Genomic DNA, 127,593 nt, shown 5'->3' with positions numbered 1-127,593 from the left:
ATCATTTACCTGTTGTCTTCAGCGTTTTGATCTTTTCTCAGCACTGCAAGTTGCCATATGAGATTTAGTCAGATTTTCGTGTGCTTTCAATCGTGTAAATTGTGCGTTTACATTCCATCTCCGTTATCATGAAACCCACGACATGCAAAAAAACAGCTCCAATCACGGCATACTCCATTCAAAAACAAAGACAGTTCACTCCTATATTTGTGAATGGGAGAAACTGCAACGTGCAAATTGGCAAAATAGTCCCACCTTCTAAATGAAAGAGACAATCACTGATTGGCAAAGTCATTGCATCACTGCAGCAGCCAGATGCTCCGGTTCCCATAGAAACCTGAGGCTAGACCAGCTAATGCACATGCCCAGTTATATAATTGCGCATGCACATTGGCTGGTGTAGCCTGAAAAATAAGCTTTTTAATGCTATTTGAGCATAAGAAACAACATTCATGGGGCAGTTCATTTCAGATTTTGTTCATGATTTGAAATATACAATTTTATTGCAACTTGAGCCAGCAGTTTTTGAGATTTCAGGATTCCCCCGTTCATTTCGATAGGGCTTGGTCTTTTGTTTGAGCTGCCCAGAGGTGTTGCAAATACAGTATGGGCGCCAAGTGAACAGTTTTTCCTTGAAAGGGACTTTGAACGGTTGTTGACATTTGTAAATGCCACGAATAATGATGTCACTGTCTGCAGTTTCTCAGTTTTTGTTACCAGTGCGAATGCAACTAGGAAAACGGCCCGAAGGGGAAATTGGTTCTCTGGGAAACACCCTGCTGGCTAATTCCTAGAACTACTGTACGCGATGTGAAAGTCCCCTTTGAGATTTTTTTCTTTATTTTATTGGTATCTATGGTTCCATGAAGATCTTTTAACATCCATGGAACATTTTCATTGAAAAAATGGTTCTTTACAGTGGAAAAGTTCTTCAAATTTTGAAAATGTTCTTCACAGTAAAAAGAAAAAGGTTCTTTTAACTGTGCCCTGAAAGGTTCTTTGGGGAACCCAAAATGGTTCTCCTGTGGCATTGCGGTTAAAACTCTTTTGAAACCTTTATTATTAAGAATGTAGTCAAGTTCTGTGCATCAATGCTAAGCATTTTTGCATAGTATGCACATTTTTTGTACATATTGTTCCTATAAGACCCTCTAAATTCTGATTATGCAACAGTAGGCTTCACAATGCAATGCATTTGTTTTTAAACCGGACATGATGCAATCAAACTTTTTTTTATTTTATACTATATAAAATAAAAATATTATATATTTAGGGGCCAAGCACCAAAGGTGCGATGGCATCTATTGTATCTGTTGGCATTCTTCTTCTTCCGCTCTTGAGTCTATGGCAGCCCATAGAACCGCTTGCGGGAAAGTTGTGAAAATTGGCACACTGATAGAGGACAGTCTCTTCATCTACCACAGCAAGTTATTATTATTATTTACATATTTTATTATTTTAATTATTTCATTGTCTTTATGAGGGGTGAGTGTGAAAACAGATTCTCGACTGCAACAATTGCTTGATTTTACCCAAGTTCAGTGAACCTTGCTCTCAGGCAGCTGGTTAGATTAGATGGCTTTTGCATGATAATAAATTCATAACTTTCCTCTGGCATGATCGGTGTAATGCACCTCAACTGTCCGCCAAGTACTAATTCACACCCCGGCGTCAAATGCAAACCCTACCTCACCCCTTGATGAACCCATTAGAGAGTATCTTGACCTTAGGATGAGCGATTGTAGAGAATAATTCACTGCGCGTCTGTTGCACCGTTTGACTGCAGCCTTTCAGGCCTCTCCGATTCTAACAGAACAGTCTGTTCCCATGTTCCCCACCCTCCTTGATGACATCATTGCTCCTGTCCCGTGTGTTTTCCTCCTGGCTGAGTGTTTCAGTGTCCATTCATCACATGGTTTAATCAATTTACCGAGATGCAGAAATCTATCAGCTGTAATGGACTGCTGACCTAACCTCTTTCCCAGACAGCCCCTGTCTTAACGATCCAAATTAATTAAATAATGGCTCATGCAGACGGAAGGGCTTGTCATTGTATTGCTCAATTGACAGAGCATCATATGTAATTTATTCAGTGCAATAAGGTGATTCAGCAGAGCAGGTCAAAAGCTGATGGACGAAAGGAAACGGGTCTTGTGTGTCTTCATTATCAGCAGGGCGGGTTTCTCCTCAGCAGTTATGGGCCATCTGGTGACCCATTTCATTGGCACTTCCTCATGACGTTTAAACCTAAGGTCATTTATTAAGGGTGCTTGCAGACTAAAGAAAGCTTTTGATGCATATGAATGTGCAAGTTATGTTTTGAGGGTATAGAAATGCTTGGCCAGTTAGAATTAAAGCAGGAATACAGCAAAGTAGGACTGACTTGTCTGAAATTGTCATTGGCGAATAGATGTCTGTGTGCATTGCATCAAATGTTTTGGCTGGATGAATAATTTTCACTTTCTTACTTTAGTTTTATTTATATTCTTACAATCCACCATGCCAATTGATCTCTTTCTCCAAAGACTGGTTGTACCAGCTGTGCATACAGTCAAACCAAAAATTGTTCAGACACCAGATATAATTTTTTGATATTATTTTACTAGTGGGTGCAGGACATTATAGTTCATTTATGTAAGTGAGTATAGCAAAATAAAGTAAACTGTGACATACGTTATATACCCAAAAATTCTTCATACAGTGGACTACCAGTAAAATTGATTAAAAAAAAAAATTGGGACCAGAAATTATTCAGACACTTTGACCTGACAATCGTTAGTAAATTTAAAAAAATAATTACAAACATGGCAAATAACACACTGAATTAAACATGATTTTTTAAGCAAACTAAAATAGTTTTTATGTGAATGTACAATTTAAAAATAAAAAATATATTTAAATACAATAATTTTAACATTATTTGCATAAATGTGCTAATTATTCATGAATTTTATGTATTGTATTTTTAATGGAAATGTCATTTATCACCGTTGAGTTGTGAAGCAAAATAAGTGAGAACAGAATAGTCATGAAATTTATTATAATTCCTTACAATCAACAATCAACAACTGATTTATAAAAACAAGCTTCCATCCTACATTTTCTTTCTTGCTAATTGAAAATATTTACTCGGATGTACAGGTGCATCTCAATAAATTAGAATGTCATGGAAAAGTTCATTTATTTCAGTAATTCAACTCAAATTGTGCAACTCATGTATTAAATAAATTCAGTGCACACAGACTGCAGTAGTTTAAGTCTTTGGTTCTTTTAATTGTGATGATTTTGGCTCCACTTCCAATCTCAACAAATTAGAAAATGGTGAAATGCCAATCAGCGAATCAAACATAGAACACCTGCAAAGGTTTCCTGAGCCTTCAAAAATGGTCTCTCAGTTTGGTTCACTAGGCTACACAATCATGGGGAAGACTGCTGATCTGACAGCTGTCCAGAAGACAATCACTGACACCCTTCACAAGGAGGGTAAGCCACAAACATTCACTGCCAGAGAAGCTGGCTGTTCACAGAGTGCTGTATCCAAGCATGTTAACAGAAAGTTGCGTGGAAGGAAAAAGTGTGGAAGACAAAGATGCACAACCAACCGAGAGAACCGCAGCCTTATGAGGATTGATAAGCAAAATCGATTCAAGAATTTGAGTGAACTTCACAAGGAATGGACTGAGGCTGGGGTCAAGGCATCAAGAGCCACCACACACAGATGTATTAGGAGTTTGGCTACAGTTGTCGTATTCCTCTTGTAAAGCCACTCCACAAACAGCATCAGAGGCGTCTTACCTGGGCTAAGGAGAAGAAGAACTGGACTGTTGCCCAGTGGTCCAAAGTCCTCTTTTCAGATGAGAGCAAGTTTTGTATTTAATTTGTAAACCAAGGTCCTAGAATCTGGAGGAAGGGTGGAGAAGCTCATAGCCCAAGTTGCTTGAAGTCCAGTGTTAAGTTTCCACAGTCTGTGATGATTTGGGGTGCAATGTCATCTGCTGGTGTTGGTCCATTGTGTTTTTTGAAAACCAAAGTCACTCCACCCGTTCACCAAGAAATTTTAGAGCACTTCAGCACTTCATTTTTGGAGCTTTTAGAAGATGCTGATTTCATTTTCCATCAGGATTTGGCACCTGCCCACACTGCCAAAAGCACCAAAAGTTGGTTAAATGACCATGATTATCGTGAACCAGACAAGCCAGCAAACTCACCAGACCTGTACTGTCAAGAGGAAAATGCAGATGAGCTGAAGGCCACTGTCAAAGAAACCTGGGCTTCCATACCACCTCAGCAGTGCCACAAACTGATCACCTCCATGCCACGCCGAATTGAGGCAGTAATTAAAGCAAACGGAGCCCCTACCAAGTATTGAGTACGTGTTCAGTAAATGAACATACTTTCCAGAAGACCAACAATTCACTAAAAATGTTTTTGTATTTTTTTTGTTATGAAGTATTCTAATTTGTTGAGATAGTGAATTCTGAATTGGTGGGGTTTTTCAGTCTATGTGTTAATTTATGTAATACTTCAGTTTCACAATTTAGAATGAATCTGAAACAATTGAACAATTTAAATTGAACCAAAGAGTAAAAAATAAACTAGTAGTCATTATGCAAAAAGAATAAACATGTCATCAATTAAGAGGAAAGTTAGTAAAAAATAAACTAGTAGTCATTATGCTCCTAGTGTAAACCTTACATCACAATTTGGGAAAGCGCCTACCCATGTATCCATACAGTCTTCATTGTGATGTCCCATGTAGTGACTGACAGGCCAAAGTTCTAGAACACATGCTGAAATACTGCCTGAAGCACATGTGTTTGCCCAGACCGTTGTAATGGTGTAGAGCCCTTGTCCATGTGAGCCCAACATTCATCTTCCATGTGAATAGTGTCATGTGTCCACCCTCTTTACGCTCTCACACAACTGATTGATGGAGCTGGAGCTGGCTCTGTATTATAATTGTGTGTAACAAAAAGGGTAGGGGGTTTGCAGGAATAAAGTGGCCTGCAGTCTCCACAGACATGGCTATGATGCAAAAGTGTGTGTGCTCTCTTTAAAGGGTATCTCCCTGTTGTTTCCTTCTCTTAGCACTCTGTTTTTCTCCTTTTCTTTTGGCAGTGCTTCCTGATTATTTCATCATCTCTGTTTCTCTCAGTGTGCTTAAGTCCCACCTGGCTGCAGTTTGAGAGAGTCAGGCCCCGTTTCAGATGTTCATTTATCACCTAAAGTCCATTTTTACACTACCATTCAACAATTTTGGATTGGTAGGATTTTTCTTTTTTTTAAACAACTCTCTTATCCTCAGCAAGGCTGCATTTCATCAAAAATGCAGTAACAGTAATATTTTGAAATATACATTTTAAATTATACTTTTCTGTTTTAACATTTTATCAAGCTTCTTTCAGTACAAAGTTCAAAAGACCATTTGGAATAGAAAATGTGGTTAATTAATTGTCCTTGTTGAATTAAATGATTAATTTCTTCAACAACAAAAATCTGACTGACTCCCAAATTTTGAAGAGTAGTGTATAGTGTATACAAACCATACATAAAATACAGATCTGTTCCAAAATTAGTTGAGCTACCTTGTTGTCTAATGTCTACATACTGTATGCAGCAAACTTCCAAGGGAGCATCCTTACTGTATCAGAAAACACAAGCAATAACTGCATGCTGCACAAATAATCCTTTTCACCCCAAGTTAATAATTGACTAGAATCTGATGTTAATGTCTTGCTAAGCTACAGTAATATGACATTCTAAAAATACTTAAGCTGCGTCCCAATTCAAAGGCTGCATCCTTCGAAGCCTGTATTCAAAGGCTGAATGCGTCACAGCGGCGCAACAAAGACTGTCCCAATTCAAAGACTCCTTCAAATGTGGCCTCGAAATGCGTCCTTCGTTTCCTAGGCTATAAAGGATGCAACAAATGGATCATTCGCAGCACAGACTATCATTCAATACACGCCAATAAAAACAGGATTTTTAAAAAAAAAAATCTTTTTTTTGAGAGAGAGAGAGAGAGAGAGAGAGAGAATGTTAAAGCCCAGTAGAAACGTTACTGCGGGTCGTCAATGGCAGCTGTCACAGTTGATAGGTGACAAGAACAATCCTCCGTACGCTAGACCGTCCCATTTAACAATGATCGGTTCCACATTTATGTCCTTTGAATTGGGAAAAAATTACAGTGTTAGGAACTTTAGAATATTTTATTTAGAATTAACTATGCATACTTCTTGTTACTAAAATAACAAATAGGCTACAAATAAACAGGACTGCTCTCACCTTATCAGCCATCTTGTATGATTTTTTTGCAATGCATTCTGGGATTGCCTTCTTTGCAAAAGATACATGCAACAATGCCTTAGTATTTGGCTGAAAGAAGTAGCTTTTGGAACAGCTTTTATGTCTGGATTGTTGTCTAGATGTGTAGCTCACTAGGTTTTGGCACAGAGCTTATTACTGGTGTTGGTTCTGTTCTGCAGGTATTTTGTTGCAGATATCGCATATGTATTTCTCCATCTGCATGCCCAGAGTGAGAGACAGATGTTCAGAAGTACGCCTACATCAAGCAAGAATGAGAGACATCTGACGCCACTAGAAAAACTTTATCTTTTGGGATCTGCAGGTAGAGCTCTGTCAGTGGAAACATAGTGAGGTTTGATGCCATGTTTTGATGTGCTGATGCTGGTGTGAAATCATTCATGACAGGTTAAATCATTCATTTAGGCTGCAAATTCCTCAGAGCTAATGATGTTTTTGAGTCTCTCAGCACATAATTAAATTGCTTAACTTCAGGAAAGACTGAACAAAACCCCACCATCTCAGAGATGTCAACTGGCAGAAACATTGAATTTTATTGGCAGCGTTGAGGGTAAGTTTTAAGTAACCATAATGGCTAGCACTGTGTTAGCTCATGAATATTAAATCATTGCTGACAGAGAGTGTTGCAGGGATGATACATCTTTGTAGGCCAAAATCCATAATTGAGTTAGCATTTTAGGTTCCATTGTCCTGAAGTCAATATGTTCACTGTTGAAAAAGCAGCATATGCTGGTTAGGTATGTTTTGAAGCATGGTAGCTGGTTTAAGCTGCTTTTTACAACAGGTTTAAATGGGATTTTGGTTAAATACCTGAAATAAGGTCTGTGGTTAACACAAGCTCGAGATATTGTAATGTTTCATGCTACTGCATTAACATCAGTAATAGCTCTTTGTGATTGTATAGGCTTTTACTTGTCTTGAAAAAGGTGGTGACTAACAAGTGGCTTATGGGACTACGGAGGTTGTCAGGGACATTAAACATTAAAATCACACTCTTGCAAACTATTTGAACTTTCAGGGAAAATGTTTTTAAAATATAGTCTGAAAGAGTTGTCGAAGGTTAATTATGAAGCCATGCAACAGTGGTGCAATTTATTTATAGCCTACACTTAGGTCTTTACTGCTGATTGTGTTTAGTTTCTAAAATTCATGTTCATTTGTGAAGATTATCATGAAATCTGTAAGAATCATAAACTTTTGTGGGTCACAGAACTTATTTTCTGCAATAACCCAAAAGCCAATGGAAAAATACTATTGGGTTTTAGCCGAGAGAACCAGGTTGATGCCGACATTTGTGTTGGCCTACAAAAATATGTCATCACTGTAGTGCTTTATTGATGTCCCTGAAACATCCAATTCATGTACGTGCTTGAGATACATGGTTGTAAACAACAAGTTGTCTTGACAAAATGGTCACTTTTATTGGTTTAAAATAATATTAGGTTTCTGTAACTACTGTGAATGTTTTTTTTCCAGGAGTGCACAGCCAACGGATGTATCCATTTTATAAATCAGCTGGCTGAACGTGGGCAAAAAGTGCAGGAGGTCGCATCTCCCTCTGTTTTCTAGCACCTCTAATGTGAAAGAGTGAGTGAAGTTGTCTTTGTACTTTGAGTTTCTCTCCAATTAAACTGCTCTGATAGATGGCTTTGCGGTTACATCTTTGCTACCAAATCATTTCTCAGGCTACTAAAAACAACAGGCCTGCCAGTGGATCATCTAATGCTTATAGCAAACATACTGTAACTGGTGAAAGAAAAGTGAAAGTGACCAAGTATGGTGACCCATACTCAGAATTAGTGCTCTGCATTAATCTCATCCAAAGTGCACACACACACCATGAACAGTCATTTTTTGCTGCAGTGCCCGGGGAGCAGTTGGGGGTCCAGTGCCTTGCTCAAGGGTACCTCGGCTGTGGTATTGAAGGTGGGAGAGAGTGCTACAATTCCTGCCAGTACAAGACTCGAACCCACAACCTTTGGGTTACAAGTCCGACTCTCTAACTACTAGGCCACGACTTCCCTGAGAGAACTGGCTAAAATCACCAGTTCTTAATTTTACAACATTTCCATAAGTCAAATTATTTTCAACTGAATGAAAGCTGCATGCTATTTTATTTTTGAGGTGATATCTTTAGTTACAACAGTTTTTTTTTTTTTTTTTGATAGAAGTCTATCATGCTCCCCAAGGCTGCATATATTTGATCAAAAACACAGTAAAATCAGTAATACTTTTAAAATAAAAGTATTTAATTATAGTTTTTCAACTAATACATTTTTAACATTCCAGGAATCAGTGTATTACGATCACACATGAGTTCAGTTATTAATAGCATATTTACAAATTAACATTAACTTAGATTAATAAATAATACAGAAATTGTTCATTGTACGTTTATGATACTGAATATATAAACTAATGTTACAGAATTTATTAATTTCTAGTTTAACATTTCTTTAAACTTTATGTAAAAACTTTTACATGTCAGACAGATACCATTTTCCCTAAGCGAGCATTTTTTGACTCAAAAAACTGCAAATTGGACCAGATTTTGTTCCCATAACTGAAAGTCAGGTCACATGAGACTAAACTGCTACAGGTTCCAATGCATGCATGTGAATAACATCACACTTTTACATAATATCTTAATGTTTTCTATATAGTTCACTAACAGTATGCGCTTTCTTTTATGCAGTATGTTGAATTATTATTATTATTTTTTTAAGATTTTCTCAGAAATAGCAGACTGCAGAGATCAGACTGACAGATCCCCATCTGACATCATTAATCAGACTTAGTCCAGAGGAGTGTTTCACTCTGCCTTTTTATTTTTTAAACAAGTTTATACAAAGAACACTTAACAATGTTTCTGTTATAAACAGATGCTTAAAAATCCATTAAATCAGTTGGATGTGTCCATATGTTCCTTAGAAATTGCAACTAGTGTAGTAGAAACAATTGGCATTTTCTTTGCTGTTGTGTCAGCATGGTCATCATCAGCATCATCATTTCTCTTGTCATCAGCATCAAATTTGCTGTACCATATGTTCAGTCATTTCATTTCTTACATTAAAAATTGGTTCCCTTTCGATGGAACTTCGAACTGCATCCTCTTGAGGTCCCTTTGGGGAACGCCTTCAGTGTGACCGGTGTTTGAAGCATACATCTAAACACAAAATAACCTTGGCCGGTGACAGCCTATGATTTTACCTAGCGCAATCACAGTATAAAAGGGCACCCGGAGAACACGTCATCCTCTTTGGCCCTGTCCCAAATCACACCCTGAGTCCACACTTTCATGACGTTATGCTACTTTGACTGTCGGGTAGAAGTCTGCCGCAAAGCTTGCCTCAGTGCGGGCTCGGCAGAAGTGGGCATCGAGAAGGCATAGCGGGGGCACTCATGAGCACTTTGTAAGTCTGCAAGACCACAAATGCAAGTGAAGTGTGCCATTTGGGACAGGGCCTTCTTTGTCTTCAATGACCTTTTGTTTATGTTAGCGTTAAGATAAGCACGACTAGGAGTGCATGTTCTCTCGCTAGAGGCTTTGCTCTAAAACCCGGAGTTTCACATGGCTCGTGTGTTGTGTCTGTGTGGTGAGGAGCAAGTGCGTTCAGCTCCCGAGGGAGTTGGATGTGCTCTGCATTCATTGCTCATTTCTTGATAGGGATAAGCATGAATTGAACATGCTCATCACATAAGGAGACAGCCTGTGCCCATTGTAATGTATTTGTGGGACTACTGTACGGGAAGTGAGTACTTCACCATTTACCCAAGTTTGTAGATAGCGCTTGTGTGAGTGTGTTCGCCTCTCGCAGGAATAGCAATGCATTTACGGCAGCGGTTTCTGCTCTCGCTTGATTTCTATGGTAATCTAGAACCTGGGCGGGGCGTGTTTAGCTCTAGCGGAAGCTAAATGCATGCCATACGTTGCAGTTGTGGTGAGAATTGTCTGCCCATTGCCGTGATTCGCGGTTGATGGGCAGAACATGGAAAGGACCTGACGGGAATTTTTTTTCCCTATCAGTAATTTCCTTCTGTTTTTTTATAGGAAGTGTATAATGTGGATATCTGTCTGCAGTTGTTGGACAGATGCTTTATATCATGTCCTTATCAGGTAACCACATTTTACTGCACTCCGGCTTGATTCCCCTCCTGCGTTTGCATTGCGGTCTCTCATGCCTATGGTGTTTTTGTTATTTTCTATGTCTCATAGAACTACCTTTTACGGTCCAGACCCAAGCACTCTTCGGACTTTGCCTTCAGATTATATTTGTGAGCTTGAGACATGCATGTGAGTCATCCTCTCTACTTGAGATCTAGGTACTTTGTCCCTGGCCTATTGATCGCTTCGGTTTAGCTGGATTCCTCTCTCTTTGCCAAGGGTAGAGCCCTCCGCTCTTTGAGCTCCATGACCGTGACATCAGGTTTTGGCTGCTTGTTGCCTCCCTGATAAGTTGCCCCTATTTGGTTGAGCTTAGCAGTGCTCCTCTCATCTTAGAGGGTCACCTATGACCAAGCCTCTCCTATTTTGAGAGTTGGGCCTCTCCTCCATTGAGCTCCGGTTAGCAGTCATGCCAGGTTGCTGGGACATCTGTCTCCTTGGGGGACTGTTTTTTGGTTGAGCCAAAATCTAGCGCAGCCTTCTGGTCGAGCTGAGAAGTGCTCCCCTCACTGTGAGGGTTAGCTATGAGTCGCTCCCAGTGTGTGCTCTAAGGACCTGCCTCAGCTTGAGAGCCAAGAGCGTTGCTCCCGAAAACTTACAATCTATCTGTTCTCCAGACATCTAAGCAAGACTCTGTGAGTCCCCCTCTCTGCTTGAGAGCTAGGTACTCCACAGTCCTAAGCAAGCTATGCTCCCTTCACCTTAACCCAGAGTGACATCAGGTACACACTCACTTCTAGATAGTCCTTCAAAACAAAATAAGGTAGACGTACTACCATTTGCACCATCCAAGAAAAGCTCCCTCCACCTGGGTCCAGCCTAGCAGTGCTGAGCTGAGCAGTGCTCCCTTCACCCTACACAGTCACCTATGAGCGCTGCTCCTGGATTGAGCATCTGAGTCCCCCTACTGTTTTTGAAGTTGGGCCTCCGCTCCTTTGAGTTCCGGTTAGCAGTCATGCCAGGTTGCTGGGCCATCTTCTGCCTCCCTGGCGGGGTAGTTGTTGTTAGGACTCTGCCTTCCTCTTAGGCTGCTCTCTTGGTAAGTTCAGCACCCTCTCTTTTGAGAGTCGAATCCTTCGCTCTGTGAGATCCACTGGGTAGCATGTTAGGACTCTGCCTTCCTCTTAGGCTGCTCTCTTGGTGAGTTCAGCAGTGCTCCCCTCACCCTGGAGGGTTATCTATGAGCGCGCTGCTTCCCAGTCAGGCATTGGTGTACCCCTCTCGGTCTGAGAGCTGGGTGCTATGCCCCTTCTAGTTATGCATTAGCAGATGCTCTGGAGTCTGTTCTGTGACTGCTATGGTTGAGTTGGTGATACTCCCCTCATATGGAGGGTTTTTCTATGAGATACGACTTTTCAAATTAAAAGCGCTCTGAGCACGCGGTCTCCCGCTAAATTAATAGTCACTCCCTGAACGTGCCACAGTCACATGGGGTTCCTAGGCTTGTCTAAATAACAGCTTCGGTTACCCCTTAGTTTCTAAATCCATGCTATGGTAAGTGCACACGCTGAGCTTCTGTGCACTCTAAAATCCACATTGTGGTAAGTGTGCATGATAGGCATACTGTGCACTTTCTAAAATCTTGTATGGTAAGGGTTACGCACTGTCAACCTTGTTTCCTTTCTCTGAGTTGGCTTAAGCCCCAGTTCTCACCTTGGGCTCCACTCAACTTATGCATCTCTGTTGAAACATTTCTGAGCAGGGTGTTGCTACCAAAGATCAGTCTAATCAGCTCTTTGAGCAGGTTCATTCAGAACTGGCGGTAGCCCCCTGGGTAGCAGGTCAGGTTTGGTTTTTTAGACACTTAGCCCTATCCCCTTAAAGGAATCTATTTCTTCTGATTCCAAGCCTTGAGCTCTGCCCTAGGCTTGGGCTTCCCAGCCCAGCCTTTAACAGGTAAGTTATTTTAGGGTATGCAGCTCAGGCCCTTGGCTGATGGGGATAATGTCACTGACAGCTGTCAAGGCGTCCTTGGGGCAACTACCATGGCTATGGTAGAGTTGGTACTTAGTGCTTGCCATGGTTTCTGGCATGCACCTCCCTCAGCATGGTGGTGTGGGTATACCATTTCCCAAAGTGACCTCTAGAGGACGCAGCTCGGAAGGGAACATCTCAGGTTACGTACGTAACCATGGTTCCCTGAGAAGGGAACGAGACACTGCGTCCTCTAGTTCCCTTGCCATGCTTCAGACGAAAGCTACAGACAAAGAAGCAGATGATGTGTCCTCCCGGCTCCTTTTATACTTTATAATAGGCTGTCACTGGCCAATGTTATTGTCGTGTTTAGATGTATGCTTCATACACCAGTCATGCTGAAGGCATTCCCCAAAGTGACCTCTAGAGGATGCAGTGTCTCGTTACCTTCTCGGGGAACCATGGTTACATACATGACCTGAGACGTTTCATAGTTATACATATAATTTATTGAATAAGGTTGCTCTCATGCCGACCTAACAGAAAACATTACAGATATCTTCCTACATGACAGTTACAACAATTGTTGCATTAAAGCATGGGAATTGTAGTTTTTTTATTATTAGATGATATGAATAGTTAATGTTCTGTTAGTATTAAAAGGAATATTCCAGCTCCAGGTATAGAGAAGGTTAGTATAAGGAATGTTATTAAATTAGTGTCATGTTAACACACATAATCTGTAGCTTTAAGTGTTTATACTTTTACAATGGTGTGTAGTTGGTGTTGTAAGTAAGTGCATTATTTTTTTATTATTATTTTTTTTTAATTTAAATTGAAATTATGGCATTTTCTATGGTTATCAGCTTATAAATAGGTTTAACGGGGGAAAATGTATCTGTGTCAATTTGCTTTTCAAAATATCTATTGGCTAGTGGCTGGTTCATTTCTAAAAGTTGCCAAATTATTTTCTGGTATATCCAAAAAAGAAAAAAAGGAGGAAAAAATACTGATGACTCATCCTGAACTAAACTGATATATTTTAATGTGTCCAACCTCCAACTTACAAAACAAACAAATAAAACAAAAACAAAGGGCATAAGGATTGTTTTAAATTTAGAATAAAAGAATATGTCAAGATAGGGCAGAAAACATGCTAATCAAGCAAATTCAAGGGGTCTTCGGATTGTTTTAAATTTAGAATACTCCTTTAGAGTCAAACCGAACCTTCCTAGACATTGACCTTTGTGACAATCCATAAAAGTCTTTTAAAATGTACAATTTACACTCATACATGACTACAAACTGTGGTTCTTCTCAAACAGGTGCATTTTAGCTTGGCTTTTGCATCTCTAGTCTTTCACGTGCTCTCTACAGCTCTGTTTCCCTGACTGTCTCCCTCTTCCACCCTCCTGTAAATTTTATTTCTCTGAATTATTCAGCGTCTCCTCAAAGTGCAACCAGACTTAAGGGAAAAAAGCATGGCAGATATGGAAATGGGGCATTAGACAAGCAAAAAAGATGAAGTACATGGAAACGAGAGGATAGGATGACAGATCTCCTCTCTCCACCCACAGTTCTTCGTCATCATTTACTGTATTGTCCTCCATTTCTCTCTCTCTCCCCAGCCTCAGGAGACCCATATTAAGATATCACTGACAGCTAAGACTTATGCCTCCCACTGTCCCGATGAGATGGAGAGAGAAATGGAAGAACAAACACAAACGAGACAGTGACAGAGAGAAAGAAAGTAAGGAGAGAACGAGAGAGACTACAGTAATATCGGGTCCACACTGCGAGCAAGTGACGCGACAAAACTAGCTTATAATCAATGAAACTGTCAGCCATGGTGCAAGGTTTAAAAATCAGTTTCTGCAAGGGTTCCTGTAGGCAAGTGTATAAAAAGTACTGAAATATTTTGTGTGCTTTATCACAATAGTAGTGTTCTGGAAATGTACAGTACTTGTTACAATTTCACTTCGCGTTCAAAGTACTAAGTATAAAGTATGTTTCAATTAGTCATCATCTCCATTTATATGTCCTTTTATTGAGAATGCATCATTTCCTTTGCTTAAATGAACTAAAAAGGCATATCACAGTCAGAGAATCTCAAGAGACAATCAATAAAATCCATTTCAATGTAAAATGTACAGTAATTCTTTAAACCATGGTAATTTATACTTGTAAAGAGACGTTTCATCAGTCACCCAAACATGTGTCTATATTATAACCACTGATGAAGATGAATTTGAAAGATTCAATCTGCTCAGTTCGCTTTTTCAGCATATTATTATATTTATTTGATATTTAATTAAGTGTCTGATGTATCCTAGAGTCTTTTATATTTGGGATATTGAGGACAACTGCAGATAAATAGGTTGCTTTGCATTAAAGTTACTTTAAAAAAAAAAAGTCTCATTTTATCTATTTCAAAAGATAAGAAAATATATTTTAAGCACAATTACACTACTCTTCAAGGGTAAGATTTTTGTTGTTGTTTTAGTCACTTTTGCTCTTCAAGGCTGCATTTATTTGATTAAAATTGCAGTAAAAACAGTAATATTGTAAAATATAATTACAATTTGAAATAACTGTTTTCTTTATTAATATATTTTAGAATTTATTTAAGATTTTTTTTATTATTAATAAAATTGATTTTAATGATGGCAAAGCTAATTTTCAGAATCATTACTTCAGGCTTCAGTGTCACATGGTCCTTCAGAAATCATTCTTATTGGTGGTTTTGTGCTCAAGAAACTTTTTTGTTTGTTTGTGATTAACAAAGTTCAAAAGAAAAGCATTTATTTGAAGAAATCAATTGTAACATATGTCTTTACTGTAACTTTTGAACAACTGAATGTGTCCTTGCTGTACAAAAGTACTAATGTTTATTGATTTATTTATTTTAAATAAATGTTTGAACTGTAATGCAAATGCAGATTTTTCTTTCTTTCCCTTGAGTATATTTGTAAGTATATTTTTGGCTAATGAAGTAAAATGCTGTCACAGTACCCATACTAAAGTATAATTTGTCAGTACTTCTTACACCCCTCTACAGGCCCTGCGTGTAAATTTATGTCAGTTTCAAGATTAAAAAGATGAAAAGTGTCTGGATGTACACACTGACAGTGCCTTTTCCTTTTTATCAAGTGTTGCCAATTTATGGGTGGCACAAGTGACAACAACTATTGATGCAATAAAAATAAAGTCAGATAAAGGTCAATTTTATGCAAATAAGCCATGTAATATGGCCACTAGCATGTAGAGAATGCAGAAAGGGTAGACTCTGTGTCCTCCAACAGTTTAATCACAGTCAGTGTGAACGTCCATTGAGCCTTGAAGAGTCAGAGGAGGAGGCTAGGATGAGTGGAAAAGACAGAGTGAATGCTGATGATGGAGAGCTGTGTATAAAAGGAATAAAAATAGTATAGTGGGCTATTTATTTATTAAAGTGAACAACTCTGTCCTAACCCGGCATGACTTCTGTTATAGCACTGTTTTGGGTAGCCCACAGTTTCTTGCTTACTGGTCCAAAATCCTGCTAGAGCGCAAAAGGAAGTAAAATTCCCAGTGATCCCACAAAGCCCTGCTAATGATGTAATTAAAGTTTTATGTATGCTGTTTGCTGAATGCTCATTTTATTACATCATTTGCAATGCTTCCTGGTGTGAGAACCTAACTGCTTCAAAAGAAAGTATCATCTCTTTTTCCCATTTTAAAACTTACAATAAATTTTTTTTTTTGCTTCGAATTAAATGTTGAATGTCCATAAACCAAGCTGTCACTTCTATGATTGCATGGCATTTTGGACAAATAAATTACTTGGAAATGTGTTGCATCGCACCTAGTTAGGACATGGGGTAACGTGAGCAGGCTGCACCTAGAAAAGCCTTTGGGAGAGTTACACTAAACACTGTGTTTACAATGTCAAATCCTCAGCTTTAATTTGTGTTTGTAGTTGTGAAAGGCTGTGAACTAATGCTACTTTATATTCACATCATATACATACATTTTTACACAATATTTATATATTTAACTTTTTGCTCTTTTAACCCTGATGTATGAATAAATGGGCATATATAATCAGTAAACATGTAAAACATAAGAAACATGACAGGAGATATTTCTCAATTCTAGTGTTGCTGTAAAAAAAAAAAAAAAAAAAAAAAAAAAAAACTGGCCTTGTTTAAGTCAACAGGCAAGCCTAATTAGTCTTTCTGTCATTCTCTTTATCAATGATGCAACCAGTGGCTTTTAATTAGGATCAATCTGCAATTGCTGTAGCTGGCTTTGGATTTCCTTTAATGCTGGTAAGTTCAAACTTAGAGCAGTTGTCTTTTCCACTTCTGTAATGAGCTCTCGTATGTCCTTAACATGTTTTTGCATGTCTTTTGGGGGTTCAAACAAGAAAAGTACCGTTTTCTCAAAGAGGGAACATAATTTTTGCTTTGTGATGGAGAGTAATACACAAACACACACAAAGTGTGTTGTGGCAAAAAAAAAAGACTAAAATTTTGATCACAGGACAGAGCATCACTTTCACAACCTCTTGTTATAGTTTACCCTAGTGAACTTTTTCCACTCCGACACAAGCAACTGTACTCCCTGTCATTGCATTGGGAAAAACTAATCCTTTCCATCTTGAACGCAGGCAACTCCTATTAAGATCACATACCTCTTTTAAAGCCCTTAGTAGAATTCATCCTAATTATACATACAGAAAAGGTACAGCTTAGAATAGTGCATAAGATTAGATCGGTCAAACATACCACCAAACGAATGGAGCCACCAAACAAATGGGAACAATGTGATTCTCCAATATACATATTACATGTCTCTGAATTGGCAACTAATATGTCATTCAAGCATTGGTTATAATACATCTTTTAAAAATTATAGGCTTTATACATATAGCGCAAGCTTCAAATATGGCAAGACATCTTTTAAGTTAGTAAGGAAGGTGAGAAGGGTGTTAAAATTCGGAAGCACTTCATCTCCGTCAAATGGTTGTCAACTGCGGCAGGCTCGACTTTGATTCCAATTACACTTACGATACAAAAAAGACGACATTGCAAATAGTACATAAACAGTAAAAAGTACATCATGTATTGCTAAAGATAAAATTCTACCCGGTGGCATTCACATCACAGGTAGAACGCTTTCATTTTAAGAAGAAATCTGAAACAACAGTCATTCAGCTTATTTAGGTGGTTTAAAATAACCACTGGAAATGATTCTTCACACCGAAGGAATTCGAAAGTAGATATTTACACCTTGTGTTTCTTTGTAACGGATGTGAATGCACGCAACCTCTTTTGATTTCACTTTATAGTCCTTAAACTTTGGAATTAAGTAGTTAACTGACCAATCCAGTGCTTTATTGAGTTAATGTCAAAGTTTATTCCTGGACAATAGGTTTAAGATGATCGAGCCAGAGATCTTGTCACTGTGGTTTGTCAAAAGCTAAATCTGCTCTGCTCTTTTCTGGCATTCCTCAAAGACAGACTTCATGACCTCCCGGCTGACAAAGTGGCTCCATTTCAGGCAGAGGGCTGTGTAGCTGGCTCACCTTGGCATCACTTGACATCTCTGTGCCAGGAGAGTCTGACAGCCGTGTCTGTCCTCCAGGGTTTGCCCCTGAAACCCAATGACACCCTGCAGCCATTGCCACCGAAACAGAACGAAGCATCACTGTAGCTCAGGATAGTTTGACTTGATGCTGACCCAAGAGAGCATGTTGATACATCCTCGCATCAATTCAACGGTTGAAAATAGCCATCCAGGAACATGCTGTAACTGTAATTGTTGTCATATTTTTGGAACTGCTGTCCCTGGAGTTGGTCCACAAGTAGAAATTATCTCCAAAATGAAGCTAGTGAGGATATAAAGAGAGAGAGCTACTTTTTTCTTTCTTTTTTCGTCCTTTCTTTATAGTTCATTACAGACCCAACTGCCGTAACATGTACTGCAATGACTATAATGTGATCTAATGCAAAGAAAGGAACACTTTGTACCATTACGAGTGCGTTGCATCCTCCTTCCGAATTTAATAATCCTTTTCTGTCTCTCACAATACTGCCATTTTATTTGCAAGCAGTTCCACTGAACATTTCACACTCTTTTATAGTCCCTATGTGGCTTGTACATCAGATGTCATTGGCCTGTAAAATCTCACAAGGCTATTCAAACAAAGTGTGCTACTTTTTAGACACAACCATTTGCTTGGTAAACAGATGCGTTATTGTTATGTAAAGCAAGAGGTTACCATCAGACATTTCTGTGGGTCAATAACCATAACTCTCCATTCAGATCCGTTGTCAATGAAAAAAGATAAGTCAGACAAGAAAGACGTATCTACAGGCAGTATGGGAGAACATATTTTGGATCTGCTGTATTAGAAGCAGGCCGTCATCAATTACAGCGCCCCCTGCTGTTCTGTGGCAGTGTGGCAGCCAAACGCCTGCCAGGGAACAGCTTGGAACAGCAGAGAGAGAGTGAGTTTGACAGCTGTGTCCATCAGTCATTTGGCCCCAGGCAGGAGAGGATGGATAGGCCTAGTATTGCTACCATTTTCCTTGGTCTCTAGGGCAACTCTCAAGACACCTAAACTCTTTACTTTCAAACTGATGTCCACCACTAGATTTCTCATGCCCATTAGGATGCTACAATAGGGTGTAGGTATTGCTGCTACATGCTTGATTTCGCCAACAAATCATTGGTCTAAAAGGTTCTTGCTTTCACCAAAAGGATAATTATTTACATTCAGAAGTATTCAAAGGAAGCATGCTGTTTGACAGATATTGCAAAGAATACACATGGGTGAATTTAGCAAAGTTGTTTTAGCAGTGCTACTTATGACATTGCCGGATTTGTTCACCTCCTCCGTCACCATGGCACCTCATCTCTGCAGGCGACTGTCGTCCCCTGAAATGTCTCTCTTGAGTTCTGTCTGTAACAGAGACTGACTTATCGACCTTGTCTTTACCTGTGCTGTGTCTCAAACAAGAGTTTGAAATAGAAACAGCCAGAATAGCTATGACTTGATGTTGGCGGTTTGCTCCTTGGACAAGTGCTGGAATGCATCCTTTGATGATGGTGTTGAGGTAAAGAGACCTAGGGACATTGGTCTTTGCCAAATTCACATAGACCCTTATCCGTTGACTGAAATAACAAACCCTTAGACATCACAACACTTGAAACTCTCTTTCCCTCTCAAGGGGCACCTTGGTTTCTTTTCTGTCCCCTTCCGTATGCTTCCTCGCTGTTCTTTGTCCTCAGTGGTCTAGAATTGTCGGAATAATATCTCACTGTGTGGCAGCTCTTGGCTGATGGAAGCTGACAGCACAATGGCCTTGTCCAGAAGGGTGTGAAGGCTCCTGAGGTGCAAGGCTCCTGCCCTTTGCTATCGGACACATGGGTCTGGGCCACAAGAGACATCTGAAGGCCAGCAGTACAAGAACAACAGGTCAGAATTTTAGAGGGGAGGTAGGATCACCAGGGATTCAAGGGCCATCAAGAATCAGAATCAAGATCATTTTCCCCTTTAGTTCTTTGTATTTTAGTACGATGAATATAAATCTAGTCCAAAACAAATATAAGGAAGAAATATACTATAAATATAACTGAAGCACATGTGTAGAAGCTTTCACATCCGGTTGTCTAATCAAAATCATGCTTTCTTGTGTTTGTATCCTTTTCAGGCTTCCCCTCAGACCGTCACTTCTGTTTTGCTGTTCGTGGGCAGTCCCTTGTGTTTTGGGAGGAGGTGCGGAGACTGTCCATACCCCAGAGGCTGAGTGAACAACTCTGGAAGAGTCTCAATGCTAAACTGACGCTTGTTGGAGAAGGCCTGGCGCCGACTGTTTGGTTGGGACAGAGGTGGCTGTGGCTGCATCATGAGAGGGACCTGATGTTGGACATGGCTCTTGTTAGGGTCCCAAACTTTAAAGGCTGAGCTCGAGGTGAGCGGGTGGGTGTTAGTCTTGGAGATCTTGGGCTTGGGGACTTGAGCTGACGTAATGGTGATGGTCAAAGGAGTATGGATGTCCGGAGGGGGAAGAAAGGGTTTGTCTTTTGGGTGGAAAGCAATAGGCTGGAAGGTTGCAGGCGAGGATTGGCGGTGTGCGTAATCCATCATGGGGTAGCTCTTGGGGTAGTAATCCCTTGCTGTAATATCTGCAGAGAGAAAGGGCAGGAAAAAACAAACAGTTAGAAATAAAGAGGCTAACATTGTGACAAGTATGCAATACGTTCATTTAATAGTGTTGCTTCTACACTCACAAACCCTACTGTGTACAAACCTAATGTATTTGACTATATTTATTGTTTAGAGGATCTAATGAGTAAAACACGTGGAGCAGAGGGTGATCAAGCGTGATATGAGGATGCCCTCAGCTCTTTTTTACGTCACACCACACACACACACACACACACACACACACACACACACACACACACACGCATGCATGCATGCATGCACGTACATACAATGACTTTAGGGAGCTGTGGCTGTTCACATCATGGTCATGATGAAATATGAATTATATGTGTCCTGAGGCAGGACTCTGTTTGAAAGGATCGATGCAAGGAATGTCCAGTGAAGAGGAGATGCACATAAATGAAAGGAGACAGTAGAATGGTTTGCAGTTTGATCTGGTTTTGTTTGTATGGTTAAAAGGTGATATATTGACCCTTAAGGACAACCGACTAGGCAGGTTCTGGAACGTTTTTTTAAATGTTGTACTGCAACATTTCCCAAATGAAACCAAAAGGCACTTTAGTGAAATGTTTTATACTTGCTTGGAGCAATGATCCACAGTTTTACCTGGTGTTTACTGTGGTTATCTCACTACAGAAGCTGCAGTTATAAATGCAGAACTATAATTATTATGCACTATTGTGTGTAATATTTTGAGTAGTGATATTTACAGTGGCTTGGTAAAAGTTAGGTACATATGTGATAGGCGCCAGTAAAGGTTACGAATGGTATAAGACAAGCTGGTAGTTTTATTCTTTTATAGGTTTGTGTGGGTTAGCATGTTAGCATCGTTGACAGAGCAGAGTTAGCCTTTTAGCTTGTCTCGTCAAATAAGCCCATCTCTGCTTAGTGCTGCAAGCTATAGACAGGCCACACGCTTCACTGCCCTCAGACATAAACAACCTTGCTTCACTGTTTTGTCATTTTTGTCTCCTTTTTCATGTTTTCCATCCTGACTTCCTATACTGTCCTTTCTCGATATTGATTGAGTCATGGCTAATGCATGAGGCGAGGACCTGCTGACAAGGCATACAAGCATGTAGCATAATTTCACTGTATGTGTACATGTGATCTCAAACTACATCCTGGCCCGGTGGCAATCATTGTTTCTGCCAAAATACTGTAGTCACTAAAGTAAAATTGGGGTAACTTGGCAATATCAGCTACTGTTATGATTCTTTTTGACCACATCAGTATGGACAAGCTCACTGTTTGTAGTGTGCATGAGTGAATGTCAGTTAGCATTACAATCAGCTTAGAAGGTCAGAATGCAACCTGAAGGGGTTTTAGGGATGTTGCAACATGCTGAGGGCCATAGCCATGTCTCAGCACAACATGTCGTACGTGTTTGAAGAAGTGACAAAATCTGTGAGTAGAAATATGACAAAATGTACCCAAATGAGGATGTTAATTTGTTCCTGCAGATAGTGAATCAAGCAGTAATTTGCTAATGCTTTTAGATTAGCTCATATTATGTTTTTAAGTGTGCACGTCCATTAGCACATTCATGTGCTTTTTAATTCAGGAGTGTTTTGATTTGAATTTGAAGGAGAAGAGAGGATCTAAAGAAACACAATTCAGCTGAAGTGAATTCACTTCCAGTGAAGGTCCAGTGAATAGTAATGTGGGCAGTGTGCATTGAGTAGGCATGAATTATTTAGGGAGTATGTTTAAAGAGAAGGACACCAAGATGTATTACCCTGATAATGAGCAAGAGAGGAACAGATTTAACACACACACACACACACACACACACTTATGCCATATACACAACTAGCCTGAAAAAGATTCTATCTAGACAGAGATGTACAGTATTATCATTATTAAATTTTTTACTTTATCGCTGCAAAAAAATTATTTTAGTGCAAAGGTTAAGATTATGGTTAGTCTTTAGTTATTATTTTATCATATGTGCATATGTGTTCGAGTCATTTTGCCTTTTTTGGGACTTTATGGGGAAAATGTATTTGTAGACATTACAAAATATTGTAATAAAATGTAAAATTGCAAAAAGGTTTAAAGGAGTGTTAGGATTAGGATATTGATCACATTGTTACCTCAGTATGAATACAACAGTAGTCAATGAGATGATAGACACACACACATTTTGTGTGTGTGTGTGTGTGTGTGTGTGTGTGTGTGTGTGTGTTTGGTCCTAAGGGGCATTCAGGCACTGCAACAGGAGAGAATGTGACATAACGGCCTGATGATGTCACACACAGGAAGTGCTCAGAGACTGAACATATGTATCTAACTAATGAACAGACGGTAAATGTACCAACAGCCTCTCTGTCCATTTCTTCTCTTCCTTTCTTACCATACTATTTCTCTCATCTTTCTTATGTCTCCTTCTTGGCCCTTGTTTCTTCCTTCACAACTTTCTCTGTTTAATTTAGTTTGCCTCTCTCTATATCTGTCTGTCTGTCTCCGATCGTTATTCTTTCATTAAGACGGTGCTGGGAACCTGTCTTAAGCACCTGCCACAAGTTGGCTCCAACCCTATTCATTACACCCCCTCCCCATGTGCATGTTCCTCCTCCTTTTCTCCCGTCATCCTCTCATCTTTCCCTCCACTTGCCCTGCTGAACTCTCCCCATCCGCTCTCTTTGCCAGCGCAGTCAGGGCTGATCCAACTCAAGCTTTCCAAATGCAATAATCCAACAGAAGACACCATGCTAGAGACTGCATGCACCATAATTTTATCTTTTCATATCTCTTTGATGTGGGTTAAATATGTGCAACAGAAACAATGTGTTAGTTAGATCCCACAATAGAAAACTATTTCTTATTGATTTGTGAAAATTTATTTTAAAATTGTGTATTATTTGAATAGTATTGAATTGTAAATGTATCCTTATCAACACTGTTCTAGTGCCAGATTAGAAACAGCTTTCTCAACATGCATTGTGTATTGACTAGAAGTTTTCTCTTAATACCATCATGCAGTGCCATTTTTTGTTGTGAGCTGAAAAGACCAGAATTTGTCACAATTAGGCTTCCTGAGATGTTCAACAGACCTCTAGGGTATGTTAATTCTTATGTCAAGACAGCAAGTTTTGAAGTAGAAAATGATGTATACAGTATAAATCATTATGTATATCTAAGTTTTAAATATACATAGAATTACAGTAAGAACCCTTAATGAACTACTGTGAAGCTTTTAGACATAAATAAGATACAAAGTAGTTCTTTTAAGGGTACAGCCTCAGTGACAATCTTAATATTGAGAGTGTATCCAAACAATCATATGTAGTTTGGATAGTTAAGCAAATTAAGTACACTTAACTACACGTTAATGGCTTTTAAAATTACCTATTTTTTTGTTTCACAAAAGACAAAAAGATGAGGAGGGTGAGTAAATGATAATAGAATTTACATTTTAGGTTAACTGTTCATTTATTTTGTTAAATGACTTAAAATTATGTGTTTGTATGCTGAAGCATAGCAAAGTAGTTTCAAATAACCTTCCCATACACTGGAAAGAAGATTTGTAGTATATACTACTGTTCAAAAATTTGGGGTCAGTACGATTTAAACCAAAAATAAATAAATAAATACTCAGTACTTCAGCTAGGATGCATTTAATTGGTAAAAAAGTTAATGTAAAGAACAAAGTTAATGGAAAGACATTTAGAGTATTGTTTACAAAAGATTTCTATTTCAAATAAATGCTGTTCTTTTGAACTTTCTTTTCTTTAAAAATCCTGAAAAGAATTATCATTGTTTACACAAAAATATTAAGAATTGAAAAATAATATAATATATTTCAAGAATATTAAGAATTAGAAAAATAAAAATTCAACATTAATAATTAATAATGTTTCTGGAGCAACATATCAGAAAATTTAAATTATTTCTGAAGCATCATGTGACACTGAAGACTGTAAATTATTATAGGAATAAATTGCATGTTAAATATATATTTAAACAGAAAACGGCAATTTGAAATGGTAGTTATACTTCACAATATCACTGTTTTACTGCATTTTTGATCAAATAAATGCAACCCTGGTGAACATAAACATAAAAAAAAACATATATATATAAAAAAAAAAAAACTTCACCAACCCTAAACTGAACTATATTTCTTTTGTTTTATGATTTTATAATTCTTTTTTTTATTATTCTTTTCTTGGTACAACCAGGTAAACAATGTAGTATATTTCTAAATATTCTTTGAAAATCAAAGCTCTAGTGTCCTTGAATCTGTTTTTTATGCTGTTGTTCCAGCAGCATATGGTATATATTTTTCCTTAATTTCATGTATAGAACATATTAGTACATTTCAACTGATTTCCCATCAGCCCCTGGTTCTCAGCGAGTGTGTATTTATATGTGTCTCGGGGGTAATGCACTAAGAACGAACGCTAGCGTGGCTGTTTAGTGAACAGGCCCCTCTGTGTTTGGAGTCATACTGTGATTGATAAGGCCACACTACTTGGCATGCGTTTGTGTCCATTATTATCATATCCGCATGTGTACACTACACGCTCCCGAGAAAGCCCGCCTGTGATTCTAATGACATGTCAGGGTTTTTTCCCTCTTGATCTGAGAGGTGATATTTGCATAAGTGATTACATTGTGTTTCCCCTGCAGTCAATGACACTGTGAATGATTTGCAATGGTAATCAGTGGTTGTGGGTAAAGTGACCTTGATGAACATGTGTGGCGTTTATGGTGTGCGTTACAAGATGTGACAGCTGTTTGTGCGTGCATCTTACCCATGGTCTTGAGAGAGGAGTATTTGTTGTAGCCCAGGTTGTTGTGAGGCTGGGACAAAGCCATTGCGGGACTCAAAGAAGGAAACGTGACGTTATTCAGGTGGTTATGCTCTAAAGGAAGAGAGAAAGCACAGGAGGAGAAGGAGGACAGAGAGGAACGAGGGAGCAAAGAGGAGAGAAAGGGACACAAGGAGGAGGGGTGTGTTAATAAAAGGGAAGTCAGCATATTTAAAGAGAGATGAGTGCATGTGATTATACAGTAAAGGAGAAAGTCTGCCGTTAATTTCAGCGAGTAAAGAGGAATGAAGGACATGCATGAGTCTTATAGCTCAGAGGTTCCTGTAGAGCGTCAAGGTCGTGGGTTCAGTTCTTAGTGAACACATGAACTAATGCTATTTATAGCTTGGAATGACTTCGTGACTTTAAATAAAAGTGTCTGTTGTATAAATGTGTGTAGGCTGCTGTTGCATAACATTGCAATCTTAATGAAGTTCTTAGTTATGTTTTATGCAAGTACACTGCTAAAAGTTTTTTAATTAGGCTTTTTTGACATTCTTCTCAGTAAAAATAGCTGTAACGATCCTTAAAACAAGATTAATTTACTTGAGAATTGGCAATGCGTAAGATATTAAGACTAGTTTTTAGAGAAATAACAGTATCTTTAACTCTATAAAGCTTACTGTATCATATTTGATATTCAACTTTTAAAAGGCCTCTAAATGATCAACATGATCAAAAACTTGAAACCTGTCGTACATAATTTGCTACGTCTTCTGTCTAGTTTATACTTTTTTATTAGCTAGTATCATTCTGAAACCACATCATGTGTTTTTTTGGTGTGAAATCTTTAATGATTTTTGTAAAGTAAATGTAAGAATAACTTTAATATATATTTCAAGATGAACAATTGCTGAACTGAAGCAACTTCAGTTGGTCCACACATCATTTTTAGATAAATCATATTTAAGTATGAATATTATCAAACATAATGCATCAAGTTTTTGAGGAACATTTATTTGTTCATCTCTCAATCAGCATTTTATTGCATTGCATTATGTGTTTTGTCCCCATAATAAAAAGTACAAAGTACAGAACTTTGATTATAAAACTAAGCATTTAATTTTCATCTGACTATAGAGATATAAAGTGACAACTGATATGTACATAGTCTGCTATCTTACTGGTTTACATTAAACTGCATCTAATTTTCACAATTAAGCAACCAGAATTTCATTTTATTTCCATTTTTGCCCATATACTGTAAATATCAGCAACTGCGCCAAATGGCATATTTTTGCTCAGTCTGAGCCTCTGTATAAAATTGAATATGAGCTTCCTATGTCATACTAAATGAGCCATCGGATATGATACTCGTATGCAAAAACACATATGCAAACTTTTTTAGAGTTAATATTTTGTCTAAAGATTCAATAAACTCCAATAGAGTTTGATTTTTATGACTATTCTTTCATAAATCAGGCTTTACAGGGTTGGTGCATATGTATTTTGTCTTAATGCACTGGCGGATTTATTCGTTTCATGTATAAACAAGTTAGAAAAAGGGAAAACAAAATCTACCAAAATATGTGACAAAGTATACATACAGTGATAACAGTATTAATATCTCTGAAATGTCACTGCTCAAAAATAATTCTTGTTTAAAGATTTTTCTATATATTTTAAACTGGAAAACAGTAATCCCTTTTGAGAAATAAAACAATTGAGACAGTTGTTGAAACATAATACAAGCTGCAAAATTAATGTGACAGCAAAGCCTCAGATCAGTTGGTCTTGGAAGAATTCGGTAAGAAATGGATGAGTTCATATAAAGGACAGTGAACACCCACCAACTTTTCAGCAGTTTTGGTTCTGGATGTTTGTTTTTTTTCCACCCATTCATTTTCTTCACAGGTACTGCAGTTCAAAAACACGTTTCAACCAAATCCAACCATCTTCAGCATGAATCACAAGCAGAAACGTGTTTAAAGATCAAAAATACAAAGGTACGTGACTATGTTTTTAACATCATTTAATGTGGGACTATTTATATTAATAATGATATCGAATGGACATCACTGTAGATTACACAATTAAATCAGAAATTCCACGATTTCCACTTCTAGTAAAATAGATTTCTTTGATTTGTGGATCTTTCTTCAGACTGTGGGTCGTGTAGATCTTTGAGACATTGTTGAGATCTCATTTGAAACTCATTGGCATCTTTTTCTCAGGAGAAAAGGTTACTGCTGTCTAGTAGAAACAGCTGAGATAAAGATGGGAATGTTTGTGCATGTGTGTCATTAATTACCATTTCTGAGGCGGATGCATGATAGACTGCTGTATATCCGACAGTCTGCTGTCTGTACGCTGTGCAGAGGTCACTAAAGGTTATTTAGGACACATTTCCTGTGTCCTCCCCTTTGGGCTGGGGTGTGTGGTCACTGACCTGATTCTGTCAGATCACTTTGTGCTTGTGTGTGTATGTGCACTTAACGTATATATGTTAGTGTTAGTGTTAGTGCATATGTGTGCTTTAGAGTGGCAGGACGGATCGTTATGCCACATACAGTACCTGCAATTAAACACTCAGGTTATATCACAGCAAATGGATGCAGATCATGGATTATGTCAGGTCCATATTGTGTCGACACACATATTGTGTTTATTGACACTGTCTGACACATTTGAAAAGGGTTAATCATGCGCACACAATCACACATAGCATTATAAAAAGAATGTTACCACTTAGTGTTAGTCCTCCGGTCCAGATCTGCTGTCAGATTTCTATAGTAGTTTCTGCATGTATTTGTGTGTTTATTTGTTATGCAGCCTGATGCATTCTGATCAATTTAAAAATGATAAATAAATACTTTTTAATTATGTTTATGGCTTTATTGGTGGCTTGCTTTCTTTTCAGATTTACGGATAGTATTGCTCAACACCTAGAATTTGCCATAAAAAGCAAAAACAAACACAAGTTTGCTTATATTTAAAAGTTGTGATTACACTCACTTATGACTTCAGCAGAAGCATTTCCAGAACCTGACTGATGCTGTTTATTGTGAATAGATTCATAGCTAAAGAGCTGTTTCTTCATCATATGTGCAGAGTTGTATTGATCAATAAGCATACTGGAGCTATGTGCATTAAAATGCCTTGTATATTTTATGTACGGCATGTTTTATGCAACTTAAAGACGTATTACTTTATGTCTCTTGCACAGTGTGTGTCTTTGTAGTAAAGCCTGGCTGATTTAGACCCATGTCCTCCTTGTCAAACTCCTCACCAACTCAATCTCATTCACAACAGGAGATCTGTGTTCCTCCAAATTAATTCTCTTTGCGCTCTCTCTCTCTTTCTGTATATATGTATATATCTGTCTGTTTCATTCTTGCATTCACTCACAAGAAAAAGTTTGAAACTAAAATCAGAAATAACTAAAGTGCCTTTTTAATGAACAACATGCTCTTTTGACATAAAAGTCTTGGATTTACTATGTACAGTAGACATATAGTCTCCATAACACAAATTATTTAGCATTACAGTAATGAGCATGTAAAAACTATGTTATAAAATTGTTTTGGTGAAAGAAATTTTATTTTCACCTCACATTTCTTCTTAATTTTAACAGTTTTAACAAAAGCAGTTATTTACATTTTGGTATTGTTTTACAGTATATATGTTGTTAAATTAATTTTTTTGTGTCATTTGTGTTACCATGATGGTGTTTTGTATTTGTGTGTATGAGACCGTTCACCTTCTATATTTTAGCATTATATTAATATTTACCTCAGCTTGTGGAAAGGTAATGAAAAATTGTGATGAACTTTGAATCATTATGTGGATTCATTTTTACCACTTGTGGTTTTACCACGGTTTTTCCTCTAGAGGCTTGTCCTGGAATAGAAGTGTCAGACTTCCAATAATTAAAGGTGTGACATCTTTTCTCAGTTTCTTCTGAGTTTTTCCAATTCTTTTTATTTTCTCTGTCTGTAATGTTGTGAAAGAGAATGGGTAAACTAGAGTTTGGTAGTGTTTGGAAATACGGATAAGGCGTCAATCAAGCAGAGAGATTCTTTAATTAAAAGCGCAGATTTTCCACTCTTCCATTCAGTGGCTTAGTAATGAATGTCAGTTTGTAATTGAGATTGGTCAAAGGCTCTTGCATGTGAAATGATTCTCCAAATGCAAAGGGTGTCAGTCCTGCTCTTGGGCATTCACCATCCTGGATAATTTGGATCCACCCTGCTCCAAAACATCTCCCGGAAAGTGATCCTTAAGATCTTCATAACCTGGTTCAGATGTGTTTACAGTTTTGTTTTGTTTTTCAACTGCTTATATTTTCAAAAACATTGCCTCTTTTTTTCCAAACTTTACACACAAATACAAGAACTGCACACACAAAATGCAAAATGCCTTACATCTCTTGCAAAAAGAAGAATTGCATTCAAAATAAAACAAACATCTCTTTAGAAATTATGTGACAAGCAGGGCTTGACATTAACACCCGCCAATCCGCACTCCCACTAGCCACTCTGGCGGGTTGAATTTTATATACAGCTTGTCTGGGACAAGTGGATTTTTTGAAGGGACAAGTGAAAAAAGAGAATTTTACTTGCCTGTCCGGACAACTAATCCGATTAAAACCGAAATTTCAGCAAGAATGGTTCTGATTTTATTACAGTCGGTTTAAATGGCAATTGATCATGGACATGCTATAATCAACAGTCAGGCATGTCTGAGCAACACACAGCTGTGTTTTGTTAATGAACGACTCGCATTTTTGAATTTTACACTTTAAATAGGTTTAAATTTTGAACACACTTTAAATAGGTCAAATGAATGCCAGTGAAAATGATGAGTGGCTAGTAAATTTGGAAAACTACTAATCACAATGGCCAGTGAGCAAAAAAAGTTAATGTCAAGCCCTGTTGACAAGTAAAGATTTTGTGTGTAAGCAGTTAAAAGAAAGAAAGAAAGAAAGAAAGAAAGAAAGAAAGAAAGAAAGAAAGAAAGAAAGAAAGAAAGAAAGAAAGGAAAACTGTAATAAGGCTGAGGCTAAACTCCAAAAAGTTCCAAAGCTCCAAAAGGTTTTTTTGCAATGATGCCAAAGAAGAACGATTTGGGTTCCCGAAAAAAAAAAAAACTTTCAGCGAACATTTCTTAAAAGAGCATTTTTTTCTAAGTGTAAAGAACTTTTAATTATCTAAAAAGAACCTTTTGTGAATTGGAAAGGTTCCATGAAGGTTCTTCATTATGCCAGAGATGCCAATAAGAACCTTTGTTTTTATATTATTTTCTATAGAGTGTAGGAAGGTGGCCCTCCACCTTTTCTATAATGGCTGACTATGTTCACACAGCAGCAAAATAAGCTTGTTTGAAATGAAAAGTGTTATTCTATACACAATTTGCTTATGAATGTTACTCAATTCTATAACTTAAAGACAGGCACAGTTAGCTCTATACTATACTATACTATACTATACTATATACTATTATTAGGAACACTTGTTCAGTTTCTTATTAATGCAATTATCTAATCAACCAATCACATGGCAGTTGCTTCAATGCATTTAGGGGTGTGGTCCTGGTCAAGACAATCTCCTGAACTCCAAACTGAATGTCAGAATGGAAAAGAAAGGTGATTTAAGCAATTTTGAGCGTGACATGGTTGTTGGTGCCAGACGGGCCGGTCTGAGTATTTCACAATCTGCTCAGTTACTGGGATTTTCACGCACAACCATTTCTAGGGTTTACAAAGAATGGTGTGAAAAGGGAAAAACATCCAGTATGCGGCAGTCCTGTGGGCGAAAATGCCTTGTTGATGCTAGAGGTCAGAGGAGAATGGGCCGACTGATTCAAGCTGATAGAAGAACAACTTTGACTGAAATAACCACTCGTTACAACCGAGGTATGCAGCAAAGCATTTGTGAAGCCACAACACACACAACCTTGAGGCGGATGGGCTACAACAGCAGAAGACCACACCGGGTACCACTCATCTCCACTACAACTAGGAAAAAGAGGCTACAGTTTGCACGAGCTCACCAAATTCTGTTGAGACAAAGACTGGAAAAATGTTGCCTGGTCTGATGAGTCTCGATTTCTGTTGAGACATTCAGATGGTAGGGTCAGAATTTGGTGTAAACAGAATGAGAACATGGATCCATCAAGCCTTGTTACCACTGTGCAGGCTGGTGGTGGTGGTGTAATGGTGTGGGGGATGTTTTCTTGGCACACTTTAGGCCCCTTAGTGCCAATTGGGCATCGTTTAAATGCCACGGCCTACCTGAGTATTGTTTCTGACCATGTCCATCCCTTTATGACCACCATGTACCCATCCATGGCTACTTCCAGCAGGATAATGCACCATGTCACAAAGCTTGAATCATTTCAAATTGGTTTCTTGAACATGACAATGAGTTCACTGTACTAAAATGGCCCCCACAGTCACCAGCTCTCAACCCAATAGAGCATCTTTGGGATGTGGTGGAACGGGAGCTTCGTGCCCTGGATGTGCATCCCACAAATCTCCATCAACTGCAAGATGCTATCCTATCAATATGGGCCAACATTTCTAAAGAATGCTTTCAGCACCTTGTTGAATCAATGCCACGTAGAATTAAGGCAGTTCTGAAGGCGAAAGGGGGTCAAACACAGTATTAGTATGGTGTTCCTAATAATCCTTTAGGTGAGTGTATACTATACTCTATACTGCACTAACATTTCTTATTAAAATAGGAAGGACATTTTTTGACAATAGGATTCATTTACATCACAAACTATGATTATCTCCTTGCAAGTAAGAAAAAAAAAAGACATTGTGACAGTGTTTTAGAGTTCATAGGCATCTATACGGGTCTACATTTCATTTGGGTATTTAGGTGTCTTTTTCTTATTGAATATTAAATTTGACCCTCAAATGCATTAAATTACTGACATAAAATAGGTTTTTAACAATGCATTTCACATTGATTTGAAAAATGTTATCAGTTTTGATATTTATTGCAGTTTATGTTTTTGGTGTAGCATGTATAGGACATTCTGAGCCTTTCACTTGTTTAATCTCAAACACTAACTTTATGTAGACATAGCCGATGTAAATTGATGTTGAACCTCTCAGAAAGCACATAAGAAAATATGCATTGCTCTGAAAGCCTTTACTGAACTTTGACCTTTATACAACGTATTTTTTACTTTATTGTCCACGTGCAATAGCTGTCCATGGAGTTTGTTGATAACAGACTGCTCTGAAATCAGCTGAGAGGCTTATTTTCTGCCTGAAGAGAGAATTCCTGGTCTGCAGTGCACAATGCCTGGAAGTCCACGCTGTTCCAAGTTCTGGCGCTGGTGGATTGACATTACGAGCACGAGGCTCTGAGCGATTTTCTGCGGTCAGCCTGCAGTTGTAATCTAATAATCTAATCATCTACACTCACAGTATTACATGCAGACGTGGAGATCAGACTCTGATACAATCAGACATGACTGTGTCTCACACTGTATCTGCCCCTTGCCCTCTTTGTCCTGTTTGCTCACATTATTCTTTTATTATATTCACTGATTCCTGTGAAATCACTTAAATCAGCAATAAATAAAGAATTAAAGGTCAGAGGTCAACTCAGCCTATCTGATACTACAAACATTTTTTAGGATGGCACTTTTTTATGACTGACATCGTGTTGACGGTTAAAAAGATATTGCTTGCCCCAATTCTCCCTGCTCTCCATGTTTTGTTTTGTTTTTCCCATGGCTTGTTCCTCGTTGTAGATGAAAGAGTGATGGGTGGGTGCTCCTCTCAGTTTGGAGTTACGTAACTTAATGAACTGCTAAATGGCTATCGAACTGTAGCTCCCTGTAACGGCCCCTCTTCCCCATGGGAGTCTGACGTTTGCATCATAATTAATAACAACTGCATGACGGTAACTGTGCAGGGGTCTGGTAACCTGGTGAGATGTGGACACTGGCCAAGTGAGGACAGACGGAGGAGAATTACTTTGTGTGCTATAGATTATTAATCGGATTTTGCTGCTCAGGGATTGTCAGAATAGTTAGGCTGGTTTTACTGCTTGTTCCTTCATTTTTATTTATTTATTTATTTATTTTTGAGAGAGAGAGAGAGATAGATCAATATCAGTCAGGGCTGGCTGGTATAAATCAGTTCACAAATCATTCTTCAATGATGAAAGCCTCATTCAATCCACTTGTTTTTGCTTGCTGGCTGATAAGGAACGCATGATATGACTTATAAAGTGGAATGAGTTACATAAGGACTCTAAAGAGCAAGTCACAGTAGAGTCAAAGTGAGAAGTCACTATGATGACGTCACAATAATGATTTTACAATTGAATCCCCATGAATTTTAAATGGATTCACAGTGAGGTCATAATATAGTCAAAACAGGAGCCACAATGGAGCAGGCGATGACACCTATTTTATATTCTAGTGATCTTCTGATATTGCTTTTTATAATTTATTAAATTTAAATGTAAGTGTCTGATAAAGGATATGCAGAATCAAAAATTAACTTCAATTAATTTATTTAACTTCAATAAATAACTTTTTTTTTTAATTATAATACACAATATTCATAATGTTTTTGTATTATTATTAGCATTATTATTATTATTATTTGCAACAATGAAGCTTGTCAGAGGCTAAAACCTTTTTTTTTTATATGAGTAATCATGGAGATACTGCCAGACTCAACCACATTAGAAAACAGTTGAGCTTGTGGAGGCTAAAATGTTTTCTCAGAAATAAAGGTCAGGTATCAATGGAGAATCACACTGAAGATAATTTTTAAACCGTGCAGATTAAATCATCTCTGTTTTCTGTGTATAGAAGGAATTTTCCTGCTGTTTTGACCATCCACAAGAGGTTCAGTTTAACTTTTTAAGACAGACTTCACAACACTTTTTGTAGAGCGATTCCTGACTAGAACAATGTGTACGGCAGGAAAAGCGTTTGATATCCATCCGTGGATCTGCTCCATTGGAGTTTCTGTTCTCCGAGGGTAGGAGGTCCCTCGGGGGAAAATTCAATCAAACACACGGCTCGCCACAGAAAACGAACTACTTCTCATTAATAATGCATCATCCCTCTCAGGAAGAAAGAGCAATCAACATGCATATTCATTTAGCTTTTTAAATATTACTGTCCAGCCCTTTAAGGCTTTGAAGAGCATTTTACAGCAAGGATGAGAGAGAAACCGAGACCGAGACAGGAAAAGGGAGATAAAGAAACAGTAAAATAACCTAATATGCAAAAGAAATATTGACTGCCATTAGGGATAAAGTAAGACAAGGCCATATTGCCTTGCTGTATCGCTTTAGAAGTGGAATTGAGTTTGTGCAGCTGTGTGTGAGAGAGATCAGCTCCTTTGTCGCACTTCTCCAAGTACATACTTACAATTGACTTGAATTGGCTCTAATATACTTTGATGAATAATCAGTAGTGACAGTGATGGGTTGTTAGACTGGCTCACACACACACACACACACACACACACACACACACACACACACACACACACACAAACACACACCTTTTTCTGTCAAACAACTACACTTGGCCCTAGATATGTGCCACAACACACAATCTGACACAGTTTACTGCTGTCAACATGCATTTAGTTACCACACACACACACACACTCACACAACTACCCCTTTTGGTGTATCTAACTTTGGTGCTTCCCCAAACCCACACAGCCACAATGCCATTAAATTCATAAAAAATTAATTTAAATGTAAAAATGATATCAATAAAATATGGAATTTCTTCAGGAAATGTAAAAGCCAAGATCTGTTTAATTTCCCTTGTTGTATCATTAGTAGGTAATCATTAAGTATTTCTATTGTTGGTGTGGGAGAGTATGAGAAAAATGCTCAGTAGGGCAAGCCATCTTAGAGAGCTTGAACAATATGGAACAGAATCAAGCAGGACAGATCGATTGGGATAAAGATGTACGCAGATGTTTGCATTAATTAGCATATTTCTAGCTGCTATTTCCCATATTCTTGAGCATTAGGCTTTCAGTGAGATGCTGTAATGCACATTTGGGTTGGTGTGTACCTAGTATTCTCTACATTAAGGGAACCAAATGTCCCCACAAGAGTAGTAATACCAATAAATGTGGTCCCTTGTGGGAACATTTTTGGTCCTCATTTAGAAAACAGCTTAGAAATCATACAGAATGTTTTTTTTTTGTTTGTTTTGTTTTGGGAAAATCTAAAAATGCAGAACGTTTTGTGTGATGGGTAGGTTTAGGGGTAGGGTTAGAAGATAGAAAATACAGTTTGTACAGTATAAAAACCATTATACCTATGGAATGTCCCCATAAAAAATAACAATACAACAGTAATTCAGTAATATTGTAAAACAGGGGTGCCCTAACTCAGTCCGGAAGGGCCAGTGTCCTGCAGAGTTTAGATCCAATTTGCCTCAACACACCTGCCACAAAGTTCCTTGTATTTATTCCTGTGATGCAAAGCTGAATCGTTACTCCAGTCTTCAGTGTCACAGGATCTTTCAGAAGTCATTCTGATATGATGATGTGATGCTCAAGAGACATTTCTGATCATCGTCAACGCTGAAAACAGTTGTGTTGTTCGCCCCCCATAATTCTTTGATGAATATAAAGTTCAAAAGAACAGCATTTATTTGAAATGGAAATCGTTAACTTCTGATCATTTTTATTTTGTATCCTTGCTGAATAAAAATTATAATTTCTTAAATAAATAAATCTTACTACCCCCAAACTTTTGATTGGTAATATATACATATGTATGAAATTATATCATTTATATTAAATCTGGGTTTTTCTTTGGGGGGGTGGGGGTTGTAGCGTTTGTAGGGGTTTGTCTCAAAACCATGGTGCTATTGTCATGATTCTGCCCTCTTGTCCTTGATTTTCTTTAGTCTTGAGGCAGGATCATGACAGACCCGTGTTTTGTATGCAAGCACATGGCCTTGTCTTTGGGTCATGTGCTTGTGTTGTCTCGTTCCCTTGCCCCGCCCCCTTGTTATCCTCGTTTTGTCATTATTGCTTTACCTGTGTCATCTGTTATGTTATCATTAGTCTCCCTATTTCAATCCCCTTGTGTTCGCTGTCTGGTGTGGTTCATTGTTACACATTGTCTGACCTTTGGATTGTATTTCTGTCATGTGATAACCAGAGTGAAGAGTCTTTTTGTTTTACTGTGTGATTTCAGTCAAGTCAGAGTCTTGTTAAGTGTTTGTCTTTTCCCTAGTCGTTGTTTTCCCCCTCGTGGGTTTTGTTTTCCCTTTTGTCAGTAATAAACCTTGTGTGTAGTGCATCCTGTCTGCGCTTGAGTTCATCCCCGCATCCCCGTGACAGAATGAACCACCGAAGAATGAACCCAGCAGACAGGATGTCCTCCCAACTCCAGAGACAATCAGAGTTCCGGGAACAATGCTGGTTGTCGTCCCCCACCGACAAGAGGAGGGTCAACCTTCCATTCTCGTCCCAGAGTGAGTGGACCCTGAGGGAGTATGCCCGACTCTGGGAGAGTTTCTCCCAGGAGGAGCCGCAGGGTTCCTCCTCGAGGTCCCCACCTTCTGCGAAGCTGCCTGTGATCTCAGAGGGTCGGGTCCTAGCCGTGGCAACACTGGGGGATCAGGCTCATCCCTCTTCAAATCCCGAGGCATCTTCCTCACCTATCAGTCTCTGCAGGAAACGTGGGAGACGGATCTCGTGGGAGTCTTGCCTCGGAGTCCTCAGCAACGGAGTCAACCCTGCCTGAGACTGTCCTTCCACTACCAGTCACGGCTCCTGCTGAACCTCCCCAACCGATCACAGATCCGGCTATTGCCTCTGCTCCGCGGCCAAGGAGAAAGAGGAGGAAGAGGGGTGCTCTCTGTCCTTCGTCCCCATCTCCCCCTGAGTCCGCGATGGCTCCCCACCCTGCCACTGTAACCGAGAGCGTTGTTCCTGAGCCTGCCGCTGTAAGCACGGTTCCAGAGGTTGCTGAAGGGAAGGCTGTTCCGAAGACTGCGGGAGAGACTGTTGTTCCTGAAACTACCGCAGTGAAGGAGGTTTCCGAACCAGTAACCGAGAGAGCAGTATCTGAGTCTGCAGTCGTGAGAGCTGAGGAGAGAGCCGCGGCCGATTCTGCTGCTAAAGCAGTGTTACAGTCTGTTTCAGCTCGTCAGGAGTTGCCTGTCTTCACTGCTGCCAAGACCCCTGTCGGAGTATTTTGTCACGCCTTGTCAAAATCCTAGAGGTTCCTGTCAGACCTGTCTTGTCCCCAGACCCTGTCCCCAAGCTGGCCGCAGAGAGCGCTGACCCCAAGCTGGCCGCAGAGAGCGCTGACCCCAAACCGGTTGCAGAGAGCGCTGACCCCAAGCCGGCTGCAGAGAGCTCTGTTCCAGAGTCAGCTTCTATCGACGCCGCTTCAGAGGCCGAGATGCCGAGTGTCGATTCAGTGTGGGGAAGCATCGACTCTGGGTCTGCTTCTGTGAGCCCAGCACCTTTTTTCGCTCCACAGTTGCCCGCTGTACCCCCTGTCACAGTACAACCCCGGACTGTTTCTCCCAAGCTCCCTTCCCACTCTACGCCAGCCAGACCTGCCCGGACCCCTCGTCATCAGCCATCCCATCAACCTAAGACCTCCGCTCCACCCATCCACCATGGACTTCCCCCCACGAACTTTGTTGTCCCGCCTCCTCCCCTTCCTTGTTTGTTGTTTCTGATATGTCACCCGAACCCTGTCGTTGTGTATTCTTGTTTACCTTTATTGTTATTTGTCATGTTTTGTTGGTTTTGTCTCTGTGTCTCAGTCAGTCATGTCCCGCGTTTGATGTCCCCTTGAGGAGCGTCTGGAAGCCGCTCCTTAAGGGAGGGGTTCTGTCATGATTCTGCCCTCTTGTCCTTGATTTTCTTTAGTCTTGAGGCAGGATCATGACAGACCCGTGTTTTGTGTGCAAGCACATGGCCTTGTCTTTGGGTCATGTGCTTGTGTTGTCTCGTTCCATTGCCCCGCCCCCTTGTTATCCTCGTTTTGTCATTATTGCTTTACCTGTGTCACCTGTTATGTTATCATTAGTCTCCCTATTTCAATCCCCTTGTGTTCGCTGTCTGGTGTGGTTCATTGTTACACATTGTCTGACCTTTGGATTGTATTTCTGTCATGTGATAACCAGAGTGAAGAGTCTTTTTGTTTTACTGTGTGATTTCAGTCAAGTCAGAGTCTTGTTAAGTGTTTGTCTTTTCCCTAGTCGTTGTTTTCCCCCTCGTAGGTTTTGTTTTCCCTTTTGACAGTAATAAACCTTGTGTGTAGTGCATCCTGTCTGCGCTTGAGTTCATCCCCGCATCCCCGTGACAGCTATAATGGCCTAAAATGATTACCATGATCATTTAAAAAAAAATAAAAATAAATTATGTACAATGGTATTCTTTGCAATACCATGAAGTACCATGTAAAAATCATCTGTCGATTTCAGTATCATGGTATTTCAGAGTAGCCTGGTACTACCATCTGACGCCACCCCTGTACCATGGTACTTCTTTAAGAATACCCTGGTACCATGTTTTAAAAAGTATGCAATACTTTAAAAACAGGGTATTTCTGAAATGTCTAAAAGCCATGGTAATACAATTAGTAGCCTACTGTATGTTTTTTTTTTTTTTTTTTTTTTTTTTTTTAGTGTTGATGGATAGATAGATGGACACTTTATTGATCCCCGAGGGTAAATTTAGTAGATTGTCAAACACACACAGGCTGCATGCAAGCTCACTGCCAGAGACAGTATGGTTTTATTTTTCCGCTTCTCAATGGACTGTAACTAATTTAATGACACATATTCCACTACATCCATAAGCCGCATGCAGAAAACTAACATACACACACACGTGTGCACAAGTACACACTGAAACCTCATTATCAGCACTGGAAATTAGCGAGTCCTCCCAGACTTCATGCATATGTGTCATCAGATCCCAGCAATCAGCGGTAAGTACAACCCAGCCGTTTATATCAATGATGGACCAACACAATTCATACATACAGTGTGAGTGTGTGTGTGTGTGTGTGAAAGAGATCAGTGTGCATACAGTACAATGCAATTCATTCACTCAGCAGCACAGCCTGACCCAATCTCTACAAAGTGCTTGCAAAGCAATCATATGTGTGTGTGAACCTGCTCAGTTAAACCTGATTGATGCTCTCACACACACCAGTGGCTTTCTGACCTTCAAACCACCTCCAGTCGCTGTCCCCCCCCTCTCTGCTCTTCAGATGGTATGACCCTTTTCAATCCCTATCTGAGAACAGTCTGACTGGGACAGTTCACCTCCAGAGGAGGGGTGTTCACCAACGCTTATGAAGCTCTCTAATTGGGCTGCATAGGAGAACCAGAATGAAGGAGAAAAAAGATAAAGAGCGGCAAGTGTTGTGGAATATGATTGTAAGACAAAGGGAAGATAAGAGGTTTTCAGAAGCACAGTTCAGTTATTCATGCAGTTACTTGTTTTTTGGGAGAAGGGCGATGAATGAAAGGGGAAAAAAGCGATGAGAAAAGACAGGACGGAGGGAGAGATGAAGGCATGTAGGATGTCTAACACAGAGACCAGCTGCTCTACTGTCACACTTAATAACCCTCACTCTTATTTCCTCTCTTCTTATGCCTCTCTTGCTCTCATGATGTGCTGATGCTGTCAGTGTGAAAGCATGTTTCAAAAGAAGTGTGTGCACAGTATGTCATAGAGTTGCTTGTTGTGGTTATTTTGAGATAAACTGGTGTGTATGTGTTGTATGAGAGATTGTGTGCATTAAAGGGATTGTTCAGCCAAAAATGACAGTTGTGACATTGTTTGCTCACCCTCGTGTTGTTCCAAACTGTATGACTGACTTTCTTCTGTGGAACACTTGAGGAGAATTTTTTGAAAATGAATTGCCTTGTCTTTTTCCATGTAATTACAATGAAAACTGTAGAAAGTCTGTAGCTTTCAAGCTTCAAAAAGGACACAAATACATCATGAAAGTAGATCACGTGGCTCATGAAAAAAAGAGAGAGATGGGAGGAAAAATTATATTTCAATCCTTCCTTAAACATTGCCCTGTGAAACTTGGCATTCACTTGCAAAATGTTTGTGGTGAGAATAATACGGTGTGAGGAAAAAACGCAAAGGTTTCAAGGGCAAATATGGAGTATCTCAGGGGAACACAATCATTCTGCGAGGGAATGCAATACTTTCGTGAGGGAACACAACAGATTTGCAATAGAATGCAGATATTTTGCAAGTAAACGTAAAGTTCTAAGGGGAACGCAGTTGTTTTGGTGAGAGATCGCAAATGTTTTTGCAAGTCAATTCAGCATTTCTTGGTAGAACACATCAGTTCTTTTAGAGAATGCAGTAGTTTTGCAAGCGAACGCAAATGTTTCACAAGTGAACGTACAGTAAAGTTTCTCATGGGAACACAATCATTGCAAGTTTATTTGTATAGTGCTTTTCACGATGCCAATCATTGCAAAGCAGCTTTACAGAAAATATTGTTTCTACATTACATTTAGGAGTAGGTTATTAGTGACCACCTGACCGCCAGAGCTCATATTTTTTCCATTACAATGTCGACTTATGAGCACTGAAATTTTTCAGTTTTTCTGAAGCACACAAGACATAAAGACCACTTTTAAAGTATAGTGATTTTGTGTGCTTCTTTAAGCTTGAAAGCTCCAGTCTCCATTCATTTTAGTTGCATGAAAAATAAAGACCAGCACAGTCTTCAGAATTTCTTTCTTTTTTTTTTTGGACATAACAAATAAACAAATAACTTAAATTAAAATAACCTTTAAAAATTATAAACAAAACACAACCCCTCCCCAAATTTAGAAATTTATAAAAAAATAAAAATGCTTAATCTGGTGTTGCTCTTCTTCATGCAGATGAAGCTTTTGCAGGATTTGACCCTCCGATTTCCACCGAGCAATGAAAAACAGCTGGATTTGAGGACATCTGAAAACATCTGTCACATGCACGAAGGGCAAACCAGATGAGTCTTACCCACACACATCCCGCCTACAGCTTGTCTGTCTCAGTAGACATAATTTTTGGAAAGTCACATAGCAGATTAGATTTAGATTTCAAACACACTCATTGCTTTGACTTCCAAAGGAAACACATGTACTGTAGAAACTAGGGGTATCAATACAAACCTTCTTAAATTTAGTAAACCTTAAACGGATAGTTCACCCAAAAATGAGAATTCTGTCATCTTTAACTTAACCTCATGTTATATGCCATCAAGCTTAAAAAGGGATACAACATCACCATAAAAGAAATCCTATACACTAAAGGTTATTGTATAACTTCAAGAAGATACTTTTCTGGCACTTGTCTATCTTTTTTTGAGGCTTTAAAGGTCTCAGGCTTCAGTTCCCCATTTATTGTGCATGCATGGAAAAGAGTGACACGCTTTTGTGTTCAACAGATGAAGTCAAACACTATGGAAGGACATGAGAGTGAGTAAATGCTCATTTTTGAGTGACCTATATCCCTTACATTGTTTAATTCTTGGAATGTCAGATGAAAAGAACATTTTATGTGAAAAACACAGCAAAAACAAAGTACTGGCCATGTATGCATTCTAGAGTTAAAGACGTATTAACAGAAACACGCATACATGCGTCATCCTGCTATGCTTGACATTTCAGTGTCTCTGCTCAGACCACATGTACTATCTGCCTTGTGACATTTAAACCTCTTTCAGATGGAAGGAGAGAGGTTGAAAGGGCAATATTTTCCACTGTTCTGAGTTTTTCGTATTTTCGGGCTTTCCACTCCATTTCCTAAAAAGCATATCTCGACCTGAGCTGTCTTTCTCTCTCTCACTCATTCTCTATGTAACTGCCATTCACCATTGCACTTTTCTCTTTCTACTTTAATCATACTCCTTTCACACAGGCATCAATGCATGTTTGATTGACATATTCTACTACAGCTTTATGATTGGTGCATTTGCAGGAAGGAAGCTTCCTGTTGCTAAATTGCCATGGCGACATGCCGACTTAACTCCCTCCAAAGTGCCTTGAAGTAACTTTAACTGAATTGCACACCAGTTTTATCAGACCAAAATACAGTAAAAACTTTTGTTAGCTTTGGACAAGGCTTGGAAATAATTCACAATCCAGTTTTTTTTTTATTATAATTAATGCATTAGTTTTTTTTATTAATATTTACATTATTTTATTATAATTGACACATATTTGGCCGTTAAATTGAATGTTAATTTTTTATTAAATGTTATTTATTTTCATTTTTTTAATAACTTATATTAATTAATATCAATATTTATTTTTATATATAGTATAAAAACAAGTGTTTTTATAATTAAAACCTCATTTTTATAATTAAAACATCACTTAAAATAATGAAGACTTTCATGTTATAAAATGTCAGTCTATTGGAAAGTAACTTTTTTATTTATTTCCCAAAGCCAGTTTTAGTGCATTTGGAGATTGTGTGAATGTATCAAGAGATGGGAACCTACATGAGCAACCTTCACTATGTCTGGTGTGCAATGGCCTTTATTTAAAGCATTGATTTCAAATATTGTCCTGTTACAACACACAAACAGCTCATTCCAAATATTTCCCTTCCTTTCTGACCTTCAAGAGATCTTCAAACTTTTTATTTGATCTTTTTCTTTCTGGAGTATCTGCTCCTCTTGAGATTCTACCTTTTCTAAAACGACCTTTCAGCGCTAACATGCTATTTGCAGAAGGTCACGCTGTAATAATCGTAGTAATTAGGAGAAATACAAAGGGCTTTAATAGCCTTGAGATCCTGCCACGGCAAAACATCACAGTGAAGAATTATTAACATCTTAACATCATTTAATTTGATGAGATTTAATTTTTTTTGGCAATAGCTTAGAAAGGTATGAGCACTTCTGAAGTCACATGATGTCTTAGCTATTGTCTTATTTTCTAGTAAAAATATCTGAAAAGCCTTAAAACAAGATAAATGTACTTGAAAAGTAAAACCTTATAAGATATTAAGACTTGTTTTCAGAGAAAGTGTCTTTAATATAAGTGTATACAGGAAAAGGCCAGCCAGAGCAGCAAGACAAAATACATTCATATTAAACATTTTTGCTCTGAAAATAAGTCTTCATATCCTATGCAATATTGCTTCTTAAATGCAGTTATCTTGTTTTGAATATTTTTAGATATTTTGAATAAGACGACAAATATAACTGTTAGAAATAGTAGTTTTGCAGTGAGTTTCCACAACAGACCATCCTGCCTACAAAGAGATCCTGATTACTGGTTCTGTAGCTTCAGGCTTAGTGCAGAAATCACCTCTGATCTGTGGCAACATCAAAAGAGTTCAGATCAGTGAGCATTACAGCAGGCCTCAGATCAATTTAACACTGTTATGAAGACGTGTCAGTGATGAAACGAATGCTCTGTCCTGCTGTGGCTTCAGAATATCAGGTTAATGTCCTGCTGCTTGTCTGCTGTGTTTAGACCAATCTGAGTCTGAAGTGTGTGTGTGTGTGTGTGTGTGTGTGTGTGTGTGTGTGTGTGTGTGTGTGTGTGTGTGTGTGTGTGTGTGGTGCCCACAGCTGCTAGGGTCAGCGGAAGGGCGCTGGAAGCGGTTGGTAAGATGGGTGTGATCAAACTTCCACTTCATTACACTTTACACACACGATGCAGCCACCGTAAATGTCTGGTCAGTCACACTGGTGCAGATTCTCAAGGGCAAAAGTTAAAAATATTAAATCTATATCTGACATACATACATACACATATCTATATATATATATATATATATATATTTATTATAATACAAAAATATATATATATATATATACATATATATATATATATATACACACACACACACACACACGGTTTTGTCCAAAAGATTGGAATATTTTTTTTTTATCAAAAATACAGTAAAAGCAGTAATATTGTAACATATTCCAATTTAAAATAATGTTTTTTTTTTTTATTATTATTGTAAAATATTAATTATTCCTATGATGGCAAAGTTTCAGCAACTTTTCATCAAATGCTACTGTAAAGACATTTATAATAATGCAAATAAATGCTGATTAATTGTTTGATTGTGTGTATACAGCTGCAATCAAAATTATTCAAACACCTTAATGAAAAATGGAAAAATGGTTGCACACATTCATGTACAATAACTACATTTTTGTAGTGTGTGTGTGTGTGTGTATGTGTTTGCTATAATACTGTATGACTTTCACAGATGTATAGTATTATAGTATTAAATATATAATAACACAGATTTACATTTTTAAATGTAAAAAGAATTTAAATAATTTTGTAATATTAATTTTTTATTTGTCTTTTTCTTTCTTTCTTTCTTTCTTTCTTTCTTTCTTTCTCTTTCTTTCTTTCTTTCTTTTTGATTTATTTCTTTTTTATTTTTTATATCATAATTTAGTGTTTTATGACCTTGAACTGGTCACATCTTTTTCTTTAAATAGCCTTTTATTCTGCGATTACAGTAACAACACTGATAAAAATATATTCACAGACATATGGACATTCACGTCATCCTCAACGCACACACATTTTGATGTGATGGTTGTGTTTTTCATGGGTGGTCTGTCATACAACCCGCCTTGACCCCACACACACAAACACACACACACACTGACACACACTGTCTGCCAAGAACATGATTGGCACATATGGCACAGAGTCTTTTTTTCTTACACGCACACAAACAACGCAATGTCTCATCATCAAATGCAAACAGTGTGACAACTCATGCTGTTGCACTCATTAGCTGCACATATGAAGCATTTTGCACTCAGCCAGACCCGTAAGATCTGCATCTTTAGAAATGCAGCAAAAACATGCTTATATCAGCAGTAAAAACGTCTGTGTAAGAAATGTGTCTCTCCAGAGCAGGTGAAAGAAACAGAAGAGTTTTTGCCTGAAGGCGATTCCAGAGGCGTTTAACTGCTCGGCCAGACAGTAAAGATGAGCTGTAATATTTACTGTAAGATGAACACGAACATCTCTCCACCTGTCACAAGCAAGCTGTCAATCACACACACGGTTGAAGTGTGTAGTTGAAAATGAAGTCAATTTGCTGTGGTTTTGTATTTGTCTTCCAAGCTAACTAGAAAGAAAAATGGTGGAAAATGTTTTGAGATGTGTATTTATTATATAGATATGTATTTATTTAATTTCCCATGGTATAAAAAATAAAGATTTAAATTAAACTGTAAAATCATTACTTTAAGAAGTTCACTTTTATCTGATCTGCTCGCCTCTACCTGATAACATTTTTTGCCAGCGTAAAAATATTGCCAGATTGAATAAAATCAATAAAACTGATTAATGATGTAGATCAGTGCTTCCCAAAACTGTCCTGGAGGCCCCCCTGCCCTGCACCTTTTGTAGGTCACCCTTATCTAACACACCCTATTCCACTCATCAGCTCGTTAGTAGAGACTGCAAGAGCTAAATTGGGTGTGTCTTAGGGAGACATACAAAATGTGCAGGGCAGGGGGTCCTACAGGACAGGTTTGGGAAGCTCTGATGTAGATGTTTTTAAGACATATTTTTTTGGCACTTTTGCCTTTATCATGATAGGACAAATCAGAGCTGACAGGATGCAAAGTGAGAGAGAGTTGGGGGGGTGGGTGGATCAGGAAAGGTCCTCGATTTGGGACACAAGGCTATCGAGCTGACATTAAATACAATTGTTACTACGTTGGTACCCGCTGCTCACAAGGCTATCGAGCTGACATGAAGTACATTTGTAAGGTAGCTTCTAGAGCAGAGTTCCTCAATAGGTGGCCCGTGGGCTGAGAGAAAAATGTTTGGCCCGTGCTAATTTCAAATAGTGGCATGAAAATTCAAATGCAGCATCAGAAAGCGACATTAACTTACATATTGTCTACACCGGACACAAGTGCAATGCAACAAAATACAACAAAATACAACTTATTATAATCAGTGATGCTGTCTACACTGGATGCGAAGCAGTGTGGCGCAACAAATCCCCGACAGAAAACTGCTGACTCATTCTGTTTATGATGTGCTGACTGACACAACGTTCAAATGATTTGCAATGCTTTGTCGCTTCCAGTGTAAATACGATGTGACAGCAAAAACAGTTTTGACTCAGTCAGTCTAACTTATTTTCAAGATCTGAGGTAAAATATCTATTGTTGCTTTCACTTCTATGGCTATAAAGATCAAGCAAAATAATATTCAAACTCACATTAGACACATTCAATAAAGGACATAATCATTACCTGAGATTATCACTGTCATATTTTGTATGTTGTTCCTGCCACAACGTCACAGAAAATAAAAAGCATTTCTAAAATAGAATTCCGTGTCGCTTGTTGTCACGTGTCGCTGTCGCGGGTGGTTAGAACAAAAACTACATGGAAAAGATACTTTTTATAGCATCGCGTCATATCTGGTTGGGACACATGGCGTTACAGTTTGATCCCCCCAAAAAATCTAAGTAACATGACAGCTGTCAATCAATACATGGGAAAACAAAGTAACTAGTGTTACTTGTTTGAAAAAGTAACTCAAATATCTCCTTCTAAATTACAAAGTAATGCGTTACTTTACTAGTTACGAAAAAATGATAATTCATTAATAACTTGTAATTTTTAAGGGTAAAGGTTTGAGGGTAAAGTTGTTTTGTTTGGCTGCAAAACTTGCCACCATTATGCCAGGGTGTTTGTGGGTGATAATGACAATAAGCTGCATGATATTATTAATGCACAGCACAAACAATGTGGAAGGATGGAAGGATGTTGGTAGAGGGAGAGACAGTTCTCTCATTCAGTTCTCATTTTCCTCTCCAAACAACACTCTAATTCTCCTTTCATTCGACAGCCTATCACACCCACACCATTCCTCTCCCACACTCGTTCATCTTTCCTCTTGTCTCATTTGCTCTTTCTTTATTCCTCCCCTTAGGTCTTTTTCCTCCCCTCCCATCTCTCTCTTACTGTTTATTCATTCAATCTCTGTCTCATTCTCCTTCTATTTTTCTCTGCCAAGTTCCCTCACCTGGGTTTCTTGATTCCTGAAATCTCATTTTCCTCTCTTTGGAAAGTGCTTCTCAAACTTTTTCAGGTGGTGGACTCCTTCAACAAAGACTTCAGACCACTTTGCACTCCAAAAAATTGGGGACACCACCAACTACATCACGAATTACCAACAGTTCACCAACAAAATTGCCCTCAACTTTTTTTTAAACCCTCTGGTGCTCCTTATTTGGGAGTCACACTTGTGGTCTTCACTGTCAAACATGACTGGACTCCTAAAATGTAACTTTTTCCCCCCAGTAATATCAATGTAACATTTTTGTTTAATAATATTTTTTCTTCTGTATTTTAAGATAATTTCATGGTACTAATTAATATTTATACAATAATTATGATACATTTTTCCCATTGAAAATAATACTAACAAATGTAAATATTTTCTATTACTTCTCAATTATTGCATTATTTCATGTTAAAATAGAGACAATGCCGTTAAAATCCTTATAAATTCTCTAATTGTTTTTAGACATAAATACTTATTAAGTTATGGGTTTGGATATATATTTAGACATTTTCAAAGACAACTTTTTGTAAAGGTTTAGTTTTTTTTATGTTGATTTGAAGCATCAGTTTTTTTTAATTATTATTACTACAGTCCAACCTGAACACAGAGAAAGCTATAAAATTCTATAGAAATATAACAAAAATGAACAGAAATGATTTATCAGAGCTTAATCCTTCTGGGTCTGATCTGATTTTAAACTGTGGTTTCAGTTTTCTGACTCGTTATGGCTATATGGTTATAGTCATACCAATTTGAATGTGTATAATTGTGTATGTGTGTGTATTTGTCTGAGTGTGTGTATGTCTGTGTGTGAGTGGATGTGTCTGTTTTGTACTCTTGATGTTTGAGAGTATAACCCCTTTCTTGCTGTCCACTTTTTTACTGTATTGTAGTTGCTTTTATTTTACATACAGTGGGTACGGAAAGTATTCAGCCCCCCTTAAATTTGTCACTGTTATATTGCAGCCATTTGCTAAAATCATTTAAGTTCATTTTTTTTCCTCATTAATGTACACACAGCACCCCATATTGACAGAAAAACACAGAAATGTTGACATTTTTGCACATTTATTAAAAAAGAAAAACTGAAATATCACATGGTCCTAAGTATTCAGACCCTTTGCTCAGTATTTAGTAGAAGCACCCTTTTGATCTAATAGTGCCATGGGACTTTTTGGGAAAGATGCAACAAGTTTTTCACACCTGGATTTGGGGATCCTCTGCCATTCCTCCTTGGAGATCCTCTCCAGTTCTGTCAGGTTGGATGGTAAATGTTGGTGGACAGCCATTTTCAGGTTTCTCCAGAGATGCTCAATTGGGTTTAAGTCAGGGCTCTGGTGGGCCCATTCAAGAACAGTCACGGAGTTGTGTGAAGCCACTCCTTTGTTATTTTAGCTGTGTGCTTAGGGTCATTGTCTTGTTGGAAGGTGAACCTTCGGCCCAGTCTGAGGTCCTGAGCACTCTGGAGAAGGTTTTCGTCCAGGATATCTCTGTACTTGGCCGCATTCATCTTTCCCTCAATTGCAACCAGTCATCCTGTCCCTGCAGCTGAAAAACCACCCCCACAGCATGAATGCTGCCACCACCATGCTTCACTGTTGGGACTGTATTGGACAGGTGATGAGCAGTGCCTGGTTTTCTCCACACATTCCCACTTAGAATTAAGGCCAAAAAGTTCTATCTTGGTCTCATCAGACCAGAGAACCTTATTTTTAGCTCACCATCTTGGAGTCCTTAAGGTGTTTTTTTAGCAAACATCCATGCAGGGCGTTCATGTGTCTTGCACTGAGGAGAGGCTTCCGTCAGTCCACTCTGCCATAAAGCTCCGACTGGTGGAGGGCTGCAGTGATGGTTGACTTTCTACAACTTTCTCCCATCTCCCGACTGCATCTCTGGAGCTCAGCCACAGTGATCTTTGGGTTCTTCTTTGGAGGCCACTGTGCTCTTAGGAACCTTAAGTGCAGCAGACATTTTTTTGTAACCTTGGCCAGATCTGTGCCTTGCCACAATTCTGTCTCTGAGCTCTTCAGGCAGTTCCTTTGACCTCATGATTCTCATTTGCTCTGACATGCACTGTGAGCTGTAAGGTCTTATATAGACAGGTGTGTGGCTTTCCTAATCAAGTCCAATCAGTATAATCAAACACAGCTGGACTCAAATGAAGGTGTAAAACCATCTCAAGGATGATCAGAAGAATGGACAGCACCTGAGGTTAAATATATAAGTGTCACAGCAAAGGGTCTGAATGCTTAGGACCATGTGATATTTCAGTTTTTCTTTTTTAATAATTCTGCAAAAATGTCAACAATTCTGTGTTTTTCTATCAATATGGGGTGCTGTGTGTACATTAATGAGGAAAAAAATGAACTTGATGAAAAAAATGTTAGATTTCAGCAAATGGCTGCAATATAACAAAGAGTGAAAAATTCAAGGGGGTCTGAATACTTTCCGTACCCACTGTATTTGCTGTGTTACAGTCACACCAGTTCATAGGTGTGTATGTGTATAAATGTGTGTTTACACGTGTGTGTGTGTGTGTGTGTGTGTGTGTGTGTGTGTGAATGTGTGTGTGGCTTTTGCACTCTTGTTGTTTTAGAGTTTCACCCCATCATTGCTGTGTACTTTTTTTTTTTGGAATTGTGCCAGATTTGTACATTTACCATTCATTTTCTATGGTCGGCCATTTTTGACCGAAGACCACAAGTGTGACGTTTTTTGTTTTTTTTTACGTCCATTTAGCCTGCTCGAATCAAGCCCTCAATTTTTGTGTGTGTTCACATTCCAAATGCCATAAATGTCACCAAGTTTTGTACCATTCTGATGAAGCTTTTTAAAAAATTCAAAACAGAAGTGACCAAAGAGCACCACAGGGGTTAAATTACTTTTTTAATCTGAAAACAGCCTAATGTTGATACTTCATAACATTTTATATTTTGTTGTTATTTTTGTATTTTTTATTATTATTTTGTATTCTTATATTTATAATTTTATATAGTTTATTTTATTAATACATAATTTTATATATTTTTATTCAGATTTTTTCCTACTGTTTTATTTCACTGAAACCGCTATGCTAAGCTAATGAACTAAAATAAGACTTATCATGCATTTGTGTCAACAAACTTATTTCATATTAATCAATGCATCAAATTAATGTTTGTGCTTTGTTAAATTATTATTCTAATTATTTACATCTATTTTTTTTCTCCACATCCCTATTTAAAAGTTCATCATCATACTTCACCTTCGTCACCTCATTTCTATCTTCCTCCTTTCAAATCCATTCATCCATCCATTCCTCCTGACCACCTGTGTTGCCGTGGGTCTACCTGTCACGACTCTTCAGCTGTGTTTGTGTGTGTATATGCAGATGGATCGTTCTTAGACCCTTGTGACCCTAAGTGTATTCAAGCTGGTTTAATGAGCACTTAATTAGGTTCTTATTGAAGAGGTGGATTTAGAAGAGGAAGAAGATATAAGAATTACGAGCAGAAACACTGCCACAGTGGAAATTCTCACACTCCCAAGGAAAACTCACACCTGTGATGAAATGTGTGTGTGTGTGAGATGGAGAGATAAATGGGTCCCTAATTCTCAGACAGAAGGACAGTGTGTTCTTGATCAGCAGGTCTTGGCTGAAGTTTCTTAATTATGCCTTAATTAGCACAGTTGCCTCGTTAAGCCACTTCCTCTTCCTAGGCTGAGAGGGAGCAGCAGTAGGACCGCTCATATCCGCAAATGTAATTACTCCCTCATTCCAGTTCATTACCCTCACAGGGTCAAAAGGTGATGGCCTTTAAGCCTCACTGTGTTCAATAATGTTGTCGGCCGATGTGTATCTATGGAACATTTAATGGGTCGTTATCACACAAGAACTTTAGTTTTGACTGCAAAGTGAATGTTGATGTAATGAATGATGACATTGCTAAATAAATAATAATAATAATAATAAACTTAATTTTGAAGTTTACTCAAGCAAACCAAAGTCATCTTCAAGCTTTCAAGTGTACTGTAACTGTTGCAACTCTAGTGGCACCAAACAGGATTATAAAAATAAAAGTCATTGTCACGATTAAAAGGTGTTGCTGTTTGATTATCAGGGTGCTCTGGGGGAGATAAGCACTTTAGGTTCTATTACAGACAGTTCTCTCAGTCTTTACGATTTTTTTCACCCCTTTTCTCCAAGGTGAAAGTCTGATTGCATAAAAGTAAAAGTACACCTCTACTCAATCAAGACTAAATTTGAGGTACAATCCGTCCCCATAGCACAGTTCAGAATGAGACTTTACGCTTAAATACAACGAGGAAAATAAATTTATCAATGGGGTAAAAAAAAATTTAATTAAAATAAAGGGTGGGTTTCTTACCCTATCGACAGACATTTATATATATGTCACTGTGCCTCTCAATATATATATATATATTTATTGTATGTGCTGGAAAAAATACAATAATTCTGAATAAATTTCTTTTATAAATTTTGTACTGGAAAAAATACAATAATTCTGAAGATTTTTTTTTTCTAAATTTCTTTTTTTTTTGCATTTTTATTTATATACTATTACAGTATTTATTGAATCAGCTAATATTTTTGTTTTTTTATTTTAAATAAAAATATGTAATTTTGTAATTTGTATATTTTTATTAGGTTTAATTGTAATATTTATTTAATTAGGGTTTTTAAAAGTAATTTTATTTCTTCAGCTTGAATGCCAAGACATCGGACATCTAATATCTATATTTAATTTTTATTTTTTACCTTCAGCTTTATTTGAATTACAGAAAATATTTTTAGCTTTAGTAAGCAACAACATCACTGGTCAGGGGTTTTAATTGGTCAGTCAACCGGATAGTCCGTCCCCGAAAATGGCACCATTAGTTGAGCCAGTGATACCATGCAAGACTGCTCAAACAAACAGCAATGTTTTGAAAGTGCCACAGTATCAAAATCAACTACAGTTGAAGCTGTCACTGTATTAAACTGGGTTATAGAAAGTATTTGTAACATGCATATTTAAACAGTTATAAAATCTATACATCACATTTGTGAGCCAAAATCTCCAAGCCTCACATATTGGCAATTGAAATACAAATGCAAGCAACCTGTCAAGGCTCCTTTTTACCTCAACACTGAATGTTGGACGTTCATTATATTTGATTTGACATTCATTATATCCGTGAGTACCTGAGATTCAGCTCAGCAGAGACTCTGGGGCTCTGACTCACCGTTGTTGGTGCGCATTGACCTGCCAGAGATGCCATTGGATCCGATAGGGTGGTGGCCTCCTCCTCTGTCTACACCCCCGGGCTCGCCTGGCTGTTTTAGCAATTCCGTTAGGGCCCTAAAAAGAGACAGGTTTGTACACCATCAGTTTCTCAGTAGGGCACTTGGCATATAAGGGTGAGTAATACAAACCAGACATGAACCCAGGCCAGTGTTTTGCATTCAGTCCAAGTCACGTCTCACTAATTCAAGTCGTTTGTCCTCAAGTCTTAGATACCTGGCATAACGTGTCTTCAGGAAATGAATGAACTTGAAATTTCAGCGAATAGTTTGATTTTTAGTAAACTGTGCTCCTAAAGTGCTGAAGATCAATTTCTGGAAAGAATTAGGAATTTTCATAGCATTTTTAACCATTTTCTGTAAAAAAAAAAAAAAAAAATGTTTAAATTATACATTAAAGTGATTAAAAAATGCAAAGACTGCAAATTGAAATTGAAACAAACACTTTTCACAGTCAATTGAAATGAGAAAATCCTCATTTGCAAGCGATTACAGCTGATCACATTAGTGTAAGTGAACAGAATGGTTTCTAGTATTTCTGCAACACATTCACTATTAACACAGCAATTACCTGAATCAATACATTCTGTAAATGTAGGTCTACATGTTCAATTCCCGCCCGTCTCTGTAGTGCCTCAGTTCAAGTGGCACATGAACCGATCATCTTTTCATATTAACTTAAAACATGAAATTAACATGAATGAACATCAGAAGATTTCAACCATTGAAAGATATCAATACACTCCATTTTTCAAGTTTCAGTCCACTGAAGTTAATTTACTTTACTGCCTGACTTGTTTGTCGGACAAAATGGTGGATTCTGCATTATGATTGGTCAGATACAACGCAGCGCGTAAAAACACAGTATAAGTCATTATAATCCGTAATTTTGTTCCCACTTGAAGAAAAAGTGAAGGACGTGACATTCAGCCAAGTATGGTGACCCATACTCAGAATTCGTGCTCTGCATTTAACCCATCCGAAGTGCACACACACAGAGCAGTGAACACGCCACACACACTGTGAACACACACCGGAGTGGGCAGCCATTTTATTCTGCGGCGCCCGGGGAGCAGTTGGGGGTCGATGCTAGCTCAAGGGCACCTAAGTCATGGTATTGAAGGTGGAGAGAGAACTGTACATTCGCCCCCACCCACAATTGCCGGCCCAAGACTCGAACTCACAACCCTTCAATTGGGAGTCCGACTCTCTAACCATTAGGCCACGACTTCCCCAAGTCATTATAATCCATAAATCATTATAATCCGTAATTTTGTTCCCACTTGAATGCAACAAATGGCTCGTTTGTAATGGGTTTTATTGTTTTTGTCTCGTCGCTCTGGAGTTCTGACCAGGACACACATCACAGTATGTTAAGGGGCATAACATTTCCGTCACATGCTTGAGGCATTCGGCCAATCACAATGCACTGGATAGCTGGCCAATCAGAGCATACCTCGCTTTTCAGAACGATGAGCTTTCCAAAAAACGATACATTTCAGAAGGCGGGTCATAGAGGAGAAACAATAATGTACAGTATGTGGAAAATAATGTGTTTTTTTTTATCTTAAACCACATAAACAGATTTCATTACACCAAACACATAAAATAATGTTCTTTTTTGGCAACATCATATGACCCCTTTAAACAGAAATCATTCATATAGTAAAAGAACTTTAAAGATAGATGTCATTGTCACCAAACACCATATACTGGTTTGTTTGTTTATTTATAAATTAAATTTTTATTTTATTTACTTCTTTACACTTGTTTGTGCCTTTTGTATTCACATATTATTCTTAGCAATTATTCTGTATTTCAAATCAATTCTTTCTTTCATGTTATTCGGTCTACACTACACTTTCAAAGAATGTTGTCTCTGGCTCTGTCCCTCCCTTTGTTCACTAATCCCTGTTCTCACCTTCAGAATCTATCCAAAGCCCTCTCTGGGAGCTTCAGTGACCGTAACCTTCACAGATTGTCCAGTACTGAGCCATATCTGAACTCTCAAGACAGCTATAATGTCTAACTAACAACCAACCCTCTCAATTTATCCATCCCCTACTGGCAAGTGCTTCGGTGGTTGCATTAAAATTGTGTAGGTGCACAGAAAGTGCAAGTGTGACCTGATTCCAGTGCAATACAAAATAATTCTGCTCGGCTGCTCTTCAAGGTTCCGTTATTTCCCTTGTGACATCATTGTCTCAACATTCTCTATTCCACAGGCTGAAATTCAGGGCAGGATGGAATCTTGGGACATTTCTAAAGCAACAGTTGCCAGGATCGCTGGGCTAAGGCATACAAGAAGGGTCTGTCTCTTTCATGATAATGACCAGGAGAACGAGGCACTCGGCTCCGGCCAGCTCTCTGCTGTATGCTCGACTGATGTGCTGCCCTATGAATCATTTCTACTGTCTCCTCAAAGCCAGTACAGGCCACACAGGACGATGGCTGTCTACAAACTTCCTGTCCCTCCAGCGAGCCGTATCATATCCTGGTCTTTGGTGGACATGATAACATCTTATTTTACACTCAGACAATTGTGAATGTAAAGTATGTTAAAACAATCAGGTAATTTAAACAGTCTATATTATTACATAACTTTTTATAAAAGAAAGAGTAGTCATTTTAAAAAGCTTTTCACATTTAAACGTACTTATGTTTAAAACGTAATCTGACAGTTCAGTGAGACAAAATACATTCTTATTAAAAATACGTTTTTTCTAACAAAAATCTAAATGTTTCACGTGGTTTTGTTTCTTAAGTCAATTTATAATTTTTAGATATTTTGAGGTAAAGGTCATTGTGACTTTTTATCTCACAATTCAGACTTTTTTTTACTCAAAATTGCATGATAGAAACACAATGGCGAGTTATACAGTCATAACTGTGAGATATAAACTCGCAATTATCACTATTTAATCAGAACTGTGAGATAAAAACTTGCAATAAACTTGCAATTCTGAATTTGTATTTTTTTCCTCAGAACTGGACCTTATAACTCGCAACTGAGGGTTTATATCTTGCAATTCTGAGAAAAAAGTCAGAATTGTGAGATGAAAAGTCACAATTACCTTAATCAAAATAACAATCCAATTTATTTGTCAACTCAAATGTGCAGCCATATACTTTAACCACAGGCAACAGTGGTTTAATTTAATCGATTCCATATATTTAAGAAAAATCCCCCAAACTGCAAAGTAATTAATCATTAATGTTAGTTTAGAAAATTCTCTTTCAGCAACAAAATTGGTTGATTAAAATGCATGTTCTTTTCAACCGATTCAATTATTAAAAAGGGTTGTAAGCCGGAAAAGAGGCAGTAGTGGACTTTTAGTCAACGTTCCGAGTAATCAGTGGGCACAATTTGTTCTTAGTGAAGAATTTAAACAAAAAAAAAAGTGACATTTAGTGCAGATTGCCATCGGGAAATGTAGTTGGAAATGTGTATTTAAAACAAAACTGACATGTCGGTTATTGATCTTAAATTGGTGCTAGACCTAAACCAAACACTTTGATTGATTTCTGGTGGCTCAAGGTTGTAGGAATGGGGCAACATGATCTTTAAATGTATCTCAAATCACATGTTAGTCTTTCACGGTTGTTCTCAGGAGAATGTTTCTTATGTCGTGATCACATGTAAGGATGCACAGAGCGCATGTATACATGCAATCTGAGAAACATCTACACATATGCTCCATTCATCTGCTCCCAGCTGTGTTCACCAAGAATATCTCCGTTCACTTGCACAATTAAATATTTTAAACGGCTCAATCTGTTTCACCTACGGCCAGATTTTATACTTCAGAACAGAGCAGCAAATCAGCCATCATTCAGCTGTTTATTGATAGAAAATGATCGTTAATCATGCTGATGGTCTTAACTTCCAGGGGTGTGTGTGATGAATGAATTTCTGATTGGCCATACATATGCTGGATTGGATTGCATGAGAGTGTGTTAGAAGAAATAATTAGGGAGATTTCCAACCTTTCTGATGTTCTCTCAGCATGTTCCCTTTTCATTACAGAAACATGTGGTCTTTAATTAAACTGTTACTTTTCAGCAAAATTCCCATTGAGGCACTCCAGTGGTAATCACAGGTGGAAAGACTAACTGCAGGCGTCCCAAATCAGTCTTAAGTGCCCCCAACTGGCTCTTAAACTCACTTTAAGACTCGGTTGGGAGCACTTTGACAAGAACTCACAAGCCTATACATTAGACTCCCTCCTAATCAATGTAGTCACTGCCATGATAGGAAAAACTCTCAGACCAGTTTAGACCAGCTTATGTTTCAGTGACACATTTTTTAGTCACAGTTCGACACAATCTCTTAATTTTAGTCAATGTTTCATTGTCAAATTCATTATTTGATAATAATATTATTGATAAATATAAATTATCATTATCATTTAGCCCAATTAACTATAGGAATGGGATATAATATTAAAATATGTAAAACTGAAAATATCAAACAGTAGCACACCAACATTTTTAAAGTTTTTCTTTTTTAATTATAGATTTTTTATTTTATTGATTAAAATATATTTTAAACATACTGTAAAAGCATACAAAGTGAAAACTCTCTTAGCTGTGATACTAATAGCCTATAATGGGTCTAAGTTACTGTGTTGTGAATCAATTATTTTTTATTTCAATTTCAATATTTAATATACTGTTTAGGATATTGCATCATGTGTCGCATGTTGTTAGTGCAATGTGAGTGTGTGACAGTGTGAGATATGCATTTAGACTAGCATGCAACTGTTCAAAGTTGTCGTTTGCTTCAGAGTGTCCAAGTGTAAGATTGCTTATGTTGTATTATTAATCTCATATAAGATGCATTTCAGCTAATTAACCTGCTCGCAAAGAAGAGTGATCAGTGAACTTTAGTTCTTTCAGCTCAAATGACTTTGTTGATAATTAAAATAATTTAGCTATGGTTATGATGCATCTTTTTATGGAACCCTGTTTCCACCATGGAATAAAAAAATAAAAAATAAAAAAGCTAATTGTACATTTTTCTCTCATAATTCAGACTTTGTTTCTCACAGTTCAGAGTTTACATCACACAATTCTGACCTAATTTCTCAGAATTCTAAGTTCACACCTCGCAATTGTGTTTTTTAAAAAATACAAATGCAATTAATGAAAAAAAAATACAAAGTCAAATGATTAATCACAATTAATCCAAACCAAAAATCGCGATTAATCGTATCCAAAATAAAAGCTTTTGTTTACATAATATATGAGTGTGTACTGTGTATATGTATTATGCATATATAAATACAAACACATGCATGTATATATTTAAGAAAAATTTTATGTTTATATATCAAATATATTATATAAATATATAAATGTATATACATGTAAATATTTTCAAAATATATACTCTATGTTTTTTTTATAAAACATAATAAATAAACACGAGCACTGCAAAAAAAACATCAAAACAAAAACACAAATAAACAATGATATTAATCACAAACAACAGTATGACATCACTATATTTACTTTTTTCTCACAATAGTAAGTTTATATCTTTCAATTATGACTTTTTCACAGATATGCTAAAAAAATGTAGATTGCAAAAGATTGCAAGAAAAAGGAAATGTAAGACAAAGTTGCAGTTATCTTTTTCACTTTTTTTATTCCTTGGCGGAAACTGGCTTCCATATCCAGTCATTTGAATCTATTTACATTATTATGCAAAAAGATGATTGCCACTGGTTGCATTTAAGCTAATAACAGCCACTCACTTTATTAACAGTAAAGTTTAAAGCATCCATAACATTGAAATACATTTCAGCACAGAGTTTTGTTTTTAATCTCATCATGCATTGGGAATCAGTTAGTTGAAACTTTAAGCTGGTGAGGCAGATGGTTCAGAGTGGCCCGGTTAGCCACAGGGCTAATGCTGCTCCAGTGAGAGAGACTGTATGTGTATGTTTGTGTGTGTGGAAATATGTGTGCTTGTGTGTGTTTCTGGTGCATTAGCCATTAGCGATATCACAGTAGGGGAAAAATTTGGCCCTGATGTGCCTGACACACTACAAAGAGACTCAGATATAGTTAGCAGCAAAGCAGAGATTGTGTGTGTGTCTTTGCACACTAATCTGAGTAAAAGAGACCTCTTAGTCCCCCCCCCCCCCCTTGCCATTTCAGGAGAAATCATGTAGTCTTGTTCAACGCTGTCTGCTTGGATATAAAATCATTCAGATGTCAGTGCATGTATCTGTTTTAGTAATCTATTGGCGGGAAGAGAAGATTTGCTGGGTAAAGGAAAAGCAATGCAGTTTGACTTGACTTCCCTGACTTACTTTCTATAGAGTTTCTCTCTGCTGAATCCTGGAAATTTATAGACCCTCTGCTTATTAACTAAACTTGAGACAAGCGCATTGTGGGGAAATTTAGAAAATTGGACAACTCTCATCATTTCAACCCTCAAATGTTCTCAAAAAGAATTTAGCAGAGGGAGATACTGTATGTTTGAATATGGGATGTTTTCACTAATGTTATCGTCCATTAATGTGAAAATAAGTCATATCTCATAAAAAAAATTATAAAAAATATTCCCTCAATAAAAAAAAAAAACAACAACATTTATTATTTCCTCAATAATATTTTTTACATGGAGACACAATCACGATTTGAGTTTTTCTTTTTTGTCTTTTTCAGGTTGTCCAGCTGAAAAACACCCTGAAAACACACGTCAGATTATTCATGAGCACTACTTCAAACCTCAAGGTAATGAAATTTACACACACACAGTTCTGTCCCTGGGGGTGTGGTAGATGAACTGATATAGATCACCTATGTCACAGGAATTGGCACAGGCATCTCAAACACACATACACACGCTCACAGTTCGGCAAACAGCACAAGTCCCCCAAATGTCATGATCATAGGTCTGTTTTCCAGCAGCCTGTCCTCGTCTCTCTGTGTCTGTCTTTCTGCTGTTATCTGTACATGAATGCAGTTGTTTGTAGTCTCTTGTCATTCTACTTCTAAAAAAATGGATCCCTTTCTATCTATGATCCCTCTCCTGAATTATAATGAATCTGACAGCTGCCAAGTACAGTCCCGAAATGCAGAAGGAGGTGTATTTATATGTGTGTGTGCATGCATGTGTGTCTGTCTGTCTGTATGCATCAGCAACCAGGGTTTATAAGCCCTGAAAACACTATTTATCTTATTATAATAAAACAATATTCCTGTATAGCTTTTTATACAGGTTGAAGCTCTGTAGCATTTATATTCCTATTTGCATAAAACACATTAAGCCTGAAGAAAGCAATGTGCTGCAAAAAATGATTTTATATTTAATATTGAACAATTTTATGTATTTTTTATTAAATTAATTAACACATTATAGTAAGGTCCCATTATTAAACTTTATTGGATTTACTTTAAGAAACAATAAACAATACATTTGTTACGTATAGGTTAATAAAAACATAATTGTTCACTAAATAATGTTAATAGGCACACATTTTGTGTTAATTTCAAGATTTACTATTACTTTATTCAAATCAAAGAAGATAATTTAGAACTGCAAGATATAAACTGACTATAAACAATTCTTATAAATTCTGATGAATATATGCTTGAACTGTGAGCCCTCAATTGTGAAAAAAGTGTGAGAAACAAGTTAGAATCAAAATAAAATGCTGCAATTACCTTTTTTATTTTTTACTCAGAAAAAAAAAAGCAAAATGTAAAGTCAGATTTACAAGAAAAAATAGATAAAATTGCAAGATGTAAACTAAGAATTATGAAAACTAAGAAAATTGTGAAATTTAAACACCTGTGAGAAAAAGTCAGAATTATGAGATGCAACTACTTTGGAAACATTTCGGAATGCAATAATGTGTGATATCGAGAAGTTTGTGTTCACATGTTGTACTTATTCCAGGCCTTTGTCATCATAAACAGAGTGAGGTGTCAAAAAAAAAAAAAATTTAATATGGTTAATTCAGTTATGCTTCTTCCCTATATGACTTTTTCTGTTCTGATAATATTGCTTTACTGTGGTCAGATTTTCAGCCCATGTAAATCTATCCCCTTGTATCAGATTCCTTTATTTCATCTCACATCATTATCTGAATGAAAACATCACAAAAGGCTTCCCCCATTCTGCCACACACTCATGCAAATGTCACTGGGAATGCAAACACACACACACACACACACACACACACACACACACAGCACTTTCCAGAACAGATGAGGCTTCAGGGCAAAGCTAAATGACTGACGTCACTGAGATGCATCAAACAAAAAAAAAAAAACAAACAAACAAAAATTTATAACACACACAAATACACAACCAAAGTAAACATAAATTAAAGCTTAATTCAGTGATGCTTTAGATTACAACACGTAACGTACTGCGTAAGTAAACAGAATTTACAGTGTAAACTTTTTTGTAATTATAGTGTACCTATTCAGTAGCCTACCTCCGTGTAGGTATAAGGGAATAATATGCAACGTTTGGGGAATAAAGGGGTTACAACCTGTAAAATTACACAATTTATTTCTACTGTAAGTATTTTGAAACTAAGGGGTACCTATTCTACTATGTGGTAACTTTTTTTATAGCTCACATATAAAACACACTGGTAATTGTTTCAATCCAAATGCTTGGTTGAGACTGTTGAGTTGGGAAGCTGACTTGATTTGACCCAATGTTCTCTTGGGTTAGGAATGTGGAGGACGTGAAAGAGAGCATGCAGCAAGTCACACAAGTTCAAACGCGAGTGGTTCTGTGTGGGATGAAATCCTTGTCTGCAGTGCTTAACACATACCTGTCAACCCTCCCGTTTTTCCCGGGATTCTCCCGTATTTTACCATTCTATCCCGCTATTCAGTCTTTCTATTAAAAAAAAATCCCACTGGGCATATTTTATATGTTTGCTACATTTGCTATTAAAACTCCCGTAATTTGTATGGCCTAAACAAAGAACTTATACTGACTTCTATACTCTTTGGCCCAAACCTCATTATATGAATAATCATGTCAACATATTCCAAGGTTGTCCAGTTGCCAGATCTTGTATGAAACGTATCCTTCTCACACAATTGACACATACAAATTTCAACCCATTTGTCCCCTCAACTTGGCAACCTACTACCCAGTAATGCTATATATCTGCGTGGGGAGTACCGAGGGAAGGAAACAATGATCACTGGTAGAAATGGGAGTAAAAGACTCGGGTGATGCTCCAGTAAAAAAAAACAAAATTTAGATATAGCTTACACAGCAAAAGGCTATGGTTTAATTGATTAAATATGAGCGCTGCAAGTTTCAAAATCAGGTGCTGCGCTGCTATGTTTACTGCAGTTGCCGGGGAAATGGCTATATTCCTGGTGAAAAGCGCCACCTGCGGGCAGAGAATGAATTTGCATTTTTTTTCAATAAGCCCTTCTCTTTGTTTAGACCAAAACGACCCTTATTTTTATGCAGAAATCATGCAGTTGTAAATGTGAACCGGTGGATCGACAAGAAGATAATGAACTATAAAACTCTAAAGATATAGCCAATATATTTATATGTTACTAAATGAACATAATTGTTTGATAATAATTGTTTAAATTAATAACAAATTAATGAAAAACATGAACAAATTTAACTAAATTTTAAATTTGTTCTTAAACAATTGGTTTTTTTTTTTCTGAACCGGTGTAATAAATTTTAATATTTTATTATCTGTTGGCTGTTTTTTTTTTTCTGAACCGGTGTAATAAATTTTAATATTTTATTATCTGATGCCTGTGTTGTTACTGTTGTCATATTGTGTGTGTGATTTTAATTTAAAAACCCATTTTGGGTTCGTTTAACCCAGCAGTAGGCCTATAGTAAATTTCAAACAATAATTTAATTAAATAAAACAGTACACCATATTTATGGATGTATTACCTGATATATAATGTATATAAATAACATTAAATAATTTCACTACATGTCCAGTTTTGTTGTTCAGTAATCTCCATCATGTATCCTTTAATAACAGAATATATACCCCATGCTTAAAAAATACCTAGGACTATGATAAAATACTTTTTTAAAAACCAAAAGATTGTTGTTACAGTAGGTCATACATACAGTACCATGTAATATTAGAATAGGTACCTCTTAGTTTCAAAATACTTACAGTATAAATAGTTTGTAATTTTACAGGTTGTTACCCCTTTATTCCCCAAACATATTATTCCCTTATACCTACACAGAGGTAGCCTACTAAATAGGTGCACTATAATTTAAAAAAGTTATGCTGTAAATTCTGTTTATTTACGTTATAAATTGCAGGCTGTACTCTAAAACGTTAATTTTAAAAAGCTTATATAGCCTATATACACTAAATTTATGATTTATCCCTGGCATAGTAATAGAATAGGTACCGGTTAAGTTTTAAAATAATTCCATTATAAATCATTTGTATATCTGGTTGCTACCCCCTTAACACATTGTTCCCTTATACCCGTAGGAACACTGTAATTACCAAAACATAGGCTTACACCGTAACTTCAGTATACTTACGCAGTTCTTTGCAGGTTGCATATCTGGTTGTTACCTCCTTATTACCCAAACGTAACACATTGTTCCCTTACCTACACGTACATACTTTATAGGTACAATATAATTACAGAAACGTAGCCTACACTGTAAAATCAAATCATACTTATGTAGTTCTTTGCGGGTTGTAATCTAATAGAGCATGGAGTGTAATATCAAAGACACCCAGACCGCAGAGAACAAATCGAGTGTGTTTGTATTTGATGTGATACACTCAAGACTCCCCATCACACACTGCTGGAAGTCAAGCACATGTGGTCAGAACATGCTTTTAGCAAAATACAGTAGAGTTTTCAGCAGATGTGGCTTACTATAAATAAAACGGTATTTGATGTATGCGCGAGGCATGTTGTCATTCGAATGTTCTCTGGTTGAGTGTGATAGAGCTAGACAAGCTTTGATATTGGTGTGATAAAGTTTGCCTTAAAAATGCTTTCAAGGCATGAAAAATTAAAGCATAGATGAAGATTTTCTTTGAATTAAAAAAAATGATAAAAAGAATTCAGCTAAATTCTTTGTAACATTTATTTCATATATGTGTCTGTGTTTGTGTGTGTGTGTGATATACTGTATGGTGTGGAAACAATTAATATTATATATCTTGATTATTTATAGTTTTGAAATAATGATTTCATTTATTAAGGGAAAAAAGCTGTACGTGGAAAAGTAATTGCCCCTAAATCTAATAACTGGTTGTGCCAAAAGTCTTGGGGACAATCAAGATATTTTTTGGCAAATGTGAGACAAGCCTTTGTGTTCTTTTTGGTCAGCAATGGCTTTTGCGTTGGAACTATCCCATGGATGCCATTTTTGCCCAGTCTCCTTCTTATTGTTGAATCATGAACACTGAACTTAATTGAGGCCTGAAGTTCTTTAGATGTTGTTCTGGGTTCTTTTATGACATCCTGGAAGAGTCGTTGTTGCACTCTTGGAGTAATTTTGGTAGGCTGACCACTCCTGGGAAGGTTCACCACTGTTCCAAGTTTTCTCCATTTGTGGATAATGGATCTGATTGTGGTTCACTGGAGTCCCAAAGCCTTAGAAATGGCTTTATAACCCTTTCCAGACTGATACATGTCAACTATTTTGTTTCGCATCTCTGCCCTACAAAGGCAAAAGACCTTAACTCGCCAGAGTGTGAAACTGAGAAAAATGACTTTAACGTTTTTTACTTGTCAAGCCAAATTAATTATCGGTAGGACATAGGAAATGTAACAATTATATGCTTTAGTAATGAAAATTATCTACATTAAAAATTGTGAGCTCAAACTAGATTTTTACCCCTATTTTGAAGTTAATGTACTCTGCCTGATTCAGAAGAGCGTAAGCCGCCTGCGTACTGCTCAAAATTGTCAAAATGGCGCTACGCTGATTTGGAGAAACACAGAGGAGAGGAATTATTGAATAAAGTTATTATTTTTGTTTTCTTCATGTACAAAATTGTCGTTGCTTCATAACGTTACGGTTGAATCACTGATGGCAGATGGAGTATTCTGACGATGCTTTTCATACTTTCCTGGACCTTGACAGTGTTATTTATTTGGCAATCTATGGGACAGTCATAAGCCTCCCTGTTTTCATCCAAAATATCTTAAATTGTGTTCCGAAGACGAACAAAGCTTTTACGGGTTTGGAACGACATGGGGGTAAGTGATTAATGACAAAATTTTCATTTTGCGATGGAGTATCCCTTTAATAAATGAAATCATCATTTAAACACACTGTATGTATATATACTGTATGTGTGTGTGTGTGTGTGTGTGTGTGTGTGTGTGTGTGTGTGTGTGTACACTATAAATATATATATATATATATATAATATGTTATTTAATTATTTCAATGTTTAAGGGACAACTAACTGATTTACAAGATAAAATACTTAAATGTATTAATAAACAACCAATACTCTACAGCAATAAAAATAGAATGTGCTTCATAAATATTTAAAAAAATAAAATGAATTACTGTTATTAATAATGTATGCCATTTATATTTTTATTTTGCGATCTAAAAGGCGCATGTATGCCAACTTTATGTAAACAATTTTTGTTCCTTGTTGCGATCTAAAAGCGCACACATTTATGAGAAAACCAAAGCATAGTCTAACAGCCTGGACTGATGTTTGGTCGATTGAAAGAACCCCAGAGGAATAAAACACTTGACCTGTAAAATGTATAATAAATATAAGTTATTCTCAAATATAGATCACAGTCATTTTTAATTCAAGCCGTCCTAAACAATACACCAGGCTGAATAGAGAGGAGGGGCGCTGGGGTCAAAAGGAAATGGAGCCTCATGCAAATCTTTCCCGCGCGTGTGGGTCCAACGGGCCTCATCCTTGTTGGTGTGCGTTGATGGACTAAAAACCAGAGACCTTTACCATTGGTCCGTTCGAGAACCGCACCCGTCCTACAGGGCAGTCAAGCGAGTTAGAAGAAGCCGCCGCCCCTCGCGCCACCGAAGAGGGGAGCGCGTGCGGCCGGATCCGCCCCTTAAAGGACCCTTCCTCCATGAACACTGAATAAAAACCCCGCTAGATGCATTACACTGTACCCCTTTTAGGACACTTTATATATAATAAATCTCCGATACGCCAACTGTATATGAGATGCACCTACTCAGATCAGCTGAATACCTACTAAAAGTATTTGTTTGTTTTTGGAGGTCAAGTATGACCAGGACATCTGTATGAGATGCACCTTCTCTGATCAGCTGCATCTGTACTGAATGTTGATGGAGGGTGGCTGACGACCTACTAACAGTTCATGGATATTGATTGGATCTCTGCTGTGGAATCCAGCATATCTAAATCTACATCCCAGCATCACAATGACCTCCTGCGATCACATGACCACATGTCTCTAACATTGTATCGCTGCTACTGAATAATGACTCGCGCACATACCCTACATAAATCAAAAGATAATGCACAATGCGTAGAATTAGCATGTATGCCTTTCTTTTTCTTGTTCCCTGTTATATGTGATGTTTAGCTGCACTCAGCTACACCTGTCAGCTCATATCAGGTCTGTAAAACTATAATAAACTAAAATGCCCTGTGTTTCACACATACACAGATAAACATTCATAGATGCTATTTGGCTGTGAATTCACATTCTTTGACTGACACTTCAAGTCCTCAAAGGCTCTCTCTTTCATGCACAGAAAAACGAATGCCAGAAAAATACTACGTCAACAAGCAAACGCAGACAAAAAATGCTTGGCCAAAGCATCACGAGTGCAGCCTCAAAGTACATATTTAAACATCTAAAATCTTCACAACCAATTCACTTCTGAGTGAAACTATAAAAAAAATAAATAAAAAATAAATCGAGGGAATAGTTTTGTTTGTTAAAAGTAACATTCAAAGTGAGGTATAGTATTAGGATATTTTTGATTTCATGTTGACTTTAACATGCATTACTATGTGGTACTAACAAACCCCAAAATTCAAGGTCGCAATAGAGTTGCCTTCATTCATATTGGATATTTGAATGTGAAGGCTCATTTTTACATTTAGATTAGCTTTGCCATCATCTAACACTCACTTATAGTCAATCTTTACAAACACTGATAATTTGATAACAATGTTAAATGGAATCTTAAAGGAATAGTTCACCCCAAAATGAAAATTTGCTGAAAATGTACTCACCATCAGACCATCCAATATGTAAATGAGTTTGTTTCTTCATGGGATCAGACTTGGAGAAATTTAGCATTACATCACTTGCTCACTGAATGGGTGCCGTCAGAATAAGAGTCCATCAGCTGATAAAATATCACAATAATCCACAATTAATCCACACAATTCTTGTCCATCTATTAACATCTTGTAATGTGAAAGGTTTTTTTTTTTTGTTTTTTTTAGTAATCCATCTATTTGGACTCTCATTCTGACGGCACCCATTCACTGTAAAGTATCCATTGGTGAACATGTGATGTAATGCTACATTTCGCCAAATTTGTTCTGAAAAGAAACAATGTCATCTACATCTTGGAGTAAATTTTCAACAAATTTTTATTTTTGGGTGAACTTTTCCTTTAAACATTCTCAAAATGTATGTAAATTTTTAATACTGTACATTATAATTCAAAATTAAATTCATAAAACTGGCAGCATTTAACATTATTTCATTTAGCATGTTATATATTGTTACATAAATTTTTTCATTGAATTTTACCATCTGCCATTTTTTTGGTCACTGGTCATAATATTAAAGTAATTATCTGCCAGAATGCTTATATAATAAGCATAATGCTTATACTACAGCATAAGTAAAATATAAAGTAAAATTCAAATACTTGCATTAAGTTTGTTTTGGACCTAAGACATTTGTATGTATAAAACCACTTGTATAAAAGCTGCAATTATGGTATCAGTTGGCCGATAAAAAAAAAAAAAAAAAAGAATAGAAACATCTCACCCTAAACGCTTCACCTCTTACATGTACACGCACAAGCAAATTCATGTAGCAATCAGAGTAAAGAACAGGCTGAAGCTGTACTAGCAAGACATCATTCCCTAAGGCAATTCTCTCTCGCTGGCTCTCACACTCTCTCTCTCTCAACAGTCTGCCGTCAGATTAATGCAGATTAATGAAGTCTAAAGGCAACTCAAGACGTATTGGCACCCTTCATGAAACTGAGCAAATGGGATCGTTTAAATTAAACAAATACACCATGAGACATGTTTTGGTTTCAGTCATATAAGTCATGTGCTTTTAACACACACACACACTTTTACTGAGTAGTGCAAAACAAAGGTTTTCTGATTATTGCCATCCTTAAAAATGATATTTGCTTAAGCCTCTCCTGAACAATATAAGGGCTGAGTCCACTTAAAGGTGACTGAGTTTCTTTTAAAGAACAAAGAGTGCGTTCTCACTGTCCTTGGCCTTGAAAGCAGGAACATTCGTGTATTTTTGGTCCATTTTAGATAGGGTCTCAGTAAAGAGTCTTTTATCCACACTGTTGTTGTTTGGAACTTGAATATCAAATGTTAATTGAAAAAAAAAAATGATTAGTATATACCTTAATATAACTACCATTCAAAAACCTGAAGTTAGGTTAACACTTTTATTCAATAAAGACTTTCAGTAAATGTAAATAAACCAAAATGTTACATGAGATGTCCATTTTAAATAAATACTGTTCTTTTGAAATCTCTATTCATCAGCAGATCCTGAAAGGAAATGTATCACAGTTTCCATAAAAAAAAATGATTAAGCTAGCGCAACCTGATTTCTACACTGATGATAATAAGAAATGTGTTTTGATCAGCAAATCAGCATGTTAGACTGATTTCTGAAGGATCGTGTGACAATCAGGATCATGTTTAATTCAAAATAATTTAATTGAAAACTAAAATTAATTTAAATTGTGTAAATTAATAAAATAAACAGAAAAATATACTTAGTAAACATAAAATAAGCAAAAATGGTTTAAACATACACGTACAACCATACAACATTATACAACATTACAGTTTTTACTGTAAGTAAAAAGTATATCAATCATTGTGTCATCTGCATAAAATTAGAATAAGTGTCTCACTGTCATGAAAACGTGAACTTTTCTCCCTTTGCATTCATAATGCACAACATAAGCAAACCACATAATGGAGGTAAAGCAAACTGTAATTCTTGAAAAAAAAGTGCACATAGACTACATTTATGATACTTTTATAGTGCCTTTTGTCATTTTGACGCTTTAAAGCTGTCCCCATTTATTGTAATAGAATGGAAAAGTGAAAGGACTTTGCAAAAAGAAACTCATATAGGTATGGAAAGATATGAAGAACGTTAATTTTTTGGGGTGAGCTATGGTTGAGAGATGCAAAAACTTCCACATTAAAGAGCTTCATTTCTCCTTCTCATCTCCGTCTCTCTCTGTGCTTTGCTGAGGTTGTGTTCTGATCTTTCTCATATACACGTCCTGTGATCTCGTCCCCTGTGGAACTCCATCAAAGAACTCATTTTCTCTCCTCCAGACCAACTCGTTTTGTTTTATAACGGCATGTTTCATTATGGCGGAGAGGAGAGACAGATCCACACACTCAGAGGGCGAAATGCTGGGTCATACCTCCTCGCTTTCAAATGAACAGGTCCGTTTTCATTGATTGCCTGTTTTTACACTGGGCCAGTGGGAATATTGGGTTTATATACTGCACTTCACTCAAGGGCACATGCTTTTTATGAATGTGTGTGGCTCTGTGTCCTTCTATGGTTGCGTCACGTTGATCCTGGCGGCTGCATTGCTATAACTGTGTAAACTGTGTTAATAACTGTAGAGCTGACTGGGCTAAACCGAGAACTGCATTACAACACACACACACACACACACACACACACACACAAACTTTCCTAAGAGATATCAGAGAGAGGTGAGAAATAAAACTCTGGATTCAGATAAAATCCGTGAGCGATTTGAGAGTATTTACTGAGGGGAGACAGAGCTTTCAGTCTGAACGCACAAGAGATTTGAGAATGTGTGTGCGTGTTATGAAATAAAAGTGTTAGGTAAAGGGGTAGAGAGGGAATTCTAGGATATTTTTAAAAGAGAGAGACAGAAGAGGCATACATTTTTAAATAAAGTGAGAATCGATAGGCTGTAAGCTATTTATGGGTGAAGGTGATATTATTCATCAAAAAACAATTAAATCAAAAAACAATGAATTTTAAAAATCTTTAAATGGCTTTATATATAACAATGAATTTTAAAAAGTTTGGAATGGCTTTAAATCTTTAAATGGCTTTATATATATATATATATATATATATATATATAATATATATATATATATATGTATATATAAATACATATATATATGCATGTATATATTTAAGAAAAACATGTTTACATATTAAATATATTTATATATATAATATAAATATAAGAATATAAACATAAATGTATATACACATAATAAATATACAGTTCACACATATATATTATGTAGACAAAAACTTTTTTTTTCTTTTTTTTTCTTTTTGATTATTTGGATTTATTTTAATTTGACACCACTAATATATATATATATATATATATATATATATATATATATATATATATATATATATATATATATATATATATGGGAAAGACACTACACATTAAGCAGAACATTGTTTCTGTGTGTATCTTTGCTTGTGATGTGGCGTTCAGCCAGAGGTAAGCAGTAAATGAAATTTTGTGCAAGCAATTTAATCCTAAATCAAGTTAATCGGCTCTACTGTCTGAAAACCAACAGCCATTTACGGCGCGGCCGCGCAGAGAATTCCAAACACATCCACAATGGACATGTGGTTTGAGCCGAGCACTTCAATTTGGGTCAGCTTTACTCGAGCTAATGTGCTTGTGGAAGAAACACAGAAGGGTTTTTGCTCTGGGTACTGGAAGACCAGAATGTTGTTAGAACAGCTTCAGTGAACCGAATGGCTGAATGTGATGTGCGGTTAAAGAGAGAAAATAAATCCAACGTACGCACACATTTATCACTCCCTTATGAGGATGAATGCGTCACATAGGTATTTAATCCACTTGGAAAAAAACACTCTCTCACACACGCCGGCTGACTTAACTGGTGCACACACCGCAGTCCACGACGGTGCAATTAGGGGGAAATGATGAACCACCGGCACCTTTGCTGAGTGAAGGTTTATAAAAACATCAATCCTGCACCACTGCAACAACTGGCACAGCAACCGCCTTCCACTCTGGAACAAGACAAAACCATACTCCACCTCCGAGATGAATGACCTGAACCTCCAGGTGGACCTGCACCTCCTCCTGTAAAGGTCAGACTGCACCTGCATGCTTTAGAGGAGATATGAAGAATTCTGCAGGGGCTAATGTGGTTGTTCAAAACAAAACAAAAAATCTGTCTTAGGACCATTTTTATACTTGCAATTAATATTTGTTAATAGACTTTGATTTTCAGTTTTCCTTCCACAGCTATATTTTATTTTTCGTATATATTGCATTATAGTGTTTATTCATATTCAATTTTTAAATATTCCTATTTAGCTTTTATTTATTTTTATTTCAGTTTTATTTTTAGCATTTTCTAAGCAAAGTTTCAGTAATTTTAGTAGTTTCAGTTCAGTTTTCAATTCTAAATTTACGTTTATATATATATAATTTTTTTTTTTTTTTTTTTTTTTCAATTTCAGCTACAAGAAAGCTACAGCTGAATACTCAGCCAAGCAGTCAGGGTTGAAAACCACAGGCAATTTTTTTGTTGTTGTTATTTTTTAAATTACTGCGATTACTGTATGCATCAGATGGATGTTTCTTTTCAGCATCTCACGCCATGAGCATTGTTTTTGAGGCAGTGCATCAAGTTAAAATAGAACACATTTCAATACCCCGTTTTGTATGAAAGCATGATCCTTCATTCCTTGATTCTACTAGATTCATCAGTCAAATAAACAATATGCATTTCCCTCTCTCTGCCACTTCTCATGCTGAGTCCTTCCTCCACTCACTCGTCTATCTCCCTCATCTTCCCATCGACTGTAGATGTCTCCAGCGTGTGTACCTTGATTGACAGGACAGAGATCAAGATAAATATCTGTACAATCCCTACCCTACACCCCCTGGTCTCAATCAGGTCCTCTCTCGTGCTCGGCCTTGACAACCCCCCACACCCCATCCCACCACCCCCCCTGGAACAAGTCCGTTCAGGATGACTGAGCAGCGCTGAGCCTCTGAAATGAAGGATGAGACATGGAAAAGAAAAGAATCGTTCCTCCTGCAGGGCTTCAGCTCTGAGCGGCTCATTGGTGATACTTATCACTGCACTGTTTTGTGTGTTCGCTGTCTCTTTTTTATGTGGGATTAACAGGAACTGTGCAGCAGTAATTCAGGATCAAGGTGAGAGAGAGAGAGGGAGAAGGTAAAGTACTCATTTGCTGCAACAAATTGCAAATTAGCCATTGACTTTCCATCAATGTGATTAAGACATAAAGCACATGCACAAACTCACAACTCACTGTGAAGGCCAAAACACACTTGTGCCATTTTACATTCCAAAACCGACCTCTGTTTAGATTATTTTCGACAGCAAATCAAGAATTTCTTGTGAGCAGAGCAAATGGGGTAATTTTCCAGCAACAAGTTGTTTTTAGACGCATTGGAAGCATAATTACTGCACAACACCAAATCAGAACATACTTGATGTTCAAAATACAATTAAGTGGTGCAGAAAACCAATAAGATTTCACTGGAAGCGGCACTACCCACGCTTGAAAAAGGGACGACATGCATTTCTTATCTTATCAAAAATACATATTTTTGTGTAAGTCTAGTCAGGTTGATTGAGGCATATCAAATATTTTTTACATAAAACAAGTTTGTATGCTAAGCTGACATTGCAGTTGAGAGAAAAAAGTTTCATAGCTTGAGAATTAAATCATAGCCAAACCATTTTACTTTTTAGGGTACTAAATATCTGTGCATACAAACCTTAGTGACAACTTCATATTTTGATTTTCCCATTAACATCACATTTCTGCTCTAAATAAATGGTTAAAAACTTTTGAAGCATGGACTTTAGTCACTAACATATAAGTACCAAAAAGTAAATTTTTTGATCATTATATTTTTCCTTTTGTGATTATTAATATTCATGGGATTATTCATATTCACTGATCTTTAATACATAGCAATTTAAAAAACTTCAATTAACTGGTCTAAGATTAAAAAACAAAAAATAAGTATAAAAGTAAACCAAAAATATACAAAAAAAATAAATAATTTATTAAACAATTTATTTAATTATTTATTTATTAAAATATCAAAATATTATTTTTTTGTATAATATCAAAATCATTAAGACTTGGTGTACAGCAATTATGAGGTAGCATACACACAGATTAATACATGCCTCACAAACTAGCAATGTCAATGTGTTTTTCTATAAATCCACATAAATAAAAACTTAAAGCCACATATATGTGTATAATCTCTCAAAACTTTTTCTCCCTACCTTTTCGAGTATTTCAAAGCATCACAGCATGCTCCTCACATGAAGGCTGTTCAAAAGGTAGGATATTCACACAGAAGGCAAGCCCAGAATGCACTGGAACAAACTCTCCTAGATGCTATACTTCAATTTCAGTCAAAATGCTCACTATGTAGACAGCGAGGCAGTTTATTAGACTTTAGAACAGAGTTTGTATGATTACTGTGTGTGTGTGTGTGTGTGTGTGTGTGTGTGTGTGTGTGTGTGTGTGTGTGTGTGTGTGTGTGTGTGTGTGTGTGTGTGTGTGTGTGTGTGTGTGTGTGTGTGTGTGTGTGTGTGTGTGTATGTGTGCGTGCATGTGTGTGTTAAGTTTGCTGTTCATTAGCTATATTACAATGGTGGGAAATGAGATGCGTTTAAGTGATGTCACAAACTGTGCCCGGGGTGTATTCAATATCACCCCACATTATGTAATGCTGTAAAATGGCGTGTGTTGTGTGTGTGTTACCATTACACAGTTGGGGACCACAAATACGCTCTGTGTGTGGTGAAAGCCAAAAACAGAAAACACGCACACACACCACAGGCATCTACAGCTTTTTAAACTGAAGCCAACATGGTTCAGTGTGTCCATTTCACGTGTACTGTATGCATGAAAAGGAGATTTACATTTTGAGGCCAAATTATTTTACAATGTGCAGGTGTGAAAGTCTCCTGAATCAGAACACTTTTGTTTGTTTTTGTCCAAATATTTTCCAAAAATGGAAAATTTTCATTGTTTACTCACTTTTCAAACCCTGTATGACTTTCTTTCTTCCGAGAAAAAAAAAAAAGTATATATATTTATAAACTACTGGCTACTCTTATACATCATGAAAGTGAATAGAAACTGTGGTTGTAAAGCTTTGAAATGACAAGAAAAACTACCATATCCATACAAGATATTCCAAGCTTTGGTCATTATTTGGTCATTAGACACACAAGAACCAATGTCATTGGGCACCAGTACCATCTATGTTGTTCTTACAGTATGACTTTTGTAGTCAATTTCAAGAGCTTCACCTGAGACAATGATAAACAGTAAATAATGATTTGTAGCATGTTCCATGTACTGCTTGACTTTGGAAGACTTGGGGTTGAATAGACCACTTTTATGAACCTTTTTTTTTTTTCATTTATATACCTTGACATCCCTAGTCCCAACATAGGCTCATTGGAAAAACTTGTCTCTAAATTTCTGCAAAACTCAAAATTGTATACTTACGTATACATACAATTCACCACAGTTTCCAGCTAAAATGAACACTGGAAGCTACAGTATAAAACACTGATAACATTTACTCCTTTTTGACACAAATTATAAATAGGGACAGATTTTCGATTAATAATGATGTATTTACACATGATTCCTTGGCCAATACTACGTTATGACCTCAAAACAGTTTTACCAGAGTGCATGATTTGTAAACTAATATATTTTGATGTTTGCATCACATAACCACCTCCTTACTGACACAGTAAACTTGCGGTTGAGTTTTAGTGTAGGTTGTATGTTACTTTAACTGATTACCAGACATTTCATTACCGAACTGTGGAGATACATACAACAACTAACGTAATGAATCACTGCCAGATTCATATTTGTCTGTTTCCACTCACTGGATGGTTTACTTTGAAAGTTCCGCAAAACATGCAAAAACGACACAATTATCATACTGCAGAAATGTTACCACTGGCATGTTATTCCCAATGAGCCTGGGTTGCCCGGTCCCCATTTACATTTATTATATAGAAAAGAGCTAAGTCATGCTGGAATAAGACAACATGAGGGTAAGTACCTCTCTATAGAATAACTAAAGCTGGAATAAGACAACATGACTTCAAACACAAAAAAAACTAAGTCATGCTGGAATAAGACAACATGAGGGTAAGTACACAATGACACAATTTTTATTTTTGGCTGAACTGTCCCTATTAGTAATGTCTTTCTGCCGTAAGACTAGTTTGCCTTCTGACATCATTTTTTGATGTCGCCCCTGCAAAACACATCATTTTTTGCTTTTAGCCTTTTACTCCTCGTGGTATTTAAGTCAAAATGAAATCTCGGGCAGAGCAGTATCCTGCGGTGAAGCTCTGTAATCGGTGTCTAATCCATCCATAGTGGCAGCATCCATCACTGACATCTTTGCTCTTGAGCTAAGAAAGGCAGTTTCCTAGAGGAATTGCAACAATCATGGGTGCAGTGGTCCATTTAGTAGCTTTACAAGACGGTCACCTTTATAGCCGAAGTGATGTCCGTCTGTGTGTAACGTGCTGTTCAGCTTCTTCACTGAGGCATTGATAGACAGGTACATGCAGTGAAACTGCTAATCTCAAAAGGCTCTGATAGCTGAGCCTCGAGCTGCCAAAAGCCCTCTGAGCCCTCTCAATCTTCAATGAAGCGGAACAGGATGTCCGTGTGATGGGCTATTGGTGTGTCAAAGGGGCTAAAGTGAGGTTAGGGGGTGCAGTTTTTAATGATAGATACACTCAATAAAACTGACAGGAAATTATGAGTAGATGAGACTTTCCCATTTTCTGTCACCCGCATGAGCACCACGACTCAATGTGTCCAAGCATGCGGAGAAACTGACAGGTCACGTCTTCAGCCAGCAGGACATTCTGTTGAGGAACAGTAAAGGAGACTGGGGCTAGTTGCCCCATTTTTTACTCTACTGAATTTTTTTTAGTATAGCTTTATATTTCACAGTCAATTTCTGTATAAACAAAAGTTTTGTCTCCAAATAATTTTTTTTTTAAAAAGTGGAATATTTCCACCATTATTGCCCAGGGGGGGAAAAGGCATATAGATCAATTAACACATGACAACCTATAGTGGGGAAAGCTGTCACACAGGGAGCCTTTTTAAAATGGCAATGCTAATAGGCTATTTAATATTTTCTAAGCAAAATTATTAAGCACAAAAATATCAAAACATTGATTTAGCAAGCAGATATTGTAAAATTACAACTTAGGTAAACTCTGCATAATATTATTTATTTACTGTTATAATCTCTATTAATATTTTGAATTAGCTTTTTTTCATTTTAGGTTTTTTGGTTTAATTACTTATTGTTTATTTGTAATTTTGTTGTGTGCTTTTTGTCTTTTTTAAAAATTACTATTAATGTTTAATCTATTTTTATTTCAGTTTTAGTAATTATTTATTCATTAACTTAAACTTATTTCAATTAGTTGCCAGGGCAAGAAAACTTTGCTATTTTTTTATTTATTCATTCAATTTTTTAGTTCAAGATTTTCATCTAATATTTCTATTTTAATTATTAATAGAATTAATAGAATTGATTAATCTTAATTACCTTCAATTCATACTCAACAGATAGTACAAATCTTATGAAAATAAAACACACAATAAGAATATTTTAAATCAGAAAATACAAACAAACAAACAAGAGATGCTTTCAAAGACAGACAATGACTAATCAAACTATGTTCTCAGGACCTTTGACTCAAATCTTGAGATACAGTGTTTCTGACAACGTCCTTGTGACAACAAGGCCCCCGGTCTCTTCTATATATATATATATATGACTAATCAAACTATACACTCAAAAGGGAATATATATATATTTCCTTTAGAGATGCTTTCAAAGACAGACAATGACTAATCAAACTATGTTCTCAGACAGGAAACAATATCACAATGACACTGATGAGCCTGTGCTACAGTTAATTGGGAAGCTAATTACTGGTAAAGACAACATTGTTCGCCATTAAATGTATGCAGTGAGCAGGATTTCAAAACCAAACATGTCATTGCAATAACCCACTTGTTAGTGTTAACATGCTAACAATAAATGTAACTGGGGGAATATTACAAAACATAGCATTTTATGCTAACAATTAACCTGCCCCGAGGCAATACTAAGTTTTACACCAACAATTAATGCAAACTAATGGGATACTATCAACATGAATTAGCACGGTATGGAAGGCAAGAAGGTTTATTAGGACTAAAACAACACAACTGTGTTTACTAGAAAGTTCATAAAAAGGTAAACAGACACATTAGCATATGCATGATTTATTGTTGATGGAAATTTGCGAATGGGCAGAGTAATTAGCAAACTCCTCAGGAGGTGGAAATATGTTTAGCATTACAGATAATGGAGGAATCAAGGCTTCAGAATTTTATTCATATACATATTTCATTAATTTTACCATTAATTTCAGCTTATGTGATGAAGCAAATACATAACAATTTTATAGATTACATTTACTTTCTTTTTTTATGAGCCCGCTTTTTTTTTCTTCTTTTTTTTTTTTTTTTTTTTTTTTTTTTTGCACTTTAAGATTCATTTCTTTCTCATTACCCTGCCAAATGTGTCAAGAGTCATTTTGCATCAGTTCTCATCAATTCTGCCCTTTCTTTCCTTTTGAAAGCAGTGAAAAACACCCAGGAGTCTTTGACCTGTGGCTAAGTGAAGTGCGGCAGGTTTCTGTGTATTCATGAGGTTTGTATAGAAGGACCTGTGAGACGTCTCCCGCTGGTTTCTGCTCACCTTGGTGGACTCACTGTGGAGCTCAGTTTGTTTGTCAAGCGCATTAATAGTCCCAGGGCCAGCTTTGGGAATCAGCTCTATCAGAAGTCGTAATGCATTTTTAATGGGGCACCACTGTATTCTGTGGGCCCTGTCTGCTGGCCAGTAAAGCTGAATATAGACTAGCAAACCAACTCTCTGAAATCAGAGAAAGAGAAATCTGTGGCGAGGTTTATCCGTAAAATGAACCACAAGCTCCTCAAATGTACACATACATGAGAGGTCTATTTGTTAATTTTGGAGGGCTCTTAACCCTATAAACCCTATTAAACTCTATACATAATTTTGAGATGGAACAGTTTATTTTGCGTGTGTGTTTCTGTTAAGTATCATATTTGATACATCAGACTTTTATTGCTCATTTAGGAAAACATGAAGGTCATACTCAAGAATGAAAAAGCTTGGAGGCCTGAACTAGTGCGGCCAAAAAATAAGATGAAATTCTGATAGCTTGCAATCAATGAGATTTAAAGCAGACTTACATAAAATGCATTTAAAACTAACTTCCACACCCATATCTAAAAATAAAACTCCTTACTAAGATGATATTTTAAGGGATAGCTCACCCAAAAATTAAAATTTGCCATCAATTACTCACCGTTATGTCGTTCCAAACCTGTAAGAGTTTCTTTTGTATGTTGAACATAAAAGAAGATATTATGAAGAATGCTGGTAATCAAACAGTTGATGGTCCTACGGAGCCCTGCACATGACATGCAAGAAAAAATAAATAAATTGTGCGCAACGATTTACTAATTCGTTCCCTCAATGTACTAAAACGTGCACACGATTACTATTGCGTTCCCTCGATTTACTATAGCGTTCCCTCGATTTGCTAAATCGTGCACATGATTTAGCAAATCGAGGGAATGAATTAGTAAATCGTGCACACAATTTATAAATCTAGTGAACGAAATAGTAAATCGAGGGAACGCAATAGTAATCATGTGCACGTTTTAGTACATTGAGGGAACGAATTAGTAAATCGTGTGCACGATTTAACCTACTATTTTTTCCTGCATGCCATGTGCGGGGCTCCGTATGGTCCCCATTGACATCCATAGTATTTCTTTCTCTACCATGGAAGTCAGTGGGAACCAACAAATGTTTGGTTCTTCAAAATTCTTCAAAATATCTTCTTCTGTGTTCGGCATTCCTCAAAGGCCTATTGTATCAAATTTGAAATTCACATTTTAATGATTTGTATCAAAATGATGTATGGATAATCATGTAAACCTAAGTTGCTTCCGTCCAGTAAATGTTCATCTTGAAAAGTGTAAAAGATTAAAGTTATTTTTACGTTTACATTATAAAAACTAGTAAAGATTTCAAATAGATACGAGAACCATGACCTCATCGTTTTTAGAATTGTACTAATAGGCTTTTTACTTGCCAAAGAAGTATGAGCTATCATTCAAATGACTGAAGGCATGTAGTAAATTGTGCGCAATAGGTTTTTCAGCATTTTTTAATCATGTTTATAATTTGTGTATCAAATGATACATTAAGCTTTATGAGCCCTCCAAAAACAGGCCAATGGAAAAACATATATGATAATATAATGAATCATCTGTGATTTATACGTCACTCACAATGTGTTTTTTTTTTTTTTTTTGTTTTTTTTAGAATGCACAGCTACTTTGGAATTGAAGAAGATGCACTTCAGAACCAGATGGTGTAATTATGACATCAACCACCAGGGGTTAATTGGACCATGCAAACCAGACAAACCTTGAACCATTTACTTCGACCTAGTGGAAACAGAGATTTTGACCAGGACATGGAAGCTGAAGGTGAAGTTCATCTTCGAAAGCATTGCAACATAGCCCACTGGTAACTATTTTTTCAAATGGACAAATATTTGCTATTATTGCTAACTCCTGGCAACATGGTGCATGTATTAGAAAGCAAGCATCTTGGTGTTTACTGAGGACACACTCATTAAAAACTTTACGAGTTTCTGCCCTTACTTTTGTCCTTCTTGTGCTCTTTCTTTTCTCACAGCCTCTCAATGTGAAGCTTTATTTGCATGTTCACACATTTTAGACATTAAAAAAACATTACAGAGCCACTTCCATTATTGCCTGGATGATCATGTAATAGAGGCACTCAGCACGAATGCACGATGTTTACTTCGTAAGCACACAAATGCTCTCTCAAAGACTCTCTGGCTCTCCGTTTACTAACTTTGTCTTAGTAAAACTTGGCATGTCTGACCAAGAGGCTTGTCAAGCATGCACATAAAAATAATGCAAGTAGAAAGCAGAGTGTTCGCACAGTCCAACCATCACTCGAGTAGTGGTGAAAAAGCATCATTTCATGCTGAACTGAATTGATTTTACACATCACATAAACCCACACCAGCAAACACAGTTTGCAAGCGCACTCAAACGCAAGACGCCCTTCAAATACACCAAAGGTAATTATTAAAGGTCAGATTATGCATAAAAACATAAAACCTGAACGTCTCAAGCCAGCACGGTCAGTTTGCTCAGTGCGCACATGCATCCGCACACTCAAATGAAGCACGTCACTTTGGTTTCTAGACATTTCACCAGTCATTAGTCACTGTTCTGACCCTGCGATTTAATAAGGTCAGTGGCATAGGATAGGTTTCGTGTATGTGTGTGCGAGCACGTTGGTCTCTATACTGGCCCATGTTTGTGTTGGATGAATCCAGTCATGTTGGCCTCATTGGATTTCTCAGAGCTGGTCAATAGAATCACTCTCTTTCTCTCCTCAATGTGCCTCTGTATTTCATCCCAACAGACACTGGATATGTTTAGCTGCACCATTATAACACAAACTATTCACTACTTTTGGCACCCATTTATCAAGCCTCATTAAGCTTTCCTGTGATAAATCGTGTTAAATTAACAAGCTGGCTATACACTTCACTGGCTTGCCCTTCTAACACTGCCTTTGTCATTTTGTGCATCTCACACACATATCTTTACCATCAGAAACTCTTATCAATTTTATCACATTTAGAAATGCATCTCTGCCGTGTGATTTTTTTATTGCTTCACAGAGTGTAAGAGATTTGTTTTTACCCACCCGCTAAAATCAGCAGACAATGGATAATCTATCATTCGTTCTCTCGCGCGCGCTTTCTATCTCGGGCATGGCATGCTTCCAGGCCTTATCAATAGCCCTCATTAAATCATGGTGGTGTCTGTCTGCCATGCCACATTACGGATGAGAGACAGATAGCTGGACTGACGTCCCACTCTTCCCACCCCCGGAGGACAGCACTACGCTTCCCCGTGCTGAAGAGAGACCAAAGTGTCAACTTTATTTACATTATGATGGTGTTGAGTGCATTAAAATAGTTTTCTTTTTCTTTTTTTTTTCACAAACGTCATATAGTCGGAAAACATAGTAGAGGAGTAAAAAAATATACATGTTTCATTGTGCTTCTTCTTTTGAACTGATCGCAGCTAGTACTGTACAGTTCCACTCTAACAAAAGCTAAGCTTTGAGAAATCAACGTGAATGTATAATCATAGAAATACAGTAGGGAGCAGAAGTCTGAAACCGCACTGAAAACCTAAAAACGGAGTTTATTAAAAGCTAGAAAAGTTTTGGATTTTGAAATGTGTGAAACAATTAAAGTTTCCATAAAAAAAATATAAAAAATTCTGCACTGTTTCTAGGTTACTAATCAAATAATTTGTGACACTGATTATGTGACTCTTTGTACAGATGGTCAGATGTTCATTCTTCCACTGGAGCACAAATATGCTCTTAGGGTTGTCTTAAATTATGCTGGAGAACATGTGAGCTCAAGGAATTTATGCAGCTCGAGAACTCCCATCAATAAAGAATATACAAAGTACTAAGATATTTTTTCTACTCGTAATTCTATCAATATAATCTGTAATCATATAGTAGCTTTTTCACTAGTGGTCTCAGTTGTTTGGTCCCCACTTTAAGACTCTGTTGGTTCTTTGCAACACCTTAAAATTGAGGAAAACTCTTTTTTCTTAATAATAATATAAGGTTCTATATAAGGTTCTTGAGCTGGATTTAGCCTATGATTTTTTTGAGGTAAAATCTTAATGTTACATTATAAGTTCTTCAGATTCTAGTTTTGGTTTCTGAGTTCTTCAAAGCATTAGCATATATATAGTTTTCTAAAGGATACACGTTCCACATGGGGGGTTCACAGCAATGCCACAGAAGACCCGTTCCTCAAAGAACATTTCAGTAAATAGTTCCTAAAAGAACCATTTTTTTTCTCAAGAACTTTTCAATAATCTGCAGAACCTCCTACATGCCAACAAGAAACAGCTCTTATGGTTCTTCATAGAACCATATTAATTTTAAAAAATAAAAACTTTATTTTTAAGAATGAAGATGACAAAAAAAATGTATTTGTGGAACTCAAAATGGTTGTCTGCAACAGACAAACAAATAGAGACTTTGGTCTAACTCTTAGCCACTCACATGTGTTTCCTCTACAATTTCTGAAGAAAACTCAAACAGTGCTCAGATTTGCCAAGATGCAAATGTCTAAAATAAAAACTCAGATCAAAAGGTTTGATCTTTACAGTTCCATACATTTACTGAATGTCAAAAAGTCTCTTCAGTAATTGTAAGAATCAAAATCTAATGCAAAGTTGATACTTAAATGAGACATCTCTGAGAATCTAATTAACAAGCGACCTCTAAGCAATGAAGTCATCCTCACACCCACTCACCTGGAGTTTGTCATGTCCGTCTGTCCTCCTTGACTTTTTTCCAGGCCCAATTTGGTGAAGATCCCAACCAGCACCATGATGGCCACCACTCCACATATTATGTACACAATCATGTGAGTGCGGTCTCGATCCGGTTCCTCCTGGACGTCAGTCACCGGAGCCGCCGGTTTGCCTGTGTTGGCCCACACCGGCGTATCGTAATTGGAACAAGATGTCTGGTCCAGACTGTGAACCTTGAACTGGCAGCAAAATCGGTAGTAGCAGGAGCCACAGCAGAACAGGTAGATTCCTGCATTACAGTTAAACGGAGGATCCCACTGGCCCATTACATCATAGTAACCCCAACAGCGGCTCCCAGCTGACGGGGTTTCATCTGCGTCTGACCCCGGGGTCGCGAGTGTGACTTCCGGGGCACCAGATGGAGCAGCCGTCCGATTTGTGGCTTGTTCACCTGTGCTGGCAGTGTTGGATTTTTGACCGTAAGAAACGTAGCTCAACAGTAAAACGGCAGTCAACACATTCAGAAACAGGTGTGAGGCAGCCATGATCCTCTTTGAGTAATCCCACAATGCGTATCCCAGAATGCAACAGCGCCACTGGGGACAATTAAACCAACAGAGTTTAGTTAATGTGAACCAAGAAAGCAAGTTTGCTGAGCAAAGAGTTCTGTCTCCAAGTTTAGAGCAGGTTTAATGCTGACTTGTTGTCCGGCTCCTAAACAGCAAGCTGATACAGGGAATGCAGCCCTCATCAGGGAACAAGACGGAGAGCTTTCCACGCCACTTCAGCACACAGCGTGCTCGCCGTTCTCATCAATACAGGGAGAGAGTGAGAGCGAGCAAGATTCCTCCCCTTTGGAGAGACTCCAGATTCGAGGATCTAACCCTGAGACAAACTGTTTCGTGGTCCGAGAAAAAAAAAAAAAAAAAAAAAAACAACACTTGGTAGAATTCCAATTCAGAAGCCTGAAGAAATGACACTGTTGGAATCAAGCCTTATTCGTGATCTTTGTCCAACTGAACATTGTGTGTTGCCAGCGAGGAAGAGATGCCTCACGCTACAGTTCGGAGGTATTCCACAAGTCATTTTCAGTGTTTTACACTGTTCTGTTCTCTCAAAGGAATATCTGTCGTTCTTTAGTCCTCCTGACGCGTTTGTTTTCACAATCAATGCGTCTTCCTTCTGCTCAGTTCTGTCCCCTGTGACAAAACACCAAATATACTGTCATAAACTCCCATTTTCAGTTGAAAAAAGATTATGATTAAAGATTTCTGCTAAGATGTTCATGTGACAGTTATTGATAAGTAATAAAACTATAATATACTATACAAATATACGAATAAGTCTGAATATATAAATGTAAACTATATGCTTTTGGGTCAAAATATATTTCATGCATTGCCACACAAATATTTTTGCTGACAGTTCTGAATACATTAATGTTAATTGGAATATATACTGTAGTTCTAAGTCTAAATATGTAGATACATAAAAATTAAATGATATATATAATGATTAATGATTGTAATCATAACACAATAAAAAATATGATTATGAAATGTATTAATCATTTCATTATTTTTACATAATTGTAATATACGTAACATGGACACTTTAATGATAAAATATTTTGTCATAAATAAAATGTGTTGGACCTTTTAAAGATGCATGTGCTAATCTTAGATCAGAATGAGCAACATTGCAGATTGTTTTTTTCCACTCGATTGCTCTTTATTGGAAGCCAAAACATAACCAAAACACAACTCTTCTTAGCCCACTTCTTTTCAAATATCTCAAACTAACAGGTCTGATCTGATCTGCTGAAGTCTATTCTGTGTGTAAACATACAGCTGTTTCTCAAATTGGGCACTTGTGATAAGATATTCTCTCTCGTTCACACACGCTCTCTGCTTCTCTCTCGCTGACAAACATACTCGCAGACCCCACAGGAAAGAGAAATCACAAATAAGATCTCTCTAACATCTCCATTCTGTCTTCTAGACCACAGTCTCCAGTTAAAATGGGTGCTTCTCTTGAGGAGAGGTTCAACAGAGATCTCAACATTACCTCAAACTATCCTCTATTTTGACCAAGACACCAAAGTCTGTGATTTTAGTATGAACTCAAACTCATTCTAATCGAAATCAAAATGATCTGAGCTATGCTATCCACAATATTAGTTTAGCTTCTGTTTGTTTCTCCAAAGAAATTTCAGGAGAAACATCTGACACAAAGTTGCTACTCAAAGAAACCGAAGTGAGATATCTCCTGAGCAATAAAAGAGCAACATCTGGCTTCTTTGGGGCCTCTTCTTCTCAGTTCTATCATTACTTCTCAATTCTATCATCTACCATACACTCACACACACACACGCACACACACAAAGAAAGAAAGAGAGTCTCAGCATTACAGCCCCTTTAGTTTTTCAGACACAAAAATGCAAAAAGCTCACACACACACACACACCCATGAAAAGACAGAACAGCACACCTAATCCAGCTCCCAAAGCACCTATCTAAGCTCCCTCTCTGTGTCTGTCTTTCTCCATGTGGACGCGTGGTGCAGATGCACACGTCTCAGAATGCAACAGATCAGCTTCCTACAATGGAGGAAATGCTTCTGAAGCGTAGAATCTGAATCCATCTGCTTACCCATACGCTGTTTATGAAAACAGGCATACTGTATATTGATATATGTATAGGATTGTTATAGATATATCTCTATATGTATGTGTTTTCACTGGATGCTCTGAAGAAGTTCTCCTCAGAAAAAGAAAAAGTGACAGTGGATGACAGATGAGTGAGGAAGACCAACGGATGGCAGGTATATTTATTCTCCTCAGTTTTTTCGTCCCAGTGCAATCCCGTTTCTCCGTTCCCAGCCAGATTCCGTGTTCCAGGGATGGTGTGTTCCCGTGTGGAGTCAGGAACGAATGATAGTGGCTCACGCTCCTTCTCTCTCTTTCTCTCTCCCTCCCTCTCTCTCTCTCTCTCTCTCTCTCTCACACACACTCTCTCACTCAGTTTGTCTCGTGAGCGAATGAGCGCATCTCGTTTGCTGACTCGCCCCCCTTTCCCTTTTTCTCTCTGTCATTGACACCTTCTCCCTCCTTTGTCCCATGTTTTGTTCCCACTGTTCTAAAATAGTCCTGTCGTTTCCCTCTGTTTCTGCCTCCACTTTGCCATATGTTTGCCTGCTCTCAGTGTCTCCACAACCTGCTATCATTTTTTTTTGTGTGTGTGTCAATTATCTATTGCGTTTTTCTCTTTCTATCTTTGAAAACAAAATCTTGTGGTTCAACAGATGACTGCAGCAGTGTTTACTGAGACAGCAGGTCACAGATCTGTGTGTGTGAGTGTGTGTGTGTGTGTGTGTGTGTGTGTGTGTGTGTGTGTGTGTGTGTGTGTGTGTGTGTGTGTGTGTGTGTGTGAGTGTGTGTGTGTGTGTGGCACATGCACAGCGCTCTTTTGGGGTTTGGCTGAGATGATGGGCAAGAAGCAGCAGGGGATTAACAGAACGGAGGGATCATGGAGAGGAAGGAACGACGGAAGAGTGAATCCAGAAATATGGACTGAGAAGAGAGTGAATTTTAGTGTTTAAGGAAATGATAAATCTTATCTTGGAAAAGCAAAAATATTTGAGTGAATCTCAGCCAAATATATAATATTTGTTGAATGTAGAATATTGTAGAAAATGTCATACCCCAAAGAACCAAAAAAAAAATACAAAAAAAATAAAATAATAATAATCTAATTGCAGACGTTTGTAATTAGCAATTTAGAATATGTATGTATTACATGTTTGAACTCAAACTCAAGTCTGTAGTTGCTATAGTTTGTGAAAAAATGCCAGAATTTATTAGCTTTTTTATTTATATAAGATAAATAAGCTTTGAGTACCGTATATATATCAATATATTTTTGCATTGTGACAATTTTCATGATAACTAAATGCATTCCTCCCAATATTCATTATAATGTAAAAAACAATACTAATGTATCCATACTAATACAAAATACAATACATAATTGTTTTTAAATGTCTTTACCTGTATTCTACACAGAATAAAGCAAACATAACAGACCCATTTGCCACAAATTCCACAATTAAAATTCTGCAATATTATCACTGTAATTTCAGTAAAATATTATACCAAGCATTAGCATATAATTTGAATAGAATAATACATGAAATCACAACTGCAAATTTTTAAAATAAATAATAAAATACATAAACAAAAAGGGATGAGTGTCTATAAAGTCAGCCAACACAATTTTATATAATGATTACAGGGGCAAATTATTGATAAAGACTTATTTTTGACAGATGCCTTGCACAGTGTCACAACCTAAAAACGCTTCTACCATAGTGAATGATTTGTAAACTAATACATTTTGACATTTGCATCACTTAACCAGCTCTATATGTACGGCTTTTCTGATGTAGTAAACTTGCTCAGTACCTCACCTGGTACAACATTGCATTTGTGTGAAAAACATGCTACAAACAATCACAACATCGTTTTGCAGAATGCATGATTTTCCATTACACTGTGCTGTTTAAAAAAAAAAAAAAAAAATTGCAATATAGAAAACAATTATGTTGCTTTTAGCACCTCTTGTGAATGTGTCACCTGAAAAGTGCAGTGAAATATACTGAGAGCAACATATTTGCGGTTACGCAAAAATGTAGTCACGTATTTCCAATGAGCATGAGCTGCTACTGACAGCTGGGGAGGCGGGGTTTAAACGTGCTTAACTGTCATGAAAATATTGTCACAATGCAACAAATTGTTGCACACTTTCCCAACAGCTTTCGTGAGATTTACCCACTGAGAGTTGGATAAAAAGCAGCAGAGAAAGAAAATAAATGAGGTCAAGTAAAGAACAACAAGAACAGAGCAAGAAAGAGAGAATCATTTGCATATATGATAATGTTTTCGTTGAGTGTTTTGGTTGCCGGTGGCTCTATGAGCTCTGATTGCTTTTAAATATTTCTGACTCATTTAAACAGGCTGCTCTACAGCACTGATGTTTCAGAAAACAGGCCGCAGCTGACAGCAGAAAGGGATTTTGAAGCTGGGGGAAACGTAGCTTTCTCTGGCCACAAGGAATCATCTCACACAATCCAGTGTTTACTGATTTTGATCACTTATTTTTCCATATTGACGTTGTCACTTTTACAGTGCATTCAGGCTGTTCTCTCCGAAGTGAACCCATGACCTTGGTCATTTCACCATTGATTCCCATGCATTTTTCCATTTCCTTCTCTTCTCATAGCATCTTTGTAATCAAAATCAGTCTCTGTGTCTTCTCTCTGGTATTGAATTATTGCTCTGGCACACCAGCGGCTCTTGGCACCACAAGGAAGGAACGGATGAGTCCAGAAGTCTTGTGGGAGAAATAAGGGGCAATGAGCATTCAGGTCAGGGGAAACTTACCCTTAATCATTTCAGATACTCTCTCTCTCTGGCCTGATCATGCTGTTTCTCTTCTAAATGGAGGCAAGTGGCCTTGGATAATCCCATGTACTCATTTGCTTTGTGTTTATCTGTCTGTTCGGTTCATCTCAGCCAGGATCTGAATTCTGTAGGTCCAAGCAAGAGGTTTTACTAGCATTTATCATAATTTATCATTTATCATACCCTATGGTAAGCCTATAATAATTACTTATATTTTAGAGCTGTTGGGACAGATTTCCACAGAAACTGCATACTTTCGTCATTCATAGATGCGTGTTTACATCATATCCATAAATAAAAGAAAAGATGGGCATGCTACTATATGCAGTGGAAGTAGTTTGAAGCCACAAAACTGAACCTCGAACCAAGCAAAAAGGAAAAGCAACTGTAACGTTACCCGTAATAAAACCCGAATCAACATAGTTTGTATAGCATTTCATTTGCATTGACCAGTTTCATAAAACAATGTTTATGTTGGTAACAATGCTAGCCTAAAAAACAGTTAATACTTTATGGATATGGATAATATGGATACATCAAAAATTATTTTATGTTATGGTTAATATTTTAAATATATATTACTTTGCAGAATAAAACACACTCTTAATAATTCTGGCATCATTTCATTGATATATTCACCTATCCCTTTTAGTTAGTACTAGATGATGGCAAAAATACTCTAAATCTGTTGTAATAGGTAGAAACAGCAATATATTCAATATCAGACAATATAACAAATTTATATATAAAAAAAATATATACTTTTTTATTATTCTGAAGTACTCTATATGATTAAGTGACCTCATTACACATATTTAATAAACTAAATGAAGACATACTGTAGACTTCTGTTGTTTTCATATGAAGATAATCATAATGACTATCACAAACTCAAATCTCAAAACACATTTAACAATTTTAGAATGATTCAAAAAAACATTATGTTCTTTTTTTCATTAATCATTTCACCTTTGAGGACATGACTGGATTTTTTTAGGGTTTAGGGAATATTTTGTTGGAGTTATGGGGAAAACACACACGCACACACAATGTCCTATACTTGTAAATGTGGCGGAGTCACTCTATACCACATACTGATTTGTTCCACAGATCCAGATCTTGTTGCCCTTCCATTTATGTCTGAGAAAAGGATGACCCAGATTCAGTCTATGTTTTATGATGTGTATATGTTATTTGCATTAGCCATGTGTTGTTGCAGGCAGTTGAAAGCCCAGTTCTTTTAGATTAGTTCAACATGAAATCAAAGTTAACCCTTTTTACATTCATAGATGCATGTTTTAGTCATATTGTGAATGATTTTAAAAGGGGGGGTGTATTTTTTGACTAAAAAACTTACAGCTTTTGCTCTTCCAATGAAATGGCCTTCCTATTCAGAGACATCATAAATACCTTTTGTTTTTAGCCCCTCCCCTCATTCATTTCGGTACAGAACACTCACTTTTACAATCCAATCAATGTCTGATGCATAAAATCATGCCCCGTGCCATTTTTTTTTCTCACTGATCATTGGAAAAATATTATTGCAAAACTTAAAAAAAGACTTTCTAACTCTGTAACTGAATCAGGGAAGCTGTATGTGTCTGTCCACTTGTTGTCCTTGGCAGCTTTGCATATTTCAGACCTTCCCCATCATGCATAATTTCTTCATCCATTTCCATTTTCTTCTCCATCAGGAAAACTCTTTTCGGTGTGTTTGTTTTGATTTGTGTTCATGCGTGTGTGTTTCTGTGACATATAATCCCTCCTGTTTGTTTTTCCCAGATATGTCTGTTCGGCTCCTCTGGCAGAGAGTAAGTGCATGAGATGGATGGATAGATGGAGAGACTGAGAGAAAGAGGGTGGAAAATGTCTCTGTAATCAAACTCCTCCCTCTCTCTCTCTTCCATACAAGCTCATCTCTCTCTCCTGATCCCTCCATTTCCATCAGCTCAACTCCCCAATCACTTTATACCTCTATTTCCCATCACTCTTTCTTTCTAACCTGATGTACTCTTCCTATTTGTCTCTCACTCACTTCTACTGTCTTTTCTCACCCTCATCATCTGATAAACAGAGACGAATGAACTTTTATGGAAACTTTCTGCTCTGTGGCTCTTTGATCAGCCTGCTACTTTATTAAGATTATTAAAATATTTATCGAAGACTTACTTATTATTAAAATAGCAAATTTAGCTTTTTAAAAGCCAGTAAGGCAGCCAGAAATATGTGTAATTCTTCTATTAGACTCATGTTTTAACAGGCTCAATGAGATTGTTTTGGCATTGTGTTTTCATGGTAGAAGATGTTACAGCCTGAATAACTTATATTTGGGGTTTAAAGAGAGGCATAAAGTTGTTTCTAATCTCACATAACAGCGTACCTATTTTATGATGTTATGATTTTGTATGAATTTGTATGAAGTGAATCCTATGGACACATGCAATTTTTGAAAAAAATTAAGCATGAAGGCCCACCACTAAACAAAACCATCCATCACTGGGTCATTCAAATTTGCTAACAATTCACCAAAATGTAAAATAGTATCAAAATTGTCATGAGATTTTAGTTGGCTGTTTCCATATCTGTAAGCCCAAGCATTGCTTTGTATTTAACTTGTATTTTACAGCGTAATTACTAAAAATTTTAAACAAAACCACACATTTGTCAGGTGGTTTAGGTGCTTTGCTGCTGCAGCTGATTGCTTTTGTATGCATTAATGTTCAAACCCCACAAGGTAATATGCAAGTTACATTGTGCAGTTTTTGAGTAGTTTGAGGTTAGAAAACAAAAACAGCCAAAAACATCTATTTCACTACGTTTTGTCTCTTTTTTTCCCTGTTCCTTCCCTGGCCTGCAGGATTGAATTTTTGTCCTTTGAAGGAAAAGGGAAGTCACGGTTGTGTTTGAGGCATTTCACTCTTAAACGTCTCCAAAATCGGAGGCACTGACATGGGGCTGAAGCTCTGTCCTTAAAGTCAACTTTGAATCAAAAAAAGATGTGTAAAGTTGCAAAAAGATCCAAAGACATATTTTTTATAAAAGTTAAGAGACAACCACACCCTCCTAAAACAGCTCGTTCTAACATGTCCCCACATCTTTACGTCACTTTGTGGGAAGATTTGCATAACACCGGCCAAATGTTCATGCAAAGAAAGAAGGCATAACTTTGATTCTCACTGTTGCCGCAGGCGCCATGTTTCGTTGAGACGCTGTTTTGTTGTGAAAGCAAAACTACTTTGTTTGGCCCAAAAGAGGACAAAACTAGAAATCAGTGGTTAAGTTGTATTTATAACAGTGTTCCAGAACAGTTCAACCCAAATATTCAGATGTGTGCAACGCATTTTATGAAGGACGAGGACTGTTTCCTGAACCAGCAGCTTACAATGCTTCTGTGCACAAAGGCATTTACCATAAACAACTTCAAAACCAAATTCTCAAGTACATTACTCAACTTAAGAACATTTTCATATTTAAAGAATTTGCCACTGATGATTTAAACACAAGTTTTGAGCAGTGTAGATTAGAGCTTGTTTTTTGTTGTTTATCTAATCACAAATGTTGACATAGTATTATGTTTACACAGCGGGATACACTACCCGTAAAAAGACAGTATAAGTCATTATAATCAGTAATTATGTCCCCACTGGATGCTACAAATGCCTCCTAATGGGTTTTATTGGTTTTCTCTTGTCGTACCGGGAGAAGCCATCACAGTATGGTAAAATCATATTAAATAATTTGAATATGCTTATTTGCTGCTCCAGAAATGCTTCTATTATAATCAGTGTTAAAAACAGTTGTGCTGCTGCACATTTTCGTGGAAATCATGATTTTTGTCATGATTTTTGGATGAATTTAAAGTTCAGAAGAACATGATTTGAAATAGGAATCTTTTGTAACATTATAAATGTCTTCACTGTCACTTTTGTTCAATTTAATGCACCCTTGCTGAATAAAATATCAATTTCTTTAAAAAACTTACTGATCCAAACCTTTGAACACTAGTATATTTGACCCCTTTAACTCACAGCAAAACTGAAAAATTCACAGGAGGTGAATCCTCATCCTTGAGATCCACTCACGAATAAAATTACAGCTCACATTTCAGACGTCACAGAGGTAGAGGAGTTAGAGAGGAAGGGGAAAAGGAGGTCTTAACTCATAGTGAGAGACATTTCCATGTCAGCAGGAAGTATCAAATCCTTTATGATATTCCTACTTCCTAATAGCTGGAATAGCAACAACCAATGAGACAGTGACCTAGAAACATGAAGACAAGAAGAAAAACATCTTACGGCGCTGTAGCGTGATCATGAAAGACGACATTTCTCTTGATTTACAAGAGATAATAATTCGGTACTGCATACACACAAATACACCAAAAAAGTCATTTATTTTATCACATTTACACATGAAGACAGCACATTTCTGTAGCATACAAAAATTTGTGGATATATTTGTAAATAACACTTTTTTTATTTTGGGCATAGACTCGTTAAACTAGGTTGAATATCCGGAGTGTTTGTCAGGCTCTGAGAGGGACCTATTTCCTGTCTTTGGTTTCAAAAACAAGGTTTATTTCTTGCTGCGGTTGTCACTGGTTGACGAAGAGAGATCGACCCATTCCCATTTCATACAGGGGAGTAAATGGCAGTAAATGTCAGAGAGAGGCCATTTACTTGTAAAGCAAAGCATCTTGGGAAAAGAGGCTGGAAATGGCTGTCAGAAGCTGGTCTTATTTTGAAATTATGAGCTCTATTTTAGTGCCTAGATTACCTGGAGATCAGGGAGACGGCAGAAGAGAGAGAGTGAGAGAGAGAGTGAGAACATGTGGAAGGCGACTGATTAAGTCATATTTACACACTTAAAAAAAGGAATAAATTTGTAGCACCTTCTTTCTGTCGTAATTTGGGTGTCAACAGCTGTTGCAGACATAATGACGTGCAGCTGGAAAGCAGCTGCACGGAGTTAATGCCCTCCAACGATGAAAATAAATGTTAAACAGGAAGGAAGCTGAATTATATGCATTATTTGACAGAACAAAAGAAAAGAAAAACACTGGCACGGTCAGTGTTGACTAAATTAAACATGAAAATCCAAGGGCTGAAATATGGAAACAAAGCGCTGAAAAAAGTGTTCTCATAATCTGGATATCAAATGACAAATATTACAGCATTATTTTCCTGTGAAATAATGCATAATGTGAATAATCAAATCATTTTTCAAGTAAATAATATTATTTTGATTCACGTGTGTGTGCGTGTGTGTGTGTGTGTGTGTGTGTGTGTGCGTGTGTGTGTGTGTGTGTGTGTGTGTGTGCCATTAAGATCAGTTTCATGCTGAAGAGCTACTGAAATGTCCAATTTATGGCAAAGTGTTACATAAATTGAATGATATATTTTCAGTTACATTTAAACTCATTTTAATGTTATACTTAAATTGGACTTTTGAGCCCATTACCATCACAGCCAAGCTATTTAATATTGCAGGCTTATCTAATATAATCTAATATTAATTGGTTTGGTCATTTTATGTTTTTTTTTTTTTTTTTTTTTTTGGCATTGTCAGATTTTTTATCATCCATTTTAAACATATTTGGTAACACTTTACAGTAAAATTTCATTTGTTAACAGCAGTCAGCTGATAATAACATTACAATAATCCACAAGTGATCATAATTAAATTTGAACCATCACTTCTGGCCCAAATAAAATCCATAATCCATGATAACACTTCTTGTGGTGAAAAAGTCCACTCCTTGTTGTCCTTTCACATCAAAAAAAATTGTTTAAAGGTGTTGTGTTTTTACTTTTAAACAGTGCTTGATCTGTGCATATTTCTCTCCTGATTCAGACAAAACAACTTTTTCACTGGAGGAAGCATTAATATTAATTACAGACTTATATTTTAGCAGTTTGAAGATGAAAGCATCTTAAACAACTTAATGATGGATTTATTTCTTACGAACACACAGCTTTTTGTTTCACAATGCATTCATTGATTGACAGGAGTTGTGTGGATTACTTGTGGATTATTGTGATGTTTTTATCAGCTGTTTAGACTCTCATTCTGATGGCACCCATTCACTGCAGAGATTCCTTTGGTTAGCAAGTGATTTAAAGCTATTTTTCTGCCAAATCTGATCTGATGAAGAAACAAACTCACCTACATCTTGGATAGCCTGAAGATGAAAATAATGTTTTTTTTTTTTTTTTCATTTTTGGGTGAAACTATTCCTTTATATTAATAAATGCTGTAGTTTGGTTTTGTTCATTGTTACACTGTTAATTTATGTAGCTGACTAATGTTAACAAATTAGCTAATATTAACAAAGACATTATTGTAAAGTGTTACATCATAATTATTAAACATAATTTTTGCAATGAAGCAACTAAATAAGCTTATTCACTACAGCTGACCAGCGCAGCAGTCAAAAATTGAAAACAGAACCTGAAATGCAATCAGCAATGTGTCTTTAAAATGAATTGCAAGGTTAACACAAGTTGACAGGTTGACATAACAAGAGTGCTATGAAGCAGGCCTACATCACTTTACATTCATGAAGGTGCTCATCCCACATGATTCCACGGCCGTCGCTTTGTTGTAGTGAGAGCTCAACAGCATTGAGCATCTGTCTTTGCTCTTGCTCCCCATTAATCAAGACAATCAATTCATCAATTAAGTACATCACCATAGTAACCAGAGGTCCCTGGGGGCCAGGACAACCTTGCTTGATCCCCTTAGTGCTGTTTAACAATATAGAGTAACAAAATCTCCAAACAAACTATAGAAATCATTAAATCCGCTTTGTTGCTAAATCAATCACAGGGCTCTTCAACATCTGCCTCTGCTTGACAGCAGTAATATAACAGTGAGCATCACAGATATGTTTGTTGTTGTCATAATTTCTGGGACAGTGCTCCATCTATTCTGATTCACAGTGTTCAAGAATGTAAAACAAAATTAAACTAAGTGCAGAATATTTAAGACAGGGATTAAACATTTAAGAGACAAATGATTTTTAGCTAACAAATTATAGAACTGCTAGAAAACAATGGTTGTTCAAAAATGGTTTAATTACCATTACATGCTGCAATTTGTGTCATATATTTTTTTTTCACTCTGTTTGGTAAGAATACAGTATATCTGCTGTTTTTTTGTTTATTTTTTAAAGAAAAATTAAAATATGGTACATACCAACAAAGCAGTGTTTTAGCAGTTATTAAAAGAGACAGTGTGAATCTTTATTAACTCATTGACTCAGTTCATATGAGTCATTTGTTCACAAATCAATCATGGTAATTTCACACTGTGTTCGTTGTTTCTCAAAGAAAGAAGCACTGGCGTGCGCTGTGAAGACCTCACAAGGTGATATCTTAAGATATTCATATTTGCTCACACAGACTAGTCCTGACTGTCACCAATATCGACAATGTTGTTAAATTACTATTACATTTTGTGACCATTTTAATCACTGTAATACTCTATATTAGACAGAGAATTGGTTTCCTTTGCTCGTGCCATCCACTGCATTGGTTTGTGACAAGGAAAAAATGCTGCCCAGAAAGCGAGAGGAGCCCCAAAGCACTTCTCTCTCCAGCCTCGCAACAGATGTTCACCTCCACCACAGCACTTAAGGTGAAGGATGTCGTCATCTAGGTAAGCAGATACTTAGCATTAGTGCGGCTGCAACTTATGCGTTAATCTCTAGAAGGTGGCAGGTGGCCCATATAGACCATAAGGTCTTTTTCTTCACTATGGGCATGAAGTGACCTTGCCAGTATCCCAGCATGAGATCCAGAGTAGAAGTGAACTATGCTTTGGAATATGCAAGCTGTCAAAATGTTAGACCTCACTGAGCCTGTGATATGCTTTATAGTAGTGGAGGGTTTAGCAGTATCACAAAGCTGGACCAGTCTCACAGGAACCCAATTCCTTTACAATCCCAATGTCATTTTCCTCCAGTTATTGCATCTGACATCCCTATGCATTTAGACAATGGACATTAACCCCTGATAAAAGCACACTTTTGGAGTGGTGAATTCTGGGCTTGATGGACTGTATGTACTATGCATCCCAAAATCCAGTCCTTGCCAAGGTTATTTTAGTTCATCAAAACTAAAACATAAATAAATAAATACATACCAAAAAAAAAAAAAAAATACATAAAATAACCCCCCTCCCCCACACACAAATTTTTGTTACTTGAAAAAAAAATGAAATGAAATGAAAGTTGTATTATTATTATTATTATTATTAATGTTTTATTTCAGCTAGTTCCTGAATAATTTCTCATTTTCTTTTAGTTTATCTTGAATTACCAAAAATACATAAAACTAAATAAACTAATACAAATAAATAAAAATCTATAACTATATTATAGAATTATATATAATATATTATATATTATATAAAGACAATATATTTTTACATATATAAAAACATATAAAATAAACTCATAAAAATGGAAAAAACAGACAACAAAATTATTATAAAATTAAAGTGAAAACAGAAAATATAAGGATTAAATCTGAATCAAAATATAAACAAAACTTACTAAGAAACTAAGATAACTGCTTTTTGAACAGTACAAACATTTATATGCATTTATAAACTAATAAAGAAGCAAATTTTTTTTAATAGATCGCTTTATAATCCCCTTTTTGTGGATAAATGCAAACAAGTTCCAATTTTTCTATTTTTAGTTGAATTTAGTTGCATAATAAGATGGGATAGGAGAATATGTTTGTGCATATTTACTAGATTTCATGCTAATCCATGCTTTTCCCATCCATGCACAAGGAGATGACCTCCACATTATCTTGCAATATCTTTTCTATACTTGACATGCTGCTTGCAAAGAGTCTGTCAGCTATGGTGATGCATGCAAGACCTCATTCTACACAAACTATAGCAAGAAAAATAACAGGTAAAGTTTTACTAAGTGTGTATGCTAACTGTGGGGGATCTGGTGCTTGTCTAGGTGGTTATTCATAGCAGAAAAGTGCTTCTTTCTCGTCAAAAAGCAGAAAGTAGTAGCATGATGCTGTTCATTTGCTTCTTGTTACAACTGGAGAGTCATGTGAGTGTCGCCAGAGTCATTGCTCAGCTTATTGAGATGCCAGCCTCCTTTTGTATCATCCACTGATAATGAAAGAAGAGGTCTAGGTGTTTTCATTTATACTGCACCACTCTCAACATCTGTTTTGTTGTGGGAACCCAAGATGATCCTGAAATATACATAGATGGTATATCCTTTATGTCTAAAATATTTAGTATAACCATTTCTATGATGTACTGTTAAATGAAAATATTAAATTTTCCTTCAACAGAAGTACTTTACTTAGACCTTAGATAACATTTAAAGGCAAATATGCATAATACAGGAAGTGATATAACATCAGTATGATGAAGAGGGCACATTTTAAAAGCTTTTTTGGTTGAATTGTCCCGCTGACAGAAAATCCCAGAAAAAAAGCAGAACAACGACAAAGGACAGAGGAGAAAGGGAAGGAGGGAAGGAAAGATAGGAACCCAAGGTGCCTCTTTTGTTTAATTAGCTGAGCCAAATTAATTAGTAACAGAAGCTTGAATTAATTATGGTTGAAAAGACGCAAACAAACATTTACTGTTTCGGCTTCTGTTAATGTGCAATTAGATAGTGTCTCTCTCTCTCTCTCTCTCTCTCTCTCTCGCTCTCTCTCTCTCCCGCTTATTATAATATAAATAACATTGCTCTCTCTCTCGCTCTCTCTCTCTCCCGCTTATTATAATATAAATAACATTGCTCCCAAAATACAGCTTTTATTTCCTTTCTACTGCTTGTGTCGTGCTGTGTGTGTTTCCTCTGGATCTGTTCTTTCTGATTGGGCTCTGTAATTTGCGGTCTTTTATTTGTTTTAGTGCCTGCTGTTACTTGTTTTAGTGCCAGTTTTTATTGGATGTGTTTGGCTTAAGTTACTTCACTTTACTGGTGGAGTATGAGGATTTGTGAGTGTATGAGTTATTCAGCAATAGATGGTTTTGTCCTCTTTTTAACTAGCTTAACCAGCAAGGTCAACCTTATTGTTAGGTCAACCTTTCTATATATATAACCTTAAAAAAGTTAAGGCTTTCAGAGAGATGGATGGATGGATGGATGTTTAAAAAGCAACCTATAGAAATTTGTTTGGTTTATATATTTAACTGTATTTAAGAAATTCTCTTTTTATCTTAAGAACACTTCATTTCCCAGAATGCATTAACTGTGTTGAATGTCTCTGAACTGCAATTATGGTCATTCCTTTTCTTGTCATTTCAATTCAGTTTTCTTTGGAGCATATCCAGTGTAATTCAGTTTTAACTTAATATTTAAAAATGAACCAATTCGTCAATCTGAACTTTGCCCACCCTGGTGTATTAGTTTAATCTAAATCACAGATTTTCTGTCCTAAATCCAATACAATGCTATAATAAATAGAGACAGGTAGTGTACATATATAATTAAAATGGACTGAAAAATCCATGTATTGTGGTCGATGAACCAGTTCAAGAGCAGCTTGATGGAAACTTACATTTTCCCAGATGACAACAAATCTTGGCAGCTGTGGGTCATGCATCTGATCCACTGGCAGGAGAAGGTCATGTAGTGCGTCTATAGACAGATAATATATAAACAGTGTTGTTGGGCATCATCTTGGCTCATAGTCAGAGTGACATTTGTGTGATTTGCACCTCTATATATTGGTACATTCAACCCTGTTGTCTTAGTTTTATATGGGTAAATTTAACCTCACCTATAATAAATATATATATTTACAGTACACTGCTAGTTAGAAGATTAGCTGAAACAGATAAAAATACAGAACGAACAGAGAAAGTTTTAAAGCAGTCAATCAGGTGTAGCAGTCAATCAGCATCTGTGTAGTGCTGATAGGACACAGTCATAGTATAGCATAGCATGCTTGCACTGCACATCCGAGTACACTTCTTTGATTTTCTCTAAGATTTACAGATTGGCTCCTTTGTAGCTGCTTTAGGTGTGCGTGCGCTGTAGGACACAGATTATACTTGCTAACATATGAGGTTCGTATATATATATATATATATATATATATATATATATATATATATATATATATATATATATATATATATATAGAATTAACTACATGATACAACTTGTATTTCTGGAAATATCAGCCTCAAAATAAACATAATTCAGTCAATACCATAACATTATTGTGGCTGATGAGTGAATCTTTGTGGAGATATTACAAAAAGTAGCTTTAGATGTCAATATATTGCTTGCATTATTAAATCATGTTTTCATATAATTAATTGCACCGATTTAAGATGTTAAATTGGCAGCCCAAGTAAATATGTTATGCCAAATGATTTTGGATTTGTTTCAGATGAACACTGCATTAACGTGATTACGTTCACAATGGCTGTTTCCTGTTCAGTGTAAAAAGCTTGTGTTTTCAACCATAAAACGGCATCAAGCAGCTCTGCAAAAGATCTGTTTTTGGAAGAGGAACTATTAGGCTTCACGGAGGTTGCTCTAGGTTTCGTCTCATCTCAGTGGGAATTGCAGAGACCTTATCATAGCCTGAGGAATGGCAACACATCTTTAATGTTGTATTAGGATTTAAATGTTTTATCTCACAAGAAAGATGTGCTTCAAGATACTTTCACAGGCATATTTAAAAATGTCAGTCATGGCGAAGGTTTTATTTACAAGACTAAATATTTAGATGAGATCATTTAAATAAAAGGCTAAGATGTGTTAGATTCAGATAGTGGATGAGAGGAAAGAAGAGTGATAAAGATAGTAAGAAACAAAAAAAGATCCTTGAGGTTTGATATTAAGCAAGTAAGACTGTTAGTCCAGGAATTATAGACTTGTGTGAAAGTAAAGCAGAAAAGGGAACCAAAACATTTCCTTTATAAACCAGCATCACTGACAATACAGTAAGTATAGTGTAGTATGGCTGTAAAACAGATGAAAATATTAATTGAATATTAATTTTTTTAAGCTGTAACATTCAGTCTTTTGTAGCTGATAGTGTAAATATCAGGAAAACATGTCTAGGTCACATAACAAATGAAACAAACTGAATAAATTCATGTCTATATTAGGACCGTTAGAATTTTTTTGCATTTTTAACATTATTTATGCCAATTAAGCACGTTCCAAGACAAATTCTCATTACTGTAATCAATGCATACAGCTTTTTCTGTAATTCCCACAAGTATATGCGTGTGTGTATGTGTGTGTGTGTGTGTGTGTTGCATTATTAATTAATGGGTAAAATATGCTTGATTGTCATTTAAAAATAATGTCACAATGCAAAATGTATTAATGGTCCTTAAAGGGATAGTTCCCCCCAAAATGAAAATGCTGTTATTAATTACTCACTCTCATGTTGTTCCAATCTCGTAAGTCCTTTGTTCATCTTCTGAACACAAATTAAGATATTTTGGATGAAATCCGACAGCTTTTTGTCCCTGCATTGAAAGCAACACACTTTCAAGGCAGAGAAAGGTGGTATGAACATCTGTATAATTGTCCATGTGACATCAGTGGTTCAACCTTCATTTTTTATAAGGCTAAGAGAATATTTTTTTGTGTACAAAGAAAATGAAAATAATGACTTTATTCAACAATTTCTTCTCTTCCGTGTCAGTCAATTCACCAAAATTATCTTAATTTGTGTTTTGAAGATGAACAAAGGTCTTACATGTTTGGAACAACATGAGGGTAAATAAGTGATTACAAACTGTTCATTTTTGAGTGAACTACCATGTAATATAGGCTTCATTTTCCTTTTGCAAAATGCAATTTCTTTGTTTTGATTTTGAGATTAATTACGATTAGTGAATATTAGAGTGGGTAAATAATTTTATCTTGCACTGCAAAAACGTCTCAGGTTACGAATGTTACCATGGTTACCTGAGTAGGGAACGAGACACTGCGTCCTCTAGGGGTCGCTATGGGGAACACCTCGTCGTGACCCGTGTCTGAAGCATACATTGAAAAAACACCAACGAGTTGGCCGGCGACAGCCACTGACATCACTACTGTTGCGACTATGGATAAATAGGCTCCGGGATAACACGTCATTCACTTCTTCGTCTGAAGCTTGCCTCCGAAGCATGGCAGGGAGCTAGAGGACACTGTGTCTCGTTCCCTACTCAAGGAACCATGGTTACATTCGTAACCTGAGACGTTCCCTTTCAAGGGAACTTCGTACTGCGTCCTCTAGGGGTCGCTATGGGGAACAGTATACCCACACCGCCATGCTGAGGGGAGTGCAGGCCAGAATCATAGCGAACACTAAGTACCAACTCTACCATTTCCATGGGAGTTGCCCCTGGGACGTTAGACGGCTGTCCGTGACATTACCCCTTATGGCCAAAGGCCTAGGCTACATACCCAACTTACCTGTTAGGGCCTCGGCCCGGGGTAGAGCTGAAGGCTTGGAATCAAGAAAGATTCCTTTCAAGATTCCTTGAAAGGGAACTAATTTTTCATAACTACACAGTCTCACACAAGTGCTAACTATTACTGTTTTGCTTTTTGTTTTAACTAACAATATATACATTTGCAAACATGCATAATTGTATTGACACGATCAAACCTTCCATTAGGAATAACCCTACTTTCACTCTGTGAATTGCTTTTATTGATAATTCTTTATTCCTGTGGCTAGCTGTATTCTATCACTACATTGGAGCAGTGGTTTGCAACAGTTTCACAGCCTCATAAATTCTATTACACAGCATGTCATAAGTGGTATGCAATCGGCTCCTACAGATGCACAGTTTTTATCTGCAGGCAGGCGTGTTAGCCAGTGTTAATGTGCTCAAAGCTCACTTTCCTTACAGCATAATTTCACGCCGGCGGTTCTGAAAACATCAGTGATTGAACCTCAGCAAAGGTCATACACAGCTGAGAACAAGGACAACTGAGATGCAGCTACATTCCAGAAACTGAATCTGAGCATATTGTCTTAATTTCAGAATTTACGAGATAAAACCTTGAATTACCATGGATTTATTCAGGTCAGCTGTGTTAGACTGTAACCTATACTAAAGATTTTTTGTCGATCCCTTATTAGTTTTCTCTTTCTGCTGCTTACTACTAGATGGCTCCGCCCACAGTGAAAACTTGTTGGTCTAAAATTACAATCCACATATGTTCTGACTGGCTGCTGAACAAACAAATTATTTCTAGCTAGAAAAGAGTGTCTGATTTTTGTGTGCTGTTTGAGCCCCACTTGTCTGTCTGGATCAGGCTGAATGTGTCTGCAGGAAACTCGCCAAAAGCAAGCAGAGGAGCGAACACCCCACATTTGAGATTCAGTTTCTCGGTGATCTCTTTAGTGTCCATTCAGATCCTGTTATTTTCTCTTCTAGCTCCTTGTGTCCTGCCTACACACGCACAAGCACACACCTCAGCCTGCTCACAGTCTCTCTATCTCTTTCTCTCTTTTGGCCTGCTGAATGTGTAGTTTGAGATTAAGTTTACGTTTTAAGAAAGAATCCAAATCTAAACCAGAAAACCTGCTATATTGCCAGTATTTTGAAGGCTTCAGAAAGAGCTCAGACACAAAGACCACATGAAAGCCATTATTGCTCTCAAACAATGAGAACAATGAACATCAATCAATCAATCAATCAATCTATCTATCTATCTATCTTTCTATCTATCACTCAAAACACCCTATCAACATAGAATTTTTTTTTTCAACTTTAAAAAGTAAGTGTTTATGCTACCTTAACATTTTAAGTTTAGTCAACTTCAAATTTCAAGTTGATTAAATTTAACATTTTAAGGCTGCACAGAGACTTACTTTTTTTTACAGTGTTTCTCAATTGCATTGGTTCAATCCTCAGATAAGAGGGGTTTTTTTTTCTCGAAGCAATAAGTTCAGATGTTTGAACAATTAGTTTCTTGACAACATCAGATTTACATTTTTTAATTAAAAAATCATACGTTGATTCTTACTGAAACTGTCAAACTCTCCACAACTTTTAAACATTATTTGATCATGTGAGAGGGTGATCAAAAACCTGATACGTGGATAAGAGAAAACTCGTTCAGGAGTCGGAAAGAGCCGGCACACTGTCTTTTAAGCTGAGCCACTTTATTCCATACATATCTGATATGAAATGGTTGTAATGTCTTGGCAAATGGTTTGCCATTAGGATTTCAAAGGGATGGAAAATGTATGTAGGTTGTAATGTCTTGGCAAATGGTTTGCCATTAGGATTTCAAAGGGATGGAAAATGTATGGTAAATTTCTAGAATCTTTGGAAACACTCTATTTTTACACATTAGAGTGTGTAAAAAAATATATTTTTACACAATAGAGTGTCTAAAAATGAATAAGCAATAGTGAATTTTCAGTTTACATGTTACATATTTCTACAAAAATAAGTGTACTGTATAAATATAAATGTTCATTCTCTTTTTGTGTGCTACAGTATTGGCTTTTACCAATGCATTTTTACCTATGTTGAAATCTGTTTCTAAAATGCTCAGTGTGATACACACAAAACTGACATTATTGAATAGTACAGAAAGTAGTCTGACAGCAAAAAAAAAAAAAAAAAAGTAAAAAAAAATTGCATATCAAATCAGAAATTAAATTGCATATAACAAATATGAAATTTGCATATAACAAATATTTCCATGGTGATAAAAATATCTAAGCATTTTGACCAGTGTGGCTCAAATGATGACAAAATCACTTTTTATTTTGGTGGCATTGGCCAAGTCATTGACACAATAACTAGGATTTGAAGCGTGAATGAAATCTTTTGGGTACTTTGCAGACATGCAATAGAGTTTTGATGTTCCAGCAAACAGTTATGACAGTTGAACAGACTGTTTAGAGAATGTTAAGACATTTTGAAAATTGTGTCAAAGCGATTGAGAAAAACAGTAAGTTGAAACAACATTTTTTTTTACAGTAGTGTAGCAATCACATAGCAATCTGTTAGCAAACACCCAGCACACTGTAAAATCACTGTACAAGTTTTGCAAAGGAGAAACCTCTCACGTTAGAACATGTAAACATCCAGTTCTGTCTGTGACTCATTCTTGAGCGTTTGACTTTGTTTCCTTACTATTTCCTCCACTTTTGTTATTCAGTGTTTTATGGGGCTTTACCAGAGGATGACGACCGATAAATATAATCGTGCAAAAGCCATTTCCTTTTTTGGAACCCACATCGCCAAACTAAACAGCAGTCAAATTAATTTTATTTCTTTGTCTAAGGGTCACTGTCTCCATCACTGGGCTGACCCAGATAAATTCGGGTGTGTGTATTAGCCATTATTTGACTGTGGACTCTCAGGCGATTGTCACAAAAGTGCCACCACTTCCAAAGCTACTGACCCACATTACAAACACTGCGACTGCTCGCAGCACGCTGGATTTCAATGAAAGCTTGACTGCAGCGTCTTCTGAAAATTCCCAAACTCTCCTGCTCATCAAACCCCAGAACTCAAAGAGCCTGGTTTACATCACCCACATTTACTCACAGAACACACATTCCTGACACATCAACAGCTTGTCTTGACAGACAAATTCAGTCTTAGCTTCATTATTTTATAGCAACCTGAGAATTCCACATTTCTCAGCCCTTCTTCTCTGAGCCACACTCTGCTTCCAGCATATCACTTACGTCAACGTTGTTAATTCCTTTTAGTTCACTGGTAATTAGAGAACAGGGAAATTTCACTTCTTAAAAATGCACATGCACACATATTCATCTGTTAGACAGGCAGGTATTCTTAACGCTAACAGGAGCACAGCTATTTTCAGCTCATTCAGTTTATGTCTGGCTGCTGTGGTAACACACACACACAACACAGAAAGTATGTGCTGGCACAGTCAGGTCCTGATAGAATACATTATTTTTTGTTAGACTGATAAACTAGGTGGAATTGCATCACTGTGTGTCTATGTTTACTGCTGGCATGTCTGCTGTCAGTGATGTTACCCAAAAGAAAGTATTCAAGAAACCCAGTTAACAAGAATGGTTAAATTTTCTACTAACAACCAACCCTGATGCTGCTGATTTAAAATAGTTAAGTAAAATAATGTATTGTTAAATGTATATAGTGAATATAGTGTGAAATAACCCCCATAGCATACATGAATAACACCGTAGCAGATCTATTCAGGTGGAACTGGGGAAGGTGGAGGGTTTCTGAAGCATGCTGCAACTGCTACAGCAAGTACTAGCCAAGTTTTTGAATGTTGAGCAGCGAGCTCATTGGCTGCTGATACGAAAATAACCATCAGCTGTGATGTCATTATATCAGATTGAGTTTGAGTTTCATGACAGAACTTCAGATTTATTTATTTTGTTGATAGATAGATAGATAGTATAAATATAAATAAATAAAATAGATGGACTGGGTGGGAAAACTAAACAATATATCGACTAAATAAGTATAGATAGATAGATAGATAGATAGATAGATAGATCGATAGATCAGGTGTACTCTTTATCGACTAAATAAGTTGATTTCCACAGACAATAATTCTAATAAATCATTCTAAATTTGTAAAAAAAATAAAAAAAAAATAAATAAATAAAAATGAAGATCACATTTACAGTAACATTTACAATGGAAGCCAATGGGGCAGGCAAACACCACCATATTGTGCACTACTATGCACAAGTTTTTACAAACTAAGGGGCGAGTCAAAATTATTTTCTGTGGTAATTAGCAGGTTGGCGCACAAGCTGAATCTTAACTTGTATTGAGCCCGGAACGTTCTTTTAACGTTGCTTCTTTGCACTGATATATCCATCAGAGGCCTGCGTGACTGGAGTGTTATAATCCTGCAGCGCTGCACTGCAGTGAGCCCTGTTTATGTTTGGGTTTTGAGTTTACATGCTGTGACGTCACCACCTTGCCTTACAAAGCCTGAGCCGGCTCCCCCACCGTGACGGCCTATAACATCAAAGAATTCACTGAGGCAACTCGGGATCTGGCGTGAAGCGAGAGAATTTCTGGGGGATACAGATACAGATTGTGTGTGTGTGTGAGATGAAGTGATTGGGGAAATGTGCATATCAGCAAAGAAACGTCAGTTTATCGTAGATCCGGAGGGAACAGCAAAGGAGAAAACAGCAGAAAAGGCAGGGAGAATGATGCTGATTATGGATATGTCCCGAGGTTCAAAAGCTAAGTCTTCATGCACACTGGCTCTGTGTTTCTTCACTATGGACACTTTTGGCCTGTGGACACACTGTAGAAATTCTTATTAGTGTATTTCATTTTTCAACTAAGAGTGTTCAACAATTTAAACAAATCTACAGCATATACAGACTGTACATGTACATGACTTCTGAAAATCATTTCCAGCACATCTTCAGGGATACAGGTATATTGTGTTCGATGTAGCATTCTTTTGGAAATAACATTTTAGGAATTTTAGGTTTAATTGCTATGGTTAATTTTATAGTTAACATTTTATATATCCTAAATACACACATTAAGTAATATTTTCACACTTTTTGCAGAATTGCAGTGCAGTGGATACCGTATTTTCCACCTGACAATGTTGCGTTTGTCTATAAGTCACATTATATTATTATATTCAGAAATAATATAAAATGTCAGTAAATAAAAAACAGAAAAAGCAGCAATAAAGGCATTGAAGTATTGTATTTTTTAAATTCCTGGGACATGAAAGTGCCTAAAGCTGAGGAAACATCTTTAAGTATTAATATATTCAATTTAATTTGATGTAAACAAAGTACTTATAATTCAAACTTGAGTGCAAGTTTCACCTGAAGGCCAGATAATTTTGCAGCTTGAGAATGCATGCATGCATGTGTGTGCATGCTAAGTAAGGTGCAATCATGGAGTTGCACAAATGTCATGGATAAACAGAGAGTGTGAGAGAGAAGGGGAGAACATGTCAGCTGCCGTGTGTCATTTCTATGCCACTAGTGGCAGCAAACAGAACTGCAAAAAATGAATACATTTCAGCAGTTTCAAAACCCAGCATTGGTGCTCATGCAAAACTGAAGTCACAGCACTGAAGTGCTCTGGATGGTGGCCAGAATGCTGCGATCCTGTTGCATTTCTGAGTTGTTTGTAAATTACTATGAAAATGATAGAGCGTATTGGCCCAGAGTTTTTTTTTTTTTTAATCATCATTGTCAGGATAAAGTCATAGCACCTTAATCTTATCTGTAAATGACAGTTTTATTTGTAAAAAAAAAAAAAAAAAAAAAAAAAAAAAAAAAATTACAATGTACTGTGTTAATCTTAAGGATTTTTCTATATGTTTTTACAGGTGTTTTATCTGTATTTTGAATTTTACACTTAATTGCATTTTGTTTTAGGATTAAAAATAATATCTGTAAAAATAATGGAAAATGTCTTGATAATGAGCTGCCATTTCTTTTTCTGTTATTTTACAGATTTATTTCTTACAGTGCAGCTCCTATAAAAATCTTCTTTTTTTAATAGTTAGATGCAGAAATTTGAGGTTTTGACATTTTATTGATAGTGAAAGTAAAGTCATTACAAAAAATGTGAGGAGAAGAATGAGGAACAGGAATAGGACACAACAAAAAATAAAGCATTGCAACATATTCTTGAAGTAAATAAATGTTTGATGCAGGATTTTGCAGCTTATTGATTATAAATCATGACTTCTCTGAATGGCGAGTTGATGGCTGTGACCTGCAGGTGACTGTTTATGCAAGTATGCAACCAAATAATCAATATTAAAGGAAAACGGAGGGTCAGATTTTAAGAATTAGTCATTGAAAAACCCACATTGATCAATAGTGTGAATATCTGAGAGAGATGCATTCTCTTTTACATCAAAAAAATGTCATTCATAAGGTTTGGGAATCAAACATGCACTCCACAACAAAGCATTTCTCAAAGCATTTGTTTGTTTGTTTGTTTGTTTGTTTGTTTGTTTGTTTGTTTGTTTTTCAGTGGAATATTATTTTACTCAGTCTACATACTCATTTAAATCACTCTTTTTTTTTGTTATAAATGACAATCATTCTTTATGCCCTTTTTATTTCTACATACCATGAGAAGGAAAAAAACTAATGGATGGAAAGGGGAATGATCTTTAGAGATAGCCGTAAGCATACCATATGTCACAATGGTCTATGAATCATACTTTCTGCAATATAGTCCATATTTCAAAGCGTTTACTGTGCAGGCTATGTTGGATAAACGCACAAACATGTACACAACGCTCTGACCTGCTTTCATGGTGTGTTTTTTTCTGTATTGTTGTCCAGATGCTGTGTGCTAGTAAAATGTACAAGCCCAGCATTTCTCAGTCCATTTACATCATGAGCATCCATGTGTTGGACTGAGTAACTGTCTGTCCTGCCCTCAGGCGAAAACTGCTTAGATGAGTCAATATTCACTGTCAATGTATGTCACGGTGATATCAGCACCTATACTCAAAAAAACTATTAAAAGCCATTAAAAACCAACGACGTCAGTATTGAAGGTAACTTACGCACAGCGCTTAAAATCTCCTGTTCCTTCGGACACTCAGCAATACAATAATACAATTTATTTTGGCTTCGCAACTGCAATGGGAATATGTGTCGGATAATGAATTCACTTCATATCCCCCTTGAACAAGCACTCACACACACTGGACATTGTGAGTGTGTGTCTAAACTACTTTGACACACTAATATTTCTGGTAACCCAGTAGTTGATGTTTTATCAGTAAAGTCAATAGCGCACACAGAGAGATTTGCCGTTGAATGCCATCTAAAACCATTTGAATATAACAGCTGCGGCTGTATAGTGAAAAGCATTTATACGGTATATTGATCTGCTCTTAGATAGAAAAAACACTTTTCACGATGTATAAAATCAAAACAAACAGATGAAAGAATTGTTTGCTCTTCAACACCAAAATATATTCTAATTGTAACAGTTAAATGCACTCTTTTTTTTTCAGAAAATTGCTATTAAATTTCACAATTAATTACAAAGAAACATCATGTAACACATTGACTCAAATGTGAATTTTTGAAGTAGAAAAAACAAAAAAGTTTTTTTTTTTTACATACACCCATAATGTATTCATTTACTTTTAATCACTTAATTTACATCTTAAAAATATATTTTTAACAAAACCATTAAATATATATTAAATATATTATTTCAATTTTTATTTATACTTTTTATATTTCTCACAAAGTACACCATGTTACTAGATTTAACTACTAGAAAGTTTAAATATTCAACTGTCAAAAAAATATTTTTACTGTTTGTACAATTTCATTAAAATGAACTAAAATAATTCAAAAATTCTTGAATTTCATTGGAATTAATCTATTTAAATTTGTCAAATGTTTACGTAATTCATTGGCACTGGGACTACATGAATTTTTATGATTGCGATCACTGAAATTGGGAACTGGTTTTGTAGTTCCCAGCATGCTCTGCATGGGATTGGGTAAGTGTTAATCAGCTATTATGTGTTTTTATTTAAGTTTAGAGACTTGGTAGTCTTAGTGTTGTAGTATTAGTGCATGAAGAAGATGATTTTGTTTTGGTGGTTTCCATTCTGCTGAAGAGTGGAACTTGTGTTTAGCTGTAGAAATAGCAGCAAAGGCTGGTATACTGGCCAGTCTTCTGTGTCTTGCTCCTTATATAAAGGTAAAAGCAAAAATGCATTACTCTTAATATGAAAGGAACTACTGTTACTTTGATACACCTAAATTTATTGGGAGTTAGTCAATTTAGTTTCCTCTACACAAGATATGCGAGTCAACTCTACATGATAATAGTATGTTAAGAAAACTAATTTGCAATGTGCGGAACCACTGTCCACATAAATGTTTAAATCAAATTAAACCAAGGTGTTAACATGAGTGTGTTATTATACGAGTAGTAAATCTTAGGGATACATGTTTGTACTGTAAGTACAGCATGGGTTTGATTTAGCACATACAGTATGTGGGAACAAGCGCATATGTATTTGTATGCGTTGTGTGATTTGTATGCAATGTTGATCATGTGAATACATTTGGTATACATTTAAGAAACATTGGTCACAGTGTTCCTGCTGTTTCAGGCAAATGTACACGCAGTGCTTTCTACTAAAGTCACACATGCGTAAGCAACCTCTGTCCTCCGTGTGCATATGTGTGTTTGAATTGTTGGCATTGACTGAGGTGGGACGTGCCAATCTCAGGAGAAATCCATATGGCTCCTGCCCTGCAGTGATGCCCCTCGGGTCAATGTCACAAAAGTTTGTAAAAGACAAAGTAGTTAACAGAAGGACAAATGCAACTCAACTTTCAGGGAAAATAAAAGCATGCTTATATTTCATCTAGAGCCTAATTTATTGCAGCAATAATTTTTTTTCTTCTTAAAATGTATATTTTTTTAAATAACTTAAAGCAATCTTTTTGTGTTGGGTCTACATGAACAGTTTTTGTTGGCAATGGTAGATTTGTACGCAGCTATTTTAATATGTTCTAAAAATGTTTTGCTAACATTTCCATTTAGTTATAAAAGTTATGAAAACGTATTCAACATTCAACGTTTTTTTTTTATGCAAACATTAAAGGGGTCATGAACTGCCTTTTTTTAATTTTTACTGTTCTGAGGTCCGTTTATAATGTTATCAAGATTTGTACATCAGAAACATAATTTAAAAGTAATAGGCTATTTTCTGTCCTGTTTGTTTGGGATGACGTATGTCACGTCACTTTTTTGACCCCCTCATCAGAATGCTCTGTTTGAATAGAACGTGGCAGATTGTAGACTTGGAAGGAAACGCCCACTGCTATGATTGGCTAACACTTGTGTATGCTTGACAGCTTACATTCTTTATAAATGGAAGCCATTGTGATTTAGGTTAAAAACACATAAATAATCAGTGCACATCTGTAAGAACAGACAAAGCAATCGTGACCACTATTCAGTTACAGTGAGTAACAGTGATTTATTCACACTTGTGTTGCAACATTACTGTCGGATCCGATATAGTCAGCACAGCATCATCTTTGGGTTTCAGTCTTTCTGAAAATCCTGTGGCAAATTGTGCATTGTTTGTAAACGAATCCACAGTAAAAGGAAGTGAACAAAGGACCAAGTTCTTACTGATGGGGTCTGAATCTTCATTAAAAATAAAGTTCATCCATTCTTTCCTAATGTTTGGATCAGGAGGAAGGCAATGCAAAGACTGTTATTCTTCCACAACTTGGCACTGCTTATTTACACTACGTGCGCAAAAAGGTGGGAGGGGCTAAATAGGCCCCATGTACTAAACATGGGCTGATCTTCTTCTGCAGAGGAAGTGCTTATCCACACTATTACATCATAGAGTAGAACATTCTACAAGCTGTTGTTTAGGCAGACTGGTTTCAATTTAAGCTGTTTTTAGACTAACAACAAAGTTTTGAGTTCAGAATATTACAGGCTGTTTTTATAGTACAGTGACCTCTTATTTGTCAAAAGATTTTGGATTTCTCAGTTCATGACCCCTTTAAAGAACATTCCACTTTATTTTTTTGCAAATGTTATTGGGTATTCTGAAACAAAATGTTAGATGAACATCCATATACAACATTTCAGAAAGAAAACGTTCCATAACTGATCAAATTTGTGTGCTAACATTTTGAGAAAATTAGTATAGACCAGAAAACTCTGAACAAATGTTCTATCAACATTACTGGAAAACTGTTTGTTCCTAACTTTGAAATAACCTTGCCAGAATGTTCAAAAGTTCTGAGAGAGCTGAATAGTTGCATCAAACTGAATTGGAAGAGTAAATGTCTTATAAATAAGCCTTATTTAATGTGTTTGTGTTTCATTTTCAGTTATGGTGGAGATTTTGTGGTTATCGTCGAGCAGAAGAATGGAACAAACATACTATTCAGGTCATTAGCAAATCACTTTTCATTTGCTTATACCACACAATGGTCTTTACGATCAACTTAAAGTACAATGATTTTTTTTGTTTTTGTTTTGTGTGTTTAAAGAAAGTGCATTTTATTTACTGCAGATAAAACAATCAGCTGTTTTTAAAGTCAAGACAGTCATGGTCATTTTCAGTGAGTACTGAAAACTAATCGGCTTGTAGAATATCTCAGCTTTGTTCAGATTAGTGGCAAATTTGTATCTGGTGTATCTGATTTAAATCTCTTTAAAAAAGTGAAAGTCGTGACATTTGTAATGAAAATCTCTTTAGTATTATCTACATAAAAAAAAAAAACCTAAGAACTGGAAAGAAATGAAAAAAGAAATAGAGAGGCTGGATGGGAAAATGAAAGAATATATTGGAAAAGATGCTTGTGATGGTGTGTGAGAGTGTATGTCAGTGAGCTCCAGAATCTGACAAGTCATGAGAGATTGGCGTGAGGGACAGGAGATGAGAGAAATGGATGGAGAGATATTAGAAGCTAAAGTAGAAGAGACACGAGTACATGCACTCAAGCATGAGAATCTCGCTCTCGTTTCAGTTCATTCAGTTCATTTATGACAGTGGCAGAAATAACATTCTCAGAAGTTCTCAGAAATACCATAAGCGACAGTCAGACATTAGATCTCCAGATAAAGCTGGAATTAAACTCTTGCAGAAGAACAGGAAGCTTAGTTCTGCTTCTGTCTGTGAGCCGACCCACTTAAGATGGGACCACACATACAAAGACAGTCAGAGCGAGCATGAGACATCACGCATGGATGTTATGATACACCAAATGAGTCTCTGGGAGCGGCTGAGCGGTAGCTAAAACTGGGTCTGTGACATCATAATCTTCTCAAATTAAAGGAACACTTCTATTTTGAAATGTCACGCATTTGTTCACCCTCATCTCTATGATTAGGATCTTTCTGTTGTCGCACACAAAATGAGATGCTTTAGATAATGTGAATGCTGCTCTTTCCCATACAGCTGGTTGTATAAAAAAGATAAATAAAAAATAAAACCTTAAAAATGTTTTTATGCTTTTTGTACTAAGTCTTCTGAATCATGTAATGGTTTTGTAAGGAAAAGACTGAAATTCATTTTTTACTTTGAAACAGGATTTACTTTGAAACCATTTTCACTCAGAAATAGCAAGTAAATTTCACAAATAACTGCGAAGAAAGAGCAACACATTGAACTAAACATTACATTTTAAAATAGAAAGACTGAAATAGTATTTTCTTGTAGAATGTATAACAATCCAATAAAACATTCAAAAAGCATTTTTACTGTGTAGCAAAAATCTCATTTGCAGGTTTCAAAGTTAGCCACAGGTTTAAAATAACACTCAGAAATTGCTAGTAAATGTCACAAACAATTACAAAGAAAATAACACATTAATTTAACATGAAATTCTGAAGTAGAAAGACAGAAACTTTGAAATAAGATTTTTACAGTGTAGCTCTAAAAACGATTTTGCATGTAGTAAAGAGTAAACAATGACAGAATTCTCATGTTTGGGTTAACTGTCCCTCAATGTAAAAAAAGACTTTTCAAAGTTGTAAATAAAACATTTTTTGGAGTATTATTGGAGTATGTTTTAAAAGAAAATACTATATCAGTTTTTCTACTTCAAAATTTAACATATGATTCAGTCTTACTTCCGGTTTCTTTGTAATTGTTTGTGAATTTGAATAGCTCTTCCTGACTGAAAATGGTTTCTATACCATTTTTTCAGTGCTTTAAGAGGTGATGTTCATGACATGGGTGTTGTTTAGACACATAGGATGTTTGCTAGAAGTGTTTCCTCTATTATAATACTTCACCATTGAAATTTCCTCTAAATGACAAAGCATTTAACAGAACAGGACAGAGTACCAAGTAAATCCATTGTAGGTCTCTCTGTGGGGATTAAGTTTGGGTTTAACTGCTTATTTCTATTCTGAGATGTTCCCTCAGAACCTTTCTGGGTTATGTTTACGTGTGCACCAAGACTTTGGGTTGTCAGATTGAGGGTCTGTCACAGTCATAACACAAAAACACGCACACACAGTCTTGTGCGAGAGGATTGGCGACATCTCCACAGAGGTCACACCTCCCGCAGTGACAGTGTTAGCTGGAGAGAGCCAACGAGAGAATGAGTCAGTGAATGAGTGTAACGGGGTTGACTTCGGGGGAGAACACAGGCACCCCTTCTGTAGTGATGCATCCAATCACAAAAGAAACAAATGGACATTGTCCTTAAGACTAGGATAATAAAGATGTCATTTGAGGAAGAAGCTTGTTTTGTGAAGGGTTTTCAAACTTGAAAAAGGACCCTCAAATGTGATGTTCTCCTTTTTGAGGAAACCCAATATTGTCCATTATACAGACTCATTTATTCTCCTGAGAAAGTGTCAAAATATGAAATATGTTGTTTGTACAATTAAATATTTATCTTTTAATATTTCCACTCTAATGAAATCTAAAGCAAATCTTAGAATATTGTCTGGAAAATACATTTACAGTTATTCATCAAAGTACAAGCATACAGTCGTGGCCAAAAGTTTTGAGAATTACATAAATATTAGTTTTCAAAATGTTTGCTGCTAAACTGCTTTTAGATCTTTGTTTCAGTTGTTTCTGTGATGTACTGAAATATAATTACAAGCACTTCATACGTTTCAAAGGCTTTTATCGACAATTACATGACATTTATGCAAAGAGTCAGTATTTGCAGTGTTGGCCCTTCTTTTTCAGGACGTCTGCAATTCGACTGGGCATGCTCTCAATCAACTTCTGGGCCAAATCCTGACTGATAGCAACCCATTCTTTTATAATAACTTCTTGGAGTTTGTCAGAATTAGTGGGTTTTTGTTTGTCCACCCGCCTCTTGAGGATTGACCACAAGTTCTCATTGGGATTAAGATCTGGGGAGTTTCCAGGCCATGGACCCAAAATTTCAACATTCTGGTCCCCGAGCCACTTAGCTATCACTTTTGCCTTATGGCACGGTGCTCCATCGTGCTGGAAAATGCATTGTTCTTCACCAAACTGTTGTTGGGTTGTTGGAAGAAGTTGCTGTTGGAGGGGGTTTTGGTACCATTCTTTATTCATGGCTGTGTTTTTGGGCAGAATTGTGAGTGAGCCCACTCCCTTGGATGAGAAGCAAACCTCACACATGAATGGTGTCAGGATGCTTTTACTGTTGGCATGACACAGGACTGATGGTAGCGCTCACCTTTTCTTCTCCGGACAAGCCTTTTTCCAGACGCCCCAAACAATCAGAAAGGGGCTTCGTCTGAGAATATGACTTTGCCCCAGTCCTCAGCAGTCCATTCACTATACTTTCTGCAGAAGATCATCTGTCCCTGATGTTTTTTTTGGAGAGAAGTGGCTTCTTTGCTGCCCTTCTTGACACCAGGCCATCTTCCAAAAGTCTTCGCCTCACTGTGCGTGCAGATGCGCTCACACCTGCCTGCTGCCATTCCTGAGCAAGCTCTGCACTGGTGGCACTCCGATCCCGCAGCTGAATCCTCTTTAGGAGACGATCCTGGCGCTTGCTGGACTTTCTTGGACGCCCTGAAGCCTTCTTTACAAGAATTGAACCTCTTTCCTTGAAGTTCTTGATGAACCTATAAATTGTTGATTTAGGTGCAATCTTAGTAGCCACAATATCCTTGCTTATGAAGCCATTTTTATGCAATGCAATGATGGCTGCACGCGTTTCTTTGCAGGTCACCATGGTTAACAATGAAAGAACAACGATTTTCAAGCATCACCCTCCTTTTAACATGTCAAGTCTGCCATTCTAACCCAGTCAGCCTGACATAATGATCTCCAGCCTTGTGCTCATCAACATTCTCACCTGAGTTAACAAGATGATTACTGAAATGATCTCAGCAGGTCCTTTAATGACAGCAATGAAATGCAGTGGAAAGGTTTTTTTGGGATTAAGTTAATTTTCATGGCAAAGAAGGACTATGCAATTCATCTGATCACTCTTAATAACATTCTGGAGTATATGCAAATTGCTATTATAAAAACTTAAGCAGCAACTTTTCCAATTTCCAATATTTATGTAATTCTCAAAACTTTTGGCCACGACTGTACAGATTTTTTATTATTATTTTTAGGAGGATGCAGTTAGATGCTCACAGAGTTTTCATTTGTTTCTTGGAAATTGGAGGGATCAGGCTGTTTGGACAGAGTAAGGCAGGTCATTAAACCAGCAAGGAATGGTGAAAGAAAACGTCCTTGAAAACATCCTCGCTTACCGACCTCAGGCTTTTGTACAGGATATAGACATAGCAGAGAGTGGAGGTAGGAGGGTGCCAGCCAATGGCTGTTCTGTAGGCAAGCACCAAAGCCTTGAACTTAATGTGAGCCATGACTGGAAGCCAGTGCAGAGAGATGAGAAGTGGTGTGATATCGGCTCTCTTGGACTCATGGAAAACAAATTGTGCTGCTGCATTCTGAATCATTTGCAAAGGTTTCATTACACATGTTGGAAGTCCAGTCAGAAGAGCATTGCAATAGTCCTACCTAGAAATGATGAGGGGCTGGACAAGAAGCTGTGTTGCATGTTCTTTCTAATGTTGTGTAGTGCAAACCTGCATGATCGTGTTGTTTTTGCAATATTTTCTTTAAAGGGGTCAATGAATGCCCATTTTCCACAAGCTGATATGATTTTTTAGTGTCTTTATGAAAAGTCTGTAACATAGTTTGGTTAAAATTTCTCAATGGTAGTGTAAAACAACACTGTTTTTACCCTGTCAAAAATAGCTCTGTCTTTAGCACACTGTTTTATTGCATGTCGTTTTAAAAGCAAATGAGCTCTGCTCTCCCCGCCCCTCTCTTCCGAGCCGCTCTCTGAGAGACGGTAAACTTTTGTCGCATTCATCATGAAACTTGCTAACTAGAACATTATTAGTAAAGGCAATTTGCAAAAATTAATTTCAAAAACCTTACTCTCACTTCTTCTGGAGGTAAAGCTGGATCACTAATGATTCTTGTGAACACATTTAGTTAGATCGGTGCATTCCCTTTAAAAACAGAAGTAATCCACTTCGTCTCAGATGTCAAAAGTAAATGATGTCTGCTATGTTCATTATTACATCCAACATCAGACCACCTCGATTACTTAGGAGACATTCTGGGTGGATCTTTATCCTTAGAGGGTGGTTGTGTACACTCACTGCCAGTACACATTTCAGTTCAAACAACTTGTAAAAGTGCATGTCGCATCCAATGATCCCTTTAAAGGTCACCTATCTTCAAGGATCACCCCAAGATTCCTGACCAATGGGATTATCATTGATGAGCATAGCTGGATGGTAAACTGGTTGAGATGAGAAGCTCCATCAGAGATCTGAGCAAGTACCACTGGATCATCTGGTTTAAATGAGAGGTAGAGATGCATGTCATGAGCATAGCAATGGTAGGAAAAATCATGTGCCTTTATGATGAGAAGAGGATGGGTCCGAGAACTGATCCCTGAGGAACCCCAGTAACCAGTTAATGTGATCTGGATAATCTCCTCCCCAAGCAAATCTGAAGTACCTACCTGTGAGGTAAGACTCAAAAGAGCGAAGTGCAGTTCCAGCGATGCCCAGCTTCCAATTCAGACAATTTAATTTCGCTCCCATCGAGTTAAAAACACAAATAAATGCACAGCCATTTGCATCGAAAACGTATATATGAATGCGCTGTTGCACCTCTGATAACTTTAGGCTTATTCTGCAGCGTTTATATAAGCCTTTTGATGGGTTGTGTCATGGAGCTGTAAAAACGGTTACACTCACAAAGTAAATGAATCGCGTTTGTTCAGAACGCAAAAACAAACACTCTCATTTGATCCATGAATGTTTCTCTCAGTTAATGTACGCAGTCTCGCAGTCTAAAGCATCTGTCATAGCAAATCATGAATAATTAAGCAAAGCATCTTCTCATAGGATAAGATTACGCAGTTTCATGAATAATGTAATAGACACAGATGCGTCATCGATGTACTATAGTCCATTGCCACGTCACAAATTGTGACGTCAACACGATGTAGATTTTAAACGTGGAAGATGAAAATAGCGCAAAAAAAACTTAAAATAACCAGTTTTCTCTAACAATTAAAATTAATAGATGCTAACATGGTCTTCTATGTGCAACACAAACACCTCTGCTTAATTCTCTGAAAAAGTATTCTGGGGTTTCATGACCCTTTACAGTGTCAAGAGCAGCAGATAGATCTAGCCAAAGACTATAGAATACCCAAGACATGTCACTCGTATAGGTTTGAATGGGGAAAAATGCAACGCTCAATATGGCCGCTCAGTCGATGAAGTTTGGAATTCTGAAAGTATGGGTGCGTCTCTATCAGTTCCCTAGCTCCCGAGCTCCTGCCGTTAAAATTCCCGGTTGCTATAGAAATAATTAGCGTTTTGAGACGTGTGCTTAGGACTGTGCATGCGTACTGGCTGATCTTAACCTAAAAAGAAGAAGCTTTTTTTAATGCTATTTGTTAAAAAGAAACAACATTTATGATACAGTTGTTGTCAGATTTCTTTGGTGATTTCAAATATGAAATTTAATCGTAAGCTTAGTGAACAGTTTTGGAGAACTTGATGTTTCCCTATTCAGTGAGATAGGAGTTGCACTTGCATGCCCGAGAGGCGTTTCAAAGATGGCCCCAAGTGACATGTCTTAAAGGGGCTTTGGATCTAGCAGAATGAGAACTGAAGATTTGGACTCTTAAATCCCGGGTTCGGTTGAATGGCCTTTTTTTAAATCCCCGGTGTATATATATACACATATTATTGTGTTTGTTAATGTATCTGTCTGACATCAGACCTTTGCAGAAGTTCAGAGCTCCCGAGCTCATGAATCACTATAACTTCCACACACCCCTAACCCGGGGATGAAGTTTGGAATTCTGAAAGTATGGGTGCGTCTCAATCAGTTCCCTAGCTCCCGAGCTCGTGAATCAGTAGATCTTGTACCCACTGGTAAGCTCCCTGACTCATTGCACATTGGGACAGTGATCAGTCGAATTCCAGTGACATGATTAGGTACAGTGTCAACGGACAACATAGCAGAACGTCATCACTGGAATTAATAAACAACAGGCAGGACCAATCTCATTTTTATATTATTTTTATTCTCTTTAAACACATCATTCTGTTACATGTTCTTGCAACATTTCTGCAGATTATTAATTATAAATGATAATTAGATGTGTTCATTATCTGTCCAGCGATGTGTGTTTATGTTGAAATAAACTAAAAACGGTCTGTCTTTTCAAATCTTCTATCGCATGTCATTATATTTATCGAGTTGACTCGTGTGGTTTATGTTTCATGCTTCTAAAATGTGATGTTATTTCCAGTAAGGGAACATAGTGAGCAGTGATGCTCCCTAGATTTTGCGGTGCATTGTGGGATTTTTCAGGGAGCAAACGTTCCAGTGCACTGGAAGGATTTTGCGATTTAGACAGCCCTTAAAATGGTCTACTCCCTGATCAGTGCCCTGACTACAGAACAAGGGAGCTGATTGAGATGCACCCTACATTTTTATAGCACACTGAATCTTTCAAGTCAAAGGGCCAAATAAAATGTTGATTTTAATTAAATGACCCCTTTAAAGAACAGCAGTTTTCCTCTCATGGAATTTGTTGTCAATGAAAGTTTCTAGATAGATACAGTTTAATCATTTATTTTACTAAATTGCCTAATTTATAACTAATATATGGTTTCTGGACTTGGAGGATAATGAGTGAGTGGAGTTAAAGGAATACATTACCCAAAAATGGAATACTATGGAAATCAGTGGGCACCAGGAAGTGTATAGCTGAAGAAATAAATTCATACAGATTTGGAACAACTTGAGGGTGAGTAATGACAGGCTATTCATTTTTAATAAATAAATAAATAAATAAATAAACTGGTCGGGTCATGTGATTTGGTATAAAATCCCTGAAACTGGATTTATGACCGCAAATAAGGAAAAGTGTTACTTAGCCATCCTGCCTCCCGATTGTTTTATTTACACAACAGCATTGCTTTGTGTAATATCTCCATCTGGTGTTTTTCTAGGGTAGCACACTTTTTTAAAACGTCTCCCTTTTCACGTTGTCAGATGTATTCTTCACACATGGATGATCATTTTTTTTCTGGTAAGACTAAATATAATTAATATGTTGTATTATGGGTTTCATGCACTGATCTAGATCAGTGGTTTCATGCTATTATTTTTAGATTTGTGTGTGTATACATACATACATACCTACATACATACATATATATATATATATATACATATATATATATATATATATTTAAAAAATATTTTTTTATCAGTGGACCTACAGTTCTGTTTTTAGTTGTTTCATTTCAGTATCGTGAACTGTCAATTTCAAAGTAAGACTGGATTTTTACATTATTACATTTAGTGTCATGTACTTTGTCTATGTTTAGACTGAAGAAAAGTGAGGATAAGAACATACACACACACACATCTTTATATAGACTCAGTGCTGGTTCTTTAATGAGATGAGATTTCCATTAAAACATGAGTATAAAGCTCAAAACAATCAGTGCAGTTTAGGGTCTGCAGCAACTATTTGACAATGACAACAGCATGAAAACAAAATAAGAGTTGCAATAGTCTTTCATCAAACATCTCTGAATATTACATTATCACTTGTGCTCAATAAATAAACTAATTTAAAATAGGAATATGTTAATAAATACCAATAACAAAGACACATTCAACCATATAACACTGACAACAGCAGCAAACTTTCCTTTCATGAAAAGAAAAATTAGCATAAAGCAAATATAAAAGCATTCAGCTAGTTTAATAAATGGAAGGGACAACATCTACCTTAAGCATAACATGTATAAATAATTTGTACTTTACATGTTATTCCAATTAAAATGTTACTTGTGCCCAAGCTGCCATGACAAAAGCACAGATACATATATTTCTCTCTGAATCTGAGCCACATGTATCATGGTCCATTCATTCACATTTAGTCATTTCTTCAGAATGCAAGTCATATTATAGAATTATATTCTTTGTCACAAAGTCACTCACAAAAAATAAATAAATATATGTTAAGAATAAAATTAAAGATAGTCTTTGAACCTTTTGGCTTTCCAATATTAATACATATCAACAGACATATTATTGGGGGAAAAAAACAGCATGAAATTATGTGAAAGGAATAAAAACTAACAACAGGAAAAAAAAAAAGCTGGATTGTCATCAACAAACAACAAATGACCTTTGCATGTGGTGGGCTGTAGAGATACAAAGTAAAGATGCATATTAAAATGAAAACCATAGAAACCAAGAACTCAACACTGAAAAATATGAACCATCGGTGATCTGGAAAGAATGACCTGGGACCTTGTGCATGAAACACTTTAAGTAAAACTATCTGGGCAACTGTGAATATGGACCAGAACTGATGAAAGTTTGTTCAGTGCTCTTGAACGAGATGTTATGAGCCAACTTCCTTTTTTCAACAGGGCAAATGTGTGTGTATAAACAGCGTATGTGTGAATTATTGCGTGTGTAGGTGTGTGTGTGAGAGAGATTACAAAGCTGATCTAGCTATGATTATTTTGGCTGCTGATCACGTTTCCGCCTGGAGGGGCAATATGTATCGAGTCCAGGATTGGCCGCAACACCTGACCAAATGGCCTGAGTGAGAAAGAGAGAGCATAAAGTACTGTGAAAATCACACAGATCTTCTTACATAAATTTTGGATTGGAAATGTGACCGCTGAAAACTAGAGAACATCACAGTTATGCAATCACAAATGGGTGAATCTCACAAAAACACGATCAAGGTCACATCTCACTAGAAAAACAATATATAAAAATTAAGCCTATTTTTAGGCCAATTAAATGGAGAGTCCGTCCAAAAATGAAAATGCTGTCATTCAATGTTACATTTTTAAAAATGTCTTAGTGGCTGTTGTCTATACAGTGAAAGTCATTGGAATACAATGTTGTTTTGGACTCTTCTGACTTTGAAGGAACAGTTCAACAAAAAAAATTACAATTTCCTGAAAATGTACTTGCTTTTTGGCCATCCAGGATGTAGATGAGTTTGGATGTTTCTTCATCAGAACAGATTTGGAGTAATTTACATCAACAATAGATCCTCTGCAGTGAATGGGTGCCATCAGAATAAGAGTCCAAACAGCTGATAAAAACATCACCATAATCTACAAGTAACCCACACATCTCCAGTCCATCAATGACTGTGAGCAAGTGATGTAATGATACATTTCTCCAAATCTGTTCTGATGAAGAAACAAACTCATCTACATCTTGGATGCCCTGAAGGTGAGTACATTTTCAGCAAAATTTCATTTTTGGATGAACTATTCTTTTAATTGTATGGATAAAATCTTTATATTAAATATTTATTGCATCACAAAATACAAGTCACACAAGTCTGGAACGACCCGAGAGTGTCTCTTTAAGATTTCCCACATTATTTTCTGTACATTTAAGCACTTTCTCCTCAAAGTTATATTACAATAATGCATTAATTCTGTTTTGTGTTTATACTTTTGCCAAACAGTATCTTTTGACAACAAAGATTCATTTAACACGTTGAATTTTCTTGTAAAACGTACTCCAATAACCTTGGTTTATTCATGATTATGTTTTATTCACAACTTCGAAACAAAAACCTACAGTGCCGAGCTCAAGCTATTTATTTATTCTCTGGACGCAGTTACTAAATATTTACCTGTCAAGTGGAAGTAAAAATAACACGGGAAATCTTCTTGAAATACGTAAGCATGTATGTGAGCAGGTTTATGTTTAGCATACTCACGTGGAGAGCACTTCGGAGGGCAGATCTGTGATATAGGAGGGAATTTTATTGCCAGTGAGAAACTGGGCCACCTCGTTAGTGAACGTGTTACAGTTGTGTTCAAACAATCTGTACTTGTCACCACTGCAGAAAGAGATAGAGACAAGAGATTTCAGAGGCCTACAAAATGCAAGCAAAGCATATAAAGCACATGTTTGTACAGTACAAGAACTTTATAGACCTTATACTGTACCTGAAGAAAGGCCAATTTTTATTTTGAGTGATAAACAACCATCAAAGATGCACTCACCTATATGTTGTTTCTCCAAGTGAGGACAGATAATCCATAAAGATCTCCTCTGTCACCTCAGTGTTTCCCAGCTCCACCACTGTGTCCGGAGGTCCGAGCATCGTCCCGCCCTGTAAACACTCATACACAGTGTGTGCTACATACTGCCGCCCTAGAATTAATGTACCTCTTAAGGACAATAATGCTGCAAGGCCAATGTGCTAAGATGTTAAAAGCATCAAATGAATGGCAATAAACATAAAGGGCTCACAAACAGCACAACATGAAGTACACGGAGTACATTTTGGGGCTATGTTTTGAAGTGATTCTCCTATCTTGAGTACTAAGTGTTGTAAAGGGCTGAGATTTTACCGGTGGGCAACTAGAGATCCCGGCACCACCATAGAAGAATTCCTCTCCGTAGATCACTATAGATGTGTGCCTGCGTTGACATGATCATACAAGAAAAGCATATATATATATATATATATATATATATATATATATATATATATAAATAAATAAAAATTTATACCAATTATCCATAAAAAGTATAAACCAAAAAACATAACAACAATAAACAAAACAAATCAACCTCTTTTCCTGAAACAAATAAAACTTTTTTACAAATAATAAAAATATATAATTAGAATGAACCACTAAAATCATACAATTATAGAATTAGAGCTATCACATTTGTTCCTCATAAATGATAAAATATCTTTATTATTATTATTATTATTATTATTATTATTATTATTAACATATAATATTAGGACTGTTGTGGTTTGAACCACTCAAACAGTTACAATATGTTACATTTAATGAACCTTGATGACTATAATTGCTACCTTCAGCACGTGACACGATTAATCACAATAAAGAACATCGTGTTCTTAAACAGTTTGTTCTTTATAAATAATTCTAGATAACTGAGAGCACCGGATAAACTGGTCTCGATGAATATAGATGTCACGGTTATGTGAATAAAATATTTTGTTGATAAAAGTGTTTTCGTCGACCAGCTGTAATCGGACGCGAATTTACAAATCCTAGGACCGTGACGGCATCTTTTAAATATTCATACGCAAGCTATTCGCTATTGGATAGTAACGACGCAACGTCAGTATTTCTTTATTAATAATCATGAACCAAGTCGTCGTAATTGGAAGGCTGCCAATCAACGTTAGAATCAGGTCATTAATATTCAGTAGCCAAGATTTCTCATTGGAAGATAACCAGGCAACGACAGTACGATGGACGTAGGCTAATATAAATGAGCTAAACCTTCTTCATGGTAGGATTGGAAATTTCGGGGCCCTCACCAATATAACGGTACAGATATACTGCATCACTCACCTAACATTATAGGGCTTAGCTGTCGGGCCATTCCCCTCGACAGATCATAAATGAAGAGCTGCACTCCAAACGTCGAGTCGTGTCGATCCATGTTTATGTGATGCCGGAGGCTGACTAGGGTCTGCGATACAGTGCACTTACACGGCCTTAAAATCCTCAAACGATCGCGACAGTCTGAAATCTCAGTTTTGAAATATCTAAAACAGTGTCTCTATATCGGACTTTTGGAGAATTGATGGCATTAGGAGGGTCTGGGTAAAGAATACATCAAAGCCGCTTTAAAACGATAGCAAGATAAGTAGGCTCTGTCCTTCCAAGTCTCCAGTGAAGACGCGCATTAATTCAGTGGCACAACAGCGCCATCTATCGGATGTGCAAGCGTTTACCTCACGACATGGTAACCACATTAAATGCCCCCGACAACTAAAACTGTAATTTCAGTGTGTGTGTGTGTGTGTGTGTGTGTGTGTGTGTTTTTAAATTGGTTTTAAGTTTCACCTATCGTCCTTTCTTACTGTTCTGTTACCGTTCTTCATCCATATTTTTTCATAGGACTACTGCTCTGTTCTTAACTTATAGGCTAACTACTTTAATATGATGCGATTTCAATTTTTCCTTTCTCTTTGGAGTGTTAAAAGCTCTTGGTGCATAAAGATGATCTGTAAAGATACAAAAACTAAAGTCTTAAATCCAAAGAGATATTCTTTATAATAGTTAAGAGTCAACCACACCCCCCTAAAATGCCCCCACATCTAGTCTACGTCACTATGTGGTAAGATTTGCATAACGCCGCCCAAATGTTCACGCAAAGAAAGAAGGTGTAACTTTGATTCTTGCTGTTGCCGCCTGTGCCATGTTGTGGAGATGCTGTTTCGTTGTGAAAGCGAAAATACTTTGTTTATCCTTCCAAAAGAGGACACAACTAGAAATCAGTGGTTAAGTTGTATTTACAACACTGTTCCAGAACAGTTCAAACCAAATATTTAGTGTGCATCACATTTTATAGAGGACTGTTTCCTGATCCTGGGAGAAAAGACTACAATGCCGGCTGTTCTGACTCACAGTCTATGGTTTACATATGTAAACCTGGTGTAGAGTAGAGCTTGTTGTTTGTTGTTTCTCCGATCACAAATGCAGACATGCAACGCAACATGTAAAAACACAGTATAAGTCATTATAATCCGTAATTATGTCCCCACTGGATGCAAAAAATGGCTAATTTTTAATGGGTTTTATTGTTTTTGTCTTGTGGCGCCAGTGTTCTGACTGGGACATATATCACAGTATGTTAAGGGGCGTAACATTTCCGTCACACGCTTGAGAAACAATAAAAATCACAACTCACTTTACAGAAGGATAATCAGAGCACACCTTACTTTTCAGAACGATGAGCTTTATAAAGAACGACGTGTTTCAGAAGGCAGGGCATAGAGGAGAAACAATAATGTACAGTATGTGGAAAATAATGTGTTTTTAACCTTAAACCACATAAACACATTCCATTACACCAATTACACAAAATAATGTTATTTTTAGCAACATCATATGACCCCTTTAAGATAAGCTTTGCCTAGTTGAAAAGATCTGAAAAGAGATGCGCCAAAGCATTCACAAGAACTCGGAATAAAAGAGTTTTTATAGTGCTTTTTTCAAAATAAAATAATTTAAAAAGAACGTCTAACAAAATAATGTTTAAAAAAGCATTCCCAAAAAGCTATAAAAAAATTATCTCTATGCGAAAGTTAAGGGAACATTTTGTTTTATCATTTTAAAATGCTGGGTTGTTTCAACCCATTTGGGTCAAATATGGACTCATTGGGTTAAAACATTCTATTTTAACCCAAAAGTTAGGTTAGTCCATTCTTACCCAAAGTGGGTTGAACATTTTTTTTAGAGTGAACAAATTTTGCAAACGGGAACACATTCTTAAACTGGTTTTTGAAAAAAATTTTTTTTTGTTTTGCAAACATTTAGAGAACATTATTAAAGAACAACTTTGAATAAACGTTCTGTTAACGTTACTGAAAGAATGTTTATTCAGAAGTTTGAAAAGAACCTTCCCAAAACGTTCTGAGAATCTTCCCTGTAAATTGGGTTTCTAGGATGTAGGATGTATCTGAATGAGATGCATCTTATTGAGTATCTTTAAAATTCAAAGGTTGAACAATACGATAGTAAAATCCTTTGTGGGAAACAAACGGTACACTGCATTTTTCATGTAATTATTGATCTTCGTGGTTTTGCGCGAAACATTCTAAAAGCTTAACGTCAAAAAGTGATTTAGGCTAGTGTAGCCTATGATAAAAGACAGTGATATCGAGGACAAAATTAGGTAGGGTACACAACTTTTTTGATTGATAATTCACACGCATATAGCCTACAGGCAAGAAGGTGAACCCCGAATATAAACACAACACAAAAAAGATAACGTTAACCGTTTCCCATATTAAAACAAACCCATTATAATCAAAAGTCTTAACGCTGAAGAACCGTAAGCGCCTTATTATTCTGGGTTAATTTGTTTGTCTGCATGCTGTACCTATATATCGTCAACTAAGTAGCCTATACTGAATTTGGGTTTCTGATATCACTTATAATACTTCAAGCCACGTTAAGCGTTTTCTTAATAATGATTTTTAAAGCAAACGCTTAACTTTAGGCATTGCGTTATATCTGCTTGCCTGCATGTACCTACTCATTGTCAGTAAAAGCCTACTGATTTCAGTCCTTCTTTCACGGTGTTTGTGCATTAATTACTCCTTCTTACATTATCTGCGTTGATTGTGGGTGAAAATCAGTGGAATTCTGTCGATATTATTTAAATTTGGTAAGTACATCGAATAAACCAAAACACTGATCACAGCAGCACGCGAGTGTGGGAGGCGTGTAGAGCTGTAAATGAGGGCTTCTGGAATTCTCTGGAAATCTGCGGAACTTTCTGTGGAATTCTGTTGGCGCATATTCCGGGAAGGACTAACTATTAGGGTTATTGGGCACATTTCTCGGAAAACACTATTTAAGTACTTTAATTATGTTCTAGGTGTAGCCTATGTCCATGTGTAGATCACGTTACTATATACAGGGCTTTACATCATACTCTGCAATGACCCGATATTCTCGTGTATCTCAAAAGTGACTCATCGT

The 127,593-nt window shown here is 36.8% G+C and overlaps 1 protein-coding gene and 1 pseudogene across 2 annotated transcripts; both read right to left on the bottom strand.

The window, feature by feature from the left end:
- Positions 1-16,552: 16,552 nt before the first annotated feature.
- Positions 16,553-85,683, bottom strand: LOC109076672 (protein shisa-9). 2 transcript variants are annotated; one of them, XM_042720672.1, is made up of 5 exons: positions 85,256-85,677; positions 82,605-83,803; positions 52,703-52,818; positions 25,382-25,492; positions 16,553-20,578 (listed from the first exon to the last, which is right to left on the bottom strand). In XM_042720672.1, exons 2-5 carry the CDS (start codon positions 83,147-83,149, stop codon positions 20,112-20,114), a joined length of 1,239 nt encoding a protein of 412 aa, XP_042576606.1. In that variant the 5' UTR covers positions 83,150-83,803; positions 85,256-85,677; the 3' UTR covers positions 16,553-20,111. The 2 variants fall into 2 exon arrangements, with proteins under 2 accessions (XP_042576606.1, XP_042576607.1); XM_042720673.1 differs by lacking the exon at positions 25,382-25,492 and having other exon boundaries at positions 85,256-85,683.
- A 34,797-nt stretch (positions 85,684-120,480) lies between these two features.
- Positions 120,481-124,805, bottom strand: LOC109076673 (annotated as a pseudogene).
- Between the last annotated feature and the right edge of the window lie 2,788 nt (positions 124,806-127,593).

The sequence above is a fragment of the Cyprinus carpio genome, chromosome B3, assembly GCF_018340385.1.
Source record: "Cyprinus carpio isolate SPL01 chromosome B3, ASM1834038v1, whole genome shotgun sequence".
In the NCBI taxonomy this organism is placed as follows: Eukaryota; Metazoa; Chordata; class Actinopteri; order Cypriniformes; family Cyprinidae; genus Cyprinus; species Cyprinus carpio.
The sequence above is the reverse complement of the archived record's forward strand: the minus strand, read 5'-3'. Positions and strand labels throughout refer to the sequence as shown.

Coding starts and splice junctions, on each gene's coding strand:
- LOC109076672 (XM_042720672.1), bottom strand. CDS start 83,149: ATGGCTGCCTCACACCTGTTTCTGAATGTGTTGACTGCCGTTTTACTG. Junction 25,493..52,702: donor GTCAATGCGCACCAACAACG/GTGAGTCAGAGC, acceptor CTCTTCCTTTAG/AGCATAACCACCTGAATAAC. Junction 20,579..25,381: donor CTCCTCTCTCAAGACCATGG/GTAAGATGCACG, acceptor TTCTCTCTGCAG/ATATTACAGCAAGGGATTAC.